Consider the following 144,179-nt stretch of genomic DNA (forward strand, 5'->3'; position numbering starts at 1 on the left):
CCTTGGACAGTGCTTGTGATATTTCTTCAATTTTCATCGCAGTCAATTCTTCAACCAAACGGTTTGAAATATGAGCATACATCTCTGGAACATTACTTGGATGCAAATCCAACTCCCTGGTCGGCTCTTCAGCGGCCGGCTGCTCTGTTAATGAAACGTGAACCTCTTCCTGGCTTGGTTGAGACTCCCCATCCCCTTGATTGACGTATTCTTTTCTTCTTGGCGGCATAGTGATGGTCCCACCGGGCGTGCCAAAAATATGTTTGCACAATATTTGGTGTTGCGGACGTGCCAGGTGCAAAAATGCACCGATTTGTGTAAAAATGATAAAAATCTAACTTCTAAAAACAAATGAAAGTGAATTCTAAATTTGACTGTCGGTTCTAATCTCCTAAAACAACTATAACACCAAAATGAAGAAAACTATTGGAATTTGAGGAATAAACGCCTGACATTGTTTATATTTTCAATAAACCGTAGGAATTTACAATACATAAACATATAAATATAAAGTTGTTGAAATCTAAAACGAGAGAATGCTAGAAATATGATAGAAATCTTAAAAACTATCGCTTGAAGATTGAATCTTTGCAGAGAATATTTTTGCAGATTTGTCTGTGTAGAGAGTTGTGTGTTGTGTGAAGAAGTTTTCTGTCAGTATTTGCCGATCTCTTTTCTCCCCATCGCTGTGCCGTTTCACTCCACTCCCCCATGATCCACGTTCCCCGATTTTCACGCCACGATCTCAACCTCCCACGTTCTTCTCTCTTTTGGCGCTCTGTGACCAGTTTTTGAATTGATAAAAATCAATCCGCCACACTTAACGGGCCTATAAAATTTAATTGGGCTTGTGATTAATGTGGGCTTCATAATTAATTATTGTTATCCCAAACAATAAGTTTAAAAAATTAAAAAGTATCTTACACTCATCTTAGAAATTTTGATAGACTTTTATTCCATTAACATATATATATATATATATATATATATATGTATGTATATATATATATATATATATATATAAAGGAGAAGTCGAGGGTTCTGTTTTTCAAATTTCAAAGGGATGTTTCATGATTTTGGAATCATTATAAAAATATTCGAAGGTTATGTACATATACATCAAGGGATGTATGGGTGTTTAATATTGTTGTCTCATGAAGATTTTCTATCCTTTTTGAGAGCTTTTGAGTTTTTTCACCTTGTTGAGAGCGTAAGTTTATTCTCGAAAGGCCATCACTTTTGCTCCGGATATCCTAAATGTGACTGAATATGTCGCAGAGTTATGCTTAGTTGGCACATTATTGACTGAAAGACAAATCAATCTGAACATTATGAAACGATGTTTATCTGCTATCTGGAGGCCTACTATTCGATAGATCGAGTTCAAAAGATTTATTTTCCAGTTCTACCACAGAGTTGATATGAGAATGATATTGGAAGGGGGACCATGGACTTTTGATAACAACTTTCTTCTGTTCCACCATTTGAAACAAGAAGAACAACCATTACAGGTACCATTTATTTATCTCAATTTCTGGATTCAAATTCATGATCTATGTAGAACCCGTTAAACTAGACTACGTATAAGCCATGCATAATTACTATTATTTAAATTAAAATGATTTTCTATGCATGAGGATTTAAATTCTTTTAGCGGTAGTTTAATTTTATCTTTTCAGTAAAATAAGTGAGGCCGGACTGGAGTTGGAGTATTAAGATAAAAATTTAATAATAAGAAATTATTCCTAGACTTAATTTAAGATAAAGTATAATTTATTTTTTTATGTAAAAGAAAGTTAAAGAATTTAATTAATTAATTAGAAGATAAGTAGTAAATAAATTCTTTTAGGTTCAATAATTAATTTAAAAGCCTAAATTAAAATATGTGACCAATTGAAATAAGTTAATCTAGACTTATTTTGATTAAGAAATTTCAACTTAACATGTTAGCAATTTAATTTAAAGATTTAGCCATGCATGCAAGATAATTACCATCCAAGATTAATTTATTTATTCACTAAAATACTTAATGGGTAGATAAAATTTTAAAGATTTAAAATATAAGAATTAAGTAATATTTTCTCTCTATTATCTTAGATTTTCGGCCCTCACCCTTAATAGATTTAAATTATTTTTCAACCCTTCATTTTTGATATCATTCTTTATCCCTTCATGGTGAAAGAATTCCTTCATTTTAAATCCCCACTAATTAATATTTAAGCAATATTTCTACCATAATTATCTAAAATTTTCGGCCACCTCTTGATAATATTTAAATTGTTTTGTTATGTATTTGGCAACTCACCATTTTGATATCTTTCTTTACCATTTTTCTTGGTGGATAATTCCCTAAATTTTATTCACCACTAATTATCAATTAAGCAATATCCTCTCCATTTTTGAAAGCAAGATTTCGGCCCCTCCTTTCTTAGATTTAATTAAATTTGACAACTCACAAACTTTGATTCATTTCATTATCTTTTCTTGGGAGATAATTCCATCACATTTAATCTTCAATAATTACTAATTAACCAATTTTCCTACCCATTTTTAATAGCAAAAATCGGCCACCTCCATTAGGAGATTTAAAAATATTGTCAACTCTCCATCTTTGATTTCTTTCCTTATCTTTCTTGGTAGATAATTCCCCCACCATTTTAATCACCAATAATTAAATATTTAAGCAATATATCTACCTTTATTTGATAGCTAAAATCGGTCACCTCATTTTAAATCTCCTTCAAATCAATCATTTCCCTTATCTCTCAACTCAAGGATAGAAAAGTTTCTATCTTGCATTTCTATCTCTCATTTATTTTGCAACTTCCTCATTCACCTCCTAGACATTTTCCCTCTCTTCATTTTCGAAAATTCAGTAGCAAACCTCTCAAGAAAATCTTAAGTCTCGAAGGAGAAATAAGAAAGAAAATAAGAGAGAAAGACTAGTAAGAAAAGTAACTCCGTCTCCGCCGCGCCGCGTTGTCGTAATCGTTTGTTTTCTTTCAAAACAAACCCAAGGAAAGTATATGTTTTTATTTATTCTTGAATCAAGCCATATAGGTATTTTAAACATAGCATGTACATGATTTTATTGCAAGAAAACCGAAATACATGAGAGATATTTTCGAAAACTTGGTGCAGAATTTTTCGGGTTCATGTGTGCCTTCACGGGTTATGTGATTTTTGGTGTTTCATGTGGTCGGCTCGTGTCCAGGCTCCCAAGGCTGCATCTAGACATATACTAGGACATGTTAGGATCATACTAGTCCATTCGTTCAAGCCCCATACACGCTGGAAATTTAGAAACGACAGAAACTCCTCCATATTGTCACAATGAGTTTCGATTTCTTTGGTTCGGATTGGTACGGATTCATGATTAAATACTAAGTCGATGGGCGTAATTGTCTCGTTTATGGAGTCAATTACAAAGTTTGGTCAAGTAAAAATCATTTACATAATTTTTCATGTTAGATTTAAGTCGCAGCGAGCCTGGGAACGATCCAACCTATTCGGTAAAAATTAATACAGGATATTTAATTACGTAATTTATTTACATTACGTGCATAAAAATATAAAATATTTATTTTATTGAGATTTATGCGATATTGCTTGTGGCCATTTCACTATCATGGGATTATTGTATCACCCGGTGGTCACTTACCGGTTCAGTTCAGTTCCACCCAGTATACTGTGGCATTAGTCTGATCAGACGATTATTACTTCACCCAGTGGTCACTTACCGGTCAATTCAGTTCAGTTCAGTGTAGGGGCCACTTGCGTAGAACATAATCTCAACAGAAAATTATTACATGCTATTTCATTACATGATCTATTGAGCAAGCATTTCACTTATGATTCTCAGTTCAATTATGCACGTATTATAATTACTCATGACATGATATTTTTATGTTATGCCAGACTCATGAAATGATATTTTCACTTGCATGCAATTTTATTATATTATTTACTCGTTATTTACGATATATGCATGCTGAGTCTTTAGACTCACTAGACTTGATTGTTGTAGGTACTGATGAGGTCGGGGCTGAGGGCGGGGACCAGTGAAACAGCTTGGGTCGGCAGTAGTGGAACCCGAGGACCTCATTTACGGCATTTACTATTTTTATGCTCAAACATTTTTATCAGTTGTTGGATTACTTTAACCTTGTTATTTTGCGAACAATAATTTCTTCCGCTGCTGTTTTGAACATTAAACTTGATTTATCAGTTTATTTTGGTGAATGAGGCATTTTAATTATTTTAAAAAGAAAATTTTAAATTTTTCCGCAAATTTTCAAACACGAATTTTCGGGCCATTATAAAAATCATAGAAACAAAAGTAATTCTTGCTCTAAACAAAAAACTTGGGTGTGAAAAGACTTTCAAACAATATCAAATTCATTTAAAATGGTTCAAAACTATTGTAAGATTATACATCATAACTCAGGTTTTGGATGTGATCCTGATATGAAGAAATTCACGGTTCCTGAAGAAATATGGTATGATTATTATAAAGTAAGAATTTTCTAGTTAAAATTAAAATAATAAAATTTACATTTATAATTAGAATTATAATTAGTTTTAAAACCTTTTTTGTCAGTCTCATCTTAAACGTGAACATTATCGAACAAACATTTTCGAGGATTTTGAAGATTTGAGAATTGCAGTTGGGAATGATACTGCTACAGGAAAATACTCAATTGGACTAGGAGATGACAATGATGCAAGAACATTAGAGGTGGAAGGAAATATGGGTGCTAATTTGATAGATAATTATGTTTTTTTAACTACATTACTAGTGTATTCGTGTAGAGTTATTGGGAAGAATCTTCATATCAGTCTCTATTTGTCGACGACTCTGATCAACCATTACCATCTCAACTCATAAATTTAGATGTTCCTCCGACCACTAGAAAACTAGATAGAAATGAACTTGAAGCAAAATCCAGTACATTCCATAATACTAACCAAGATGTATGTACAAGCTCTCTCATACTCTTGAGAACGTGACTTCTAAAATAGAATCAATGGAGAATGCTGGTGAAGGTTGTTTGGATGCTATCGAGGAGATCTCAAACTTGGATGATCGTACTCGATACAAAGTGCTTCATTTTCTTAATATCATATCAAAAGTGTGATTTCTTGAAAATTCAATTGAACAACGTTCAGGATGGATAAAATATAAATCAGATGGTGGATATCTGAATCGGCGCCAATTATTGGTCATTTGATTTTAAAAATATGGTTTGATAGGTAAATATTTCTTAGTGGCTGGTGAATATCTGAATCGGTGCCAAATCTTGACTCTATTTAGAGGTGTGCGTTATCATTTCCAAAAAGTCACTAGCCAAGGTCGCCACCCTAAAAATGCAAAAGAGTTGTTCTGTGAGGCCCGAGGCTGAAGAGGGCGGGGGTGATCGCCGGTGCCATGAGGTTGCACGGACAATGAGCGGCTCCTGGCAGGCTTCTAGGTGGAGGGAACATGAATGAACTGATCCCACACCAGAATAAGAGGGATTCCAAGACTGTTCAATATAATGGACTGTACAATTGAAGAGGACTTAAAAGATGTGATATGTACTACTCATATCAAGAAGGTGCATCTTCTTTTTGGTAGCTCATCACATAAGAACTCTAAAGTTAAGCGTGCTCTTGAAAATGCAATTGAACAACGTTCACGATGGATAAAATATAAACCAGATGGTGGATATCTGAATCGGCGCCAATTATTGGTCATTTGATTTTAAAAATATGGTTTGATAGGTAAATATTTCTTAGTGGATGGTGAATATCTGAATCGGTGCCAAATCTTGGCTCTATTTAGAGTTGTGCGTTATCATTTCCAAGAAGTCACTAGCCAAGGTCGCTACCCTAAAAATGCAAAAGAGTTGTTTTGTGAGGCCCGAGGCTGAAGAGGGCGGGGGTGATTGTCGGTGACATGAGGTTGCACGGACAATGAGCGGCTCCTGGCAGGCTTCTAGGTGGAGGGAACATGAATGAACAGATCCCACACCGAAATGAGAGGGATTCCGAGACTGTTCAATGTAATGGACTGTACAATTGAAGAGGCCTTAAAAGATTTGATATGTACTACTCATATCAAGAAGGTGCATCTTCTTTTCGGTAGCTCATCACATAAGAACTCCAAAGTTAAGCGTGCTTGACTTGGGGCAATTTTGGGATTGGTGACCCCCTGGGAAGTTTCCCAGGGTTCGTGTGAGTGAGGACATAAGCACGCTGGAAAGACTCGTCTTGTTACAATGAGGACAGTCGTCGAATCTGGGGCGTTACAGTTGGTATCAGAGCCGACCTCTCTTAGTACGGTGTGGTTCAGGGACGAACCAAGCGGAAGCTGGTGGGCATGTGAGGCCGGGGCCGAAAAGGGCGGGGGGTGATCGCCGGTGCCATGAGGTTGCACAAACAATGAGCGGCTCCTGGCAGGCTTCTAGGTGGAGGGAACATGAATGAACAAATCCCACACCGGAATGAGAGGGATTCCGAGACTGTTCAATGTAATGGACTGTACACTTGAAGAGAGCTTAAAAGATTTGATATGTACTACTCATATCAAGAAAGTGCATCTTCTTTCGGTAGCTCATCACATAAGAACTTCAAAGTTAAGCGTGCTTGAGTTGGGGCAATTTTGGGATGGGTTACCCCTGTGAAGTTTCCCAGGGTGAGTGTGAGTGAGGACATAAGCACGCTGGAAATACTCGTCTTGGTACAGTGAGGACAATCGTAGAATCTGTGGCGTTACATGTTCATTCTTCGTCATGCTTCCTTGAGCAATGTCATGAGAGGTCATTTGTTATATTTAAATCACAGTTCAAAATATTCAAAACAGTTCCTCCATTTTCATATACAACACAAGCCGATCTTGTATTTGACTTGTGCTGAATTACATATTTTCTTCACAAAGAGTGTCGTTCAGATGAATTTCCAGTTGAAACCAATAATGAAGCTTCACCATCCTTACCAGAACAAGTTTATGAATATGATTCCTTTGATCAATTATTTGTTACTCAAAAACAACAACGAGCAAATGCCAATGCGTGGAGAGATACAAAAACGAATTGAATATGGAGCGATGTCGATCATATTGTCAAAAACGAACCTTAGGCTTTTTTTTCATAAAACAATATATCACATATTTTCAGTATTTTTTATTATCTATTTATCTTATATTGATAAATGAAATATTGTGTATCAATAAAAAGTATTTTTTGATTAATTATATATGTCGAATAATTGAAAGTTTGATTTCTATAAATTGTATAGTGATTAATTCATCATTTTTGAAAAATTAACCCAATTTAACTTTCAAACAACTAAAATTTATTTACACTGATAATTAAAAAAATTATTTTAAATTGAAAAAGTTATTATGTCTATTAATTTCCAGTTCAAAAAAATTAATAAAAAATAATATATTATTAACTTACGAAATCTACATAATTCTATGAAAAAATTTACAAATGTATATAAAAATCTTGCAAAAACTCTATGAAAATCCATGGAAGATTATGTAAAAATCAATGAAAATCCATACTTTGCAAAAGTCTATCATTCAAAAAATTCATTAAATCTGCAGATTGAATACACCTCACTGAATTGGAGATGCATTTTGCCGACAAAAACTTAATATTATCCTTTATGTTTAACAAAATCCTAATTCAATCTCGTCTTTTAAATACCCCAAATAACCTTTATATTTCAAGAAATTTGTCCAAAATAGTCCCCAGAACATAAACATTTTCAAAAAAAATACCCATAGTACCATTTATTATATTTTATTAAGAAATTATTATACTGAACTATGAAAATGGTATCAAAGTCGGTGTAAAATCTTTAAAACATACAAAATTATTATTACTATGTAATTAAATGTTTGAGAAATAGATTTTCTCAAATTATGAATCCGAACATACGTTCGAGATTAATTATTTACATTACTTACTCAAATTTTTTGGAATATTTGAGACATGTATGTTTAACCAAAGTTAGACATTAGGAGCAAAGAGGAGAACATATCAGAATCATAAGGTAAATTTATGATTCATAGCAGTGTTTTTATAACCGGACCGTTAATCGAACCGGTCAAGCCTTAAAAAATGGTTCAACCGGTTCAACCGGTTCGACCGGACGGTCGAACCGGATCAATAAAATTAATATTTTATTTATTTTATATAATAAATAAAATAGTAAAATATTGATTATTTATGTTTTTATAGTTTTTATTAAATTTTTAAGATGAAAATTACAATAATTATCAAAATAAAAATCATTTTTCAAATTTAAAAATCCAAATTACACATAACATGTAACCAAATAGGGATGACCAAGTTTAAGTGCCCAATTAAACATCAAGATTAATTATAAAAAAAGTAGCAAACATAAAAAACCGTCGCTATTTAGCGACGGTTTTAAACAAACCGTCGCTAAATTGCGACGGTTATTCTTTAACCGTCGCTATATAGCGACGGTTTTGAAATAACCGTCGCCGATCTCTGGGCAATTTTTTAATAATTTCACAGACCCGGCCGGTTCCTGAAGACCGGCCGGTTTCCGGTTTTTCCGGTTAAACCGGGTTTTAACCGGTTTTTTCCGGTTAAACCTGTTTTCCGGGTTTTTATTTATGTCCGGACCGGTCTGGAGGCCGGTTCACGGTTGAACCGGTCCAACCGGCCGGTCCGGTCCGGTTTTGAAAACATTGATTCATAGCATTAGGTTCCTACAAATAGTCTCAGAATGCTCTAAAATCGTAGAGATATCCAAAAGACGGTACAAAACTACGATAATCAACTATACTATGTACCACATAAAATTGAACAAATCCTTGAAAAAACAAGAAGAAATTTTTGGAACAGTAAAAGATATTCAAATAAGAATCCAAAATCTAAAAAAAAAGTCCAGTTCTAATAAAATATCTCGAAAGAAAGGTTACCGTCATCATTTGGTTTTGAACTCTAATTACACCAAAGAAGGAAGGCCAAAGTGAGACAAAAACCTTTAACCGATGATGAGAAAATGATCAATCGTGTCAAAAATATCTCTTAAAAGACAATAATCTGATAACAACTATAGAGAAGATTGGTCTAGTTGATTTACAAGACCTTGTAGAGTCTTTTGTAGATCTCAATATCGTAGATCTGAAAATGAACACAACCCTTAATTAGCATAATACAAGAACCACCAAGGGAAAGTGTGAGATCCTATGACACAAATATGGGAAAACCCCGAAATGATTTTCATGTTGGTAGAGAAGTACACCCAGCGGGAACCAAATCAAGGAAAAGTCAAATTCCTTTACACCAAACACCCTATGAGAAATATGTTTTGGAACCAATACATCTTTATGGGGTTATGCTAAACCTTGATTTAATGGACTTCGAAAATAGAGAAGATCTCATAAATGGTTGGACATCAGTTACAAGAACCGCAGCAAAAACACTTGTTCTTGACAGAAAAAAATTCATTAAAATTTTAGAAATAATTCTTATGGAATTAGTTAAAATTGCTTGGGAGATGAGTTTGGTAGAAACTAAAGAGTCGGTCATAGCCAGAGAATCTCTTAGCGATATAATAAGAAGAATGACTACCCTATTTAAAACACAATTTACAAGGGTAGATTAATTCAATAGTCAAGATACTAAGAAGAAAAAGAAATATATTCAAGCTTTGTACAGCCTTGAATTTCATGACATATGTTTAGTAGATGAATGTATTATGTTATTCACTAAATATATATGAAATTCAGAGGTAAAAAAAATATAGCAATGCAACTTTTCTTAGCTAAAAATGCCAAGTCTCTGGAGAAAAATGCTAATGAGATAATATATAATTGGTAATCCAAATACTTTGGCCAAATAAGCCTCTTTTGTTAAAGAAATATTAACAGAATTGTGGGGACCCGGACGCTAATTCATTTCATAATCATTATTGGGAATAATGGATCAATTTAATAAACTGGGTCTAAATTTTTTTTTATACAAATACGGAACGTAATGGAATAAGTCTGATATACATATTAAAATACAAGTCTTGTACTACAGTATATCATAACAAACTACTGTTCTTTCACTACATAACCAGCAATGAAAACAACTCTACTTCTGGGTCCGAATCTCCACGCTAAACTGTCATCTCTTATCCTCTTCTTGACCCTGATCATATCCCATCTGTTGTCATGCACACATACAAACACAACAAAAGCCGGGTAACTCCGGTGAGAAATACATTCCCAGTATAAACAACGTATACATGCAATCATATAAAGACATATATAAAAGCATATAACAATCATCAACAACATGTATCAATCTGAAACATGAAATGATATAAAACTATAAATCAAACTCATATCTCTGACTCGACTCTGATCTAGTCTAATCTAGGGATCCCGGTTCCCGGACGTTGGTATGTTATATCGAATCTCAGCAATAGAAGTCGATCTAGTCCTAAGCAACATCGATATAAACCAATCATCCAATGTCTAGGCACCTCTTCCACAGACTTGGCACCTCTGCCAATGACTCGTTCTCGTAATCTATCTTCTTTTCTCTGCTATTCTATAAGTCAATAGAATAAAAATATACATTCAAAGAATACAAAGGTATTAAAACAATAACAACAAGTATGTGGTTTAGGGAAACTCAAGTCAAATCTAACTCGAGTCAATCTCCCGATTAACATTGATTTGTACATTTCTTTTGTTGGTTTCTGGCTCTGTCAAAGTCTTGAATCCGAATCTGTCAATACTCAATCTGAAAATGACAATATCGAGGAGTACAATATCAATATACCACTCAAATCAATACTGGATATAATCAGAACTCAATCTAATTTTGTTTCAACGGCATAACTGCACCATCTCAATATACCCAGCAATACAAATTAACATATATCAATTCCCACAACTCTTAATCGATAACAACACAAATCTGATATCATATCTCAATCAAATCCATTCTGAAAATCATAACAATTTCATATTGTATCTGTTCTTCAATCCGATTTCGATTATACGATGTCTACTATGTCAAGAACACCATATATCAATTATATTTATTCCTTCAATATCATATTTTCAAATCATAACAAAACATAGTAAAACTTACGTCCAGTTGAAGTCTTTGTCGATTGGAACACTGTACTGAAGTCGGATTGAAATTCTGACGGACAGATCGTGCACAATCACAAATTTAAAATATGAAAAGGCGTAGGGATTTTCACGACACTTTCTCTGAAGCTCTTCTCGTTTTCCCTTTGCTGAATTCTGAGGAATTGAAGGTATTTTATATATATATATATATATATATATATATATATATATATATATATATATATCTTGCATGGTAAGGGCAAATGGCTTCATCTTTGTGCAACACGTCTCGCGCATATGCGCGACCTTCCTCGGCGCATATGCGCGAGACATTCTGTCTCGGCGCATGTAGTCTCGACAGCTAGCGCATATGCGCACACTACTTCCGCGCACATGCACGACACTCTATGGACTCGGCATAGTCAAGTGCACATGCTCGCGCATATGCGTGCACACCCTTCGCGCATATGCGCGAGGTTCTTTGCCCATCTCGCACATATGCGCGCCTCCTGGTCGCGCATATGCGCGAGGGGTTCTGTCCTCGCACATATCTCGTGTTTCTTTCGTCTTTTCCGGTCTTATCCTTTCCGTCAATAATCACATCAATTATCAATAAATCATTTCATATTACAATAACAAAATTCTCGGGCATTACAAGAATGGTACCATATGACAACGTTACAAAATAATTACAAACGATTAAAATGTACTAATAAACATACTACTTCATGTTGTTAATAAAATGATCTTTCAACGATAATTGGAAGTAAGCCACAAAGGCAAAAAAGAAGAACTTTATATCTAATTCTTATGCCAGAAGTGGAAGTAGTTATTGAAACAAAAAATCAGATCTTAAAAATCTGGGTAAATAAGCAAGCCATCAAGAAGTAGAATGTCATCCCAAGAATCTACCTCATCTGGAAGCACGAGATGAACACCTTTTAGAAGAGCTCATATCCAAGCTAGTGATTTTTTAAAGATTGTATTTTATGGATATGTGGAGCAAGAAGTCACATTTCGATCAATTGTCTAGAAAATGAGAAAAAGAGAATAAAATGCTTTAAACCAATTCTGGATATTTACAAACGGTTTGTTACCGAGATGTTGTTCAAGTATATCAGTTTGAGGATGTTGCCTCAGATGAAAGTATATATGAAGACAAAAATGAAACGTCCACTATTTTTTTTTCAAATCATAAACTCGAAAATTACAAATAAAAGTAACTTAACATTTTCATATGTCATAATAAATTAACAATTAAATTCTCAAGTGCCCAACACCTCTAAATCGTCAACTAACAAAAAATTCTACATCGACCTTTTAAAAAGATCAACTAACAATAAAATAATGCATAAAATCCCTAATGCATTAACCATAATCCTTTAAATCTTTTATCTAACAAGCTAGTGCAGAAAATAAATGTCCCTCAGGAGTGTACTGCCGCACTCGATCCACTCAAGCGTTAACGCCTCCTCATTTCATCAAATTTTGCATCATTCAAACTTAGTGAGTCTAATGACTCATCACGTTCTAAACATGAGTAGCAAATAATACATATACAATCACATGCAGTACAATCATACTTTTAATAAAAATAGCTTTTAAGCATAAATAAATCGTAAAATCATTTATTCGTAAAGCTTTCAATCTTTTATCATTTTGGGTGAAATTTTTGATCCTTGAAAGTGACTTGCTTTTATCCCCTAGTCGACTGATCAATCTTCAGCTCCACATGGCCCATGGGGACGGGCACTATACTCCGCCGTGAAAATACGATCGTCGGATTCCCTCTGAGGTCTTTTCCCGTAAACGGGCTCCCTATGGGGCCTTTTCACTCACGACATCCCCACAAAATTGTAAGTTCACCGTTCCTTCTTAAAACGGATCCCCCTCATATCCTCTTTGTCACAGTCAATTCACATATCTCAAAATTTTTTTCTTTTTATTTTTTAAATCATAAAATATTGTATCCTTTCCATATTTGAAAAATATTATTTTTAACAGTAAAAGTCGTAAAATATCATGACTTTGCAAAAATAGTATTTTACAGTAAAAATTACACAGTTTTACCATAAATCGTAAAATATCATATTTTAATTAAAATCATCATAAAATATCATTTAACATACATTATGATCCTTCGGATGCTGTCAAGCTTTTACGTATTACCTAAGTGTAAAATGACCGTTTTACCCCTAGACGTAAAATTTCTCGATTTTGACTTTTTCTTACTTTTAATGCTATGAGCTTATCCCAAATAATTATTTAAGCTTAAATCTAATTTATCATATTTTTATTCAGCCCAAATTCGAGGCTTTTCATTAAATTCCTATTTAAATCTTCGTGAGGTGTTCAAGTCCCGCATTAATTCAAAACTTAATATTATCTTCCCAAACTTTAAACATAGACTTTTAATTACCTAAAATACCCTTGTGAGCCATAAACTACCCCCGTGGACCCATGGTTCAAATTTTGTCCATTAATTTTCGTAATTTGACCCAAAATTGAACCAACCGAGCCATCTCCCTATTTTGTCGAGCCAAGGTCAAGCCACCTCAAGCCAGACCCTGAACAACCCACCTAGGTACCCTACTGACCAACCCTGACCCTTAGAACCAGCCCCTAGCTCACGCACAAACCTTGCGCAGAAGATACAAGGCTGTGCATGTTGCTTCTTGGACGTGCTAGGACTCCTACTCAGTTTAGGACTCTCTTTATTGCTTAGCCACCGATCACCGGCCTACCTAAACATCACTAGACCAGCCTAAGACTCGCCCCAGATTAGACCCAAGTCCCTAGACCACGCACTCAGGCGCTGCACTAGACAAGAGCCGCAGGAAACCACTTAAGCGCATACGAGTCCTTCACATAGGACTCTTTGCTCGAGCCACCTCTTTGGACCACCCTGAGCCATCACCTAGACCATCTAGCCAAGCCCTTAACCCCTCGAGTGCTGCAGCTCTTGGCCGTGCCATATACAAGCATGTGAAGAGTCCATGCGGTCATGGACTCTTCCTTACCAACTAGCCACTGCTAGGACCCCACCAGACCCTAGTACACAACCCTGGCCGAGTCTCAACCAGACATGGCCGAGCCCCAAGCGACCACACCCAAAACCCCACCCTTATAAGCTATGCATGTGAGTTGTGTCCTATAAAACCCTAGGCCCCTCTTCCTTTGTTTATGCGTGGATTCCAGCATGTGTTTTCCTTTAAATTTGTTCATAATCCATTCATATTTCATCCTACGTTGGCACCGTACTCGTTGAAAATCATAATACGATCACATAAGCGTAAAAACGTTGAAAACTTTGAAAATAATCATCACATCGTTAAACCATCGTACGTAAATATTTTTCATGCAAAAACAATACATATTATGGTTTGAATGTTGCGTAAAAGGGTTTAAAAAACGTGCCTTTGCGTTTAAAACGCTCGAATACGTGATCGTTGGTGAGGAAGGACGAACGGGAGACGAAGAGTCCTAGCTTTTCTCCCTTTTAAATTTCGAATTCTAGTGTATGCTTGTGTGTGTGATTTCGGCTGATTTTTGTGTCAAAAGGACATAGGTAACTTATTAATAGATTTTAATTGCATGTTAATGGGCTTTGATTTTGGGCCTCCAAGTATAGAAGCAATTGAGCCTACTCAATTTAGTTAGATTGAACCCAATAGCTCTTATTTAATTAAAAAATAAATGTTTACAAAATTTAGTTTCCAAAGTAGCATCTTTGATCTTTTAAAAACTCCTTGTTTGCCCAAAATCGACTTCCGGGGAAAAATCAAGCTCGATTCGTAAAATAATTCGAACTCCAACATTTTTAGAAAAATTAAATCAGTTTAATCATATCTAGAAGCCCTTGAAAATATTTAGTGAAAAATATTTATTCTAGTCTTGGTCGTCCTCAGTCTCCTTTCCCTTGCTTATTATCGAATATTTGGGTAAAATACTTTAATTTAATTAAAACATGCCATATAATCATTTAATCATATCTTTAATCATTAAATATGTATCATGCAAGTATTTAAATTCAGTTAAATTAAACAATTAGGTAATTCAAATAATTTGCATACATGTGGTTTACGTAGGTTGGCTTTTCGGATGTTACAAATCCCCACCTTAAATAGAATTTTGTCCTCGAAATTTTTCTTATCTTGATAATTGCTAAGCTTAGGATCTCGCATCTACCTCAAACTTAACTTTCTAACTTAAATTTTTTCTCTTCATTTTGGTCCTCACAATCTTGAAAATCGTATTTCTATCCCAAAAATTCCCAATGTCATCTCCTAAGTACAGCTCAAGTAGAACATGTGACATATTCTCCTCTAAGTTCTTCATTATCCCAAGCAATTCCAGAGAAATGACAATCCCAATAGAACTTATGGAAAATGAAATGGAGATTCAATTAATTTCTTTCAAAGAAATAAAGGAAAAATTACAAAAACACAATATAGAAATAGTACGAACTATGTCCTAGATTCACATCGATGCAGTCCAGATTATGATAAAAGATTATTTTAAAGAAAAGATATATTCACCCATTGAAACTGCTAAATGCGATAAATGAATGAGTAATATTCAAAGATTCAATACTGTGACTATCTCATAGAATCTTTGTTCAGGAAAATTTGTATGAATAATTTAACCAAGAATTGACTGCAATCTAGCATATCAAGATTTCCTCTGAGCCTTGACATTGCTTCAAAACTTCAAGGAAAAATGGTTGATGAAACAAGGCAATAGAGCATACTCTATTACCTATCAAATTTCATACGCTCTATCTAGTAAACATCATTTAGAATTGTTTATTAGAAATGACTTTATAGAAATTCTAAAATATTTGGAAAATTTTCTCAGACAATTTATTCAGAAAGAATCAAGTTTGATATAATAAATGAAACAAATATCTATATCCAAGACAAACCTTTTATACAAAGGAAGACAAACCAGTTATACAAAGGATCAAATTCTTATACTAGAACCAAACAAACTATCTTTTCAAAGAGATAAAATCACAAGTCACAGATGGGCAAAGAAGCCTGTCCAGGAAGTACAACCGGAAACAAAAATCTTTTCAACAATATGAAATTTTAAATAATTGGAAGAATGAAGGGAAGTAAAAATAATATTTGATATTAAAAGAAAAATAAATCAATTTCTTTATAATATTATATACTATTTGGAACAATACATGATATGAACTTACTAAAGAAGATCAATATAAAAAAATTAGAAGTTCACATATAAGGAATTCGAGGAAAAGAACTTGATCAATTGGTTCTTGGACTAGAGTTTATCGAAGAACAAAAACCGTGTAAACAACTTGAAAAATCATCTCATTTTAAAATTCTACTGAAATATTTTTTTTAAAGGTATGATCGAAAATACACACACGTCAACATTTAAAAAAGTTAAACATGCGTTTTAAAATGTCATCTAACCTCTGAATAAAAATAACTGCAGTTGATTAAATCTTTAAAAAAAATCAACAATGTATTACAATATTCAAAACATTTAACCATATTGCTTAAACTCACGTGTAGCGTCCTTACCTGAGCCACTACTAAACAGACTAATAAACATGCAACATTAAACTTAATAACAACAATTAAACATCGGAAACCAAATAATTAATCATCTTACAACCCAAACAAAAACAGAACAATAACATCAGTCTTATACATTAATGCAACCATAAAGAAAACATAATTCTGAACGAGAAAACAATAAACCACATAAAACCTCCACTGGATCACTACCGAAAACCCAACTGCTCTAGCCACTGCCCTGGCCGCCTTAACCGTCCAACCTAAGAACTGTCCCGTGGAATGGGGTACCCAAGATGAAAATAAGGAAGTGAGCGAAAATTGCCCAATACGAGAATGTATGAATATACAAACTGATATGATGCATGCGAAATGCAATATGCTCGAATATCAAGGATCAAGTCAATAATTGCATGCTCAGTCTAGAGGCGCCTGAGTGTGTAGTGTCTGATCTGCCCTAGGCATGTTTTGGCTCCCATACTCATCATCAAGACGTGAACCTACAATGTCCAGTTCATCAAAGCCCGCGGGTCCCATCATATACTGTAGCTCTCGATGCCCTATCGTCTACAATACAGAATAGGGCTGAGCGGCCCTCACAAACGAGGTATATCTCAAAAGATATCAGGCTCAACATGATATGTCATGCATAATATGCCAAAGCAGTAAAACATGTATCATGCAACAGATAAATATACAACATATAAGTGTGTATACTACGCTTGGATATCTCAGTCAGTATATCACGTACCTCACTAAAACAATCTGACAGAAAGCTCTGAACCTAAACAATACCAACATAATGAAATGACCATCAAACCAGATCAAACATGCTACAAGGTTCTCTCTAATGATCCTTAAATCACTATTTAAGGCTTTAGAATTATACCTGTGTCCGTCGTCAGCTCGCTGATGATGTCTCGATCTCAGTTCACCGATCCATCCTCGAGTCGACACTAGCTCCGAAACTTTCCTACACCAAAGTGTCATAGAAACTGGCTAGAAACCTAAGGTATAAGTCTAGAACTCTCTTTGAAGAATGCAGGTAGGAAACAAAAGAAATCAACTTCCACTTATAGGCTGCATCCGGACTATTTCAGAAAATCTGAATCGATCTTATCTACCACGTTTTAGAATCTCATTTGTCTAGGATTTCTCGAGATAATGTAATCTGAAGTAGATCGGGTTATCCATTTAAAATTCGGTGGATTCCAACAGCTTGATCCCGAATTATCAATTCCTTAATAATACTTAATTAACAACTCTTTAATCATGTCTTAATTAATACTTCATTCAAAATAAATATTCGGGTCATTACACCACGTCTCGTAAACAAATTATGCGGAAGACATGCAAGGTCATCGGGTTTTCACATGCACCCCCAGCAGAGCCTACTCAGTCTTAAACGCCTTCAGTCTCCTCAACCATATGGTCACCTGCATCAATCATACTTAGTGAGTCTAAAAACTCAACACACCTGAACCGTTAACCAGTAAATATACATATCATGCAGCAATGAAAACTACAGTAATTTAAATACCTTTCATGATCTTAAAAGCATAACTTAAATATATCGCGTCAAAGCATAACGTTTCAAAACATGTCTCAACATATCATCATAAAGTATTCGTTTTCTTTAATTGAATTCAGTTCATTAATTGTTACTTTCATATCAGCTCTATTCGATGGATCCATCTACGTATAAAAGTGGTACCCGGAGGCTGGGACATCAGTGACAATATTATCCATCCACAGAGCCTTGGCCTTACATGTCATCATATTATCGTATTGGTATTAGTCACAACCAACTCTCATCCTTCAAAAACATGTTATCGTATTAATCACTTATAAAATCATGCATATACGTAAATTTCCTTAAAATCAAGCATGCAACATATTTTTCATATATATATATAAATATATATATATAAAATCATGATCGATATAACATATACATTTAAAACATATCAAATTGTGATCAGGGCGCTGCTAGGACTGCTAACTTGACTGCATGATAATTTTGCCCCTGGAAACCCTAAATGACCGTTTTACACCTAGAGACCATTTTGTACTTGGAAACCCTAAATGGCCGTTTTACACATGGACCTCAAAATTCGTCCCGAAGCCAACCAAACACCTAAAAACATATCGTAGACGTAAAATTGAGCCCATTTCATAACTTATACGATTCGTTTTAAAATTTGGAGCGGGGTCCCGGTTTTAATCCGAATCAACTCGGAAATTAACCAAAACTTTCCAAGCTTAAACCACACCTTAAACACACCCTACCAGCCCCTAAACAACTTGTTTCAGACCACCTAAGACCCTTGAAAAAGGCCATATAGCTGCTGGAAAGTTCTGTCCTTAGCCACCAACAAACCTTAGTGCACCTAACCCTCCAATATTCGAACTCAGCTCACACTAAGTCTGACTAGCCTTGAACCAGACCACCCAAGGATCAAGACCAAACCCGTGGACCTTATCCTGGACCAACCAACCCACGGCTACAGCCCCCATACACGTGGACGTGCATGGTACTACAACAACAACTCACTCGAGCCTTTACACAAAGCACGCCTACTCGTTCCACTCTCGGCTCGCAACCAGCCATGCATTGACCTCCCTAGAACATGGCTTGGACCCACCAAGACCCGCACCATGGCCGGGTTCAATCCACGTAGCCTAGCCCCTCTTCCTTTCCTCACCCGATCGTCTAAGCATCACCAAACACCCTAGGATTCGATTAGATCTCCCATGGCACGACTCAATTCTAGCTCCAACACCTAGACACCCTTGATCTGAATGTGCACAGACCTTACAAGCCTTAACCTAGCGTCCCCTTTCAATCACCCCCCAAACGTGAGCTTCATAACAATAAACATGCATGTCTCGTGTCAAATTCGTGTAAAACCAATGCAACATGATAGATGTGATAATTCTCATTCATAAACACACAAATAAACATATATTGATGTGAATGATGAGAAAAACGAGGTATAGGACGTGTCTTTACTTATTTACGCTCGAAACCTTAGAGACAATTGCGTAGAACGTGCACCGGAGAGATGTGGAAGAAATCTTTTGAAAAAGCTAGATAAAATTGGGGAGAGAAGCTGCTGAACTTTCGAAATGCTGCTGCTGGAGGTTATGAGAGGGGCGGCCCAACCCTTGAGGTAGGTTTAGGGTTTTTAAAATGTAGGATTAAGTTGTATAATTATGCACTAATAGACCCTAAATAAAAATTAAAAAGGTTAAAAATATTTTAGGCTTATTAAATAATAAATTAGATGCATTCTATAACTAAATATCGTAAGAAAAATATCTCCACAAATCTATCATTATAGAATTAGGTCATTACAAGCAAATCTGTATTTTTTCAGCGTATTTGATGATAAAAATTGGTAATTTTTTTTATTATTTATTAGTAATATTATGATAAAAATAGATATGATTTATTATAGCTGTGTATAAATTTTTTTTATAAATTAAAAAACTTAAGATTTTAATATGATTTATTGTAGTTATGTGTATACTTTTTTTATATAATAAATAAAAAAACTTAAAATTACAACAACCCAATATATAGTTGTTCAAACAATTTTTACGCAAATCCGAGACTAAATACAGCAAATGAGTGCATTCATCATATTTTTCTTCAGGTTTTATTATACTAACTCTTGAATGGAAGAGTCGAAAAATGAACCGCTGGAAGCCTTCGTATTTATCCTGCGGTGATCAAAATGAATAATTAGTTGGTATAAGGTGGAATAGTAACGATCGTCAACGGAGGAGTACCTGGTATTTCAGAATAAGAAGAAGATGGGCTGTATTTTACGGTTGGTGGATGATCGAATTTGCATGTACGCCCAAACTTGCAGTGTCCATTCTGCAAATAAAAACTGCAGGCCTGCATCCCCTGTTTATCCCAAATCACGAGAATCAACTACCTTGTGTAAGCACATTCATTTAGCTCACCAATTGGTTGAGCAGAAGAATTGTTTTATGGCCACCTCACTCTGCATTATCTAGCAATTCCCAGGTTGTGGTTTTTTGATTCAATCATTTGAATTTTAAATCTTGAAATTTTTATATATTTCCATTAGGTTGCCCAAGAAAAAACAAAACAAGAATTAGATCCCCAACAAGAATCATAAATTGCCACCTTTGTCCGGTTAAAATCAGGATCCAGCCAATATTGACTCGTTCAGACACAAACGCAAGAAGCAAAGACCAGTCCATCCATGTCTTAAAAACTGCAAAGCTAAATTCCCACTTCGTTGAGAAATAAAAAATGTTCACAGTACCAAACAAACCATGACAAAAACTAATAATTATCAAAATGTTCTCTGGGATTGGACTTGAGCCTCTCCAAAGCAGCTAGGTGAAAGTAAAGAAGGCACAAATTAGGAGTTCTTTACTCAAAAAAAAAAAAGGATACACACACAAACACATACGCACAAACAGACCTATACATTAAAAGATAACTAGAAACAGCCATCGATCCTTCGTTTTACTCAAATCAACCATGGTTGTAAAAAAGGGACCAAACTTACCGGGCGTAGGGGAAGCCCCATGGGGCTAAGAGCACAATTAGTCTTTGACATGAGCCAGTCCGGCGGATGGTTATACCTACAAGATGATCCATATTTACAATCCCCAGTTTTCATGTAGTAGTTGCAGTCGGGCTGTCCAGGTCTCTCTGGAAACTGAAGTTCCTTAGTTATGTTGCTTGAAGAAAGTAACCGGGGATAAGCTCCTCTAATGGCAGGTGCAGAGGAACCTAGCTGTGACATCCCGTACATAGATGTTGCTCGCACTGAGGGTTGGGCACCAGGTGATGGTGTGGGGCTCACTGCACCCTGGACCAGCAAAACCGTCTAGGTGTGAGCATCACTTGATAGGGATAAACAACTTATATTATAATTATAAGATCATAGTATTTATAAGTTCTGCATGTGTAGAAAAACCAAGAAGAAGCTACCGAGTATGGATTCCAATTTGAAATGGGAACCACACCAGGGTGAAGCAGCATGGGACCATAAGCACCAGCAACGTAAGAACCAGGCACTAGAGGGGGCCTAGCAACCCTATAGCTGGTGGATGAGCTATCATACTGCTCAGGAGAAACAGAAGAAAGAGACTGCACATTCGCATAAAATGAACGTGCAGATGCAGGCACGGCTGAACCAGCTGGTTGAGGGTGATCGAATTTACATGTAGTACCAAATTTGCATTGCCCCGCTTTCAAATAGTAGGAGCACTCTTTCTCCCCCTGTTACGAGGAGAACTGACACGATCCTTAGAAATAAAAATACACAAACTTTCACGTATATTATATATAAATGCATATCCATCCACAAAGAATTATTACCGGTCGTAATGGATATCCATAAATATTTAGAGGTACATTGGTCAATGATCCACCCGCATTTTTGGGGTGGTTAAACTTGCAGGACGCACCAAATTTACAGGCCCCTGTTCTTAAATAATACTGCACATTTTACTGGAACAAATCAATAAAGTATGAATAATGCAATGAATGGCGCAGTCACCCACATTAACCAGATCATTAAACAATCCAAACACAACATAAAAATTTACATAAGCTTAGCTCAATCAATCGCTCAAAAACAGACAGTGGAGTACCTGACATGCTTGCTCCCCTACTCGCTCCGGATACTCTACAACTCCAAACTATTCAAAATGAATTACACAGATTAAAGAATTTACAGTGACCTTCTAAATCATCAGTAAACTATATACTAAAATCAATAGATCAAAAGCAAAACACCCTTCCGCTTCACTGGACCAATAACGAGGTTAACGATATTTGAAATTTGTTTTCAAGAGCTCATCAAAACGGGAAACACCCATTTAGAGACAGCACATCAAAAACCCTGAATCAACGCAAGAACCACCGACAAAAGATTAACAAAAGTAAAAACCACAGAGTTCTATGCTCAGGGGCGTACATCGCTGCCGCGATCCCGGGGGTGATGAAACCGGCACTTGGCACCGTACCCACACGACCCGGTGCGCATATAATACGCACAGTCGGGCTGACCCGGTCTATCCGGGTACACTTCTCTCTCCCACAAATTCAAACTCCGCATTGATTCTACATTGGTAAAGAAAAGGTAACCACGTGATCAAGAAATCCTTCAATCACAACAGAAAACCCTAGAAAAATCCACATTCCAAGTAAAAGAAACACAAGAAAGAAAACCGAAATCTGAACACAGCCCACCTCTCACGTCAGTTTCTTGACCCCACTCCCCCTGCGGCTGACCCGACTGCGACCCGTACAGCTCCATTCCTCTTTCAACTCCGCACAACCAAAAGGCCAAAAGGGTAAGAGGGAACCCTCTTCTACAAAAGTTTTATCCTGTTATCCTCAATGATGGATCAATTCCGCAACCGCCCGCTATCTCTACCACGTACGAGGAGGACTTTGCGTCTCGTACGAAAGAAATTTCCAAACAGTGGAGAGTTCTTTGTTCCTTTTTGACTCCCCACTTAATAATATTATTATTCTTACAGTGTGATTCTTGAATTGAACGTATAATAATGACAATAATGTTCTTTCGTACGATCGTATGTACGCTGTCGCTCTCCCTGCTTTCTCGTCAAACGATTTTTGCTCACTTTTTGGGGTTCTCCATCTCTATTAACTTTTTCGTCCGTTTGCGTACCCGCCAAATATGTGAAAGAAAGCGGGTTCAGCGTTCAAGGCAAAAGCGCGTTTTGTGTTTTTCCTCTGAAAATTGTCTTAAAAACGGTAGTTGTGTATACTCGCCATGACCGACACTATTCTCTGTTCAATTGCTTCTCTCTCCAAATTGCATCCAATCACTTGTCATAAAAAAATAAAATAAGATATTTTTAATATTATATCTCATTAAATTTAAATTTTCCTCTTTTATATATATATATATATATATATAATATTATATCTCATTAAATTTAAATTTTCCTCTTTATATATATATATATATATATAATTGCGCGTCTGCTAAATCGAAATAAGGAGAAATTTGTAATAACTCTTTTTTTCTAAACTCAACTTTCTTCTTACTCCCTACCCTTTAGATCTTTGTCTTAACTCTCCTATTTTTATAAAATTTTCAAAAATATCTTTAATTCTTATGATTTTGGTATGTGACATTGTTATACATATCGAACATGTTCTTGAAGGCATATAGTCCCAAGACATACAGCTACGCCATGTTTCCAGCATATAAACCATGCTCGAATGACGATTTTTTTAAATTATAAATGACTCATCATACTTTCGTACAATAACTGGAACAATTTACCTTTTTGACCATAGTACCGTCGGATTATATCCACCGAATTTTTCAGACAGCTCCTCATAGTCCAACCATACAATCGTTGTAACGTACCGTACTTTTAAACATACTTAAAATTTGCGGAAAAATAAAAATCTTCTTAAATAAAAAATAAACCTTCAAACTCCGATTTAAAATAAGTTGTTCATCCAAAAATAACTTCAATAAAAGATCACGAATAATGTTTGCTAAAACTACTTGTTTAATCAACGTAAACACATATCAAGAAAATCAGAGTATTAAAAATGCCATGCATAGAATCTTAAAACATGGCTGGTCCTCGGGTTTAGCCTCCTGCACAGTCCAAGCCGGCTCATTGGTCCCCACCTCTCGCCTCCTCAAAGTCATCATCATCTGCATCGATCAAGTCTAGTGAATTTAAAGACTCAACATGTACAAATTGAAGATAACAAATAATACATAATAAAACCACATGGTTCTTTAAAGTAGAGCGTACATACTTGAAACTTGAACATAATAACATAAATATAGACATGCAATCATCATAAAACTTTTCATAAACATACTTGCATCATACATACTTGAACATGCATAAACTTCATCATTTTGCGTAGAGATATGTTTCAAAGCAAGTGACTCATACATAAATGAAGACACGTTGATCAGTTTTGTGAATAAGAGTATTCTGAGACAAGATTCATCTGCTCTGATACCACTTGTTAGGATCGGTTGATTGGTTGAGATGTGTTTAGAAGAGAGGTTTGAATAAACACTCACGATTTTATAATCTTTTCGAATGATGTGTCAGTTTTGTGACAAACTGAAACTAGGAATCGTTTCAGTCAATAACAATCAGTTTAACTGATAAAAGTTGCGGAAATAAACTGATTGAAAGATATAATAAATAACTAAAGTAAGAACACACAAAGATTTATGGATGTTCGGAGATTTTAATTACTCCTACGTACCCCTTCTATCACAAGGATAGGATATGCACTAAAAGACTTTGATCGATACAAAACTTGGACAGATCCACTTTAGTTTAGACTTAACACTGTCAAATGTGAAACTCTTAGTTTACAAAATATCTCACAAGTTCTTCGACTGAACTTAGCACAACTGATCTAGTTGAATATCAAATAAACAACAAAACAGTTTGTGCTTATAAGCTCGAAAAATAGCCTCAAATACTACAAATATATCTGATAAGTGTGAGCTTTTTGATTCTTAAGTAAGAACGATAATTTCAGCAGGGTAACAGTAAGCTTAAGAGAATAGATAGATCGATTGTTTTCTCAACTACTCTTCTCATCTATTTATAGACTTCTCTTCAGTGGTAACATTAAATATATTTTGAATCTTTATACCCTTTGATTGCCACGTCAATATTCCTCTGACATTCGTATACTATAAGCTCTGAAATGTGGCGTTCCACTATGAGTTGCAGTCTGCTTTGTACTGTTGTCGGTTGAAAGTTCTTTTAGACAACTAATGACGTGTACAGCTGAACGATCAGCTGATAAGCAATCGCTGGGAAGCTTACAACTGAATATATCAACTGATCAGTTTTCAAATGATCAGTCAGTTGTCTTCGTAAGTTCAGTTCAGCTGGTTTCAGTTGCCTTTGATAAACTGCGCATTAATCTTCAGTTAGGCAACTGTCAGTTGATTTATGTTGATCAGTTAGTCCAATAAATTAAACACTTAGTTTGTCAAACAACCGAAATTATGTTTCCAACATCATTGTTTCTCCACAGGTAATAATGTTATTCCTACAAGGTTTAATTGACTCAATATATAAGAATATGTACATGTAAGTGAGCGTAAAAGCAAAAAAAAAAAAAGATAACCACATGTGGTCATGAGACATGGAAAGTTAGCTTAGGTAGTTTCTTGAGATGCATGCATATCAATGGTAGGGGCAAAAATTGAATGGACAATCAAAACCAGTTAGGGGTTAGGGTTGGAAAAAGCTTGTGGATTTCATTTGGACAAAATGATAAACACAATTAAGGTGCAAAGGGTGATATAACGATGGCTGATAAGAACCGCACGACCGAAAAAAATGGCGAAGAGTCGATTTTGCGTGAAATAGAGCAGAAGCAGATTGACGGTGGTTCCTGATTAGGTCATGAACAAAGAAGAAATATGTTTGGATTGAGTGCTTATGATCGATGTTGGAGGAGCAGTTGCAACCCATGGTGATAATATGCATTGAAGGAGCTAAGAAAGATGTTGAGTGAGGAGAAATTGCAAGTGTTGAAAGAATCGTGAAATTTTGTTGCAAGTAAGAATTTGAATGCAAGGATTTTGGAAAACATGTATACTTGCATAAATTTTGGTGAAGAGAGGTTTGGAGAATAAGAAGAAATTAGCAGTTCACTTTTTTATTTTGACTTTTGAATCAAACAAATGGTTTTCTGTCAAAGAAGCTCACGTTCTTATGGTCAATTTGGCTTAGTGGGCTTTGCTAGAGAGAATTGAATTTAGAGGGTTTTCTAGTTAAAATGAATTTTGATTTGATTATAAAATTTATATACATGCATTTTGGCCCATTAGGTCAATGCCTATGGGAGGCATTTGTTTGCATTAAAAATAAATTTTTGGCTCGATTTGACGAACCCATGAAATTTTGAACTAAATGAGCTAATTTTATTTTGGTCCAATTAATTATGTCCTAGCCAAAGAACTTGAATTAACGAACCTTCCCCTTAGCTCTATAAAGACCTTTTCAACTAAAAAAATGCTAAAGCATCGAAGCAAACCAGAGATCATAGACCTAGTCAAGGAACAAGTCGAGGGAGCTACTGACTTTCAATTGTTCTATAGTGTCATTGTAGAGAATTCATGTCTTGTTTTCCATATCCATAGTTCTTGAAGTGAGAAACACAAAATATATTTCTTATGTACACCTTGTTGTTGTCACAATTCTTAATTCATGAGTTTTAGAGAGGGATTTATGTCACCACAAACAAAGACTAAAGCAAGTGTTGGATTCAAAGTGGGTGTTAAACGCCTTTGGGCGAAAATCCAATGTGGCAAAAGCCAATTTTTCCCGCCTTCCTCCCCACTCAAAGAGCTCACTTCATTTTTAGCATATTATGTGAAACTTATACTCTTATGGTTAGTTCGCATCCTCACCATCTAATTAAAACTCATTACCGACTGCTGCAACCTTTGCCGGTCGTACCCAAACAATAATATTCCAGAGGGAACCCTGGGAGGAAATGAGTCTAAAGTAGTGAGTTTAGCAGTCGGAAAAGTGTATTAGTTTTCTAGACATAAGATAACCTAATTTTTCTAAAATAGCACGATTTGTTTTTCGAGATGGAGCTTTGAAGGATTTCTTGAGTAAGAAAAGCCGTGAAGCCATGCGTCTTCGACCAACCAAGACCTGCCTATAGCGTTTGGGTGGCATATCATTTCCAAAAGTTCAAGGCATATCACTGTTAGTGCACTAAAAAGAAGATGAAAGGGTAGAACCAATTGCTGTGAGGCATAGAAGCTCATTCAAAGAGGTTTGAATAGGTTATGCAAGCAGAGGAGATTATGGAGAGTAGATCATTGAATGATGAAATAGTGGAAAAATCGTCCAGACCATGTAGAAGAAGGAAAGTAACAGCATAAGAAAAGGACACAACACGACTCAATCGCTGAAAAACATTATCTACCATCTCTAAATTCATCTCCAAGCAATTTTTCTTTTCTCTCTAATTCCAAGAATTTTGATGTCATTTCATCGATATTCAACTATTTTTATTATATTTTTATGTTTTCTAAATTCCTACATATTATTGTAAATACAAAATCATGTTGAGAATTTGTTTTCTTAAATTTTTAGTTTTGTTTCAATCAATTTTTTATTTTGGTGCATATTAGTTTAGGAGATTAGAACTGACGATTAAATTTAGAATTCACATCATTTGAATGGTTAGAAGTTTGATTTTATTATTTTCACACAAGTTGGTGTACGTAGCACGTGGCATGCCCGTAACTCAAGAAACTATGCTAACAGAAGTCATAACATGAAACAACACTAAAGTGGACCTACAGCGTGTAAAATGCAGCATAGGACAACTTGTTTGTATGCAGGTCAGGTCGATTATTACATACATATACTGAAGATGGACTGTAATTTTTTCCGTGATCAAGAAACAAATATGCTAATGTAAGGAATATAACTGAAAGGTCTCCAGGGAATAATTTTACGATGGAGGCTTAGTAAAAAAATTTTTGTATATGATGATATGGAGTCGGCCCCAAAGTTTTTGGACGTTAAGTCACACCTTGATTCCATATCTGCATTTGCTCTCGTGGAAGGTGAAAGTTCTGTTCCCACAGTGTGAGAGTGACGAGGGTGAATGTTGTGTGAATCAGTATGTAGGTGTTGTGCGAGGGTGTTGTAACACCCACAACAACATGCAGCGGAAGTTATAGTTTGGGAAATTAACACACAACTCGAATTATACTAATACGAGAGAGGAGATATAAATTATGCACAAGTATCAAATACTTGTGCGGTGCCTCAGGGCAAAATAGTTCACTAGAAAAAGTTGTAAGTTTACAAAAATCAATACTAGTGAAAGAATCAAACAACTCCCTTATAAAGGCGAGTAACAAATTTCATCCTAAACCACTAACAAACCGTATAACCAAAATACATAGGATGCATCGACTGAGGAATGAAAAGTCTTCAAATATTAACACAATAATCAAAATAGTGATTAGGTGTTGTCTTCAAATGTTATTTGCACTTCACAGCAACACTTCTTTAAGGGCACGAGATGTCAAAGGGATTCTCAGTAAAAATTCGTCTCTCCGAAAAAGCTGTACGCTCAATAGTCTCTGTCGCCTCTCTTCCTTTCGTTTTTTCTTAACCTGGAAGCCAAAGAATTTATTAGAAAAAAACTCTTTTTAAAATAAGAATAATATCTTAAAGATATTGTGATTTCATATCATAGAGATATTATAATATCATATCAAATATATTCTTGTATCACATATTGAATTCAAGATTATTCTCATGTCTAGGAAGGAAAAATATCAAAGATAAAAATGGAAAATATGTCAAGGAATAAAATTCCTTTCAATCTCCCCCTTTTGCCTTTCTGGACAAAACACCCCAAAAATGGTTATAAAACTCAACTCCCCCTGAGTTAGCAAATCAGTAACTCCCCCTGAACTCTACCGTGAAGCCTTCACCTGATGACAAATACAGTTAACACAAGTGTTGTATGTTAGATGTTGCAACATTCATATCATAACACCGAATATTTCATTAATCAGGACGGACAATTATTAGAGAGAATAAAAGGACATCTAAAGTAAGAAGTAGTAGAACCATTAAGAGAACCAAAAAATAAACTCAAAATCGCTCGCATTATCCTTCATTACTGATATTATCATCATCAGCTCCACTGGTTCCAGCTATATCTCCCCCTTTTTGTCCAGAATGGATACTAGCAGCAAGTAGAAGCTCATAATCGGCCACTTGATTTTCGTAATGATCAATGGTCTTCTTGGCATTAGCAATCTGTTGTCGACCATAGGTAATCTGTGCTCGAATGTAGGAGAGAGATAATGTAACATAACCAGGCGGAGGTGTAGGGGGTAAACTCGTAGTCAGGGGCTCAGATGTATCAGCATTGTCAGGCAGGGGCTCTGATGTTGTGTCACCAGTGTGTCCAACATCCGAAGCAACACTCGAACTCAGCCAGGGCAGATCGATCTTTCTGTTGCCCTTAAAATAGACATAAGAAATCTTCAGAGTTCCTCCGACAGGACAGAGTTCTTCATCAATATCCTTGATGAAACCTTGAGATTCCAAGAGTCCATAAATGAGTGAGGGGTAGGGCAGCTTCGTTTTCTTGAAATCTCCTTCAGCATATTGTAGGGCTGTCCTAAACACTAGCTTTCCAAAGTTAAAGTCTCTTCCAGTGCCAATAGCAAACAACACTAGAGCCTGAGATCTGGTTACAGTAATAGAATTGGTTGACGGAGTCCAATTCCATATTGATGTCTTGTGCAGCACAGAGAAAAAGGAGGTGAGATTAGCAGCATTCAATTTCTTGGGATAATCAAGAAACACAGGTGATCACAGCCTCCAGTGAGCACAGAGGTGACAGCATGTATGTCAAGATCCTCGTCCACTTCCTCAAAATCCGGAGTGTTGTAGAATGCATTGATCACAGAGGGTGAGAACGTGTAGATGCGATCCCAAACAAACACTCTCCCATACTTCACCGATTCCTCATTCCCAACACTGCTCAGGAGGTTGCAGTAAAATTCTAAGACCACACGCGACAGTAAGGCATAACAGTAGTGACAGTGGACAGCAATCTTCGGTTCTTGAGAAATTCAATCAAGTTTTATTTCCCATATGCATTAACATCAATATTTTTCTCCTCAATTAGCTCTCTCTGAACAAACAGTGGCCATAACGCCAAGGCATCCTCAGAATAAAATTTCGGGGAGAAAGACTTACTGAGATCATAATCAGCAGAGTCAGTGTTGGAGTTGGTATTGTCAACATCCACCTCAACATCGGCAGCAGTAGCAGCAACATCTTCAGAGGACTCATTGGCTTCAGAGCTAATATCCTCAGATTCAGCATTAACATGTTCCTCAGATTCAAAGTCGGATACAGACGATGAAGAGGAATCATCAGAACCTCCAGGTCGGTTTTGTTCAAACTCCTTCATCATTTCTAAATCAGGTTCATCATCCTTAGAGATTTGTTTCTTGGCAGCCTTTTCTTCCTTAAGGTGAGCAAGAAACTCGGCCAGAGATTGTTCATTTTCTACAGGCTCATCAGGAACTTTTTCTTCTGTAACATTTTGAGTATCCGTGATGGGGTTTGGCTTTTGACTACCAGGAGTAGAACCAGATTCCTTTGCTGCAACAGTTGGTTTGGGGCGAGCCACCAATTCAAAATCATCATCATTGGAGTCGTCTCCAGATGAGAAATCAGGATCCAGAAGATTTGAGGAGGTAACTGCCCGTGGTTTCTTGGTTGGAACAAAGTCAGGATCGAACCATGCTTGTCTCTTTGACCTTCGGGCACATAGGAGCAGTGGGAAAAGCTTTATTTAGGACTTCAAAGTCTGGAGGATTCTCAACATTGATCTTGTTCTAAGGTTCACCAGGAGCGATCATTTGCCAACGGAGTTGGCTCTTCGGCCACACCCACAATTTCCATCCCCTCAACACTGGTTTCGGCTGTGGGTGTTGTCTCAGAGATTTTCTGCTCATGCTCGCAGCTATTTCACTCCTAATGTCATGAGGATCAAATCCAGCCATATGCGAAATCAAGAACAAAAGAAGTAGATCGGTTTCAAGCACACAGAAAATCGCGAAGAACAGAGATATTTTTACGCGAAAAAAAATGAGGGCAGGAAAATGCTCTAGAATGTGAGGGAAAATACTAAACATAATGTTATTCTTTATCCATTCACAATTATTTAAGCACAGCCCACCAACGGTAACATTTTGTTAAGCCGTAACGACAGTCCCCTTTCCACATCGATTTTTACTCTCACCCAACGGTAACTTTCTGAAGCAGTGTCATCATTATTTCCAGAAATCAGGCAGGATAAAACGCCACGTCGAATTAACCCCACAAACATTTAGAAATTAAGAAATTCAAAATTAAGTCGGATAGGGTTTTCTTCGTATTTCATGAATTAAAAACTGATAGTCCACTAGACATGATACATTCACATAACAGTAGTATGAATGACTTAAATTTATGCCTAAAATATGATCAAAAATGAAATACACACGAATGTGATAAAACTGTGATCAGTCTGTACTTAGGTGTTGACAACTCCTCTTAGAAACACTCACAAGTTGGACTCAAACTTTCTTGAACATTTTTAATTCAGACATGGTAGCTCCCACTCTAGAAGAACGGTCTTCATAGGACTCCTCTAGGTAGCTTTTTCCATATGTATTTTGACTTAGAAGTGGTAGCTCCCACACTAGAAGAACGGTCTTCATTGGACTCCTCTAGGTAGCTTTTTCCCTTTTCCTCTAAACAGTTTTTGTTCAAGTTTTCTCCTCTTTTCTATTTTTCACCTTATAGCTCAAGAATTTTCAAAGTCATTTTCTACATTGGACAAGATCATGTGGTACACGAACATACTCAACAGTTTAATGACTTAGATTGAACACACTCCATACCTTAGAAAATTTTGATAGAAAGTTTGATTCTCAACTAAGAGTTCACCATTTAGTAGCCTACACTTGTAAGGATTCACACAAAACAGAATGAATGCAATATGACTAGCATCCTAAAAATAACATGCACATGCATGCTGAGTGTTGTCCACAGATGTTGGAACACCCATGACAACATCCTTGAGTGATCATTGTGCACACAAGGGAACACCAGGACAACATCCTTGAGTGATCATTGTGCACACAAGCTGAGAGACTTACTAAGATTGGAAAATCTCTCAAAATCCAATGGTTTTGTAAAAATATCAGCCAGTTGGTTATCAGTTCCAACAAATTCCATCCGAATCATACCCTTCTCAACTAAATCTCGAATAAAATTATGTCCAATGTCAATGTGTTTTGTTCGAGAGTGTTGTACTGGATTTTTTGAAATATCAATTGCACTTGAGTTGTCACATTATACTACTAGGGTGTCACTGTTGAATCCATAATCTTTAATCATTTGATTCATCCACAAAAGTTGTGAACAACAACTAGCAGCTGCAACATATTCAGATTCAGCAGTGGACAGAGATACACAATTTTGCTTTTTGCTATACCATGACACCAAATTGTTACCTAGATAAAAACATCCTCCAGTGGTACTCTTCCTATCATCTAGATTTCCAGCCCAGTCAGCATCACTAAACCCCACTATATTTGTGTTTGTTTCTTTGGTGTACCACAAACCTACGGTTAATTGTCCCGGCTATATATCTCAGAATTCTTTTGACAGCTTTTAAATGAGTGACTTTAGGATTAGCCTGGTACCTGGCACACAAACATACACTAAACATGATGTCGGGACGACTTGCACTTAAGTAAAGAAGACTGCTTATGATGCTGCGATACTAGGTGTTGTCAACACCTGCAACAACATCGTCTTTGGACAACTTTTCAGTCGACCCCATCGGTGTTTTCATGTGTTTAGTGTTCTCGGTAGAAAATTTCTTCACCAAATTCTTGGCATACTTGGATTGACACAGAAAGATACCATCATGCATTTGTTTAATTTGCAATCCAAGAAAGAAACTTAATTCTCCTACCATGCTCATTTCAAATGTGGTAGACATGCATTTAACAAATTCATCAACATGCTTTTGAGAAGAAGCACAAAAAATGATGTCATCCACATAAATTTGACACACAAGAATATCATACTTCAATTTTTGAATAAAAAGGGTTTTATCAACCTCACCTCGTTTGAAGCCTAAGTCAAGCAGATATTCAATAAGCCTACCATACCATGCTCTTGGAGCTTGTTTAAGTCCATAAAGTGCTTTCTTCAATTTGTAGACATGGTTCGGGTGGTGTGGATCTTCAAACCCTTTAGGTTGGCTTACATAAGCTTCTTCATTCAAAATGCCGTTCAAAAATGCACTTTTCACATCCATTTGATATAGTTTTATGTCCATGTGACAAGCAATGGCAAGTAAAAGTCGGACTGACTCAATCCGAGCAACAGGGGCAAATGTCTCGTCGAAATCAATTCCTTCAATTTGAGTATACCCTTGAGCAACTAACCTTGCTTTATTTCTCACAACAATTCCAGATTCATCAGTTTTGTTTTTAAAGATCCATTTGGTTCCAATAACATTCACATTATCAGGTCTGAGAACCAAATCTCACACATATTCCTAACAAATTGTTCAAGTTCCTCATGCATCACATCAACCCAAAATTCATCTTTTAAGGCTTCATTATATTTTTGGGTTCAATGAGTGAAACAAAACATGAATGGCTTACTTGAGAGTATACGGAAGTCATGCATACTAGACCCATCATTTTCTGATAATCTACCTTCTCTTTCTTCTAGTTTGCATTCCTCCAAATGCTTCTCCAATGATTTGAGATGATGGATGATTTTTCTGAATCTTACTGAGAATATCAAACCCTTCATTGGTTACATCATCATCATTTACAGTATACTCTCCTGGTTCATCATTTGATTCTGCTAGTGCAGGTGTTGACTCAGGTGTTACAACATCGGATGCAACATCTGGGTTAGGCAGTGTCTCACTTACGTTCAATAGCCCATAAATATCATCCTCGATTGTTTTTCCAGTTAGATCTGCAAGATAATTGAAAACAACGTTAATAGATTCCATAGTCGTTCTAGTTCTGAGATTATACACATGATATGCACGACTATTGGATGAATAACCAAGGTAATAAACACTTGTCACTTTTAGAGTCAAATTTTGCAAGATGGTATCGGTCATTCAAAACATAACACACACACCGAAAAACATGGAAGTACTTCAGGTTTGGCCTCTTTCCCATTATAATTTCATAGGATGTCATAGTAGAACCACTCCTTAAGTACACGCGATTTGAAATATGAGAGGCTGTGTTTAAGGCCTCGGCCCAAAATCGTTTTGAAATATTCTTTGAACTCAACATGACCCTTGCCATTTCTTGCAGTGTCCTATTCTTCCTTTCAGCTATTCCATTTTGTTGAGGAGTCTTAGGGGCCGAAAATTCATGAGTTATCCTCTCTTTTCATAGAATGATATAAAGTGTGAGTTTTCAAATTCTTTACCATGGTCGGTCCTAATCTTACCGACCCTCAAATCATAGTAGATTAGTAATCTTGGCATGTAGTTTCTTAAAAACAGCAAATGTGTCGGATTTTTCTCTAAGGAAACTTATCCACGTAAAGCGAGAGAAATCATCCACACAAACACATGAATACTTCTTACCTCCAAGGCTTTCTACTTCCATTGGACCCATAAGATCCATGTGCAAGAGATTCAAGACACCGTGTTGTCCCAAAGTGTTGCAACATTTGATGGGGAACACGTGTTTGCTTACTCTTTTGACATGCTTCACAAACATAAGGAGTTCCAGAAGATAAATTAGGCATACCTCTCACAGCATCGTACTTACTAATGTTCTTTAATGTCTTGAAGTTTGCATGTCCCAATTTTTGATGCCACAAGTTTAGCTCACTCACCTTTGAATGATTGCACATCAGGTCTTCTCCAAGTTGATAGCAATTGTCAGCAGACCTTGTACCTGTCAAAATACAAGTATTAGCATTATCAAAAACTTCACAAATGTCTTTATCAAACTTAACATGTAAACCGTCATCACAAAGTTGACTTATGCTTATTAAGTTTGAGTTAAGCCCTTCGACATAAATCACATTGTGTAGACTAGGCAATCCATCAACATTCAAGGTTCCTTTGCCAGCTATTATTCCTTTCGCACCTCCACCATACGTCACATGACCATTATGTAGTTCAACATAGTCAATCAAATGATCTTTAGAACCTGTCATGTGGCGTGAACAGCCACTGTCAAAGTACCATATTCCTGCAATGTTAGTCTTTAGTGAAGTATAGATAATAGAACATTGAATATTGGCTTTTGGCACCCAAACCCTTTTTACCGACGGTTTTCTATTGACAGTGTTGCGCCGGGTGTTGTACAATACCTGAGGTAACACCTGTTCAAATTCTCATCTCTTGTAGTCATCTCTCAATTTAAAACAGTAGGGTTTGATATGTCCAGGTCTAAAACAATAGTGGCAGATAAAGTGGCGTTTCATGGACTTGGACTTCTTGGTAGTTATTTGCCTTTTTGATGAAACACCTTTTTCAGTGTGTGAAGTATTCGAGATTTCAGCGCTCCCTTTGACAAAGACAGTTGGTTTTCTTTCAGTGTTGGAAGACTCTCCAATTTCAAACTGGTGATTCGTATAGCCAAGTCCAGCTTTGTCATTCTTTCCAATCATCAAGAGTGAGTCAAGTTTAGATGAACTTGAATTAAGCTTCGCAAGAATCTGAGTTGCATCCCCAAGCTCCTCCTTGAATTTGCATAATTCCAGATCTTTCTTACTTAAGATTACTTCAAGTCGTGATACTTGTGACTTCAGCTCAGTGTTTTCTTTGGAGAGAATTGCATTCACTTTATTTCTTTTGATCCAGTCTTCATACAATTCTTCATACATTTTCTGCACACTTTCCAGGGTAATTTCATCATCATCTACTTCTTGGGTTTCAGACTGACTTGATTCACCAAGTGTTGTAGAATTAAGACATAAGGAATTTGAAGAGATGTTGCGACCAGGTATTGCAACACCTGTGGCAACACCCAAAGGATTGACTTTGCATTAAACATTTTTCCTTGATCACAGCAGACAATGATATGTGTTTTTCAGATTCATTTGATTCTTGATCATCATCAGACTCTTCATCACTCAAAGTGACAGTCATGCCTTTGTTTCTTCGAAGTCGATTGGCACACTCATTGGCATAATGTCCAAATCCAGAACACTCTCTACATTTCACTGAATCCAGATTTCTAGCAGTTGATTGGATTTGCAGTTCATTCCTTGTTCGAAATTGTCCTTTCACAGGAGTAAACTTTTGAGCTTTTGCAGAAGTGGTGATATTGGGTAACACTGATGTTTGTCCAATTATCTTCTTCTCTCTCATAGTCTTTAGGTAGTCACCAAACTTCTTAGTAATTAGAGAGATCGATTCTTCACCTAAATCAGACTCATTCACCTCTTTAGATATTTGAAGGATTTCATCATGAGATTCTGTTGAGGCTTCAAGGGCTATTGTATTCCCTTTATCCTTCCTTTGTAAATCGAGGTTCATCTCAAAGGTTCTGAGAGAACTCATTAATTCATCCAGATTGATTTTTGAAGTGTCTTTAGATTCTTCAATTGCACACACTTTGACATTAAATCTCTCAGGGAGAGATCTTAAAACTTTGTTCACCAGTCTTTCATTGGGCATGAGATCTCCAAGACTGTGAGCTTCATTAGAAAGTTGTCTCAAACGGCTATCATACTCAAGAATAGACTCCTTGTCCTCCATCCTCAAGCTTTCAAATTTTGATGTCACCATCCTTAGCCTAGTTTTACGCACGCTCTCGGATCCTTCACAATGTTTCTGAAGTATATCTCAAGCTTCTTTGACACAGACACAATTGGTGATTAAGTTAAACATCCTTGTGTCAACAGATGAAAATATAGCATTGAGAGCCTTGGAATTAAAATTTGAAGTTTGCACTTCATCGATTGTCCATGTACTTTCAGGTTTGAGCCGAGTGTCTCCATCAGTATCCTCGATCTTTGGTGGGCTCCAACCATCAAGTACACGCAACCAAGCTCTTTCTTTAATAGATTTTATAAAGACCCTCATCTTTACTTTCCACAATACATAATTTGATCCGTCTAACACGGGAGGTCTAAACACAGTGTTTGTAGATGCTTCCATTTTTTCTGTGAAAACAAAACAAAACAGGATCTCACTTAGTAGCGTCAAGTGGAGGCTCTGATACCAATTGAAAGTTCTGTTCCCACAGTGTGAGAGTGACGAGGGTGAATGTTGTGTGAATCAGTATGTAGGTGTTGTGCGAGGGTGTTGTAACACCCACAACAACATGCAGCGGAAGTTACAGTTTGGGAAATTAACACACAACTCGAATTATACTAATACGAGAGAGGAGATATAAATTATGCACGAGTATCAAATACTTGTGCGGTGCCTCAGGGCAAAAAAGTTCACTAGAAAAACTTGTAAGTTTACAAAAATCAATACTAGTGAAAGAATCAAACAACTCCCTTATAAAGGCGAGTAACAAATTTCATCCTAAACCACTAACAAAGTGTATAACCAAAATACATAGGATGCATCGACTGAGGAATGAAAAGTCTTCAAATATTAACACACTAATAAAAACAGTGAATAGGTGTTGTCTTCAGATGTTATTTGCACTTCACAGCAACACTTCTTTAAGGGCACGAGATTGCTGCGATGTCAAAGGGATTCTCAGTAAAAATTCGTCTCCGAAAAAGCTGTACGCTCAATAGTCTCTGTCGCCTCTCTTCCTTTCGTTTTTTCTTAACCTGGAAGCCAAAGAATTTTATTAGAAAAAAACTCTTTTTAAAACAAGAATAATATCTTAAAAATATTGTGATTTCATATCATAGAGATATTATAATATCATATCAAATATATTCTTGTATCACATATTGAATTCAAGATTATTTTCATGTCTAGAAAGGCAAAATATCAAAGATAAAAATAGAAAATAAGTCAAGGAATAAAATTCCTTTCAGAAGGTAATGCCTATTTTTGTTTATTGATTTGGCATTTAGATGAAAGCATTGGAGTTGTCTACTCAATTTGTTTCAAATTCATGTTTTACTAACGGCCAATTGTAGGTTAAACGGTGCATAGACAATGGCAGAGGCAGACTTGAGGTCATCTGGTCCATAGCTCGGGTGGCCAAAAAAAATTTATTTTTATATATTAATTTTAGCTAGATATGTAATTAGTCTGGTAGCCTAATTTGAATATATATATATATATATATATATATATATATATACATATATATATATATGTATGTATGTATACATATATATAGTATATCTCAACCAATTAAAAAAATTGTGCTTAAAAAAGAAGTATTTATACAACAATTATAATATCGAACAAAATATCTTCTTTCCGCATTTCTATCGTTTTCCATGTTCAGCTCTTCCTCTGGCTAGGTCTTGCAGCCTCTTGTGGGTGTTCTTTAAGATGTTCAGGTACTTTTTAACACTCGGTTTTTTATTTTCTCGGTTATTTTTTGATTGATTCTCGTGTAGGACCGAGTGCTTGCCGTTTTATCAAAATCTATAGCTAGTGGTAATGGTGCAACTAAAATTTTTTAAACTACACAACAGCTCAAGTACCACGGTGCGATCACTCTACCAACCATGAGCAATTATTTCACCCAACAATATTTCCCTCAATAATTGCTCTACTTGCAATCAATGAGAATCAAACCCATGACCTTGGCTCTGATACTAATTGTAGAACCGAGTGCTTGCCGCTTTACCAAAAGCTATAGCTGTGATTGTAAAATGTTTTATTAAATAATTATTTTTTAATTATTTAAAATATGATTGTTGGTTTTCTTATTTAGAAAAAATAAAGGGTTTTGAGGTGATTTTATACGCCGGGACATAAATTTTATCGGTGTTGGGTTTTCAACTAAAATACGAGTTTTTTGGCAACCCGGCAAATAAATTCACAAATTTAATTAAACAAAAACCTTGTTGATATTTTATTAAATCCTAATTAAAACTAATGGGCTTAATTTAAAGGCTTGATAGGCCTAAGGCCTAGTTAGTAATTTAATTAGTGTAATTAATAAATATAAAACACCTAAAACCCTACACTAACCACTCATTCTCACGGCCACACTCTTTAAAAATCTGAAAACCCAAATCTCACAAACACACGGCAGCATTCATACATATCACATTCAAGGAAATTTCGAAGGGGAGCTAAGGATACAAGCCTAGGTTTCGTCCCGTTCTTCGTCGTCAACGTTTATTCGAGCGTATATAACGCAAAGGCACGCCGTACATCTCCTTTTCTCATCCATCATGTTATATTGTGGTCTGAATTATTGTATGCATGAAGAACATGAAATATTTTTCAGAATTTTCGGAATATTGCATGTATGCATGAGGAAAGATGACTTTTGATTCATGTAACTTGTTCTTTGCATGATAAGGAGCTGCCATGATGTCTAGTTATGTTTAAGAAAAAAATTTATGTGAATTAAAGCCCCTCACACTCACCTAAACCACGACAGAAAGCAGTAGAACCAGGAAACACGTGAACTTGCTGTCAAAGGGTTGGGGCGATCGGGTTCATGGTTAAGGGGTTGGTTTGGTCTTGGATTGGGCTAGGGCTCGACCAGGCTCTGTCATGGGTCAGGGGGAGAGTCCTATCCATGCTAGGACTCGGTCTGGAAGGGCATGGAGGAGTCCTTGCAAGCAAGTACTCCCACCCGAGAAGTTGCACAATTCTGTGCAGGCTTCGTGCGAGTGGTAAGGGAGTAGGGGCTCGGTCCAGGGCTCAGGAGCTGGGCTTGGACGAGTCTTTAGAGTCTTAGGAAGGTGTGAGGGTGAGTGGTTTGGGGCCTGGGCTCGCTGGTTAGGTCCTGGAAACAAAAGGGGGAGTCCTACCACCTTAAGGATTCTCGGCCAGAATAAAGGTAACTTGGGGTGGCTCGTTTTTGGGCTTTGGGATGGTGTCTTGGTGAACTTATGCTCCAGTAGGTTAATTTAGGATGTTGGTCAAGTTTTGGATCGACATGGTTTGGGGGTAACTCGGGAAAATCGAAAGTTGGCTCGGGGTCGAAGTTTAGGTGTCAAGTTAGGGTTTTTAACTAGTTAAAATTGAACAAAGGCTCACCGGGGTCGAGTCATGGTTCATAAGGGCTAACATAATATAAAAAGACTAAATTTTTAATTTAGGATTTTTATATTAAAGTTTGAGATTTTTCGGGATTAAAACACCGTCAAAACAATTAATTAAAGATAAATGAAAAAGTATAATATTTAAGCTAAATAAAATTTTGGAAAAATTCATGTAAGTTTAAATAATTCTTTGGATTATGTTAGAGTCAAGAAATCAAGAAAAAAGCCAAAATCGTAAAATGTCAAGTCCAGGGGTAAAACGGTCTTTTTACACCAAATTAGTAAACGTCGTGTGATCTAAATGCTGTTTTTATGATATTATGATTATTTTTAAATTTTTATGTAATGTTCATGGTTAAATTATGATTTTTAAATGTCTAAGGAATTTTTAGAATTTAAGGAAGACATGTTGCATGCTTGGTTTCAAAAATAAAAATATATGTTATGCACGATTTTATAAAGTGATGAGAATGTTAACGTTGAAGGAAGTGAAGTAATTGTGACTAATTCATTAATGTTGGAGATATCGTGAGGGTGACGGTCCCAGTGGGAGCCCGACGATCGTGTTTCCATCATTACGAATATGTGGTAACGGTTATGTGGTAACGGTAAGAATGAGAATATCGTGAGGGGAAAAGGCCCCAGAGGGAACCCTGACGATCGTATTTCTATTCGAAAAAGGATATGCCAAGGCTCAGTTGACCGGTGAGAGTGTCGCTGATGTCCCCGCCGCCCAGTACTGTGGTTACATGTAGATGGATCCATCGACTTTTGAGGTTTATGTCATGATGAGGAAAGTCACAATTAGCGATCTGAATTCAACAAAGGAAAAGGAAAATGTTTATGATCATGTTAAAGGTTTTATATTAATGTTGTTGAGGAAAAAGAAAGAAAATGTTAAGGTTTATGTTATGTATGTCATGAAAACTTTTATACTTAAAGTTAATGCATCATTATGAAATTTTTTCTATTTAAGGTTCACGCATCATAATAAGGTTTATGAAAATGTTCATGTTTGAAATTTATGCATCTTCATGAAAACGATATTTTAAGTACAAGTATTTTTCATTGTTATATGTTGACTGTATTACGTATTATTTGTTATAAAGATTATGGTGTGTTGAGTCTTTAGACTCACTAGGTGTGATGGATGCAGGTGAGGTTGAGGGAGGCCTTGACGGATGATTTGACTGGGCTGAAGGCGCACACAACCCAAGGACTAGCGCTTCTACTTTTTCCGCAATTATGATTTATGATTCATGATTTATGTTAAAGATTTTAACACTATTTATTTATGCTTTATGAAAGATTTTTTAGAGGTTCAGTATGGGCTATATTTTTCAAACTTATTGCTTTTTGGTTGGTAAAACAGTTGACGATTTCATTTTATGGCTAGCGCACTTAATTTTAAAAATGTTAGATGGATGATGTTTTATTTCAAAGGGGTAAAATATTTTATTAAAATATTTTCATGAGGTAAAGGTACATGGCCGAAAAATTGAGTGTTTATAAAAAAAAAATCTAGTACTTTTAAAGCAATAAAAAGGGCAGACGTTTCAGAACTTCACAACAAGATTCTTCAGGTAATTTTCTACACAAATGAGGGGAAATGTTTGTCGTTTAGCATTAAGTTTTGAGCTGCAAATTTCCCTTTCAAGAGTCGTTTGTTCAATGAATGAACGAGGATGTTATTGATGGATTCATTTATCGAACTTTTTCACATTATTCATGTTAAATTTATCTATGCACTTTATGTTATTTTTTTCTAATCTCAATTTAATATTTCTGTTTATATATAGTTATTTTAAGGTGAAATAGAGACAGAAAAAGAAGAAACAATAATTTATCATTTTTAAGCCAAAAATTGATAATCTTTCATTATCCGAGAGGACCGAGACTCGTGCATCCATTCCTAACGAGGAGCATGAATCCTCCTAAATCTCAAAGATTTGAGTTTGATGAAACTTCCATTGACGGATCATGGATTGCATATTTTGATGTGGTGGTATCATGTTAATCATCGTGATGAAATTAGACAAGCTTATATCAAATGAGGTCATATCAATCTAAATTTCCGAAATACCTTAAGGGAAAAATATTTTATTTAATTAATTGTTATAATTTCTTATCTTAAATAATTTCTCTATATTATCTTTCCTTGTTGATTTGATAATATTTAATGAGATTTTTCCTCTCTAGAGAATGAGATAAGTATGCAAGTATTATCATGATATGGTAACATGGTTTAAAAGAAGAGTTTATTTTCTGATCAAATTGTTACCTTCCTTATCTTATAGATTTCAGGGCGAGGAATAAGATAAATAAGAGAAGCGAGGATAGTAATGACAAACGTGATGTCGATAAATCATACACTCACGCTCGTGCTTTGTGGAATTTCAGAGGAAAACATTCTTCAAGAGGGGTGAATTTTTAAAGTGTGCATATACCGCGTGTTTCCTTGAATGTTGGAGACATCTACAGACAACATCAGTGTCGAAGTTGGATGAAGATCGTTTTTTGTTTCTCCTGTTTGGCATCATGTTTTTGTTTGCTTTCTTGACTATGTTTATTCTAGTTATTTTTTTTAGAAAGCTATTTATTTTCTCAACGTGTTGAGGAAATTGATTTTAGTCGTAATCACTAGTGATTGGTTTTTGTAAACGATTTGGTTTTATAGTGATTAAGTTTTTCTCTGAGGCATCAAATACTTGTGCATATTTAATCTTGTCCATCTATTTATTTAAAGTTAATATGTGTTATAATTTTAATATTCCGCTGCATGTTTTCATAAATGTTGTAACATTTGACACAACACTTAATTCTGATATAACACAAATTCATAATGCTACACTACTGTTCTTATATAACCTTACATCTGATAAACAATATTCCTAACAAGTGGTATCAGAGCCTCCTATTGACATACTAAGTGGTTATTCTGGTTTTTGTTTTTGATATATAACCTTACATCTGACAAGCAATATTCCTAACAAATGGATACATCCCTTGCAAACGCGGCACTTTGGCCACCAATCCTAGATGGAACCAACTACAGCCTATGGAAGGTCAAAATCAGGTAATACATAAAATCCATACATGAACGAGCATAACAGCGTGTCATCAATGGATGGACTCCACCAAAGAGGGTAGAAGAAGATGGTGACAGCCTGATAAAACCAGAAAGTGATTGGACTACTGATGAAGTGCAGGTTTCGAGCTACAACTCAAAAGCACTGAATGCGATCTTCTCTTCAGTTGACATGAACATGTTCAGCTTGATTACGAACTGCCTTCTGCCAAGGATGCATGGGAAACCTTCAAAGAAATTGTGAAGGCTCGGAAAGTGTGAAGAGGACGAAGTTGAGAATGCTCACCTCAAGGTTCGAGAATTTGTGAATGGAAGAAATCAAAACTATAACAGACTACGATCGACGTCTCAGAGAAATTGTGAATGATGCATTCAGTCTAGGTGATCCCACCTCGAATGAAAGGCTGGTCAGCAAAGTTCTCTGATCCCTGCCCGAGAGGTTTCACATAAAAATCTGTGCAATTGATGAAGCAAAGGATACAACTCTAATGGCACTGGAAGAGTTGATTAGTTCACTTCGCACCTTCGAATTAAACATGGACATGCAGAAAAAAAACAAGGGACAGACTATTGCATTCCAAGTCTCGAATGACTCCTACAATGAACTCCTTCAAATATCCCAAGAAGTTAATGATTCAGACCTTTGTGAGGAATCCATCGCCTATATCACGACGAAATTCGGGGATTATTTTAAGAGAATCAGAGATAAGAAGAAGGATGCACAACCGTCTAAATTTCCCAGTCTACCAGCAAAGACTTAGGTTTCAAAGACAGTGTGTATGAAATAGGTTTCAAAATCAACGGTCTTTGTGAAAGGAAAAGCTGATACGTCCTCATAGTCACAATCTACATCGATGAAAAGCATGCCTCAAAAAAGACAACCTGCCGCACCTGTTCCTAAGAAAAGAAAACATAGGTATGTATGTCGTTACTGTTTTAAGCCTGGACACATCAGGCCCTACTGCCTTAAACTCAGGAATGACTGCATGAACCAACAGTCGAGCCAGATGTTGCCCTGAATATTGTCCAACACTTTCCGCAACACCTCTAACAATCGACCTACAGTAAGAGAAATTTGGGTACAAAAGGTATAAACTCACTGTAATGTTGTCTAAACCTCCTAAACTAACACTGCAGATTATTGGGATTTTGATAGTGGAAGCTCAGGCCATATGATAGGATCACGAGAATATCTCACTGATTATGTTGATGAAAAAGGTGGTAGAGTAACCTATGGAGGAGGAGCTAAAGGAAGGATTGTTGGAAAAAGAACATTGAATGTCGAAGGACTACGAAAACTTCACAATGTGCTTCATGTTGAAGGATTAAATTCAAATTTGATAAGTATAAGCCAATTATGCGATAATAATTTACATGTCAAATTTGATAAACATAATTGTGATGTTTTTGATTAAAGGTGTATTTGAGAAGTGGTTCGACTATGACATCGTATGAGATAATTATAGGAAAGAAGCCTAACCTTAAATATTTTCATATTTTTGGTTTTGTGTGCTATGTTTTGAATGACAGGGATCAACTTGCAAAATTTGATTCAAAAAGTGACAAGTGTTTATTATTCGGATATGTCACTAATAGTCGTGCTTATCGAATGTTTAATCTTAGAACTAGGACTATTATGGAATTTATTAATGTTGTTTTTAATGATCATGCATATCTGAAAAGAAAACTGTCGAGGATGATGTATATGATTTGCTGGAAATTTCTACCTCACTGGAAAATATGGATGTTGCTCCAGATGTTGCAACACCTAACACAACACGAGACACTGAAGTCATTGAACCTGAGGATGAACAACAAAGTGATGATGATGTAGTAGATGATGGACAAAACATTCCAACTAAAATCCAGAAAAATCATCCATCATCTCAAATAATTGGAAGTGTGCATGGAGAAGTCCAAACCGGAAAGAGAGAGAAATTCGATTACCAGAAGATGGTTGGACTGGTGTGCATGAGCACCATGTATCACAGGTCAGATTTTCATGTTTTGCATCTCAATTTGAACCCAAAAATGTTGGTGAAGCTTTAAAATATGAATTTTGGATTAACGCAATGCATGATGAACTTGAAAAATTTATTCGAAATGATGTTTGGAACCCGGTTCCACCTCATATGTGGGGACCCGGGCTCTAACTCAACTATCTTTGGGATTAAGTGGATCTTTGCTAGAAAATGGGCCAGAAAATTTTTATTTTAAACATTATAACTATTGTATATAGATCATACACAAATGATATCTCTATTTTATTTCCTCAAAAGTAAGTACATGTCTTATTCCATTACAGTCATACAAACTAGCGTTTAAAAAAAAACAGCTACAGATTAAATGTAAAACCACTAGTTCCTCTTCTACGCCCGAAATCACCACGCTATCCAGTCTCAGTCACGCTCTTCTTGACCCTGATCCTGTCCCACCTGTTGTCATGCACACATACAGACACAACAACAGCCGGATACTCCGGTGAGAACAAATCCCAGTATAAAACATGTATACATGCATGTCATGCAATTAAATACAAAATCATAACACATGAATCAGTATTTATGACACATTAGTGAATACAGATAAAACTCTTCGACTCTTATTCTTTGACTCAACTCATATCTAAGTCTAGGGATCCCGGTGTGAATAAGACGTAACAATCTCCCACCTACTCTCCCAATCGGGGTGGCAGTACGTCTTATTCCCGGACTTCGGCCGTCTCTGTATCGAATATCTACAATAGAAGTCGATTTTATCCTACGTACATCGACACCACCGAACATCCGGTATCTTGGCATATCTGCCAACGACTCAACTATCTCATGTGCATTGCTATAACTCCATAGACAAGGCATAACTATATCAAATTATAAACAATCTAGTATGTGATTTTTGGAAACTCAAATTGGATCTAATTCGAGTTGTGTCTTCCCGAATCAACATTGAATTATAACTTTCTTCTCATAGTCTCGGTTTGAACAAGTCAAAGTCTTGAAATCTCGATATCCAATCTGTCAGTACAAATCTGAAATGACAAGTATAAAATGTACCATATCAAGCTCTAACTTAAGGAAATATACATACGGATCAATATTCAATCTCGGGACATCTCAACGGCATAACGGAGTAATCTCGTGATACCGGTCAACTCAAACATCAATAATCAATAACAGTAGCTCATAATCCTCCTTACGACACATGATAATCTTGCAACTCTGCATAATCCTATTCAACTAATGCTGAATCTGCATATTCCAAACTCAAGACATGCTGGAAAATGTACAAAATCACATATCATATCCGTTCTTCGATCCGGTGTCAAATATATGTGCCCCATCATCTCAACAACATATATTATCAAGCATATATTGATTTCTCCCACACATAAATATCAAAACATGCTGGAAAGAAATAAATATATATACCCTTTCGAAGCTCTTGTCGAGAGGAGTGAGAATCTCAACTCGGATCGATAATCGGACGGCTAGATCTTTCACAATTCAAAATCTAAGCTATGATGAAACTTGAGAGATTCTAAGGCCCTCGGTTCTGTCTCCTGGAAGTCTGAATGAAGGAAATGAGGATTCAATTCTTTATATATCAATGCATGCAAGGGGCAAGTGGCTCATCCTTTGCTAAACACGTCTCGCGCAGATGCGCGAGACATAATGTCTCGGCGTTTAGCATCACGGTGACTCGCACATATGCGCGCCCTTACTTGGCGCATATGCGCGAGGCCTTTGTCCATTCTTCACAACTCTCGGGTACCCTCGCGCACATGCGCGGATTCATGTCACGCATATGCGCGAGGTGCTCTGCCTGCCTCGCGCATATGCGCCCGACGGGGTCGCGCATATGCGCGATGTCTTATCCTCGCACATAATTTTTATTTTCTTTCCGGCTTTCCCGGTCTGACCCGTTCTGTCTATAAGTGCATCAATTATCCACAATTCATTTCAGATTACAATAATCACATTCTTGGGCCTTACATTTCTCCCCCCCTAAGATATGATTTCGTCCTCGAAATCACAGGCAATTAAATCATATCAATAAGAAGGTATAACAGAAAAGGCTATATTGAAGACTTACATCAGTGAGATAACTCTGGGAATCTTTGTCTCATATCTGACTCTGTCTCCCAGGTAGCTTCTTCAATGCCATGACGACTCCACTGAATCTTCACCAACGGAATAGTCTTCGTCCTGAGTTGTTTGTCCTTCCGATCAAGAATCTGAATCGGTTTTTCAATATAACTCAAAGTGTTGTCTAGTTCTGCCTCATCTGGATGAATAATATGCGAATCATCAGGAATATATTTCCGCAACATTGATACATGAAAAACATCATATATTCCGGATAGAGAAGGCGGAATAGCAAGTCGATAGGCACGATCACCTATCTTCTCCAGAATCTCATATGGACCGATGTATCTAGGAGACAGTTTCCCACGTTTACCAAATCTGACAATACCTCTGAAAGGAGAAATCTTCAAAAATACTCCTTCTCCTCGTTCAAACACTAACGGTCTACGTCTAACATCATACTTGGCTTGTCTATCCTGAGCTGTCTTCATTCTTGTCTTAATTAGTTTCACTTTCTCAGTCATTTCTCGGATCATATGAGGCCCAAGTTCTGGTATTTCAGATATATCATCCCAATACAGAGGAGATCTGCACTTCTTGCCATTTAATGCTTCAAACGGTTCCATCTTGATGCTTGTTTGATAGCTGTTGTTGTACGAGAATTCACAAAGTGGTAGTGAATCTTGCCAACTAGTGCCAAAATCTAGCACTACAACTCTCAGCATATCCTCCGGTGTCTGGATAGTCCGCTTTGACTTTCCATCGGTCTGAGGATGATATGCAGTACTCAGGTGCAATGTCGTACCTAAAGCCTGCTGTAAACTGTGCCAGAAATGTGAAGTGAATCGGGGATCACGATCTGATACGATAGATTTCGGCACACCATGCAATCTGACCACCTCTCTGACGTATATCTCTTCCATCTGATCATGTCGGTACGTCATTATGTACGGAATAAAGCATGCTGATTTGATCAATCTGTCAATCACGACCCAAATCGCATCACATCCCCGGGATGATCGTGGTAACTTCGTAAAAAAATCCATGGAAATGTGATCCCATTTCCATTCGGAAATAGATAAACTCTGAAGTAAACCTTCCGGTTTCTTCCTCTCGGCCTTCACCTGTTGGCAATTCAAACACTTAGACACAAACTCTGCAATGTCTGATTTCATCTTTTTCCACCAAAACTGTTTCTTCAGATCATTGTACATCTTTCTGCCACCAGGATGAACACTGAAACGACTACAGTGCGCTTCTGACAATATCTGTTGTTTTACATCTGAGATATCTGGCACTACAAGACGGTTATTCACATACAAAACATAATCATGTACTTGATAATCTGAATGATGTCATGATCTACCCATCTCAACCGAATTCTGAACATTCGAATCATTTTTCTGTGCTTCTTTAATGCGAACAATCAATTCCGGTTCTATTTGAATCGTAGCAAGTCGCAATGGTCTACTATCTGTGTCAAATGCTAATCCAGACGAACAACAATCTTCAATCAAATTCGAAACTCCTATCGTCGATAAGGATAGAGCACATACCTTTCGACTCAAGGCATCTGCTGCTCCATTAGACTTCCCAGGATAGTACTTGATTTCACAATCGAAATCCTTCAATAAATCGAGCCATCTACGTTGTCTCATATTCAACTCTGACTGCGAAAACTGGTATTTCAAGCTCTTATGATCAGAATAGATTTAAAATTTCTCGCCATAAACATAGTGTCGCCAAATCTTTAGTGCGAATACAATGGCCTCCAATTCAAGATCATGAATTGGGTAACGAGTCTCGTGTGGCTTCAACTGTCTAGAGGCATATGCAATTACATGTCCTCGCTGCATCAGAACACATCCTAGCCCTCTCTGAGATGCATCATAGTATACAACGAAATCACCAGTACCGAAGGGATAGTCAACACTGGAGCACTGGTTAACCTTTTCTTCAACTCCAGTAAACTGGACTCACAAGCCTCTGACCAAATAAATGGAGCATTCTTCTGAGTTAGCTGCATAATTGGCTTTGCGATACTGGAAAAATCTTTGATAAATCGCCGGTAATAGCCTGCCAGACCCATGAAACTGCGTATCTCTGGCACTGATATCGGTCTAGGCCAACTGATCACACCCTCAACTTTTCTAGAGTCAACAGCAATACCCTCTCCCGATACGATATGCCCCAGAAACACAACTTGCTTCAGCCAGAACTCACACTTCAACAGTTTGGCGTACAATTTTTCTGCTCTCAAAGTTTTCCACAGAGTCCTCAAATGATTAACATGATCAATCCTATTCTTTGAATATATCAGAATGTCATCAATGAATATAATCACAAAATTTTCAAGGTACTTCTTGAAGATACGGTTCATCAGGCCCATAAATACAGCTGGAGCATTCGTTAAACCAAATGGCATGACAATAAATTCATAATGTCCATACCTGGTTCTAAACGTTGTCTTCGGTATATCAGAATCTCTGACCCTCAGCTGGTGATATCTAGATCTCAGATCGATCTTGGAAATACAGAAGAACCCTGCAACTGATCAAATAAATCGTCGATACGAGGCAATGGGTATTTGTTCTTTACCGTTGCCTTATTCAGTTGTCGATAATCGATGCAAAGTCTCATCGAACCATCTTTCTTCCGGACAAACAGTACTGGAGCACCCCAAGGAGATACACTCGATCTGATGTAACCCTTGGCCAGTAATTCTTCGAGCTGTTCTTTCAATTCTTTCAGCTCAATGGGTGCCATTCTATAGGGAGCTCTGGATATAGGAATGGTACCTAGTATGAGGTCAATCCTGAAATCTACCTCTCGGGTTGGAGGTAACCCTGGAATTTCATCGGGGAATACATCAGCAAATTCACGCACTACTGGCAGATCTGCCAACGATGGGCTCGATTTCAGTAGATCTATTGAATATACAAGGAACCACTCTGCTCCTTTCTGCAACAATCGACTCATAGACAACATAGATATCAAGGGAATCCGAGCTCTGGAACCCTTACCATAGAATTTCCACTCATCAGCCATTTCTGGTTTGAATCTGACAATTTTCTGAAAACAATCTACAGTGGTTCTGTACTTGGTTAACATATCGATACTGACAATACAGTCAAAATCAGACAACCCAAGCACAACACAGTCTAACTCAATCTCATTACCCTCAAACTGTAGCCTGCAATGTCTAACCGATGTCACTGATATCAAACCACTCCCCAAAGGAGAAGAAATAGATACTACAGCAGATAATGATTCAACAGGCAAAGAATGCATCAATGCAAAGTGCTCAGAAATGAATGTATGAGATGCACCCGTATCTATACACAAGCAGGATAACCGCAAAGAAAACAGTTACCTGCGATCACATCATCTGGTGCATCTTGGGCCTGTTCTTCTGTTAGTGCAAATACTCGAGCCTGCTGTCTAGGAGGTTGGCTCACAGTCTGGCTCCCTCCTAGCCTCGACTGACTGTGCAGGTGGCGCCTGGAAGAAATTGACAGATGATGCTTGCCTCTCAGGTTGAGGTACTGATGCAGATGATCCTTCACCCTGAGATCGCTGTGACCCTCTCTGTGGACACTCTGGCGAAATGTCCCTGTTGTCTACAGATATTGCATCGCCCAACCACTCCCTGACATTGATCTGTAGGATTTATGCCTCCACAATTACTGCAATACACCCCCGTAAAATTTGAACTCTGGCCAGGACCCCTCTGTCGAGACCCACTGGAGCTTGATGAACTGCTACCCGATTTCTTGAACTGTTTCCCTCGGGCTTTCAGTTGATCTTTCTTGCCACTGCTACTACCACCACTCTCGAATCTGGGAGGTGGTTGAAAAGAGGGCTGTGGTGGTCTTGGAATCGGAGCAGCATATGAAAGTCCTCGTTGCTTAATCAGGCCCGCTTCCGCTCCCTTGGCTCGGTTCAAGGCATCTGCAAAGTTGTTCGGTCTGCCGGTATTCATCAAGGTAAAAATATCAGGATTCAAGCCATTGATAAACTGATTTGCAACGGCCTCGTCATTCTCTGCAACGTGAGGAGCAAATCAGAGCAATGTCGAAAACTTTGCCACATAGTCTTCGATGTTCAGCTGTCCCTGTCTTAGATTGGCGAACTCGGCACCTTTATCCTTTTTGTAGGACACAGGGAAGAAACGTTGATAGAACTCTGCTTTAAAGACCTTCCAAGTGATCTCTGTGCCACTATGCTCCAACGCTCTCTTTGTGGTAAACCACCAATTCTTTGCGACTTCATGCAGTTGATGGCCAATTAACTTCACTCGACGCTCATCGGTATAGTCAAGGGACTAAAATAACATCTCGATGTCATATAACCAGCTCTCGCAATAAATAGCGCTCTCAGTACCTTTCAATGTCGGCGGTTTGAAGGATTGAAATCGTTTCAGTAGCATCTCCATCGGTGTTGCAGTAACATCCATCGGATCATTAGAAGTACTGCCTGTTCTGGTACCGGACGCACAAGCATTGCTGCTCTTCGAGGAGGCTTATCTGATTATCAAACGGATTAGTACACAATCTATACAATCTGTCTCAGTCCTCCTCTGATCCAGAATCAGGTCTGATTCATTTTATTCTTAATACATGTCGCAATCAACCGGATAAGCAGGTAAACATGTATTACCGCAAGAAAAATGCTTTCATATAGAACATATGTAAATCAATATAAAATTAATAACATGCTAGCATCATCAAAGCAAGGAAGACGACTCGATCTACCCCGCTCATTCGCTTCTATTCCAGTCTACAGAACCTACTGCTCTGATACCACCTGTTGTGGGGACCCGGGCTCTAACTCAACTATATTTGGGATTAAGTGGATCTTTGCTAGAAAATGGGTCAAAAAATTTTTCTTTTAAACATTATAACTATTGTATATAAATCATACACAAATTATATGTCTATTTTATTTCCTCAAAAGTAAGTACATGTCTTATTCCATTACAGTCATACAAACTAGCGTTTTTAAAAAAACAGCTACATATCAAATGTAAAACCACTAGTTCCTCTTCTACGCCCGAAATCACCACGCTATCCAGTCTCAGTCACGCTCTCCTTGACCCTGATCCTGTCCCACCAGTTGTCATGCACACATACAGACACAACAACAATCGGATACTCCGGTGAGAACAAATCCCAGTATAAAACATGTATACATGCATGTCATGCAATTAAATACAAAATCATAACACATGAATCAGTATTTATGACACATTAGTGAATACAGATAAAACTCTTTGAATTTATTCTTTGACTCAACTCATATCTAAGTCTAGGGATCTCGATGTGAATAAGACATAACAATCTCCCGCCTACTCTCCCAATTGGGGTGGCGGTACGTATTATTCCCGGACTTCGGCCCTCTCTGTATCAAATATCTACGATAAGATTCGATTTTCTCCTACGTACATCGACACCACCGAACATCCGGTATCTTGGCATATCTGCCAACGACTCAACTATCTCATGTGCATTGCTATAACTCCATAGAAAAGGCATAACCATATCAAATTATAAACAATCTAGTATGTGATTTTGGGAAACTCAAATTGGATCTAATTCGAGTTGTGTCTTCCCGAATCAACATTGAATTATACTTTTCTTGTCGTAGTCTCGGTTTGAACAAGTCGAAGGCTTGAAATCTCGATATCCAATCTATCAGTACAAATCTGAAATGACAAGTATAAAATGTACCATATCAAGCTCTAACTTAAGGAAATATACATACGGATCAATATTCAATCTCGGTACATCTCAACGGCATAACGGCGTAATCTCGTGATACCGGTCAACTCAAACACCAATAATCAATAACAGTAGCTCATAATCCTAATTACGACACATGATAATCTTGCAACTATGCATAATCCTATTCAACTAATGCTGAAATCTAAATATTCCAAACTCAAGACATGCTGGAAAATGAACAAAATCACATATCATATTCGTTTTTCGATCCAGTGTCAAATATATGTGCCCCATCATCTCAACAACATATATTATCAAGCATATATTGATTTCTACCACACAAAAATATCAAAACATGCTGGAAAGAAATAAATATATCAAACTGAAGATTGTCCCTGCCTTTTTCAAGGGAAATATGAAGGTTGATCTTCCTTGGTCCGACTCTCACAATGCTCATTGTGGGGACCCGGACGCTAATCATCTTCTTAATCGTCATTCGGACTAATTTAATCAATTAAAATAAACAGGGTCTAATTTTTTTTTAAAATGCGGAAGGTAATGGAATCATTCTATTATACAAACCAGTATAATAATACAAATCCTGTATAACATGCATCTAATTCAAAACTAGGTTCAACTACTACAATCAAGTAATCAAAACCTATTTATGTCCAAGTCCGGAATCACCACTCTAATCTCGATCTTTCTTCACCTCTGTGACCCTGAACCTGTCCCACCTGTTGCCATGCACACATACAGACAAGACAACAGCCGGATAACTCCGGTGAGATACAAATATCCCAGTATAAACAATGTATTAATGCAATCATATAAAACATATATAAAAGCATAAACAATCATAAAAACATGTATCCAATCTGACTACATGAATCGATAAAAATCTGTACCAAAATCTAGGACTCATTTCTAATCTAGGGATCCCGATCTAATTTAGACTTTGGTATACTGTATCGAATGTCTACAATAGACGTCGATCTACATCTAAGCTCATCGATACATCGTAAGTCTAGAGTCTTCGCGGTTCTGACAAAGACTCGGCGGTTCTGCCCTAGCTAGGCTGATCTACCCTAGACTCAAACTCTTGCTCTGCTATAATTCAATAGAATAAACATATCAATCTGATAATCTGCAAATATCCATGCAATAAAATAAAGTATGTGATTTTGGGAAACTCAAGTCAAACCTAACTCGAGTTGTGCAATCCCGAATCAACATTTATTTATACTTTTCTTGCTATCACTCTGATACAATCAAAGTCTTGATTCAAAGTCTGTCACTGTTTAATCTGGCAATGACAATATCAATATACTGTATCAATATTCTAATCAAATCATGACATCTTTGTTTTATCAAATTCTGATGGTACAACAGTATAATCCTGCGATATCTGTGATACCAAACCAGTATCTACTAATTCCAATAATTTACAATCAACCACATTACAAATCTGATATCAATTCTAGTCAATTTCATTATGAAATTCATAACAATTCCATATTCAGTCCGTTTCTTAATCTGACTTCGATTCTACGCTGTCTAACATGTCAAGAACAACATATATGACGTGTATTCAATTCCAACAACATCATAATTTCAAAACATGTCAAAACGTAGTAAAACTTACGTCCAGTTGTAGCCTGCATTGATAGTAACACAGTACCGAAGTCGGATTTGAAATCTAACGGACGGATTTCTCACGAATCGAATTCTAAAATCAAATTGGAAAAGGGGTCTCGATTTCTTCTTTTTCCTCATATATATATATATATATATATATATATATATATATATATATATATATATATATATATATATACCGTGCATGTTTCCCAAAACGTGGCCCATGCCTTTGTGCTTCACATCTCGCGCATATGCGCGACCTATCTCGGCGCATATGCGCGAGACATAATGTATCAGCGCGTGTCTACACGGTGGCTCGCGCATATGCGCGACACATCTTGACGCATATGTGCGAGGCCTTTGCTCAAATTTGCCAAGTCTCGGGTACCCTCGCGCATGTGCGCGAATCCAAGTCGCGCATGTGCGCGAACCTTTCTGGACCTCTCGCGCATGTGCGCGCATATAGTCGCGCATGTGCGCCGATGCTACTGTCCTCGCACATCAATTTTCACACGCGATCTCATTTCGTGTCTCGGTTACCCCTTTTATAATCGTCCCGATTAAAATTAATAATCATAATTTAACACGATATAAAATCTTGGGCATTATATTTCTCCCCCCCTAAGATACGATTTCGTCCTAGAAATCACAAGCCATTAATCGTATCAATAAGGGTATATATACAAAACTGTCTACGAAAATTTACATTATCGAAATAATTCTGGGAACTCTTGTCTCATATCTGATTCAGTTTCCCAGGTTGCTTCTTCAGTACCATGACGAGTCCATTGAACTTTTACTAGTGGAATAGTCTTCGTTCCGAGCTGTTTTTCTTTAAGATCAATAATCTGAATCGGTTTTTCTACATAGCTCAACGTCTCATCCAGTTCGGCCTCGTCTGGTTGAATAGCATGTGAAGCATCCGGAAGGTATTTCCTTAATAACGATACATGAAAGACATCATGTATCCCGGATAATGAAGGCGGTAAAGCGAGTCGATAGGCACGATCTCCTATCTTCTCGAGAATCTCGTAAGGCCCAATGTATCGTGGAGACAGTTTTCCTTTCTTGCCAAATCTGACAACTCCTCTGAAAGGTGAAATCTTTAAGAATACTCGGTCTCCTACCTCAAATACCAACGGTCTACGTCGAACATTGGCATATTTGTCCTGTCTGTCTTGTGCTGCCTTCATTTTCTTTCGAATTAGCTTCACTTTTTCTGTCATATCTCTGATCATGTCAGGTCCAATCTCAGGCACTTCAGAGATATCATCCCAATAGAGAGGGGATCGACACTTCTTTCCGTACAACGCTTCAAATGGTGTCATCTCAATACTTGTCTGATAGCTGTTGTTGTACGAAAACTCACAAAGCGGCAATGCATCTTGCCAATTAGTGCTAAAATAAAGTACTACTGCTCTCAGCATATCTTCCAGTGTCTAGATAGTCCGCTCTGACTGTCCGTCGGTCTGTGGATGATATGCAGTATTCAGATGTAACTTCGTACCGAGTGCCTGCTGCAAACTCTGCCAGAAGTGCGAAGTAAGTCGAGGATCACGGTCTGATACAATTGACTTCGGCACTCCATGTAATCTGACCACTTCTCTGACATATATCTCTGCCATCTGGTCAAATCTGTACGTCATCTTGTACGAAATAAAACATGCAGATTTGGTCAATCTGTCAATCACGACCCAAATCGCATCACCACCTCGGGAGGAACGCGGTAGCTGCGTCACAAAATCCATGGAAATATGATCTCATTTCCATTAAGGAATGGACAAACTCTGTAATAATCCTCCTGGTTTCTTTCTTTCTGCCTTTACCTGCTGGCAATTCAGACATTTGGAAACAAATTCGGCGATGTCAGTCTTCATTTGTTTCCACCAGAACTGTATTTTCAAATCATTATACATCTTCCTGCCACCAGGATGAATGCTGAATCGACTGTTGTGCGCTTCTGACAATATCTGTCGTCTTAAATCTGAAACATTTGGCACCACCAGACGATTATTCACATACAAAATGTTATCACGTACCTGATACTCCGATCGATGTCCTGTTCTAACCATCGATACTGATTTCTTAATCGTCATTGGGACTAATTTAATCAATTAGAATAAACAGGGTCTAAATTATTTTTTTTTAAAATGCGGAAGGTAATGGAATCATTCTATTATACAAACCAGTATAATAATACAAATCCTGTATAACATGCATCTAATTCAAAACTAGGTTCAACTACTACAATCAAGTAATCAAAACCTATTTATATGCAAGTCCGGAATCACCACTCTAATCTCGATCTTTCTTCACCTCTGTGACCCTGAACCTGTCCCACTTGTTGCCATGCACACATACAGACAAGACAACAGCCGGATAACTCCGGTGAGATACAAATATCCCAGTATAAACAATGTATTAATGCAATCATATAAAACATATATAAAAGCATAAACAATCATAAAAACATGTATCCAATCTGACTACATGAATAGATAAAAATCTGTACCAAAATCTAGGACTCATTTCTAATCTAGGGATCCCGATCTAATTTAGACTTTGGTATGATGTATCGAATGTCTACAATAGACGTCGATCTACATCTAAGCTCATCGATACACCGTAAGTCTAGAGTCTTCGCGGTTCTGACAAAGACTCGGCGGTTCTGCCCTAGCTAGGCTGATCTGCCCTGGACTCAAACACTTGCTCTGCTATAATTCAATAGACTGAACATATCAATCTGATAATCTGCAAATATCAATGCAATAAAATAAAATATGTGATTTTGGGAAACTCAAGTCAAACCTAACTCGAGTTGTGCAATCCCGAATCAACATTTATTTATACCTTTCATGCTGTCACTATGATACAATCAAAGTCTTGATTCAAAGTCTGTCACTGTTTAATCTGGCAATGACAATATCAATATACTGTATCAATATTCTAACAAATCACGACATCTCTATTTTATCAAATTCTGACGGTACAACAGTACAATCCTGCGATATCTGTGATACCAAACCAGTATCTACTAATTCCAATAATTTACAATCAACCACCGTACAAATCTGATATCAATTCTAGTCAATTTCATTCTGAAATTCATAACAATTCCATATTCAGTTCGTTTCTTAATCTGACTTGGATTCTACGCTGTCTAACATGTCAAGAACAACATATATGACGTGTATTCAATTCCAACAACATCATAATTTCAAAACATGTCAAAACGTAGTAAAACTTACGTCCAGTTGTAGCCTGCGTTGATAGGAACACAGTACCGAAGTTGTAGCCGTGCATGTTTCCCAAAACGTGGCCCATGCCTTTGTGCTGCACGTCTCGCGCATATGCGCGACCTATCTCGGCACATATGCGCGAGACATAATGTCTCGGCGCGTGTCTACACGGTGGCTCACGCATATGCGCGACACATCTTGGCGCATATGCACGAGGCCTTTGCTCAAATTTTCCAAGTCTCGGGTACCCTCGCGCAGGTGCGCGAATCCAAGTCGCGCATGTGCGTGAACCTTTCTGGACCTCTCACGCATGTGCGTGCATATAGTCGCGCATGTGCGCCGATGCTACTGTCCTCGCACATCAATTTTCACACGCGATCTCATTTCGTGTCTCGGTTAGCCCTTTCATAATCGTCCCGATCAAAATTAATAATCGTAATTTAACACGATATAAAATCTTGGGCATTACACTCATGCAGCACCTGATACTTCCCAGGCATATATGCTCCTCCACATGCCACTGATTTTATACTACTCACTGTCCCAGAGGTGAAAGCACAAATTGATCATGCTCTGGCCAAGATTGCTCAGGCTCAGACTGACTTTGCCTATTATGAAAATATGGCTGTAAACTACTGGCTATTTTTAGAAGTAGGTGTTCATTCTAAACAAAAAGGGGGAGAACAAACTCAAGCTGGACGCTCAAGAACCAAATATGCTGCCGGTGGAAAAATTAGTGATGAATATGCGGATGAAGGAACTGAAGAATAATGAAATGTTCACATCATTTTGCCCCCAACAGCTCTGATAGATTTTCTTTGTTTCCTTGATCAATTTTATTGTCTTGCTCTTTTAGTTAGTTTGTTAGTTCCCCTATGTTATCAATGTTTTGCTTTCCCTTATGAAATTCTACTTTCTGTTAATGAACTGATATTCTGCAGATGTTGTCTCACATGTTGCCATCACAACTAACAACATCTGTGCTACCTTATTAAGAGGGAGTTAACTGAAGTTTAACTCAGATATTGAGTTTGATTTGATTTTGTCCAGAAAGACAAAAAAAAGAGAAATTGAAGGGAAATTTTTTTTTATTTAATTGATACAATTTCTTTTCTTAAATAATTTCTCTGATATTATCTTTCCTTGTTGATTTGATAATATTTAATGATATTTTTCCTTTCTACATAATGAGATAAGTAAGCAAGTATTATCATGATATGGTAACAATGTTTAAAACAAGAGTTTATTTCTGATCAAATTTTTACCTTCCTTATCTTATAGATTTTAGTGTGAGGAATGTGATAAATAAGAGAAGCGAGGATAGTAATGACGAACGCACTATCGATCAATCATTCACTCACGCTCGTGCTTTGTGGAATTTCAGAGCAAAATATTCTTCAAAAGACGTGAAGTTTTGAAGTGTGCAGATATCGCGTGTTGCCTTGAATGTTGGAGACATCTACAGACAACATCAGTGTGGAAGTTGGCTAAAGTTTGTTTTTTTTCTCCTGTTTGGCATCACATTTTTGTTTGCTTTCTTGACTGTTTATTCTAGTTATTTGTTTCTGAAAGATATTTATTTTCTCAACTATCATAATCACTAGTGATTGGTTTTTGTAAACGATTTGGTTTTCTAGTGATTAAGTTTTTCTCTGAGGCATCACACAAGTATTTATACTTGTGCATATTTAATCTTGTCCATCTATTTATTTAAAGTTAATCTGTGTTATAAATTTTAATATTCTGTTGTATGTTGTCATAAATGTTTTAACATTTTATACAACACTTAATTATAATATAACACAAGTTCATAACGTTACACTACTGTTCTTATATAACCCTACATCTGACAAGAAATATTCCTAACAATACCTACGGTCTGAATCAGGAAAGCAATATTGTAGATTTCAATATATATGGTTTAAAAAGTTTCTGTGGTTAAAGTACTCTCCTTCGAAGGATGCAATATATTTTTTTCCGTTCTATCTTTTTGAATTAAGTGAAACACAAAAATCTGAATTTATAGATGAAGGTTTTAGAAATTGGAAACACATTAATGATGGAGCTCAGTGTGTCTTTTTGTCTCACATGAAAAGTTCTAACTCGGCGCATAACAAATCTTCAAAATTTATTGTTTATTTGATGAGTGTAACTCGATAAATAGATAAAGTTATAGATCAATAATCTTCTGAACATGTTCAAAAAAATCGATTAAGACTTGCAACAACAATTGAAAGCGTTCATTGGCCATGCGGATTGAGAGATCTTGATGAATTTTCATATTCCCAAAATCATAATATTTTCATTGAAATGTTACAACTTTTTGGAAAACAGAATAGTAGTATTGGTATTTAAAAAAAAAAGAATACTAGTCTTGGTGATATTATCTTAAATAAGGCTCCGATAAATGAAAAATATACCTCACTAGAAAGTTCAAAAAGAAATCTTGCGTTAACATAGTCAGAAATAAAATCCATGATGAAGTTTGAGATTCAAAGTTTTGTATTTTGGTGGATGAAGCGAATAATGTATCTAATGAAGAATAAATAACTATAATTTTGATATTTGTTGATGTTCATGGTTTCTTGCAGAAGCGTTTTTTCCAAATTGTGCATGTTCATGTGATGCCTTCACTAGATATGATCTAGAAATTCAAGATATGCAAGGTCAAGTGTATGATGGTGCTAATAATATATGCTATATTTTTAATGGATTGCAAGCTTTGTTTCTTAAAGATTACCTCTATGTATATTATGTGTGTTGCTTTGCTCATCTACTCCATCTAGCATTATTTATAGTGACTGAAAAAATAGATATGGATTTTCTTGTCAAATCTGATGACTATTGTTAATTTTGTTACATCTTTTTACAAGATAAATGCCGAGTTACAATATGCTCAAGTTAAAGATATTCCACATTCTGTTGTTGCTGATAAACGTGAGATTGGGCGAAGAGCTAATCATATTGGTACTTTGCATCGAGCATTAACCACTCGTTGGAGCTACCATTTTGTTCTATTGGCAGCTTGATAGTTATGAATGATGTAACTATTAATGTTCTTGAAAACATTATCATTGATGGTTCCTCTAATTTGATGAGTGGGGGAAGCTGTTGGTTCCCTGATAGTGATGAATCTTTTGATTTCATTTTTATTTTGAATTTGATGTGTAAACTTATAGGGATAACAAATTTGTTTTGTTGTGCCTTGCAAAAAAATCTCTTGATATCATAAGACCAATGGATTTGGTCTCTATGACTAAAATATTTATCCTGATATTGAAAATGATGGTTTGCTATTTTTTTTCTTTCGTATGTCAAATCATTTTACACAAGATTGTATATTGATACCAGAGATGAATTCTCATTATAAGCATTATACTCGATCATGCAGACAAAAAAATATCATCACAATTGAACATCAGTTTTATTATGATATATATTGTTGTTGCAATAGATTTTCAGTTGGAAAAATTAAACTGTAGATTCAGTTATGAGACAGTAGAAATTTTAATTCTTAGCTCTGGTTTGAACACTAAAAATAATTCTAAATGTTTCAACATTGACAAAAATTTACTATTGCGGAGAAGTATTATCTTGAAGACTTCACTGAACATGAAACTCATCATTTGAGGTTTCACTTACAACATCATGAGCTCAATGTAGTTTATTATTACATTTTCAGAATGTAGAGCCCAAATTCAGTACACGTAAAACCAATGCATTTATTAAATTGTCGAATTGTTCATTTAAGTTTAAAATTATTTTTAGCGATGCATGATCTATTTAATTGCATCATTTTAAATTATTTATGTTTATGTGATGCACGTTAAATGCTTTCTTGATTTTCATGTTTCAGGCGATTATTCGATGCGGGATCGAGGAAAAGAGACCGGCGATGATTTTGGCAATTTTAAAATGTGATATTTTATTTTAAGTTAAGAATGGGCATTTTAAATGATTTATTTAGTTTTTTTAGCATTTAAATTCCAAACTTATTTATTTGGTGATTTTAGGAATTTAAAACCTTTAAAGTCTAGCAAGTGTATATTTTTTTTTTAATTAAGGGATTTGCTGAGGTTAGTGTGGATTAAATTTTTAATTATCATTTTAATTAGTTAATTGAGCAATAACTTCCTCCTAATTAAACACAAACACGTTAACACTCAAACTCACACACACAAACATGTTTTCACACACACACTCTCGGCCATATGCACACACACACATTTCATTTCTTTTCATCGTCTTTCTAAGAAACTTAGAGTTCTTAGAAGTTATCAGCAGCCACCCCATCCTCTTCTTAAAGTTCAGTAATTCTCGTGCACTTCCTCAAGGAAAATCGAGCTACAAATCGTCCGGGATCAACCATCGCACCGTTTCCGCTTTGATATCGCCGTATCGTGAGTTTTAAATATCAAAAGACATGTATATTCTTTCGTTTATAAATCGTTCTCATCATCATGGTTCGTCGGAACTGTCGCGGAACTCGTCGCGGCGACCACCGTTCCAGTTCCAATATTTCATCACGGAACGGTCGCGGCGCGGACTTACAAAAAAAATTAATTCAAAATGTTAGTAAAATTTGTGATCGAGCAAAACTTTCACAAAAAAGTTCAACTAAAATAATATAGTCAATTAAGGCTTGTTACGTATTTTACCTGTAAATTTTAGAATTGAAGTGAGCTATGATCAAATGCAAATGCTAATACTAAAATGACATAATATGCATAAAACACACACAATAATGATGAAAACATACACTAAACTAATGCAACAAAACACGTAAAAACGACCTATATCAATTTTGTAGAAATATATAAATTACATTATATTAAAATATATAAAATCATTAAAAATTAATACTTCAATACAAATTATTTTACAATACTAGCACATTAAAAAATATATCGTAAAAATTACACCTTACCAGAGCTAATACCATGAGGAGTGACGGGGAGGAGCTAAATCATCAATATTTTCTCCCTGAGTATCCAGTTGATCAAATTGATTTCTAACGTGTGGATATCGATATAAATTATCACCAAGTTGTCCATAGGGATATTGATTTGACTGGGTGGATGAGTGGTCATTGGAATGAGATGAATGACTCTGTAAAAGTGTTTCGTCACGTCGAATGTAATACCCGAATCCACGATATCCACTAGAACTAGCAGCCGTACTCGAAGATCCATACTCAGGACCACGACGTTTAAAACCGCTCCTTATAGATGATGAATTATTAGGAAATCTATTGCGAGCACCATCAAAATAACTCTCAGATTCATTGTATCTATCACCGATATAATGAGACGATCCATAATCAAATCCACGATGTCTAATTCCACTTGTATCGGATGCTGATGTATCAAAAGAATCATGTCTAGCACTATAATTACCATAATATCCATATCCAGATGATTGATTTCCAATCGGATCATACCCAACATGTTGAGAGTCCAAATTATAACTCATCGATCCATAATTATCTCTCATTTGAATTTTCCGGTTTCCCCCCAATCCGAGGCATCTTATATGTTCTTCGACACCCATATATGGTCGAGAAGATCCAGATGAATGTTCTTTATCACTAGCACTAGAGAATTCTGACAAACTTTCCAAGAAGCGACGTTGTTCCTCAATCCCAGGGCGATAACCATGATCAGTATCTTGTGTTGCATAATAATTTTCATCACCTTCTGCCCATGCATACCTTCGATATGATGGTCGTAGTGACGACTTTGATCATGCGTTGTATCTTGTGATCTATGATGCTTTCCAAGTCCTTGTTGATCATTTCCATCATCTGAATCATCACTATCTTCACTATCTTCTCCATCATCTCTAGATAGAATTCTTATTTCTTTTGATTTTGTTGACTTCTGAACATTTTTATTCTTTTTGCATGACTCTGACCGTTAGTAGTTGTGTTGTGTTCATCGGAATGTAATTCTTGAATTCCTTCATCTAGCCATGCCAAATCGTCATCTTGTAACACCGACGGTTCATTATCCCTTATCCACTCGCTTAAGATATCATCATCATGAAAAATGTGATTGAGGTCTATCGGACTGTAATAGTCATCTTTTTCTTTTCTACATGTCAAATTTCGTACCCTGAGCCGCATGTTGTAATGAACATAAACTAATTTGTGCAGCTTCTCTACAGCCAAACGATTACGAAGCTTTGTGTGTACAAGAGACCATGTACTCCAATTTTTCTCGCATCCCGAAGATGAGCATGTTTGGCTTAGAATTTTGATTGCAATTTTTCTAAGGTGTGGAGCATCATCACCATAGTCATTCCACCATTCAGCTGATACAAAAAAAATAGTTTTATATACATTTTGTAAATTATAAATTCTTTTGAAAAATACTAAACCTGGGAGAGATTTTTTCACAGCCATTTTTGCGAGTGGTGATCCAAATTCACCTGTCTGATCAGTGAATAATTTAATCTACAAGAAAGAATAAGAAAAAATCATTATGGTTTATATTTCAAATATATAGTAGGAAAAATAAGAAAAAAAATTCTACCTCACTCATCGCCGAAGCTAGCGCACTTAAGTCTGGTTCAAATCTCTTTATTACAACCTTTAATCCTCGTTTGACCTCATCAGTATAAACACAAGTTCCAGAATACTGAAGTAATGGATTTAGAAAATATGCTGAAATAACATTTACATAATCACAAATTAGAATGAAAAATATATAAATGACTTTGACTATATGCTTTAAATAAGTTATATTGTTACCTGCAGCATGCAAATGTTGGTGTAATTGATTGTACCAATGATTATCGATGACATCCCAATATGATTGCCAATCTTTAGTATTTTCTTTTATTTCCAATTTTGCCTGATCCATTGCTTCATAGATAATTGACATTGTTGGCTTTTTGTCTTGATCAACAAGTTTCAAAACTTTTACAAGCGGTTCCATTGTAGCACAAACATCACGAGCTCTCTTCCAAAATCTTGCATCCATGATAATATTAACAATTTTTTCGGCTATTTTTCTTCTTCTGCTGGTATTATTGATTTCTTCCCACTCCGCAGAAGTGCACAATCTCTTCAAATCTGAAGTATGCCGAACAAGACTTTCAATAGAAATAAATTCTGTAGCAAAGCGGGTTATTTCTGGTCTTAACAATTCACGATCATTGGTAAATGTTTTCATCAAATTCACAAGTTTATCACTGTTGTATATGAAACTTGTGATTTGTTTGGCTTTTTCAATACACTTTTTTACCTTTTCCATCTTACCAACATCTTCCAAAATGAGGTCAAGACAATGTGCTGCACAAGCAGACCAAAACAAATGTGGTCTTTCCATCATCAATTTTGCACCTGCAGCCTTATTTGCACCTTCACTATATCAGTAACAACTTGCACAACATTTTCTTCTCCAATCTCGTCAATCACTTTATTCAATAGAGATAAAATGAAATTAGCTGTCTTTGTTTTGTTGGAGCAATCAACTGAACTATGAAATACCATATTACGATGACAATAAATCATAAAATTGATGATCGGATGCTTGTTGCGCGTGCTCCAACCATCACACATAACTGTACACCCGTACTTGGGCCATTTAGATTTTAATGTATTTAGATAATTATTTATCTCATCCACCTCATCTTGTAAATAAACCCCACCAATTTGGCGTCCTGAGGGACCTTTTATTCTAGTTCCAGCCTCTGCAATGGTATTAATCATGGATTGATAATATGGTCCACTATCTGCTGCATTGAATGGAATAGCATTGTATATAAACCATTTTGAAACATCTTTCCCAACTTCTTTGACTTTTTCAACAGCAAACCAATTTTTTATACTCTTACGTTTTGAGGGAAACATAAATGAGTCAATCCCTTTTGATGGTAATTGAGATCCATCTTATACACTAAAGCTGCGAGGCATATCTCTTTTTAAACCAGGATTTAGGCCAAAAGATGAACTAGCACCAGGAAATCCTACAATTATAAAATTTAAGATTAGACATGCGAAATAAATTAATAATGTATGTACACACGAATTAATAATATTGTTTATATATTGTTTACCTAGACCGTGTCGGTTACGCATTTCCTCCTCAAAAACGCTTGTTTTACGGCTTTCCTTCATGACTTTTCGCAATTCTCGAGTCTCAATATCTTCTGAAGCATCTTCACTGCTACTATCACTTTCCAATCCATGTATACTTTGTTGTATTGATTCTAATACTTTTTCTTTTTTCTTTTTCAATAAATTTCGTTTTGCCTTCGAATCTTGGAGATGTTTTCGTAACATCAAAGATATTTCCTTGGGAGCTTTATAACATGTTTCGACATTTCCAGTAACGTGTGCAATATGCTCTTTTAATATCGTAACTCCTCTGGTTACAACATTTTCACAAAATTTGCATTTTACTCTCTTTCGATTATCACCTACCATATCACCGAACTCCCAACCAATATCGGGTTTTGGAGCCATTCTACAAAATACTTAAATTTACAAATTCACAACCCACTTCATTTTTTCACTCTCTAAATTGACAATATCAACCAAAAATATTTATTCTATAATTTTACAGATAATTTATCAACGTAAATTTAAATACTTTTTAATAAAACTAATGATTAACTAAGTGAATTATACATAATTAACTAAGTATACGACAAGGCCACAATACATTAATTAACAAAATTTCTTTTTTTTTTAATCATAATCAACTACATTTATTAGTGGAACATATATAACATTAGTATTATTAACGTAAATACTTCAAAATAAATATCACCTTAGTTAAACTTTGTCGATAATTAGCTTCCAAATCCAAATAAAAGCTTCCAAATCCAGATTACAAATATTTGTGTACAAAGGAGAAACGCAGCAACAAGAGAGGTTTTTAAATAGAGAGATGATTTTTACAATTTCTTAATATGAAATAGGAAGATAGACTTGAAATTATTGATACAAATTATTGATTCTTTTGCAAGTTGTCTGACACTCTTTTCTTACTCCTCTTTTCTTACTCTTGGCACTCTCGGTCCATTGTTTTAACTTTTACTAGTCTTGTCCCCACAGGCCAACTCATTAGTTTTCAAATTTCTTCTGTGCGTCCAAGTCTTCTTCATCCATAAGCTCATCCAAATTCATTTTGAACAGCCGAACCGTTCCATTCGCACCGGCCGTTCCGTTCCGGCCGAGATATCGCCGATTTCACGACACAAAACGGCGTGACACTACACTCAACGTTTTGTACTGGAACTTTGACGCGCTAGGGGCCGTTCCCGTTCCAGAACGGCCGTTCCGGCTAAGACCCGGCCGCTCCGGTGAACCATGCTCATCATAGTATTTTTTTTATGTTTATGTGTAAAAATCCATGTATGTTGTGAAAAATTTGAGCAAAAACTTGTTGGATCGGTTTTGAAACGCTTTTGGATCTAAAAACTTGGAATTTGTTGTCATTTTAAATACTGCGACTTTTCACTGTGATTTTCTGGAAAACTTTCAACATATAGAACGTAGAACTTTTTGATACCTTCAATTTGACAGTAAATTCGAAATATTTGGATAAGAAATGAGAGATTTATGATCGTTTTCGTGGAACTGCTCAAACTGCATTTTTCTGAAAATGCTTACTTGATGTGTTTTGAAGTTTTATTGTTGCAGGCTACGTTGGGGATCGACAGGTGATCGTCGCTGCATTTAAGTATATCGAGAAGCATGTTGGGATGATTGTTGGTATTTCGTTTCGTGTCATTAGGCACTTGGTTGAATTAGAAGTCGTAGGAATTGATTTGGTGTCAAATTTCATGTTCATGAGTTGTATTGCATTGTAGATTGGACGTCGTTTTTTTCGGGGCGTTTGTATAGGTTTATACAATGCCATAGCACTCTAGGAAGAGTCTCGATATGTAGATCGAGTTTGGAGAATTAAGCCAAAAGTGTAATGAATTTTCGTTGGTTCACGATTCCAGTAGGTACACAGACCTGTAGCCGGACCCATGCCCCGGACCCTGGCACGGGGTCCGTGCACTTTTTCCTTCAAAATGTGAATTTCCAGCACCTACACGAACCCCACACGGACCCTTACACGAGGTCCTGCCCTTTAAAAAAAAATTAGGGATTGTTTTGGGGTTTGATGTTATGATTTAGTACGATGATTAAACGAGGTCAAGTCCCGAGAGATTTAGAACGTTTTGTCATTTTTGGGTGTGGGCGTGACTATACGTCTAAGTTATGCAAGATAGGTGTTCGAACTCATGTTAGTGTGTGCAACAGTGGCCCCAAGTGAGATCCAATGAATTCCTCAACGCCACGTAAGTATGTTCGACGTGCAAAAGAAAATATTTTAAGTTTTTGAGGTATGCTAAATGTCTTGTAACCAAATTATGAACGGGTTTGGCAGCCGGTGAACGTGGCCGAGGATCTCTCCACCCCGATAAAGCATGACCGGGTTTAGATTAAGATTGGAAAACGGTAAAGCATGACCAATGACCAATCCACCCGATAAAGCATGACCGGAGATCTTATGTATGTGGCAGTGGATTTTCCCCGTCAGCCCAGTACTGTGGTTTACTCTGATCAGGCACATTTATGTATGAGTCACTTGCTTTGAAACATAGCTCTACGCAAAATGATGAAGTTTATGTATGTTCAAGTATGTATGAAGCAAGCATTTTTATGAAAAATTTTATGATGATGGCACGCCTGTGTTTATGCTACTACGTTCAAGTTTCAAGTATGTTTATGCTATTACGTTCGAGTTTCAAGTATGTACGCTCGACTTTAAAGATGCATGTGGTTTTATTACGTGTCACTTGTTATATCCAGTTTATACGTGTTGAGTCTTTAGATTCAGTAGACTTGATCGATGCAGGTGATGATGACTTTGAGGAGACGAGGGGTGGGGCCCAATGAGTCGACTTGGACTGAGCAGGAGGCTGATTCAAATACTCTGATTTCACGTTATTGTTTACGATATTTAAACATGTGTTTTTAGCAAACTTTATTTGTAATCTTTATTTGCAAATATTTGAATGATCAGTTAATTGTTATCGCAATTGAAGGTTTCTATTCAATTAAGAATTTTTTTTCATTTTTTCGCAAATTTTAAAGTAGTTTAAAAGCACGATACGCTACACAGAAAATGCTAAATATCTCGTAATTGTGTTTAGTTTATGTGAAGCAAAAAAAAATCGCAACAATACAATTTGATTGACAAGTTGATTCGTCTAATTTTTACTTTTCTTGTTTCCACAACTACTACATAGTGTGCGCTTTTTGTATGAAACATGCTTAAAAAGTTCTTCGTAATAAAATAGGATATTGCTTTCAGACGAATTTTATAATCATCTACATTGAGTGAGAAATTGCTTCAAATATGAACTCAAATTCTATAAATGATGAACATTATATTTCGATGAATTGTAGATCTCTACTTCAATACTAAAGCAATGTCTTTTATCTGGTATGCTCTGTAGAACTTGCTAAGGTACTATTTCAAACAAATGGAATTTCTGTCTCACGTTTGAATGGCCATTTCATTGTGAGACTACAAGACTTGAAATTGCTTTAAGGATATCAAATCCACCGACCGATGATAAGATTAACCAGTCTCCTTAAAAACACAACACAGAGGAGACACCACTAAGAATCTTATTTATTACAACAACATTGCCTGGTATCGAGCCTATTCGACTGAAGATGCTTTCAACACCTCCGATATCCTTGCGCCCAAACTCTGCTTTGCCTCGGGAGAAACGCCATGCTTGCCAATGATCGTTTCCAACACCGCTTCCGACAGTTGTTTGTTTTCTATCACCGCATTCTCTTTCTCAGGTAAACTACCGTCTTTGGAGAAACTGATCTACAAGGGGACAATTGCAGCCTATTAAGACATTAATTTGTTGCAAGACACACATAATCTATCTTGTTTCTGCCCAGTACGCACTTACCCACAGTGATCCTCGAGGTGATTGGGTGAAGCAGATGGATGCCCCAGGTGGGAAGCTTTCGTTCTTGAAAATCTCCTGAAACTTGCTGGTTGCTTCAGACTCTGCGTCGCTGAAGGTTCCGATTGATTTCCAGTATGCAACGCAGTTCTCTACCACCTTCTCGGAGTACTTCTGACCAGTTAATGGCAAGATCATCCTCACCTGCGTGAATTTCTCGAAGGGACCTATAAAATATGCAGACGTGAGAGACGGAGAACAAGTAACAGCACATCGTTTGAGATCAAGAAAAAAGGGGCGAAGATCACCAGTCACGATGTCCATAAAAAATTCGAGAGAATCCGTCAACTCTTGGGCGTTCTTGCCCTTCCACTTGTCGGCGAGCGCAGTAACGGCATTTTTCTCGAGGTACACACCGATAGCGGTGACCTTGATGAACTTCCCCTCGATTTCCAACCCTCTCGCCCCTGAACCCATTCATCGCCAATCTTATGACAATTAACATGAAAAATTCATGAAATAACAAGCACTACTCACCTGCGCCGCCGAGGAAGAACGTCTTGGTGGATCCCGGCGGCTTCACCAACGATGGAAACTCGCAAGACTCGATCTGTAGATTGGTGATAGACATTGCCTCCCCACCGCACGCCGAACTGTTTTGAGTAACAAAAATGTGGTAAGCAACCCTACTGGGTTTGATGTTTGGAACTGGGAATGAAATTATATATATATATATATAAATTTTGACCGACAGTTCAGGAAAGTATGCTTGGTGGGTGTGAAAATGATGGTTTCATGGGACATTGCCGTCTTTTGGCACGGAAAAAAAATTTGTGTGAGACGATCTCACAGATCGTATTTGTGAGACGGATCTCTTATTTTGATCATCCATGAAAAATTATTAATTTTTAAGTTAATAGTATTACTTTTTATTATGAATATGGATATGGTTGACCCGTCTCATAGATTATGACCTGTCTCACAGATCTTAATCTGTGAGACGGGTCAATCATATCCATATTCACAATAAAAAGTTCACGCTACCATGGATGACAAAAATGAACTCGATCTCTCAATTCAACACATGTCGTCGTGAAAAATATCAGGCTCGGGTGTATTTTTGGGTCAAAATAAATCGAATCCGAATTCAATCCTCTGCATTTTTTCAGGTGGGTTCAGGTTGATCTCAAAAAAATATCATGTCATTCATTAACCCGAATCCACCCGACTGATCATACCTCACCACAATGCCATTTGTTTGTAATTTTTAAAGCTTTCATGCTGTTTTTAAGAACCAAATGAGGTTATAGAGTAATTTAAGATTGCCTAAAACAATACTCATCTTATAGCAATTTCTTATTTTTATATATGTTTTTACCTAAAACACCCTCAATCTAATCAACGAGTTTTTATCTTTATCTATGTTTTTGAAATGATTATTATACCACCTCTAACATGAAAAACTGGTATAAAAATATTTTCTGAATTTTTTTTATTTTAATAAAATAATCTCTAAAAGTTCACACAAATATTATTTTAGCACTAATGTATATTATAGATTATTAATGTCTTTGATACACCCGTTGCATGCTTGTCCTCTCTATCTTCTTTGTAAAATTTATGTTTGAATTAGTTGGATTTTTTTACAGTGGCTAAAGGGTTAAAATGATATTATAAAATTGTGAGGGGTGAAAGAAAAATTGCCAAATTTATAGAGTATCAAACTTGTCAGTATAGTAATAGATGAGACAATTACAAATGTACTTCAGTTTCCTCTATAATATAGCGGAGGGCTAAGAAATGTGCAACTCAACCAGCGGGCAGGTAGCAAAACTTAATTTGGTGGTTGTTTCAATCATCATAAATGTGGCCCACCCATTACTTAATCGAGACAATATCAGGTCAGATTAGATCAGGCATTTTAATATGGGTTAATTGAGATTCAGTACATTTTAAAAATGGAATTGGGTTTTAGTACATAGAAAGAGAAATTTTCTTCTAAATTGCCAAATTTGCCCTTTTACCCTATTTAAGTTTAATTGATCCTCGTCGAAAATGGTATCAGAGCATGGTTAATTTATTTCAAACACAAAAATTTTATTATTACTAGTAACTAAATGTATGAGAAGGAGAATTTCGAAAAAATTATGAATCCGAACTTTAGTTCGAGAAGAATAATTTACAAGAACTATTCCAATATTTTGGAAAATACACAAGTAAATCTAACTATTGTTAGATATCAGAAACAGGAGAACAAAGGTATGTTCCAATGGTGACCACCAAGTTATGGTATAGATCTGATGGAAACATCAGACATATGACGGTATATGTCATATATCAAGAAATGAAAGGATTTAGGTATCCCCGAAATCATTTCAATCTCTATTCCAGAAACATTAGTTTCCGAATAGAGCTATTCAGATGTTCTATAAAGCATCTGAAACAACTCATTGAATCAGGAAATTTATCTCCTGATGAAAGACAGCAGTGTTTGCAAAACCTTGCATACACAAAAGGTAGACTCTTACAGGCCGAAAAGACCAGATCTTCAATGATCTGTTAAATATGCCAGGGACTACCATCCAGTTCGAAATTGAAGTTATCTCCCTGGAAATAATTCAATTAGAACAAGAATTACAGCGAAGTACATGCTTCACTGAACTCGGAACGAAAGGTATGCGTTTACAAGGTCTAAAGAACCGTAAAAACATACTTCAAAATCTACTCAGAAGAAATTCTTCAGAGAACAACGGATCTGTATAGACAGACGATCTATGAAGGGAAGCAACAGCACCCTTAGGTAAGAATTTATGATTCAGAATAATAAATTTCTGGAAATAGTACCAGACTCCTCTAAGCTCTCTCTGGATCTTAGAGAAATACAGAAAACGGTACAAAATTATGGCAATGTGCTATATTATGTACCTCAAAGGGTTGAAAAGGTCCTAGAGAAACAAGAAGAAATTCTTGAGATCTTAAAGGATATTCAAACAAGAATACAGAAACTAGAACAACAACCAAGTTCTAGTAGAAGATCTTCAGGAGGTTGGTTACCACCATCCTTTGGTACCGAACCTTTGTTACATCAACAAGGGAAGTCCAGAGTGGTGTCAAAACCTTTAACTGAAGAAGAAAAGATGATCAATCTAATCAAGTCTGTCTCAGAAAAGAAATTGATCTGATGACAACTCTAGAAAGGATTGGTTTGGAAGATCTACAAGAACTTGCGGAGTCTTTCGCAAATCTCAAAGTAGTAGATCTAAAGATGAATACAGCAGTAGGTGAAACACTACCTGCAATAACCTGGTCATCTTCTCAGGAACCACCAAGGGAAAGTATGGGATCTCATAATGTAAATATGAGAGAATCTCAGACTGATTTCCATACTGGTGGAGGATCACACCCAGCAGGAACAAGGGCAAGGAGAGCACAAATTCCTTTGCACCAAACACCCTATGGAAAAACTGTTTTAGATCCTATACATCCTTACGGGGTTATGCTTAACCTTGATGTATTGGACTTCAAAAACAGAGAAGATCTCATAGACGATTGGACATCTGCTATGAGGATTGCAGCAGGAACACTTGATCTCAACAAAGAAGGATTCATTAAACTTTTGGAAATGAGTCTTATGGGATCAGTAAAAATTGCTTGGGACATGACTTCAGCAGACATGAAAGAGTCAGTCCTAGTTGGGGAATCTCTTAGTGAGATCGCTGGAAAGATGGCTACCCTATTCAAAGCACACTTTATAGGGGTAGACTATTTCAATAGTCAAGATACGGAGAAGAAGAAAAAATATACTCAAGCTCTGTATAGTCTTGAATTACATGATATATGTTTGGTAGATGAATACATTATGTTATTCACCAAATATAGATGGAATTCAGGAGTCGAAGAAGATATAGCTATGCAGCTTTTCTTCGCAAAAATGCCAAGTCCTTGGAGAGAAATGCTCATGAGGGAATACGTACCTGGTAATCCAGATACATTGGCAAGAAGAGCCTCTTTCCTTAAAGGAAAATTGGCAGAATGGTGTCATATGGCAGCATTACAAAAGAATTACAAACGCCTAAGGGGTATCAATAAAAGAACTCCTTTGTGTTGTAAGGAAAATGATCTTCCAACTATTATTGGAAGTAAACCACAGAAGCATAAAAGGAGAAGTTTTAGGACTCATCCCTATGCACGAAGTGGAAGAAGTTCTTGGAAACCAAGATCTGTTTGGTCCAGACAGAAAGCCAGATCTTATAAATCTGGACAGAGAAGCGGACCATCAAGAAGTAGGATATCGTCCCAGGCATCGAGTTCATCTCGAAGCACAGGAAGAACACCTACAAAGAAAACTTTCAGAAGAGCTCATACGCGAGCTAATGAAAGTTTCAAGGATTGTAATTGCTGGACATGTGGAGCAAGAGGTCATATCTCGACCAACTGTCCAGAAAATGAGAAAAGAGGCATTAAACGCTTCGATCCTACTCCGGATATAGAAGAGGCAGTTTATTACCAAGATCTCATTCAAGTATACCGATTTGAGGACATTGCCTCAGATGAGAGTATATATGAAGAAGAAGAAGTCTTAAGTCAGGAAGAATCTGATGGAACAGAATCGGAATCTGACTGAAGACGAGGTGTTTCGACACGAAACACATGAAGATCTGTCCGGGTTTTTTAGCCAGACAACAATATCTCATAACATGGTTCAAAGAATCATGAGAGAAAATCCAAGTCTACAGAGATACCAAGGTTTCTCTGCAGGACAGGTAGAAAAGTTCTTAGGAAGTCTTGGCCTAAGAAACAGAAAGCATCACCTAATCTATAAAGTTTCAAGAAGGGAAAATGGCAATCCCGATGGAACTTACAGGAAATAGAATGGAGATGCAGTTAATTCCTTCCGAAGAAATTAAGGAGGAATTACAAAAACTCAAGATAGAAGTAGCAAGGACTATGTCCTGGATTCATATCGGAGCAATCCAAATTATGATAAAGGCTACTTTCAAAGAAGGAATAGATTCACCTATCGATATTGCTATTTGCGATAAAAGAATGGGGAATCTACAAGATTCAGTACTGGGAACAATCTCAGGAAACCTCTGTGCAGGAAAAATTGTAGGGGTAATCTATCCAAGGATAGCCTACAACCTGGCAGATCGAGATTTCAGCCGAGCCTTGACACTACATCAGAACTTCAAGGAAAAAAGGCTGATGAAAGAAGGTAATAGGCCATATTCTATTACCTATCAAATTTCATATGCTCTATCTAATACACATCATTCTGAATTGTTTATTAGAAACGAGTTTATTGAAATCCCTGAAATATTCGGAAAGGTTGCTCAGGCAATTTATCCAGAAAGAGTTGAGTTTCCTTTAATACAGGAAACAGATATCCAGATCCAAGACAAACCGATTCTACAGAGGAATCAAAGTCTTAGATTGGAATCAAGAAGACTATCTTTTCAAGGAGATAGAATTACAAGTTACAGATGGGATAAAAGGCCTGTCATAGAAACCCAACAGGAGCTGAAAAGTTTTTCTACAATAGGAAAACTTAGATGCCCAGAAGGATGGAAGGAAGTAGAAATAGTATTTGACATTACAAAGCAAAGGAATCAATTTCCTTGTAATTCAATATACTATTTGGAACAACCGATGATAGGAACTTACCAAGGACTGATTAATATCGGAGAATTGGAGGTTCATATTCAAGGAATTTCAGGAAAAGAATCAGATCGACTGATTCTTGGACTAGAGTTTCTCGAGGAACATAAACCTTGGAAACGTCTAGAGTATGAAATGGAGTTTATGGCAGATAATAAAATGTGGAAAATCCAATGACCACAAGTCCATTCTCCATATACATTCCAGTAGGAATGTTGTATGAACAATATAAGGCAGAATACTTTGCTGCATATATTGACTCAGGTGCTGGAATATGTACAGCAAAACGAGGAGTTTTTCCAAATAATTTGGAAGAAGAGTTACCCAAGATTGCTGGAAGAGATTTTTCCAGAAGAATCTTAATCTTATGTAAAGGAATTAAGATGACTGAAATCATGATTGGCGGTGCTGGACAAACACCTTGGTACAAGGTAAAGACACCACCAATTTATTTTCATGATACAGGAGCTGACATATTGTTAGGAAATAATTTCCTACAAATGTTCAAGTCCTATACACAAGAAAATGAGACTAGAAGATTAGTGTTCACAACACCATGTGCTCACAAAATCATAGTCCAGAGACTTAGGGAGGCATTTTACAGAAAATTGCCAATCCAGTTTCGCAGCAAGCGTGGTGATTCAGGAAAACTTCTGAACCCAAAAATGAAGGATTCAAGACGGTTTGGAGAAACAATGCTCCAGTTAAGAGCAGATAAGGAACTCCAACCAGAAGATATAGAATGCCTTAAGATAACTCTACATACAAATGAAGTAGAGTTTGAATCAAAGGTATCACTGGAAGATGTCAAGAAAAGGATCAAAGAAAATTACAATGAAGATCCCTTGGCATGGTGGGACAGAAATCAACTCAGAGCTTGCCTTAAGATTAAGGAAGGCAAAGAGTATGAATTTGTCCGTTGTAAACCCATCCCAATGAACATCATTGATCAGAGGGATATGCAGATTATAATCAAGGAACATTTGGACCTTGGATTAATCAAAGCAGGTATGTCACCATATAGCAGTCCAGGTTTTCTGGTAAGAAATCATGGTGAGATTAAACGAGGAAAACCCAGATTGGTTATTAATTATCAAGAAATTAATAAGATTCTGGAGTTTGATGGGTAGAGAACACTTGATTAGTTGCATTCGCAATGCCAAGATATTCTCTAAATTTGATTGCAAGTCTGGATTCTATCAAATACGGATGCAGGAAGAAAGCAAGAAATTCACAGCTTTCTCCACACCTCAAGGACATTATATTTGGGAAGTATTACCAATGGGATTGGCTAACTCACCCCAAATATTTCAAAGAAAGATGGATAATCTTTTCAAAGATTATTTCAAATTTATGTTTGTTTACATCGACGATGTTTTAATAGCATCCAAAGATATGAATGAACATGTTAAACATTTGGAGATTTTCTCTAAAGTTTGCAAGAAAGAAGGACTGGTTTTATCTGAAAAGAAAGCAGTCATTGCTACAAGAAAGATTGAATTCCTCGGAATTGAAATCGATGAGTCAGGAATAATTCTGCAAGAACACATAGTCGAAAAAGTGCAGAATTTTCCAGAAAGTCTCAAAGACAAGAAGCAACTTCAAAGTTTCTTAGGAGTTGTTAATTTTGCTGGGATGTTTATAAAAAACCTAGCAAAACACAGGAAAGTGTTCAGTCCATTGTTGAAAAAAGATGCTAGATTTATATGGACAGACGAACACACAAAAGGACTTATCCATTTAAAGAAGGTTTGCAAAAACCTTCCAAAGATGGCTATTCCTCAAGACGAGGATGATCTGGTATTGTATACCGATGCCAGTGATCATTGGTGGGCTGCAGTATTAACAAAGCTCACACCAGATGGAGAACAACCATGCAGATATTGTAGTGGGTTATTCTCAGATGCAGAAGCCATAAGATGGCATATCAACGAAAAAGAATTTTATGCAGTAAAGAGGGCTTTTGAAAAATGGCCGTTATTTTTACTTGCAAAGAAATTCACTTTGAAAGTTGATAACACTCAAGTTAAAGCCTTTTTAAGGAATAAAATTGAGTCTAAACCTGAGAAGGCTAGATTATTACGATGGCAAGCTTTGTGTCAAAATTATATTTTTGATATTATGATAATAAAATCTCATGAAAATATTCTTGCAGATTTTTTAACAAGAGATGGATAGCATTGACATTGATGCTATTATCAAGATGCAGAGGCATTTAAGGGAACACCTTGAAATGCTTCAAACCGAGTTCAACAAGTTAGCTGTTAACGCAGAAGTTGCGGGAAGGCTACAACAAGCTGATAAGAGAATTGTCTCTGATCGAATTACAGGATGTTTACAGGCATATACTCAGTTATGGTCTGTAATGCAAAGGCCTATCCTCCAGGGCATTGAGAGACCACTGGTTTCTCAAATGGAGAGTTTTCGAGTACAGGGCTCTATACCTGGAGCAGGGGATTCAAATACCCCTTGCACAAGTGTTAAGTCGGGATCATCACGAGATGAGTCGGCTGAAACAAAAATTGAGACTCCTGATCCTTATCTTGAGTCCTCAAGTCAACCCTTCACCTCGGGGACTGAAGAGGGAGAGATCAACCTTAGGCCTCGTATTGACAAAGGCAAAGCTAAGGTTGGTACTAATGAAGATGTAATTTCTCCAATTCAGGATTATCAGCAGAAATGGGAGAAATTAAAAACACGTATTGGCATTAACCCAGCTACAAATAGGGTTGATGTTTCAGGAAAATATCCAAGGGTATGGATGAAACCTAATTCATATCCCAAGGAGGTTAAAGCTTGGTATGAATTTGGGGCTCTTGCCTCAGTTTATACTACGTCACCCAGCTTTCCGGAGATTTCAGGTTTACCAAAATGGATCCAGGAAGCTGTTCACGAAACTTGGGCGAATAATGATTATTTGTCCAGAGGAGATATTCTGGAGTTGTATTTTTTCAGTGCAGCACCAGAACCAGCAGGGAAAGGCACACATGAAGCCTTTCATTTCATCAAGCTAAGGAGGCCAGATTTAAACGTCCAGAAATTCATCAAGGACCCTCCGGCAGAAGAAACACCCCTGGTGTCTTCGATTAACGAAGATGATATTTCTACCAGAAGAGCTTGGGGTATTTGGGTCTGTCTCACTGAGATGGACAAAGTTAAGTTTCCGTTCAAATTCTACAATCATTCAGTGAACGGATCATTCCTGTTAAATACCATGACAGGAAAAACAACAAGTTTTGCAGAAGATCTATTTGAGAAGAAAAGAAATCTTTTGTGGAACAGCAAGCTACCGGCAAGCAAAGAGACTCGCCGAAAGTTCTGCAATATGGCACACATAGGAAGATGGTCGGAGAACATCTGTCCTGAATGCCAAATTCAGAAAGAACCAGAGTTCGGTAAAGGTTTCAAACCAAGATCTGATCGGAAACATTTTACCGAAGCAAGGACAAGTAAAGAAGGACCACATGCACATTTTCCTCGAGGATACAAAAAACCAAAGATTCCTCGACAAACTTAAAAGGGACATGTGACCCTCCATTACAAAAAGCAGGACCACTATCATGTGAGTGATAGAACCAAGACAACCACTAATTAGTGGTAAAAGACAAATGGACCACCAATAACAAATGGTGGATGACTCAGCAAGCATTGGATACCAATCTAAAAGGAATCCAATAAAAATTTAACTGGTCCCGAAAAATTCATCCATAAATAAGGACAGAATGAAAACCAGTTAACATACGAGAATCAAAACTTAAAAATGTATCGAGTATATTTGAAAGTTTTGAAAAGAAGGATAACATACAAGAGGAAAGAGGCAGAAGCTCTTAAATAGTTAGTAAATCATTTTAAAGAGTATAAAAAAGACGAAATTACTGCCGATATCCTGGAAACTCATCGTCAATGGTACCTAAAAGAGATAAAAGAGGATGAGAAGTTGATGTCCAGATTAATAATCTAGACAGGGACCCTTCAACCACTACATGGTCCCCAAGCAAGCTGTAAAGGCTAATGAAGATTTGAAATCCGAGTTTCAAATCCGAAAAAGCCTTCTATAAATAAGGCAGGAAGAAGGAAGTGAAGATCATCAAATATTTTCTCCATTTCTTTCATACAAGGTTGTAATATTTTTCTTTCAAGTTTTATGTGTGTAAAGAATTCAGCTACAATAAGTAGCTAAAACAAGTTTCTCCTCCTCTACAGGAGGTTACTATGTAATATATAAATGTTTGTGTTTGAATAAAAGAGATCTTTTGCTCTAGCCCCTCTCATGTATTATTTTCAAAATTTCATCTTATACTGTACACCTTAAGGTAGGAAACGAATTAAGGTTGTGCCAAGTGCTGCTGAAGGAATCTACGTCAGTAACCATAGGTTGCGATCGCGTGGTTAGACTGTGAGGAGCAGTCTGTAAAATACGGTGGATATAACCCGGTGGCACTCCGGTCAAAGAGGTATAAGATTTAATTTATTTTACGGAAGCATGATGGGCCGTTATTTTAAAAAGAAAACTCAATTATTTAAAAAGGGATAGGAAGGGTATTTTAGGAATTTGGGTACCAAAACCAAAGTTTATAAAAAATGGGTACTGATACACAAGTTGCCCTTTTAATATTGTCATTTTTAAAATATATATATATATATATATATATATATATATATATATGATAAATGTGCAATAATTTAATCAACTACAAATAATAGAATAAGTATCATGTGACTATGAGACGATCAACTCTACCGACTCTTAGTATAAAAAGTAATATTTTTTCATGGATGACTCTAATAAGAGATCTGTCTGACAAAATATGACAGATATTATAAATTTCATTTAATCAATAGTCTAAACAATGGTCATCACCAATTATACGAACTCAAAAATATGGATTTGATACATTATCTACTGATATTTATCATAATATGACACCTTAACTTCATTAGTTTAACTAAAATCGTGGAATCACTACCACAAAAATAAAGGGGAAAACATGGTTAATTACTCCAGCCATCAAAATGGAACTCATGACCAAGAATTCATCAACCAATCCCCCACCCTATGTACGGCTAAACAAAACTTAAAGTCGAAAACAATAAAAACTTAACGATAGTCTTCATCCCTTACCTGATAAGCTATGTGAAGATAAAAGTACTAGACAAAAACTTGAAAAGATATACTGCAACATTAATTCACATTAATTCTATACCAAAACCTTTTTGAATTTCCTTTGTTTGCCATTCCTTTGGTCATTCAATTTGGTTCTTATGGTCATTCAATTCGGTTCGTTTGCTCGATTGAACCAAATTGATAAGGTTTGTCGAAATTAGTCTTTCTGATTTCAATCCGGGTAAAACTCGTATTTTCATCGTCATTTATCAACATCTTAAACTCTGATTCAGACTTTCACTTGTAAAAATGATTTGAACATACTGAAGCATTATAATTGGATAACCGAGCTGATCGCGCTGACCAAAATACTGCAACTTGTCATACTTAACTAATCTTTGTTGAACAACCAAACTGATCAACCTTCCTTCCATCAGTTTGCTTAGATAACATTTGATTTAACCCAACTGACGTGAATATGATTTGTCCTAAATTGAGTTTTTTTATTCGTTTTGGCGGCTGGTCATTTGCTTCTTCAATATGGGATATATCATCGAAACATTGCAGCTAGCCAGATTTTCAGTTTGTAAAATTCGTGTTTCAGTTTTCATCTAAAGTTAACAACTTCACACTTCAGTAAATATGTTAGAAACACAATAACAAGTTTTATATCATCAAAATAATATTTTTAGAGTTTCAATTACTATAATTTTTCAATTAACTGACAAAGAATTACATTAATTGAAATGAAAATTAGATCAATTGAAAATTTCAATGATTGAAAATTATAGTAACTGAATATTACATATTTCATCTCCCCTAATCTATTGACATAGATTTTAAAACATCTACTAATTTAAAATGCTGCTAATATTTTTTTTAAAAGCTCATATTTTTGAAATTATGCTTAAACATTTTGCATACATGCGCTATACAAAAAATATAACATTTAAAAATGACCTTAAATATTTGACAATAAAAATAGTGCAGTTTAGAATAACCACACTCATCCAAACTTTTACACAAACATAAACGAATAAAATCTTAAAAAAACGTATAATAATGTTCATCTCCTCTCAAATCTCATAAATCATAATGCGGAAACGATGTGGTCATCGGGTCGTGTCACCTCACCAGATCTGCCTACTCAGAGTTCGGAACCTCCAGTCCCCTCACCATCAAGCTCACCTGCATCACACATGCCTAGTGAGTCTAAAGACTCAACACACCTGTACCATAAATAACAAATACCTATACATAGCACACAGCAGTGAAAAATATCATATTCAACATATCTTTCATGAACTTTAAAAGCATGAACATAAACGTTGTTAGAGTAGGTGCCCGTCGAGCCAAGTGTTGGCAGAGTGTTCACAATGAAACTCTATGTATAAGCAATCTTTATTTTAATAATATTTGAAATTATTATTTTTGCAAATCTTTATCTGTATACCCATGCTAGTTGCATAGATAAAGCCCTTGAATATACAAATAGTAGAAAGAATATGAGATGCTCATATGATGAGTATCATGAAACTCATATTTGTAATACTGTATATTCTAAACGGTTCCTAGTCAATTCAGCCGCCACTAAGAAGGATATAGGCCGCTCGAGTTAGAGACTAGTATCTGCGATGTGAGTACCATGTTTCATTGGTAGGGGACATTGTGATGTCCGAACATGCAGATAGGTGCTCCTTATAGAGTGCACTGAACAACCCTCCATAAAAGGACTTTCCAAGTGGTTCTCACTTATCGAGTGGAAAAGTCCTGGTTTATGGTTGTACAGAATTAGTCCTTATGACCCGGGACAACATTGAGACTCTATGTGCTAGAATTACACTTTGACTTGTTTACCGACTCTCATGGGGTCATCAGGTGGCAAGGTTGGGTGTTCTGTCGAAACACATAGGAGTCGATGCATTGTAGCCGGGGATTCACCGCTTACCTACGGGTATGGATATCCTATGTGTTTTTCATGTATGTGTGGGTTGAAATCTCTGATCAGAGTATGGTGGTAATTATGAAAGGGGTTTCATAGATTACACCATCGATGCAACCACAACATGACACATAGTATCGATTCATTGACAACTCTCGATAAACCAATAGTTGTCGAATCGGTCGGGATATATGAGTTGAAGGGACCGTACTGTACGCTAACCATAATTGAATGGTTCTTGCAGGCACTATCATGTGATACCTAGGGAATCACGTAAGCGATGCTGCTAGGCGTTTAACGTGATTGGTTGGGTACTATCAGACTTGAGTTCTGACGTTCTTACTATCAAGGAGTTGATAAGTAAGAATGGAGCACTTGGGGTATGCTCGAATAAGGACATGTTTAGTCCGAATCACATAGAGATGTGAACCCACGGCTAGTTGTATCAATGAACCATTGAGGGCCACATAAGTACTAGCTTTGTAAATCCCGATGAGAAGTAAAAATAGTTCAATGTGTTGAACGGCTTATAAAGGAGTTTATAAGCGTAAGGAAAATTAGAAGTATGACTTCTATAAAGGAGAAAATGGTTCAATGTGTTGAACGGCTTATAAATGTGTTTATAAGCGTAAAGAAAAATAGAAGTATGACTTCTATGAGAGAAATATAAATTTTAATTTAAGGAAGTGTTCCTAGATTAAAATTTGGCCAAGTGAATAATGTATTTGAAAATTGTGATTTTCATAAACATTATTATGGACTAAATTAAATTAATTCAAGAGTTGAATTAATTAAACACTAGTGGGCCTAGTAGAGTCCAAATAATTAAATTAATTCAAGTGTTGGATTAATTAAATAACATTGGGCCTTGTAGAGCCCAATTGAAAATAATTATTTAACTAGTGGGCTTGAGTAAAATCAAGTAAAGTCTAATTGGGCTCAAAAGTGTTTGAGACAATTAAAAGTCCATGGGCTTTGCAAAAGGTTGCAAGCCCACTAGGGTTTGCATGCTTGGGAGGTGAAGGGGTTTGCATTACTTTTGAATAAAATATTGCATGACATGCAGCTTTTGTATCTAACCTTTTTGCAACCCCAAGACTCAATTTTCCCTCCTCATTCTCATCCCTCATGGCCGAAACATGCAAGCACTTTCTCTCCCAATTTTTCTCCCATTTTTGTTCTTCAATTTGTTGAGGAACATCACACTTCTCTTTGAAAAATCCTCATATTTTTCTAGTGCAAAATATGAGGGGATCTACCTAGTTGGTGGTGGGCCTAATTTGAAGGAAAGACTCAAGGAGGAGGAAGCTTGTAGATTGTCATTCCTTTCAAGAGCTTTGTTGTTTGATAACAAAAGTTGGAGCCATACATCAATCCTTGTGATTGATAGGTAAAATCTCTTAACATCCTATGTATGGTGTTATTTTGTAAATATTGCACAAGAACAAGGGGTGGCCGAAAATTCCATGCTTAAAATTTAAAATTTTTGACTTCCGTTGTGCTTCCGGCCACCGTAACCGGTCTGCTTTCAAACGTGTCGTGTAGAATCATATCGTGTCAAAACATGTCATCTCGTGTCATCATATACGTATACATTTCTTTCAATTGAATTCAGTTCATTAGTTGTGACTTTCATATCAGCTCTATTCGATGGATCCATTTACGTATAACCACGGTACCTGGCGGCGGGGACATCAGCGACAGGATTACCCGTCCACTGAGCCTTGGCATCAGCTCATCATATCTCATGTCATCTTATACATATACATCGACAGTCACAACCAATTCTCATCCTTAAAAAACATCAGTATTGTGAGGCCCGGGGCCGAAGAGGACGGGGGGTGATCGCCAGTGTCATAAGTTGCACGGACAATGAGCGGCTCCTGACAGGCTTCTAGGTGGAGGGAACATGAATGAACCGACCCACACGGGAATGAGAGGGATTCCGAGACTGTTCAATGTAATTGACTGTACTGTTGAAGAGGGCTTAAAAGATTTGATTTGTACTACTCATATCACGAAGGTGCATCTTCTTTTCGGTAGCTCATCACATAAGAACTCCAAAGTTAAGTGTGCTTAACTTTGGGCAATTTTGGGATGGGTGACCTCCTGGGAAGTTTCCTCGGGTGCGTGTGAGTGAGGACATAAGCACGCTGGAAAGAATTGTCTTGGTACAGTGAGGACAGTCGTCGAATCTGGGGCGTTACAAGTGGTATCAGAGCCGACCTCTCGTAGTACGGTGTGGTTAGGGGACGAACCAAGAGGAAGCTGGTGGGCATGTGAGGCCCGGGGCCGAAGAGGGCGGGGGGTGATCGCCGGTGCCATAAGTTGCACGGACAATGAGCGGCTCCTGACAGGCTTCTAGGTGGAGGGAACATGAATTAACCGACCCACACGGGAATGAGAGGGATTCCGAGACTGTTCAATGTAATGGACTGTACAATTGAAGAGGGCTTAAAAGATTTGATTTGTACTACTCATATCATGAAGATGCATCTTCTTTTCGGTAGCTCATCACATAAGAACTCCAAAGTTAAGCGTGCTTAACTTGAGGCAATTTTTGGATGGGTGACCTCCTGGGAAGTTTCCTCGGGTGCGTGTGAGTGAGGACATAAGCACGCTGGAAATAATTGTCTTGGTACAGTGAAGACAGTCGTCGAATCTGGGGCGTTACATGTATATTCACCACTTAATAAAAACATGCATATACATAACTTTTTCCTTAAAACCATACATGCACCGTATTGATCATAATTTAATTAAAAATCATAAACATTTAAAAAAACATGATAAAATATGCTCAGGGCGCTTCCAGGACCAAAATCTCACTGCGGGTACCATTTTGTCCCTGGAAACCCAAAATGACCATTTTACCCCTAGACATCTAAAATTTGACCTGAAGCTTACCAAACTCGTTAAAACATCCCAAAAACATATTTAAAAGTGTTTCTTAGACTTAAACCTGAGCTCATTTCAAAACTTAACCGATTTGTTTTAAAACTTGGACTGGAATCCCGGTTTTAGCTCGATCAACCCGAAACTTAACCAAAATTTTTCCAACTTAAACCGTGACTTAAACCTAAATGACCAGCCTATAAACAACCCATTCCAGACCATTTATGACCCACGAAACAAGCCCAAAGATTGCTGGAAATATCCAGAAAACCAACCGATAAGTCGCAGAATTCAAAATAAACGAGGGTGACAGGTTTTGTAACACAGTAATTTCACATCTTGCGCGGTTTTACGATAAAATCATATCTCCCTCGTTTCTTATCAGAAAATAAGGAATTTGCTATCGAATCGAAGATAACAGAGAGTGCTACAAATCATATGCAGAATACATTTCCAAAAAACTAACCTATAAGTCGTAGAATTCAAAATAACCGAGGGTGACGGGTTTTGCGACAAACTTCAACAAAAAAAACCGATCGACCATCGACTTAACACATATAATGTAGTAGCCCGAATTCCTAATTGGGTAATTAACGGATTAATGGTGATTAAGAAGGTTTAATGTGTAATTTTGACCGTGGTCATGATCGGACGGACCGAAGATGGTTCGGTAGCACCGAAGAGTTCGGACGATCCGAAGTGGGTTCGGTGGATCCGATCATGAGGTGTCAAGAGCTGATCGACACGTCAGTTTACATGCAGGTTCGGATGATCCGAAGTGTAGGTTCGGTGGATCCGATCATGAGGTGTCAAGAGCCGATGGACACGTAGGAGTTCGGACGTTCCGAAGTGGGTTCGGTGGATCCGAACATAGCCTATAAATAGTGCTCGGATTTCCTCATTTTGCTTTGCAAATTCTTGAGTTGTGTCTCATATTTGAGAAGTTTGGAAGGTTTCTAGGGTTAGTTGTCGGTCGAGCGATAGCCAAGAGCTGCCAGGATTGGTAGCGTAGCGACGCCTGAGTTACGAGGCAATCGACATCAAAGGGCTGTCGACGGACGAAGGTAAACCCTAAACCTTTGGTAGTACTGGTTTTGCTAGTCGAGCATGGTAGTATTGTTCATTGGGTATGCTTTTGATGCGTAGGCTTGTTCTAGACCTGATTAGCGGTGTTGCGTAAGGCTAGGCTTGCTGTGATAGAGGTACGAAAGTACTATCCGAGATATCCTGGTCGAGTATACATCCTTATATGTGTTGCATGATTATGTGGTGCATTGATATATGTCATATGATGCATGCTATTATGTCACGTTTTATGATGCATGTTGCATTTCATGTTGAGCCGTATCTCCTTCGAGATAGCCTTTACTGTTGAGCTGTATCTCTTTCGAGATAAGCTATATCTTGTGGAGCCGCTCAGCCCTGTCTTGTCTTGTGGACGCATGGACACCGAGAGTACACAGTGGCCGACGGGTCCGGAGGGCTTCGGTGATCCGGGACATTTTAGGTCCACGTCTGTTCTTGTAGTGGATGCAGTGACCCAGAGGAGTACCGCGCGGCACTATCCACTTGGCGCCTCTAGACTGAGCATTTTGAGATCCTTTGTTACTCCTGTTTCTTGACTACCCTGGTATCATATCATAGCATGTGCATTTCATATAGGCTTGTATACTCATGCTTTTGTACTGGGCGTTCTTATCGCTCACGTCCTCGGTTTTGTTTATCTTGGACACCCCATTCCCACGGGGCAGGCCTCAGGTTGGATGGCTCAGGAAGAGCAGGAGGAGGTCAGTGAGTAGCTGGTTGGTTTAGTTTTCAGTACTATTCTATTCGATATGGTTGTACCGAATATATTTTGAGTTGTTCTGATTTCGATTGGGTTGTATAACTATTGTCGTTGGCCATATTTCCGCTGTTATCTCTGATTATTATTAATTAAGTTAATTGCATGCTTAGTTCTTGATTAGTAGGTGATTCTGGAACGGGTCACTACATTTATGGTATCAGAGCATGCTTACGATTTTGGGATATAGATTCTGTTTTGGGATTTTCGTTGACCATTTTACCATTTTCCCCATTCTATCTTGTAGCGATGACTGACCACTTTGGTGATGAGAGTAGTCAGGGAAGTGTAGGTCGTTGGGGTGACCAGGACGATCGTAGGCGTCATCGTGAACATCGTCATCGTCGGGATGGTCCTAGGCGTTTTGATTTGCACCGTTTCATTCAGATGGGGCCTAAGCCTTTAGTCGGCGGTGAGACTCCCGATGATGTTGAGGATTGGTTAGAGCGCATGGAGAGTTGTTTCCGTGCATTCCAGTGCACCGAGGAGCAGAGGATGGAGACTCTTAGTTTTCTTCTCGAGGGCCGTGCGCGCAAGTGGTGGCGATCGACTTCTGCGCCGATAGTCCATTCTCAGGGTAGGGTGACCTGGGCCGATTTCCGTGCAGCTTTCATGCAGCTGTATTTTCCTCCAGCCCTTCGCCAGGCAAAGACGATTGAGCTCCTGAATCTTAAGCAGGGGAGTATGTCTGTTGATGAATATCAGCAGAAGTTCTTCGAGTTGTTACCCTTTGCCCCTCATATCAGTGGCAGTTCTGAGGCCAAGTAGGACCATTTCCTCCAGGGTCTTAACCAGGAGATTTTTGATCGAGTCACTGTCTGTGATAATCCTACTTCTTATGATGGGTTAGTGAACCGGTGTCGCCAGGCAGAGATCAGTCTCCAGCGTGGTAGGGCTATTCTTTCTTCTAGACCTCCGAGTACTTTGAGCCCTCGATCTCAGTCTTTCAAGAAATCTGGTTCTTCTTCTTCTGGATCTGGTCACGGTCTAGCGGTGTTTTCCGCTTTGGTAAGAAGAAGGTTTCTTGTGTGCATTGTGGGAAGAACCATCCATCGGAACAATGCCGATCAGCCGCGGGAGCTTGTTTTCAGTGCGGAGAGATGGGTCATCTCAAGAAGAATTGTCCTCAGTTGCGAGGTGGAGCAGGATCTGGTTCCGGATCTCAGGCGACTGTTCAGCAGAGGAGGCAGGGTCAGGCAGTGGGTAGTTCAAATCTTCGACCTCGTGCCCAAGGTCAGGTTTTTGCGCTGAACCAGGATCAGGCTGCAGATGAGACAGAGAGAGTCATAGCAGGTACTTTTCGTTTATGCGGTATTCCTGCTTTTGTTCTTATTGATACCGGAGCATCACATTCATTCATTTCTGCACGATTTGTTAAGCGCCATAAGTTACCGTATGTTTCTCTAGACGTCATTATTTCCGTTTCTACCCCGATGGGTCATTCGGTGTTAGCAAAGCGTCTAGTGATGGGTTGTCCCTTAGCTTTTGAGGGTAACGAATTGATTGCGAATCTTATGATCCTGGAGATGGAAGATTTTGATTGTATTCTAGGTATAGACCTATTGACTACCTACCGAGCTACCGTGGATTGTTACCAGAAGCTTGTTCAGTTTCGTACGACTGAGAGCTCTAGTTGGTTTTTCTATGGTGAGGGAGCGCGACCTCCGATGCCAGTGGTATCTGCTCTGAAAGCCTGTCGTGCTTTAGAGGCGGGCGGGGAAGGCTACCTCATCTATGCGATTGATTCCTCCACAGGTAGTGTTGGTATAGATGATATTCCAGTGGTTTGTGAATTTCCTGATGTTTTTCCAGACGAGATTCCTGGTTTTCCTCTGGTTAGAGAGGTGGAATTTGGCATTGAGTTAATGCCAGGGACTGCACCGATTTCTCGTGCCCCCTATCGTCTTGCTCCGTCAGAGATGAGAGAATTGAAGCAGCAATTGCAGGATCTTCTTGATAAAGGTTATATTCGCCCGAGTGTTTCACCTTGGGGAGCTCCAGTCTTGTTTGTCAAGAAAAAGGATGGATCGATGCGATTGTGCATTGATTATCGCCAACTGAATCGTGTGACGATCAAAAACAAGTATCCATTACCTCGTATCGATGATTTGTTTGATCAGCTTCAGGGTACCTCTGTTTACTCCAAGATTGACTTGCGATCAGGTTATCATCAGATGAGAGTCAGAGATGATGATATTTCCAAGACTGCATTTCGTACTCGATATGGGCATTACGAGTTTCTAGTTATGCCATTCGGATTGACGAATGCGCCAGCGGTGTTCATGGATCTAATGAACCGAGTCTTTCGTGATTTTCTGGATCAGTTTGTTGTGGTTTTCATCGATGATATCTTGATTTATTCTCACAGTGTGGAAGAACATATCCAGCACTTGAGGATTGTGTTGCAGATTCTTCGCGAGAAGCAATTGTATGCTAAGCTGAGTAAGTGCGAGTTCTGGATTGATCGTGTAGTATTCCTTGGTCATGTGATTTCCAAGGAAGGAATTTCTGTGGATCCCAGCAAGATTGAGGCAGTGCTGAATTGGTCACGTCCTACGACGGTGGCTGAGATCCGTAGTTTTCTAGGTCTGGCAGGGTATTATCGTCGCTTCATCGTGAATTTCTCTCAGGTAGCTAGACCATTGACGCAACTTACTCGGAAGGATGTTCCATTTGAGTGGTCATCTGAGTGCGAAGATAGTTTCAGAGAGCTTCGTCGACTTCTGACTTCTGCACCTGTTTTGGCGTTACCGTCAGGATCTGATGGTTTCAGTGTTTACACCGATGCCTCTTTTCAAGGCTTAGGGTGTGTGTTGACGCAGAATGGTCATGTGATCGCTTATGCTTCCAGACAGTTGAAACCTCACGAGGAAAAGTATCCTATTCATGATCTAGAATTAGCTGCTATTGTGTTCGCGCTGAAGATCTGGCGTCATTACTTGTACGGGGTTAAGTTTGAAATTTTTACTGATCATAAGAGTCTGAAGTATCTGTTCACTCAGGCTGAGTTGAACATGAGACAACGTCGTTGGATGGATCTACTTAAAGATTATGACTGCGAGATCAAATACCATCCAGGTTCTGCGAATCTCACAGCCGATGCTCTTAGTCGCAAGGTGAGAGCCTCTGCACTTCAGACTAGTGCTATGATTAGTACTATCCAGGATTGTTGTTCATTGGGATTTTATTTCAAACATCGGAAAGGTATGGAGAGCATTCGTGTTGCTACCATTTTATCTGAGCCAGCTTTGTTCGCTCGGATTCGAGATGCACAGATGTCTGATCTCAAGACTCAGAGATTAGCCCGATTGGTTGGTGGAGATAGCAATTTCCATTATCAGTCTAATGGTCTTCTGTGTTTGTCTAATCGGGTTGTGGTACCAGAGGATGATACTTTGAGGGAAGAAATCTTGGCTCAGGCTCATCGAAGCAAGTTGAGTGTCCATCCGGGAAGCAACAAGATGTATAAAGATTTGAGGACACGATTTTGGTGGAAAGGGATGAAGCGCAGCGTTTATCAGTTTGTTTCCAAGTGTCTTGTTTGTCAGCAGGTTAAGGCAGAGCACCGTCGACCGGGAGGATTATTGTTGAACTTACCTATTCCCGAATGGAAGTGGGAGCATATCGCGATGGACTTCATTACTCACTTACCATTGTCGTCGAGGAATAGTGATGCTATTTGGGTAGTGGTGGATCGACTCACCAAGACTGCTCATTTTCTGCCATATAACCGTGATTTCACTTTCGATCGTATGGCTCGATTGTACATTCAAGAGATTGTACGTTTGCATGGGGTGCCAGTTAGTATTGTCAGTGACAGAGATCCTCGTTTTACCTCACGATTTTGGGGTAGTTTCCAGGCGGTATTGGGTACGTCCCTAAGTTTAAGTACAGCTTATCATCCAGAGACCTACGGTCAGACGGAGAGGACTATCCGTACACTTGAGGATATGATGCGAGCTTGTGTGATGGATTTCGGAACCGCTTGGCAGGATCATTTGCCTTTGATAGAGTTCGCGTACAACAACAGCTATCATCGTAGTATTGGTATGGCACCATTTGAGGCGTTGTATGGGCGACGTTGTCGTACTCCATTATTTTGGGATGAAGTTGGGGAACGACATGTTGAGGGACCGGAGTTAGTCCAGCAGGCTATTGATAAGGTTGCAATAATCAAGAAACGGATTAAGATCGCTCAGGATCGACAGGCTAGTTATGCGAACACCAAGCGGCGACCTCTTTATTTTCAGCCAGGTGAGAAAGTGTTTCTCCGAGTTTCGCCTTTTCGCAGGATTTTGAGATTTGGTCTCAAGGGTAAGCTGTCTCCGAGATTTATTGGTCCATTTGAAATATTGGAAAGCGTGGGAGATTTGGCTTACAGACTTGCACTGCCACCGTACCTATCAAGTATTCATGATGTGTTCCACGTATCTTTGTTGAGACGGTACGTAGCAGATGAGTCTCACATCTTGTATCCCTCTGAAGTTCAACTAAATTCGGATTTGTCTTACGTGGAACGACCAGTGCGGATCCTCGATCGCAAAGACAAGGTGTTGCGGAATAAGATCATTCCTCTTGTCTTAGTTCAGTGGCAACGCAGAGGCACTGAAGAAGCCACTTGGGAGCTAGAGAGTCGTATGCGTTCGGAGCATCCAGAGCTCTTTTGAGTTATGCTTTGTATATGTTTGTGTTTTCAGTTGTAATCGAAATATCAGTTGTATTTAACAACAATTGAGATGTAATAACGATGTTGTTATTTCGTTTTGTTCATCCTCTAAGCCTGATTTCGAGGACGAAATCTTTTTAAGGGGGGGAGAATGTAGTAGCCCGAATTCCTAATTGGGTAATTAACGGATTAATGGTGATTAAGAAGGTTTAATGTGTAATTTTGACCGTGGTCATGATCGGACGGACCGAAGATGGTTCGGTAGCACCGAAGAGTTCGGACGATCCGAAGTGGGTTCGGTGGATCCGATCATGAGGTGTCAAGAGCTGATCGACACGTCAGTTTACATGCAGGTTCGGATGATCCGAAGTGTAGGTTCGGTGGATCCGATCATGAGGTGTCAAGAGCCGATGGACACGTAGGAGTTCGGACGTTCCGAAGTGGGTTCGGTGGATCCGAACATAGCCTATAAATAGTGCTCGGATTTCCTCATTTTGCTTTACAAATTCTTGAGTTGTGTCTCATATTTGAGAAGTTTGGAAGGTTTCTAGGGTTAGTTGTCGGTCGAGCGATAGCCAAGAGCTGCCAGGATTGGTAGCGTAGCGACGCCTGAGTTACGAGGCAATCGACATCAAAGGGCTGTCGACGGACGAAGGTAAACCCTAAACCTTTGGTAGTACTGGTTTTGCTAGTCGAGCATGGTAGTATTGTTCATTGGGTATGCTTTTGATGCGTAGGCTTGTTCTAGACCTGATTAGCGGTGTTGCGTAAGGCTAGGCTTGCTGTGATAGAGGTACGAAAGTACTATCCGAGATATCCTGGTCGAGTATACATCCTTATATGTGTTGCATGATTATGTGGTGCATTGATATATGTCATATGATGCATGCTATTATGTCACGTTTTATGATGCATGTTGCATTTCATGTTGAGCCGTATCTCCTTCGAGATAGCCTTTACTGTTGAGCTGTATCTCTTTCGAGATAAGCTATATCTTGTGGGGCCGCTCAGCCCTGTCTTGTCTTGTGGACGCATGGACACCGAGAGTACACAGTGGCCGACGGGTCCGGAGGGCTTCGGTGATCCGGGACATTTTAGGTCCACGTCTGTTCTTGTAGTGGATGCAGTGACCCAGAGGAGTACCGCGCGGCACTATCCACTTGGCGCCTCTAGACTGAGCATTTTGAGATCCTTTGTTACTCCTGTTTCTTGACTACCCTGGTATCATATCATAGCATGTGCATTTCATATAGGCTTGTATACTCATGCTTTTGTACTGGGCGTTCTTATCGCTCACGTCCTCGGTTTTGTTTATCTTGGACACCCCATTCCCACGGGGCAGGCCTCAGGTTGGATGGCTCAGGAAGAGCAGGAGGAGGTCAGTGAGTAGCTGGTTGGTTTAGTTTTCAGTACTATTCTATTCGATATGGTTGTACCGAATATATTTTGAGTTGTTCTGATTTCGATTGAGTTGTATAACTATTGTCGTTGGCCATATTTCCGCTGTTATCTCTGATTATTATTAATTAAGTTAATTGCATGCTTAGTTCTTGATTAGTAGGTGATTCTGGAACGGGTCACTACATATAACCATCGACTCCATCCTATTGACACCCTCTCACCATCGTGTACAACCCTTAGAAACACAAAACCCGCAGCCCCTTGCACATATACAAGAACACATGAGTTTCATGCAACAATAAACGAATTTCATGTCAAACTTTTCACAAAAATGAATACACAAGCAAGATCAAAGGGGGGACATGAAAATACATATATTTCAGAATATTTATGGCGTGAATGAATAGAAAACGAGATACAAGCGTGCCTTGATGATCATGCGACCAAAAGCTCGAAGAGATGCGCGTCGAGGAAGAACCGAACGAGCGTGGAGGAACTTGCTTGAGAAAAATATTGAAGGACAAACCTTGCTGCTGAATTTACGTAGAGATGTTGCTGAAGAAAGGGTTGGGCGGCCGAGAGTTTATGGGTGGGGATTAGGGTTAATTACACTATATTAATATAATATAATAATTTATAACGGACCCTTAATTAACTTTTAAAATGATTAAAAATGATTTTGAGCCCAATAGCAATAAAATCATATATTTAATGCTTTAAAACAATTTAATAAAATACAAAAAAAAACTTTAATAAATTGCATGTATGTCGTTCACGTGGACCTTCAAATTTTTTGGACGTTACAGATTTTGTGGACGATAAGTTGCTCGTTTGTCATTTGTGAAGTTCCCTTCGAAAGGATTGCATATTCTTTCAGTTGAACTTTGGCTATGATAGATTTTGCTTTCATCTCCTCTACTTTAAGTTGTTTTTGTTTCGTTTCAATTTCAACTTTTTTCATGCTTTTATACTTAGTAAACTTTGTATATATGTTGTCTAAGTTTATTGTCATACACTACAAGCAGACTCGCATCTTGGTTGGATGAAGTGTTGCTTGCTCCCGACTCCGAGGTACTTGCCTTCTTCGTGCCAACAAGGTGATCAACAGAATGTAGAGTAAACATTGGACGATCTTTTACGATTCTTTCTCGATGTTAAATGTGACGCCGTTATTTTCCTCGCGATATTTTCATACGCAAGCTGCAATATATCTTCATCATTGTGGTCGGTATGATACGCACTATGAAGGCTATTGTAATTTGCGTTGAAGCGATGTACTTTTTTATGGTATTATATCAGTGCGATCGTATGACACTTGCACTTCTATTGAATGTACCCGCAGTACGATTCTCATTGTATTAGCTTGCAACACTTCCCCAGACAGTATCCGTCTTCTGATTATTTCCGATAATTGCGTCATCGATGATAGTGATAAACGATCTTGGTAATACCTCTTCTTTAACCTTTCTCCAGGTTGGCCTCTTTCTCCTGCCCTCAGCTCCAGAATCTGTCTTCTCCAAATTTGCGAGCTCAACTATGATTCACGGTTGAACAATTGAGTTTTCCGGACAAAAGATAGAGTAATGGGTTCATTTTTTTATCGAAGATGTAAAATGCATACCAATTGCACGTGGATTAGATGAATATTTTGGTGGATATGAATTATATGGATAATTTGGTAGATTAATATGGATTATTTGATGGATATGGAATATATGAATAATTTGGTGGAATTTGTGAATTTTAGGGAGAAAACATTTTCTTCCTGCATTTTTTGAAAATTCACGAATTTTTTTTTAAAAAAAATATCGTTATTTTCTTCGATTTGGAAAAATATGATTATAAAAATAAAAATTAAAATAAATTAATATTATGAAAATAGTAGAAAAAAGATTTTTGAAGTGCTTTATGACGTAGAATAATATGTTTGGATTTTTGAAATAATTTATAGAAGATAATGAATATTGATAGATGAAAAAATGATTTTGTTTTTTAAATAACTGTTAATTATTCGTTAAGTAGCCATTGCAATTTTTTGCTTTTTAAAAGAAATTTCAACCATTACAAAAATTTTGCAACTAAATATTGTTTATTAAATAAAATAAAACGTTTGAATAATTAAAAAAAATTAAAACAACATTTTTAGAATAAAAAGTGGATATGTGGGGGTGGACCAAGACTGTTGCTCACCAATTTTTATTTATTTATTTGTTTATTTTATCCTAGCTATTGAACACCGATTTGATATGCTCTAATAAACAAATATTTCTCAAATTTTCTACTATAAATAAACATCTGTACACTAAAATCATCACATAATCAAATCCATTCTTTTTGAAAAATGTCGATAGGTTCACTGCGCTACCTTATCAACTGCAACAATGAAAGTTTTGTGCACCTATTATAAAGGGCTCGATTACGAGTTCATTCCGATTAACATGAGTACCGATGAGGACAAAAAGGATCCTTTCATATCCTTCCAAGTAAGCACATATAGTGTTTGTACTAATTCTATTGTATCCAAGGATCATAACTCTCTTAACAACATTTCAGCGCCTGTTTCAGACTGTATAAGAATTTGTTCAACCTGCAAACCAAGTTCTCTTTGCTTTTTTCTGCGAAACTTTCTGGCTGGAGCATATACATTTCTTTTTCAAGATCTCCATGAAAAAATGTTGTTTTTACATCTAGCTGTTCTAGATGTAGGTCAAACAACGCACATAATGTCAACACTAATCTGACTGTTGTAAGTCAAATCACGAGAGAAAGTATCTCAATGAAATTAAAGTCTTCTTTCTGAGCATACCGTTTTACCATCACTCTAGCACGATACTGTTTCACTTGGATTATTGTTACCACGTTTGATCTTACAGAAACATGTGTTACCAACGACTTTCCTTTCTCATTGTACTGTAACAAGATCTCAAGTTTTATTCTTGTTTAGTGCCTCTGATTCTTCATGCATTGATGTCATCCACATGGATACATTCGAGCTTTGCGTAGGCTCATGAAAACTCGATTACTCAACATCCTCCATTAATAGACAATATGCAATATTGTTTTCAGTGACATAATCTGAAAAAGTTAACTTAGTGGTCTTCTCTCTCAAGTTAATTGCCTCACTTTTGAAACCTCAGATTCAATATGTTCTTGTTCCCCGTGCTCCGGTACTATTTCATAAGAAATTTTATCTTTGTATGTCTTATTTTCCACTTGAATTATAGTGGTTTCTGAATTCAATGTGAATTTATCTCTCTTTACTTTACTGATGACAAGCTTGTAGACAGTAGGATCCCACAAGCGAAACCACTTTATTCCATCAGTATAATCCAAGAAGATACTATTTCTTGATTTTGAATCCAACTTCGATTTATTTTTATCATTGTACAAAATGTACGAAGGACTTCCGAAATAGGCAAATGAGAATAATCAACTAGCTTTCCAGTACACATATCCATATGAGTTTTCATATCAATCACCACTAAGAAGAATGATTGATGATATAACAAGTGGTTTTGATTGCTTCCTCCCAAAATGAGTTGCCTAGGCCCCCAGTCCTCAACTTGACTCTTGTTCTATCCAACAAGGTTTTGTTAATATGCTCAGCCACTCCATTCTGTTCAGGTGTGTAAGTCGTCGTGAATTGTATTTTGATGTCTTCATGTTGACAAAATGCATCAAATTTTTCACTTGTATATTCTCAACCATTGTCATTTCTAAAATAGTTCATTTTATTTTCAGAATCAAGTTCAATACGCAATTTGAAATCATTCGAAGATTGAAAAAACATCTGATTTTTACTTGATTGGATACACTCAACATCCCCTAGATAAATTATCAATGAAAGAAGTAAAGTATCTCACTGCTCTTAGAAATACAACTGGTGTATGCCAAACGTCAGAATGAATCAGCTCCAAAGCAATTTTGTTTTTGGAAGTGGAAGTGTCAAGCTTTAATTTGTATTATTTACTGGTAACACATTACTCATGGTAGAGAGACTTTTTTAAGCCCCAACAACAACCTCCGTTATGAGAGAATTTTTAACTCTCGTTCTAACATGCTCAAACTTTCTATGTCATAACACTGTTAATTTTCTCCAAAACCAATTTGATGCAACAACTAGTTCTGCTTCTTTGTGTATTTCCCATAAAATTACATACATATTTGCATAAACCTTTTTTGTCTTCATTATTACAAGTGCGACCTTCACAATTTTTATGATCATGTTCTCGATGCTGGTTTTGCACTCGATATCATCCAATTGTCCCAAGGAAAAAAGATTCTTCGTCATCCCTTCACATGTCGTACTTCTTGTATGGTGTGAATTATTTCATCAAACATTTTTATTTTGATGGTACTGACTCCATCAATTTCCAAGGCATGATCATTTCTCAAGAATATAGATGCTCTCGAGACTGGTTAATACCGATCGAACCATTCTCTCTGAGACTTTATGTCAACGTCGCTCCTGAATTCATAATCCATGTGCCATAAAATTTGTGTATGCCTTCTACAACTGTAGCTGCTTCGACGAATAGTATTTCACCGCCGTCTGAAGTACCGACCACATTTCATTTAGAACCCATCTCGATACTTGTACACTCTTTTTTGAAGTGATTTTTCATCTCCAGATTTAATCTGCCTCACCTGTAGTTCCCACTTAATTCTCGATCCATAAATCTCTGTCATCGGTAAAGACTCTGTCTTCTTCGAAGTTACCAGCCTATCTTCCTTATTCTTGCACCGACTTTATTATCCGGGAACCGCAGTTAAGACGTCGAATTTTAGAGAGCCCATAAGGATATTGTTGGTTAATTTGATGATAAATTGATCATATGAATATGGTAGAATTTGAAGTAGAAGCTCTGCACATCCATTTTCCTCTATTTTATGACCCGTAAATTTGAGTTGGGGGAAAATATAGTATTTGGTGTTTTGATATTTCGGTCATCGACGAGGATTCCACCATCCGAATATTATAAAATCTTCTCTTTATGAAAATCTTGTTGTGTAATGATTTACTTTGTTACTTTTTTTAGAATATCATAAATATCTTTGGTCGTTTTATCTCAAAGATACTTTGATAGAATCAGGTAAATGTGAAAGAGTGTTTAGGAGTTGAATAAACACTAATAATTTTCACAAACTTTTTCTATTTTTATGAATTAGTTTAGTGATAAACTGATACTCAGAAATCTTGTAATTCGATATCAATCAGTTAACAATAAAAGTGCAGAATAAAATTGACTGATAGATATGACAAAAACTGAAATAAGAAGACACAGGAATATATGGATGTTCGGAGATTTCAAACACTCATACGTCACCTCTTCTATCACAAAGATATGATATTCACTAAAAGAATTTGATCGATACAAAGAGTTGCACAGACCACTTCAGTTTTGGACTTAACAATGACAAATTGAAACTCTTAGTTACGAACCAGTTTACAGTACTCAATTGGACTGAAATAATTTAGCACAACTGATCTCTTCAAGATCAAGTATTATGATAATAATAGTTTGTGCTTGTAAGCTCGAAGTATAGCCTTGAATGCTATTAATGTATACAATAAGCATGAGCTTTGAAATTTGCAAAGATTTCAGCAGAGTAACAACTCAGTTGATAGAATAGTATATCGATCGGGTTGATTCAGAAAGTTTCTCAGCTGCTCTTCTCTGCTATTTATAGGCTTTGCCTCCAACGGTAATATTGAATACGATTTGAAACTTTCTATCCGTTGTTTGCCACGTCAACATTCTTCTGACAGTCGTACAATGCAGCTTTTCTGAAATACGACGATCCCACTACTTGTTGTAGTCAGCTTTTGTATAGTTGTCGGTTGAACGTCCTTTTCCTCAACTGATGACGTGTAATGCTGAAAGATAAGCTGATAGGATGTAGCTGATAAGCTCACAGCTGATTGTAGTAACTGATCAAATACAACTGATCAGTCAGTTGTATGCGTAGTTCAGTTTGCTAGTCCAGTTGCCTTTGAAAATATGCGTACTAATCTTCAGTTATGGGCAACCGATAGTTTGCGTATTTTAGATCAGTTTCTATCAGTCTTCTTGATAAGTTAGTTCAATCTATAAACGCTCAGTTTGTCAAACTTCTGAAATTCAGTTTCCAACAATTTCTCTTTTTTTGGTGTTTGACAAAACTTAGAAAATATGAATTGATCGACTGAACTCATTGTAGATAAAAATAACTTTTTATTAACAACTCTTTCAATGTACAGATTCGTACAAAGAATGAAAGAATAAAGGTATCTTCTAACTGACTAAAATAATCTTCATGGTTGACTGAGTCTCTTTGTAGATTTCTCTCGCTGATCTTTTCCTTCTTCTTCCCCTTTTTTGTCAAACGCATAAACCTTTTTGGATAACATACGAACATCCGAGGAGAGGTTTGATACTACATTCATCAGATTTTCTTGTAGAAAATCCATTCTTTTTGAGACAGTGTTTTCCAAAACGTCAAGGCGTCTTGAGAACAAGTCTTGAGTTTGGAAGTGTGCTTCAGCTGACACTCTGTCTTTTCTAAGTTCATCCATTTGTAAAAATAATGAAGTTACATCCTTTGTGATTTGCTGTAGTCTTCCCATAGTTTACTCCTTTGCAGAGTCGAGCTTCATAGTATGCACAAATTGGGTTGACTTGATGTCACAAATGGAAGTCATTACACTGACAAGGGGTTGGTCTGAATGGCCTGAATTTCTTCGAACATTGATTCAGTTGATATTGATATACCAGGAGACATGGCTCCAGAGGTTTTTGGTTCCTGCTCCATGTTTTCTTGATTAAAGATCACCAAGTCTCTGTCAGTTATTTCAGTTTCAAGACTAACCATTTCTGAAATATCATCTGGTATAGCTTCCTGCTGAAGTTGTGGAGGAGAAGAGAGATTCAAAATAGTAGTGAAACTTGAAGGGTCTGTAGTTGGTTGATCAGCTGAAACAGTAATCTGTTCTTCAATTGGTTGCTCAGATGATTCAGAAATTGGTTCTTCACTTGTTTGAACAACTGAAAATGTGGTTGAATTTTCAGCTGGCACCTCTTCAGATTGTATCAAGTGCAGCTGAGCCTCTTCATTTATTGTTAGAACGAGTTTTTCATACATGGTAGATGACTGAACTGGCTCTTCAGTTTATGTGATAACAGCATGTTCAGTCGTGACAGTCGACTGAACTGTCTCTTCAGTTGGTTGAGAAATAGCCTGTGAGGCTGGTTCTTCAGTTGCGATTTGTTCTTCAACTGCTTTTGTAGTAATCAGCTGAATATCAGTAGCAACTGATTTAATAACTTCGTCGATGTTCGCCAATGATAATTAAGCATCAGTATATAGTTGAAGTTCTGTATTATGAGGATTGAGTAGCAGAAGTTGACGATTGTGCATCCTTTGAAGAAGAAGCAGTTACTTGCTCAGAAGATTCAGCAACTGGTTCCTGGGATGGCACTTGCGGTTATACTGATTGTTCATCTTGCTCTTCTGATGAAAGACTGTGCTGGAAACTTAATTTCGGTTGTTTGACAAACTAAGTGATTAATTTATTGGACTAACTGATCAAGTAGCTTGAAGTAACTGAACTACATAAATCAACTGACATTTGCTTAACTGAAGATTAATGCGCAGTTTATCAAAGGCAACTGAAACCAGATGAATTGAACTTACGAAGACAACTAACTGATTAGTTGGAAACTGATCAGTTGTTGAGTAGCAGAAGTTTACGATTGTGCATCCTTTGAAGAAGAAGCAGTTACTTGCTCAGAAGATTCAGCAACTGGTTCCTGGATGGCACTTGCGGTTATACTGATTGTTCATCTTGCTCTTCTGATGAAAGACTGTGCTTGGAAACTTAATTTCGGTTGTTTGACAAACTAAGTGATTAATTTATTGGACTAACTGATCAAGTAGCTTGAAGTAAATGAACTACATAAATCAACTGACAGTTGCTTAACTGAAGATTAATGTGCAGTTTATCAAAGGCAACTAAAACCAGATGAACTGAACTTACGAAGACAACTAACTGATCAGTTGATATATTCACTTGTGAGCTTTCAGCTGATCATTCAGCTGTACACGTCATCATTTGTTGAAAAGGACATTCAACCGACAACAGTACAAAGTAGACTGCAACTCAAAGTGGAACGCCGTATTTCAGATTTTACAGTGTACGAATGTCAGAGGAATATTGACGTGACAATCAATGGATATAAAGATTCAAATTATATTTAATGTTACCATTGAAGAGAAGCCTATAAATAGGTGAGAAGAGCAGTTGAGAAAATAATCCAATCGATCTATCTATTCTCTCAAGCTTGTTGTTACCCTGCTGAATTTATCGTTCTTACTCAAGAATCAAAAAGCTCACACTTATCTGATTTATTTGTAGCATTTGAGGCTACCTTTCTAGCTTACAGGCACAAATCATTTTATTGTTTATTTGATCTTAACTAAATTAGTTTTGTTAAGTTCAGTCGAAAAATTCTAAGCTATTTAGTAAACTAAGAGTTTCAGTTTTGGCAGTGTACAAACTGAAGTGGGTCTGTACAAGTTTTGTATCGTTCAAAGTCTTTTAGTGCATATCCTATCCTTGTGATATTAGGGGTGACGTAGGAGTTATTTCAATCTCCGAACATCCAAAAATCTTTGTGTGTTATTACTTCAGTTATTTATTCCATCTTTCAGTCAGTTTATTTCCGCAATTGTTATCAGTTAAACTGATTGTCATTGACTGACAAGATTCCTAGTTTCAGTTTGTCACAGAACTGACACTTCATTCGAAAATATTCTAAAATCGTGATTGTTTATTCAACCCCCTTCTAAACACATCTCAACCGATCAACCGATCCTAACAAGTGGTATCAAAACAGTTGAATCTTGTCTCATAATACTCTTATTCACAAAACTGATCAACATGTCTTAATTCAATAAAATACCGATGTTTTCCAGAGAAGACTTTGACAACTGGAAAATCAGAATGCAGGCTCATTTAGCTGCACAAGATGACGACATGTGGTATATCATCACTGATGGTCTCATGAAGATCCTAAAGGCAAATACAGCAGTTGCCATTACTGATGGGGCACCTCATCGCATAGAAAATCCCAGAGAGGAATGACAACTGAGGATAAAAGGAAAGCAAACCTAGATAATGTGGCTAATGATGTCTTATATAAAATGCTGGATAAAATCACTTCCAGCAAAATCAAGATGTGCAAAACTGACAAAGAAATATGGAAGAAACTGATCCAGCTGTGTGAAGGTAACGAGCAAACAAAAGAGAACAAGCTATCAGTTGCTGTTCAGAAATTTGACAACATCAAGATGAAGGCTGGAGAATCCATGCACAAATATGATGAGAGGATTAGCGGTATTATCAATGAGCTGAATGCACTTGAAAAAGTGTATTCGAACAAATAAGTGGCACTGATAGTGGTCAGAGGTCATTCCAAAGAATTGGATGTCAAGACCATGGAAATGAGAGAGTCAAAGAACCTTAACAAGGTCGAACTTCTTGACTTGTTTGCTGATCTAAAGGCTTACGAGTTTGAACTACAAACCAGATAAGAGAACCTTCTACATCGGCTGCCACAACTGCTTTAACTGCTGTCAGACTGGAACCAACTGGTTCTGTTGACAAATCTGCTGATCAAATGAGAAATGATGCTATGTCATTTTTTGTCAAGAAATTTGGAAGGTTTATTAGGAGGAATCAAGGAAACTTCCAGAAGCAATATCAGAAAAATCAGTCTAAAGAAGAATCTTATGCTTGCTACAATTGTGGAAAATATAGTCATTTCATAGCAAACAGTCCTAAGCCAAAGAAGACAGTCGAGGATCAACTGAAAAGGGAATGAAGCCCTATGAGCACAGAAGAAGGACAAAGGATGACAAGAAAACATTCAAAAAGAAATATGAAGTGCTTTTGGCTGAAGAGAGCAAATCTAAGTGGGCAGAAACTGACAGTGACGAGTCAAAACTAGAAAGCCCAATCAATTCAAGTGAAGATAAGGAGGAAGTCAAGTGCTTAATGGCAGATGATGCTGAACTGGAGTCAGCAAGTGAACATGTATTTGACTTCAGATCTACTGATTTCACTCTTGAGGAACTCATTACAACATTACATGACATGATAAATGAGTATCACAAACTTGCTCGATCATTTGAGAAGGTTAGAAGTAAGCAAACTGATCTCAACGACAAAAAAACAGAAACTGATGAGTCATTTGAACTGTTGAGTCTAAAAAGGGATATTGCATGGTAAAAAGCTGAAATGATCGAAAATCAAGCTTTGATATGTCAGTTAAAAACTGAAATTTCAAAACATACTGAACTGATTCAAGCTTGGAACAAGTCTTCAGTTACATTGACTGAAATGCAGAATTCACAAAAATCAGTTGATGATAAAACTGGTTTAGGCTTTAACACTCATGATGAAAATTTTGCAAGTTATACACAATCAAGGTTGAATGAAAACAAAGGAAAGTACATTACCTTTGTAAAATCAACTATGGTAAATGAATTCTCGGAGCCTAGTAAACAAACTGTTCAATTGACTGAAAGTAAGAACAAAGGCAAACGATATGGAATTGGATATAGCTCTGAGAGTTCAACTGATACAAGAAACTGGTCACTTAAACGATTCAGTTACAAAAATCAGTAATCAAGGAATGACTATTACAATTATTACAACTGTAAGCCAGTTCAGAAACGATATCAAAAGAATAGTGAGTTGAAAAAGGAAAAAAATCATACAGTTTCATCCTCACATCACACACATATTGCCAAGAATTCGAGAAAAACCATTTAGAACACAGAAACTGGAAGTTAGTTAGAATGGTCCAAGTCTGGGTTCCTAAAGAACTAATCTGTTTAGGACCCAAATGAATATGAGTACCAAAATTATATATACTGTGTGTGATTGCAGGTAATAGGTACAAACCAAGAATCAACTTGGTATCTACACAGTGGCTGTTCGCGGCATATGACAGGAGATGCAAATTTGCTATCTCAACTGATCAAATATACTAGACCAAACATCAGTTTTGGAGACAACTCCAAAGGTAAAACTATAGGTAAAGGTAAGCTTATCCATGGAAAATTTACAATTAAAAATGTTTTGCTAGTTGAGAAATTGAAGTATAAATTGATAAGCATCAGTCAGTTATGCGACAATAATTTCTCAGTTCAGTTTGACAGAGACACTTGTTCAGTTAGAGACTCAACTGATGAGGTTGTCATAACTGGAAATTGTTGTGGAAATACTTACAAAGGCAGTTTGACTGAACAATCTTATGCACCAGTTTGTTTCATTGCTTCCAAATCTTCTAAAAACTGGTTGTGGCATAAGAGGTTGAACCACTTAAACTTTAAATCTATTGTCTATCTGAGTAACCATGATCTTGTAACTTGTTTGCCCAAAATAGATTTTTGAAAAGATAAAGTTTGTTCAGCATGTCAGTTTGGTAAATAAGTAAGATCTTGATTCAAAAATAGAGGTTGTAAATCATCTTCCCGATGCTTAGAACTGTTACATATGGATCTTTTTTGTCCAACCAGTCATTAGTTTAGGGGGAATGAAATACACCTTAGTAGTTGTGGATGATTTTTCAAGATTTACTTGAGTTATTTTTCTCAAATCCAAAGACCAAACTACTGCACAACTGATTAAGCTCTTCAAAAGACTTTTAAATGAAAATCAATTGGGATTGATCGAATAAAGTCTGACAGAGGGACTGAATTCATCAATCAAAATCTTTCAACATTCTTAGAAAATACTAGAATCAAGCACGAGCTCTCAGCAGCTAGAACACCTCAGCAAAATGGTGCAGCTTAAAGAAGAAATCGGACCCTTAAAGAAGCTGCTAGAACAATGCTTGTTGATTCTGGTATTTCTGAAAGGTTTTGGGCTGAAGTAGTAAACACTGCATGTTATACTCAGAACATATCAATGATTAATAAGAATCATGTGAAAACACCATATGAGATCAGGCATGGAAGAAAAAGTGTGGTTTCTAGTTTCAAGATATTTGGCTGCAGATGTTTTATTCTTGATAATAGTAAAAATCATTTAAAAGTCCTTTGATGCTAAATCTGCAGAGGAAATATTTCTTGTATATTCTTCATTTAGCAAAGTATATAGAGTTTTCAATAAAAGTTCTTTAAATGTTAAAGAATCTATTCATGTTGTTTTTTTATGAAAATGTACTAATTGATAAGCCAATTGATACAGTTCAGCTAGTTGATCGATTTACAGATATCAGTTTGGAGGATGAAAATGAAAAAGAAAATCATATCAATAGAAATATCCTTCAAACACCTGAACCAGAAATACTAGATCAATCAGTTGAACATGAACCTGCTCCTGATAATCAGTTGGTGGAGCAAACAGATGATATTCAGTTACCAACTGATACAACTCCAACTGAAACTGAAAACATTCAGCTGCCAACAGAAGCAATTGCTGATATGGAAGCAACAAATACTGAGCTCAGATGGAAGAAATCACATCCTCCAGAATTGGTGATAGGTAATACATCCGACCCGGCACGAACAAGAAATCAAATGCTTAATTTGTTCATTCATTCTGCTTTTGACTCACAACTAGAACCAAAGAAAACTGACGAAGCTCTTGCTGATCCTAACTGGATAAATGCTATGCAAGATGAGCTAAATCAGTTTACCCATAACAATGTCTGGAACTTAGTTCCAAGACCAGTTTGTAAAACTATTATAGGTACAAATGAGTATTCAAAAATAAACTGAACGAAGATGGTTCAGTTGCACGAAACAAAGCAACACTTGTAGCACAAGGATATAGGCAGGAAGAAGGAATTGACTATGATGAAACGTATGCACCATTTGCAAGACGGGAAGCAATCAGAATGTTCATTGCCTATGCATCATTCAAGAACTTCAAAATCTATCAAATGGATGTAAAAAGTGCATTTTTGAATGGTCAGTTGCAAGAAGAAGTTTATGTTGAATAACCACAAGGTTTTATCAATCACACTTTACCTGATCATGTCTATCATTCAAACAAAGCTTTATATGGTTTTAAACAAGCTCCAAGAGCTTGGTATGAGACACTTTCAAAATTATTAATTGATCATGATTTTATTGTTGGATCAATTGACAAGAATTTGTTCAAATTTTCTAAGAATGATCACTTTTTACTTGTGCAAATATATATTGATGATATTATATTTGGGTCAAATAACCCCAAATTATGTGAGAAATTTGCCAAGTTAATGCAGGACAAATTTGAGATGAGTATGATGGATGAACTGACATTCTTTCTCGGACTACAAGTGAAGCAACTGGACACTGGTATTTTTATCATTCAGACCAAATAAACGAAGGAATTGCTTAAGAAATTTGACATGGAATCATGTCCAGCTGCAAGCACTCCCATGAGTTCATCAGTCAAACTGGACAATGATCAAGGGAGAATATCAGATGAGACGAAAGTCTACAGAGGTCTAATAGGTTCATTATTGTACTTAACTGCTAGTCGTCCTGATATTGTATTTTCTGTTTGCATGTGTGCTAGATTTCAAGAAAATCCTAAGCAATCGCATTTTACAGTTGCCAAAAGAATTTTAAAATATCTAAAAGGCACTCAAAATGTGGGATTATGGTACGCTAAATACTCTTCTTTCAATTTAGTTGGATATTCTGATGCAAATTATGCAGGATGTAAGCTAGATCGTAAAAGCACCGGTGGATCTTGTCAGTTTCTAGTAGACAGACTGATCTCATGATTCAGTAAGAAGCAAATCCATAACTACTTCAACAACTGAAGCAGAATACCTTGCTGCTGGAAGCTGCTGTGCCCAACTACTCTGGATTCATCGACAACTGAAAGATTATGGAGTTGATGCTAAAGAATCTCCCATATTTTGTGATAATACTTACAATCCAGTTCTTAACTCAAAGACCAAGCACATTGATGTCAGACATCCCTTCATCAGAGATCCTGCTCTGAAAAAATCTATCAGATTGGAATATGTGTCAACTGAACAACAATTTGACATCTTCACCAAACCATTGCCAGAGACTAAGTTTTCTCACTTTCGCAATATACTTGGTTTAATTGATTTATCTTAATCGGTGTTATTGCTGCTTTTTCAAATGCTGTTCATTCAATTTGTCATTTATTATTTAAATGCTTATCAACTGATGTCAGTTGGACATTTATCAGTTATTATATTCAGTTCATTAATTATTTGTCAACTGACGTCAGTTAGTCATTTATAATTTATTGTATTCAGTACGTTAACTATTATCTCAATTGGTACCAGGACTCTTGATATCTATGTACTTATCCTATAGGTCATGGGATCGAGTCCTGGGGAGGCGAAAGAAACCCCTTGGTAGGGAGGGGGAGATCCTATGAGTAACCTGTACGACGTCTATGGAAATCCCGTGAGGGACAAGGTCCCACCATGTGGGCCCCAAGATCGGGATAGCCTTGGGTCGATCGGGACAGTGGGCCGTATGGGCGGTCCACTGGGCCTGTAATGGGTCGTTACAATAAAAGGCGCGTCATCGATTGGCATGGCACCATATGAAGCATTATATGGTAGGAAGTGTAGATCACCTTTATATTGGGACGAAGTAGGAGAAAAGAGGATGTTGGGACCCGAGTTGGTTCAACAAATGGTTGATGTGGTCGCACTGATCAGACAGAGAATGAAGACGGCTCAATCTCGACAGACAAGTTATGGAAATGTTCGACGAAGGCCTTTGGAATTCAATGTAGGTGACCATGTGTTCGTTAAGATAGCTCCCCTTAAGGGAGTTATGAGGTTTGGAAAGAAAGGTAAGTTGAGTCCTCTCTATACCTTTCGAGGTTCTGGATAGGATTGGTGAAAGAGCGTATCGATTGGCTTTGCCACCGGATTTGGATCGAGTTCACAATGTCTTCCATGTTTCAATGTTACGGAAGTATTTGTCCAATCCATCCCATGTTCTTCGACACGAAGCATTGGATCTTTTGCCTAATCTGAGCTATGAAGAAGTGTCGGTTCAAATTATTGACCGCAAAATTAAGGTGCTAAGGAACAAAGAAATTGGCTTTGTTAAAGTTCTTTGGAGGAATCATGTGATTGAAGAGGCTACATGGGAACCCGAGAAAGAGATGCGACAACGTTATCCGGATTTATTTTGAAGTAAGCAAATTTCGGAGACAAAATTTTTATAAGGGGGGGAGATTGTAATATCTCAACCTTTTAGCTTTCTATTGTTAATGATGTTATTCTATGGTTTGGTGTTATGGATATATGGTTAAGTTATTATTGATCATGGTTATTGATATAGTTTATGAGTATAGTTGATGGAAGGGTTGGTATTGCATGTTATAGCATCAATATGGTTATTGCATTGTATTCATGGTTATTTATTGTATGGTTTTGGTATGGTTAAGTAGATGGTTGTATATTTGAGGAGTTGTTGTTGTCATGAAGGTATAATGTTGGGAGTTGGATTGATGGTTTGGATGGTTTGAGCCAAATATGTTATTGGGGTGCAGAAACGATATGAAAATTTTGGTATCTGTTACGGTTTTTAGCATAATGAATGGTATATTGATCCAAATGGCATGAGGCCAATTGCATATTGAAAGCTAAGATCCAAGGCTACAACTTTCTTATTTTGAGTTTTGTTCAAAGAGTTGAGGAAGATGAGTCAAAAGTGACCCGAAGTACGTTATGTATATCGTCGTTCCTACACTGACACATTTTGGTAGAATGGATATAACGTTTTACTCAGGTCTCCATATGATCTGAAATTTGGAGAGATTCAGGAAAAGACATAGGGCTACAATTTTGATGTTTACCACTTTTTCTAAATCGAAAGGGAAGAAGAGTTTCGGAAGCGATCTTTACAGTAGCTGTGCGCAGAGTGGCGCCCGAGCGGTAAGAAACGACCGCTTGGGAAGAAAGTTCGGCGCTCGGGCGGTCTTTATCAACTGATGAAAGTTAAGTTTTACAGAAAGACAAAGAGACAACAGCAATGATACAAATTAAGATTTCATTAAGAATAAAATCGGAACCATACAACATCATTCAGTTCTCTTCCTACAGCATCTTGCCAAACATTTAACCAATTAATAAGTTCATGGCAATGCAGTTCTTGGTAGGACTCTGAAGTAGAGATCTTCTCAAGCTGATGTCGCTCTTTCCACAGCAGCACATGCAACAGAATTATATCAGTGACAAGGTGTGAAACGTGACAGACGTTAAAACGCCTGAAGTACTTTCTTGCTACAGCTCTCTGTTTGGTAGTGGGAACTGAACCATGTCGTTGAATAGACTGGAGATCTTGAACTTTAACCCAGAAGACATGACCTTCATCTAGACGTATTCTTCGATGTTTTTCTTCACAACTTCCATTTGAGGAAGTGTCCTTTGTGTCACTAAGTGATGAGTACTGTTGCAGGCATCCGAAATGGTTGAACTAGACATACTTAATTGTTGTTATCGGACATTTTTTTTTCTTATCTTATTTATAGACATGATACGCTTAATATTGAAGAAGATGAACAGACTCAAGTCAATTGAAACGTCTTTTGACTTATTCAGACTGAGTTTTTCTTACCATTACTTTTAATTATATGCATTTATTGAGGGAGAATATTGATTTGAAAAGTTAATTGAGAAGACAATAGTCAGTTGGTCTTCAACTGAACTGACTAAGTTCTCAACTGGTCATTCAGTTGCTGATCTACCTGATCTTCTCCGATAAGTTAACTAATAAATCGAATAATATTATATATTAAATGATGTGACTATTTGTCGAAGCATTAATTGTTGTCTTTCAATTAATATTATTTTGAAACGTTGACCCACATAATCCATTAATGCTATACACACGTTTTTACCACACGTACACACGTTTTTAATTCAATTTTCTTGGACTGACACGTGTCCAATAATTTGAACATTCACTTACATCAGTACTATACCCGCTCCAATTCAGTTTTTCTCTCCTTACGCTTACTTCAAATTACAGAGCAAAAACAAATTCAAGTTTTCGTTCTCGCAGAAAAACATTCAATCAAATGGCAAATCATATCCCAGCTCATGTCATGAATGCAATGGCAATCGACTTTGACTCAGTTATGTCTGTATCAGATGAAGCTGTGAAGAACATATTCATCAAACTGGAAGCAGCAGGACTGAAAAAAATTTTGGGATTATCTTCCCAAGAAATCTATCCTAAAGAGATTCAGGATCTCTATGCCAACGGCTATGTCACTACAACCGGAAGTATCGCGACTAAGGTAAATGATCAGCTGTTGATCATTGACGAGTACTTCTTCTGCAACATATTCTAACTGCCTACTGATGGGCTAGTTAATCTCTCTGAAGTAAAGGCATCTGATGTTGAGGAGTTTCCGATCCCAAGAAGGAACTGAAGCCAGAGGTGCAACTGCTGGCAGATATAGTAGCTAAAGGGCTTTTAGCAAAGACTGTATCCTTTGCTGTACTTACTCTTGAGAAATTTCAAGCTATGACTGTTATCCTGGCTGGTCGGAGATTGAACTGGAAGAATATAATTTTCAACATCCTGAGGAATTTGTTTCAATCGTCCAAAAAATCAAAGGGTTATGCGGTGCAGCTTAGCAATTTGCTGAAATTAAAGGACTGGTGACTGATGACTCTGAAAAATCATCAAAACTAAAAATCTTTAATGCTAAGAATGTCCAGCCACCAAAGCAGAAAATGGACATGTCTTCCGAGCAGTTTCTTGGAAGTAAATAAGGAGATTGGGACACAGGAGACTCCCAATTCAGTTCAGAAAAAGAAGACTCTTCAGAAGAAGACAATCAAGCGCAAGTTGATTGATAGTGAAACTGACTCAGAAAAGACTCCATCTCCCAAAGTCGTCAAGAAGCCAAGAACCTTGAAGACAAAATATGTTGTTGCAGTTGGAACTATCCCAACTGAAAGATTGATGCAGTCGGGGCTCAACAACCTATCAAAATCCCTCTGAAAGCTATTCCAACTGAATCCTCAACTGAGGATCAGTTACCTCTGTCTGCTATTCTACCAAAGAAAAAGTTCACTGAATCTGGTGAAAAGAAGAAGCTTGCTGGAGTTAAGGTTCCATGGATCACTATCTCTGGATACACCCCTCTACCTCTTGCCAGACCAAAGGGGTTAGTGATCAGAGAACAAATTGATGCGACTACTTCAAGGTTGAGCATTCCTCATGCTCTGACTGACTCCAAAGGCAAAGACAAAATGCAAGAAGAGCCCAGACCAAACAATGCAATCCAAATGCACATTGATTTCATTTGGCAAGAGATCAATGAATTTTCAGAAAAAAAGCTCAAGGCTTATAATGAATGGGTCAAATTCAGAACTGAAGTTTTGCCAAGCAGCTTCAGAAGAAGTCAAAACTGAAAAAATTTGTTGACTTGAAAAATATTGTTATGAAGGTAGTCAAGGCATCTGCCATTGTTCAAGCTCTGGAGCGAAAGAATTATTTCTTCAATCAACTAAGAGCAAAGAAGCTACAGAAGATAGTTGCTCAACTGCGACTGAATTATGATCCTACCAGTCCAACTGCATACAATGACATAGATGTGCATGACCAACTGGACTCGGATCTTCTCACGTTGCATATGGAGATCAAAAATTGGGAAATAGATCAAGAATTGATCATTCCAGAAGACTCCCAATATTTTTCATCAGAAGAGCCAGCTGAACAATTAGTTCAAGAGCCTTCCAAGGAAAAATTTGCTGAATCTTCTCAACAAGAAACTGCTCCTTCCACTTCAGTTGCTCAACCATCATCATTTTCAGCACCTCCCTCTTCAACTGCTGATCCGAAGCTTTATTCAGAAGCTGAATTATCATTGGCCAATCTTGATGAGGTCATCAATCAGTCACTTCTGATATTCAGCTGGGAACATTGAAATCAGTTGAAGATGTTGTCTTGACTGAGGAACCAGCAGATCAACCTATTATTTCTGAAGAACCGGCCGAGAAGGATATTTTTGGAGAAACTGAAGAGCCGGTTCATTCAGTTGTCATGACTGAACAGGCAGTTTTTTATCAAACTGAAGAGGCTCAGCTGCACTCAGCTACAACTGAAGAAGTGCCAGCTAAAGAGCCAGTTATTCAACCAACTGAAGAACCAGTTTTGGAATCAGATGTGCAAGCAACTGAACAACAAACTGAAGAAACTTCTACTTCTTTTGTTCTTTCTAACGTCTCTTCTCCTCCCAGTATCAACAGGAACTTACAACTGAAAATATTTCAGAAATGGTGCTTTGGTCGTCTTTACTCAACAGGAAAGGGTGCAGATTCCAGAAACTTCCGGTGCCATGTCTCCTGTTATTTCAGATACTGAAGCCCTGTTTGAAGAAATTCAGACAAATCTAGTCAGTATGATGAATGCCATTTCTGGAATACAGTCAACTCAGCTTGCACACTCATTGAAGCTTAACTCTAACAATGAGTTTACCACGAACATACTACAACAAATCAATCAGAATGTGACATTTCTCTTTCTCCAGATGTAAGAAATCAAGAAAGTCAGACTGTCGACTGGATCTCATTTTCAAACTCAAGCATTAGTCGGTAGACGCTTTGATTTTCTGGAGAGGTCACCAAAAGGATTGATATGCTGCAAAACATTGTGATGAATGTTGTATCAGATATTGCAGCAGATGTTCGTATTCTATCCAAGAAAGTTGATGTGCTTTACAAAAAGAGGAAAATAGGAGAAATAGAAGAGTTAAAAGATCAAAAAGGAGAGGACAAAGGAAAGAAGAAAAAATGAAGATCAACTGACTTCAGTTATTGGTTGAAGACTATAGCAGGAATTCTTTATTCTTTTATTCTTTGTACGAATCTGTACATTAGAAGAATTATTTTATCTACAATGAGTTCGAAGAATATTTTTGAGTTCAGTTAATCAGTTCGTGCTTTACAAGTTTTGTCAAACATCAAAAAAGGGAGAAATTGTTGGAAACTTAATTTCGATTGTTAGACAAACTAAGTGATTAATTTATTGGACTAACTGATCAAGTAGCTTGAAGTAACTGAACTACATAAATCAACTGACAGTTCTTAACTGAAGATTAATGTACAGTTTATCAAAGGCAACTGAAACCAGATGAACTGAACTTACGAAGACAACTAACTGATCAGTTGATATATTCACTTGTGAGCTTTCAGCTGATCATTCAGCTGAACACATCATCAGTTGTTGAAAAGGACATTCAACCGACAACAGTACAAAGCAGACTGCAACTCATAGTGGAACGTCACATTTTAGAGCTTACAGTGTACAAATGTCATAGGAATATTGATGTGGCAATCAACGGATATAAAGATTCAAATTATATTTAATGTTACCATTGAAGAGAAGCCTATAAATAGGTGAGAAGAGCAGTTGAGAAAATAATCCAAACGATCTATCTATTCTCTCAAGCTTGTTTTTACCCTACTGAATTTATCGGTTTTACTCAAGAATCAAAAAAGCTCACACTTATCTGATTTATTTGTAGCATTTGAGGCTACCTTTCGAGCTTACAAGCACAAATCATTTTATTGTTTATTTGATCTTAACTAAATTAGTTTTGTTAAGTTCAGTCGAAAAACTGTGAGATATTTAGTAAACTAAGAGTTTCAGTTTTGGCAGTGTTAAGTCCAAACTGAATCGGGTCTATACAAGTTTGGTATCGGTCAAAGTCTTTTAATGCATATCCTATCCTTGTGATAGAAGGGGTGAAGTAGGAGTTATTTCAATCTCCGAAAATCCATAAATCGTTGTGTGTTATTAGTTCAGTTATTTATTCTATCTTTTATGAAAGTTTATTTCCGCAACTGTTACCAGTTAAACTGATTGTCATTGACTGGCAAGATTCCTAGTTTCAGTTTGTCACAGAAATGACACTTCATTCGAAAAGATTCTAAAATCGTGAGTGTTTATTCAATCCCCTTCTAAACACATCTCAACCAATCAAGCGATCCTAACAAATTGTGGGAATCTGCTGGAATAGTCAGTTCTTGATCAAGTTCCCAATGTTTAATCCCTATCTGCAGTGATATAAGATCCGAGTCCAGTTGATCATAAACTGTTTTGTCATTAAAAGGCAGTTGGACTGGTGGGATCATAATTTTGGCGTAGCTGAACAATCATTTGTCTTAACTTCTTTGCATGTACTTGATTAAAGAAGTATTTCTTCCTCTGCAAAGCTTGAACAACTGAGCAACTTTTACCATTTTCAGGACTATAGTTTACAGGGCAATAAATTTTTTCAAAACTAATTTCGTCTGTAGTTGTCTGGCAAACAGTTCAGTCCTAAACCTAACTCATTCATCATAAGCCTATAGCTTAGTCTCGGAAAACTCATTGACCTCTTTCCAGATTAGGTCAATATGAGTTTGAATTGTGTTTGTAGGTCTGGGCTCTTCTGTCAACTTGTCCTTGCCCTTTGAGTTAGTCAAAACATGAGGACTACTCAGTCCTGATTCAGTTGTATCAATCATTTCTCTAATCACTATCCTTTGGGTCTGGAAAATGGAAAAGTAGTTGGGCCAGAGATAGTGATCAGTGAAGCTTTAACTCCAGCAAGTTTTTTCTCATCACTAGATTCGGTTATAGTCTTCTTGTGTTGAGCAGCAGGAAGAGGTAACCGATCTTCAGTTGATGATTCAACCGGTACTGCTCTCAAAAGAGTAGCCTTGAATGGCTGTTCGGCTCCAGATTGTATCAGCCTGTCAGTTGTGATGGTGCTCAGAACAACTAGTGGTTTCGTCTTGACAGTTCTGGGCTTCTTTAAGATTTTAGGAGAAGGAGTCTTCTAAGAATCAATTTCACTGACAATCAGTTTTCGTTTGATTGTCTTCTTCTGAATTGTCTTCTTGGCTTTCTTGACTGATTGAGGAGCCTCCTGCATCCCAATATCCTTTTTCACCTCAATGAACTATTCAGGAGAGATGTCCAGTTTTAGCTTCGGCAGCTGAACACTCTTGACATTGAAAATCTTGAACTTGGATGACCTCTCAGAGGAGTCACCCACCAAACCCTTCCTTTTCAGCAAATAGCTGAGCAACACTGTAAATCCCTTCGATTGTTTCGATGACTGAAACATGTTTTTGAGAAGGTTGAAGATGATATCTTTCCATTTCAGTCTTTTTTCATCCATGATAGTATTCATGACTTGAAGTTTTTCTAGTGTGAGAGCAGTAAAAGATCTTGCTTTGGCGAGTAGCCTTTTGGTCACAATGTCAGCCAGTAACTAGATATCTGGCTTCAATTCTTTCTTGGGATCGGAAACCTTGATTTTCCGTCCATCAGCTCGACATCAGATGTTTTCACCTCTGAGATATTTGTCAGTCCATCAGTAGGCTGCTGAAAGATGTTGCTGAAGGAGTCTTCTTCGATTATCAGCAACTAATTGTTGACGGTGGTATTGATATTGTCGTCAGCATAGATAAATCCATTGGCATAGAGATCGAGAATCTTCCCTGGATAAATTTCTTGGGAAGATAGTCCCAGAAATGTTTTCAGTCCAGCAGCCTCCAGTTTGAGAAACACATTCTTGATATCCTCGTCCTGGACTGACAGGACTGAATCAAAATCCATTGCCATTGCGTTCAGCATGTATGCCGGAACTTGATTTGCCATTGCTGAAAGATTAGTTATCTGTGAGAGAGAAAATTCTGTGTAATGATTTGCTCTGTAGACTGAAATGCACGTAAAGAAAAACTGAAATGAGGCGGGGACAAGTATATATATGTGACTGTTCAAATTTTTCAACACGTGTCAGTTCAAGATAAAATGAATAAAATCGTATGTACATGTGATGAAAACGTGTGTAGAATTTAAATAGGCTACGTAGGGCCACGTTTTAAAATACTATTCATTTAAAGAAATAAATTAAATGCGTAATTAGCAGTCACATCACTTATTATGGAATATTTATAGATTAATTAGTTAACTTATTGGAGAAGATCAGTTAGGTCAGCAACAGAGTGATCAATTGAAAGCTGAGTCATTTCAGTTGAAGACCAACTGACTATTGTCTTATCAGTTAATCGTTCATATTCTATATTCCCCCTCAATAAATGCATATTAATAAAAGAAAGTCTGAATAATTCAAAGGCCTTCAGTTGACTAGAGTCTCTTCGTCTTCTTCTTTTTCTTCAATATCAGTTGTCATGAATTGTCTAATTGGTTGTCTCTTTGGCAAGATGCCACTGAATCGTGTAACCTGGATAAGATTATATCAATGAAATTGTTATTTCGATTTATTGCTATTTCCTTATCTACATATGAACTGATATCAGTTGACAAACAGTTAACTAACTGATAATGGCTAACTGAATAGTTATTAACTGATATTTGACTAACTGAATAAAAATTAAACAACAACTGACATTGACATAACAACATTATCATTGATATGATTAAGACATATCAATTAAACCAAGAATATTGTGAAAATGAGAAAACTTAGTCTCTGGTAACGATTTGGTGAAGATGTCAGCCGCTTGTTGTTCAGTTGATATATATTACAGCCTTAATGCTTTTTTCAGAGCATGATCTCTGATGAAGTGATGCCTGACATCGATATGCTTGGTCCTAGAGTGAAGAAATTGATTGTATGTAATTACAATCGTGCTTGTATTATCACAAAATATTGGTGATTCTTTTGCAATGACTTCATAGTCTTTCAGTTATTGCTGAATCCAGATCAGTTGTGCACAACAGCTTCGAGGAGCAAGATATTCTGCTTCAGTTGTGGAAGTTGCTATGGATTTTTGCTTCTTTTTGAACCATGAAATCAGTCTGTCTCCTAGAAACTAACATGATCCACAGGTGCTTTTATGATCTAGCTTACATCCTGCATAATCTGCATCTGAATATCCAACTAAATTGAAAGAAGAGTCCTTAGAATACCATAAGCCCACATTTTGTGCGTCTTTAAGATATTTAATATGCGTTTGGCAGCTGAAAAATGCGATTGCTTAGGATCTGCCTGAAATCTATCACACATACAAACAACAAATACAATATCAGGACGACTAGCATTTAGGTACAATAATGAACCTATTAAACCTCTATAAAGTGTCGTCTCAACTGATATTCGCCCTTGATCATTGTCTAATTTGATTGATGAACTCATGGGAGTACTTGCAGCTGAACATGTTTCCATGCAAAATTTCTTAAGAGATTCCTTCGTATATTTGGTCTGACTGATAAAAGTATAAGTTTCCAGTTGATTCACTTGCAGACCGAGGAAAAATGTCAGTTCACCCATCATACTCATCTCGAATTTTTCCTGCATTAACTTGGCAAATTTCTCACATAATTTAGAATTAGTTGACCCAAAAATAATATCAACATAAATTTGCACAAGTAAAATGTGATCATTTTTTAAAAATTTGAATAGAGTCTTATCAACTGATCTAATAGTAAAATCATGATCAGTCAGGAATTTTGAAAGAGTTTCATACCAAGCTCTTGGAGCTTGTTTAGATCATATAAGGCTTTGTTCAGATAAACATGATCAGGAAGAGAGTGATTAACAAAACCTGGTGGTTGTTCAAGATATAATTCCATCTAGACTTTAAAGTTCTTGAATGAGGCATAAGCAATGAACATTCTGATTGCTTCCAGTCTTGCAACTGGTGCATAAGTTTCATCATAATCTATTCCTTCTTCTTTCCTATATACTTGTGCTACAAGCCTCGCTTTGTTGCGCACAACTGAACCATCTTCGTTCAGTTTGTTTCTATATACCCACTTTGTACCTATAATGGTTTTAGAAACTAGTCTTGGAATTAAGTTCCAGACATTGTTATGGGTAAACTGATTTAGCTCTTCTTGCATGGCATTTATCCAATTAGGATCAGCAAAAGCTTCATCAGTTTTCTTAGGTTTCAATTAGGAAACGAAAGTTGAATGAATAAATAAATTAAACAATTGATTCCTAGTTCTTACCGGATCGGATGGATTAACTATTATCAATTCTGGTGTATGTGATTTCTTCCATCAATACTCATCATTTGTTGCATCCATCTCATCAACTGCTTCGGTTGGCAACTGAATATTTTCTTCAGTTTCAATTGTTCCTGTATCAGTTGGTAACTGAGTATTATCATTTTGCACCACCAACTGATTATCAGTAACAATTTCTTGTTCAACTGATTGATCCAGCACTTCTGGTTCTGGTATTTGAAGGATATTTCGATTAATGTTATTCTCTTCTTCATTATCATCCTCCAAAATAATATCTGTAGAGCGATCAACTAGCTCAACTGGATCAGTTGGCTTATAAGTTAGCACAGATTCATCAAATAAAACATGAATAGACTCTTCTACATTCAAAGTGCATTTGTTAAAAACTCCGTAAGCTTTACTGACTGTTGAATAACTAAGAAATATTCCCTCTGCAGATTTAGCATCAAAACTTTTAAATGATTTTTGCCATTATCAAGAATAAAACATCTGCAGCCGAATATTTTGAAATAAGAAAACACGCTTTTGCCTCCATGTCAGATCTCATACGGTGTTTTCACATGATTCTTATTAATCATTGATATGTTCTGAGTGTAACATGCAGTGTTTACTGCTTCTGCCCAAAACCTCTGATAAATACTAGAATCAGCAATCATTGTTCTAGCAGCTTCTTTAAGGGTCTGATTTCTTCTCTCAGCTACACCATTTGCTGAGGAGTTCTTGCTGCTGAGAGCTCATGCTTGATCCCAATATTTTCTAAAAATTGTGAAAGATTTTGATTGATGAATTCAGTCTCTCGATCAAATCTTATTCGATCAATCCAAACTGATTTTTCGTTTAATAGTCTTTTGAAAAACTTAATCAGTTGTGCAACAGTTTGGTCTTTGGAGTTAAGAAAGATAACCCAAGTAAATCTTGAAAAATCATCCACGACTACTACTAAGATGTATTTCATTCCCCCTATGCTCATGATTGGTATAAGACCAAAAAGATATGTAGCAGTTCTAAGAATCGGAAAAATGATTTACAACCATTGTTTTTAAATGAAGATCTTACTTGCTTACCAAACTGACATGTTGAACAAATTTTATCTTTTGAAAAATCTATTTTGGGCAAACCAGTTACAAGATCATGGTTACTCAGATAACAAATAGATTTAAAGTTTAGGTGGTTCAGTCTCTTATGTCACAACCAGTTTTTAGAAGATTTGGAAACTATAAAACAAACTGGTGCATAAAGTTGATCACTCCAACTGACTTTGCAGGTGTTCCCATAACGATTGCCAATTAGAATGACCTCATCGGTTGAGTCTCTAACTAAGCAAGTTTGTTTGTAGAACTGAACTGAGAATTTATTGTCGCATAACTGACTGATGCTAATCAAGTTATATTTCAAATTCTCAACTAGTAGAACATCTTTGATAGTAAAATTACCATGGATAAGCTTACTCTTACCCGCAGTTTTACCTTTGGAGTTGTCTCTAAAACTGATGTTTGGACTAGTGTATTTGATCAGTTAAAATAGCAAATTTGCATCCCCTATCATATGACGCGAGCATCCACTGTCTAGATACCAGGTTGATTATTTGTTTGTACCTGTCATCTGCAATCACACATAATATATATTCTTGGTACCCACATCTATTTGGGTCCTAAACTGATTATTCTTTTATGAACCCAAACTTGGACCAGTCTAACTGACTTTCCAGTTGTTGTGTTCAAAATATTTTTTCTCGACTTGTGTGTACTTGATGTTTAGTGTGCAGATGAAGCAATATGAGCTTTAGCCTTGTTCAACTGGTTGTTCAGCCGATATCTTTTCTGAAATGGCTTACTGATATAGTAATTGGATTAGCCATTTGAATAGTTCTGTATTTATTGCTGAACTTTTTTGGTGACTCACTTTGTGGGCCAGTTGAAATTTTTGGGTTATAACCAATACCATAACTTCTAGCCTTTTTCTTATTTTCAATAGGTTGTACAGCTGGTTTACTTGGCCCAAGTTGTTCTTGTACCACAACTGATTTTACAAAGTCAATATATTTTCCTTTGCCTACGTTCAATTTTGGCTTAGTATCATTGGTGAAAGTTTCATCTTGGTTGCTAAACCCTAAACCAGTTTTATCGGTAACTAATTTTTGCTTATCTTGTACTTCAACTAGTGCAACAGATGATTTATTTCATGCCTTAATAAGCTCAGTTTGCTTTGAATTTTCAAGCATTAACTGCTAAATCATAGATTGATTCTTGCTTCTTCAGCATTCAGCTCAGAAATCTCCCGTTTAAGACTCAACATATCAACTGATTCATCAGTTTCAGTTTTATCGTCTTTGATATCAGTTTGCTTTGCTCTGGCCTTCTCAAAAGATAAGGCAAGCTTGTGATACTCATTGACCATGTCATGAAGTGTAGAAATAAATTCATCTCGTGTGAAGTCAGTTGAACTAAAGTCGAATACCTGTTGACTCCAGTTTTGTGTCATCAGCCATCAGACACTTGACCTCCTCATCATCATCACTGAAGCAGCTCAAGCTCTAAGGTTCTGAATCATCACTGTTAGATTCTGCCCATTTGGACTTGCTTTCCTCTGCGAGAAGCACCTCATGTTTATTTCTGTATTATTTCTTATCATCCTTGGTTCTTCTCTTGTACTCGTAATATTCTTTCCCTTTTCAGTTGAGCCTCGACTGTCCTTCTTTGGCATAGGACAGTCAGCCATAAAGTGACCAGCTTTGCCACATTTGTAGCAAGCATTAGGTTCTTCCTTGGAGTTATTTATCTGATAATGTCTTTGAAAGTTTCCTTGATTTCTTGTCATAAATCTTCCAAACTTTTTGACAAATAATGACATAGCGTCATTACTTAACTGATCAACAGATTTGTCAAATGAACTAGTTGGTTCAAGTTTGGCAGCAGTTAGAGCAGTTGTAGCAGATGTTTTAGAAGGTTTCCTTTCTCTGGTTTGCAACTCAAACTCGTAGGCTTTTAAATCAACAAATAAATCATGAAGTTCGACCTTGTTCAGGTCCTTTGATTCTCGCATTGTCATGGTCTTAACATCTCATTTCCTTGAGAAGACCTCTGAATACTTTCAGTGCTACCTCTTTATTTGAATACACATTTCCAAGTGTATTCAGTTCGTTTACAATGCTGATGATTCTTTCATCATATTCGTGCATGGATTCTCCAATCTTTATCTTGATATTCTCAAATTTTTGAACAGCAACAGATAGTTTATTCTCCTTGTTTTGCTCATTGCCTTCGCAGAGCTGAATCTGTTTTTCCCAGATTTCCTTGACATTTTTGCACATTTTATTTTGCTGAAAGTGACTTCATTCAGCGTTTTGTACAAAATGTCTTTATTCACGTTGTTCAACTTGGCTTTTCTCTTGCCTTCAGTTGTCCATTCATCTCGGGGTTTTTCAATGTGGGGTGGTGCCCCATCAGTTATGGCAATAGAAGTGTTTGCCTTTAATATTTTCATGGGTCCGTATGTAATAACGTACCACATGTCATCGTCTTGTGCTGCTAGATGAGCCCGCATTCTGATTTTCCAATCATCAAAATCCTCTCTGGAGAACATTGGAATTTTGTTAAATGAAGATATGGTAATTAGTTTGTATATTGGAATATTCAGGAACAAGATTCAACTGCTCTGATACGAGTTGATAGGATCGGGTAAAGGTGACACGGTTTTTAGAAAAATGAGAGGGTTGAATAAACATTAACAATTTTCACAACCTTTTCTCTTTTTATCAGTCAGTCTAGTGATAAACCGATACTCGAAAATCAATCACTTAACAATAAAAGTGCGGAAATAAACAGAATAATAGATAGAATAAAACTGAAATAAGAAGACACAAGATTTCATGTATGTTCGGAGATTTCAAACGCTCATACGTCACCTCTTCTAGTTGATCGATACAAAGGGTTGTACAGACCCACTTCAGTTTTGGACTTAACAATGTCAAACTGAAACTCTTAGTTACAAACCAATTTACAGTACTCAATTGGACTGAAATAATTTAGCACAAATGATCTTTTCGAGTCAAGTATTGTGATAATAACAGTTTGTGCTTGTAAGCTCGAAATATAGCCTTAAATGCTATGAATGTATAAAATAAGCGTGAGCTTTGAAATTTGCAAAGATTTCAGCAGAGTAACAATTCAGTTGATAGAATAGTATATCGATCGGGTTGATTCACAGAGTTTCTCAGCTGCTCTTCTCTTCTATTTATAGGCTTTGCCTCCAACGGTATTATTGAAAATATTGAATACGATTTGAAACTTTCTATCCATTATTTGCCACGTCAATATTCTTCAGACAGTCGTACACTGTAGTTTTTCTGAAATTCGGTGATCCCACTATTTGTTGCAGTCAGCTTTTGTATAGTTGTCGGTTGAACGTCTTTTTCCTTAACTGATGACTTGTACTGCTGAAAGATCAGCTGATAGGATGTAGCTGATAAGCTCACAACTGATTGTAGTAACTGATCAATTCCAACTGATCAGTCAGTTGTCTTCGTAGTTCAGTTTGCTAGCCCAGTTGTCTTTGAAAATCTGCGTACAAATCTTCAGTTATAGGCAATCGATAGTTTGCGTATTTTAGATCAGTTTCTATCAGTCTTTTTGATCAGTTAGTTCAATCTACTAAACGTTCAATTTGTCAAACTTCCGAAATTCAGTTTCTAACATACTTGATTGTACTTCATCTGTTATAACCAAATATAAATTGCCAACAACAATATATCATTCATGTCATGCCACTTTTCGTCTGTGATTTCTTTAGGTCTATCTCCAATAGCCACCAAACAATTCTTCTTTCTTAAAACTGCTTGTATTTTTATTTTTCACAGCATAAAATTGTTCTCATTGAACTTTGTTATCTTTCCATCGTTATGTCTATAACAATTTAGTAGATTGAACAAAATAATTTTGATTAATAAAAAATATCAAAAAACTCTTTTCTGATGTAGAAGATCAGTGCTGCAACCATAGAGCATACTCGAAATTTTAGAAATTTTAAATCAAAACTCTTATATAACTTATTGGTCTTCTGTGCGATATCTTCAGATATAAATATAAAAATAAAATATAAAATTGGAAACCGAGATTTACGTGTTTTACACGTAAAAATTGTTAGAAAAAAATCACAGATAAAATGAAAAAATTTCACTATGATATTTTATGGTATACAACTGCTTATTGTGTTCCAAAAAGAACACACTCTTTAAATATAGGAGAACAATCACCTCACAAATATTATAGAACAACAAACTCAGATAAAAAATAAGAAGAGATGTTCGAGAGAAAAGCATAACAGATTTCTTTTTGAGATACCTTGAAAGAGCCGAATGATGATGCATCATCTCAGTAAAATTTTATCCGGATGATAAGATCCAAATTTTTTGTCAGTCAACCATCTTCAACGAACAATGCTCCCACCTAATTCAATTAATTTGCCAACAAAACACAAGAAATCTAACCGTGTCATGATCCAACATACTTGTAAGCACAGAAGGATTCTATTGTGGACATCGTATAATCTTTCAATAATTATCTGATATAAGCCCCCAACAATCAGAGTGCATCTGAATTTTTATCATAAATTTTTAAACTGAATCAAGGGCAAGTAATCAAATATACTGCATACACTTATGCTGACAAGTGACAAGGGAACCCCGTTGATATTTCCAGAATCCAAAGGAGATGGCGAGGCCCAAAAGTACGATCTTCCAGCATCAAAGTTAACATGGGAACTCAGCTTTGAGCCGATGATGGGGAAGCTTACGGATGATGCTGTTGTTAAAGAATATGTATCTCAGCTGTCTAAAGTTCTTGACGTGTATGAAGCACAATCGGCACATTCCAAGTACTTGGCAGGAAAAATTTTCACTCTAGCGGATCTCGATCATCTCCAAACATTAAGCTACTTGATGGGGACAAGCGAGAAAGCAGTTTTTGATTCACGTGCTCATGTCAGAGCTTGGTGTGAGGATATCTTGGAAAGGGCCGCTTGGGAAAGGGTTGTTGGCATGAAAAACAACCAGTAAGTCATAGGGTCTTCATCTTTGATTCTTTATGTTTAGTCGTTGTGGCTTCTCATCCTATCACTCTCTGTTTTGCTTCCAATTTCCCGTTTCAAACCTTCAACAAGAATCTCGTGGAAAGAATCTGCGCATGATATAATGTCTAGCTTACAGCTCTTTTTTCTGAAATTTGAATAAGGATCTTGATTCATAATTTCATATTCTGATCAGAGATGTATGACAAAATATCGATTCATATTGAGAAATGGATATCGAGTTTTGTTTAGTGCAACAAAATACATGAAGGACGAAAATATTTTCAGCAGCATTCCCCAAGATGTAGTACTATTAGTTTCTGTAAGGCAGGTAAACCTTGATTTTTCGGACACCATTCATGGAGCCCTTCTCCTTCACAATTCCTTAACAGGAAAATCGTATGGAAATTGCGATTTTAATCTTTGATAGTTACCTTGTGCATTCATTTAAGCATTATTCCTGTCTAGAGTAACAGTTCCAAGCAACTATACATATAACGTGTGGCTTTTAGAAAAAGAAAGGCCATTTTTTTATTACCAAAATGCACTCACATGTTTCCTAGGCTGACTACCATCCACTTTCTAAATGTTGTACCATGGCATCAAAATTCATAACCTGGCACAAGCACTAACACAAGGTCCATGCACCCTGGTGCATATATGCCATAAAATTCCCTGTTAAACTAGATCAACTATGTAACAGATTTCTTTCACATGCCTTCAATCAAATTTATGAAAAAACTTGCCTACACATGACAAACTGGATGCAGCAATAAGCTGATTCTATTGTCCCAATATCCTATTCAAGTGAATGCAGAAATAATGCATTATATCAGAATGTTGAAATTCTGGGCACAGTAATTTTCCATCGTGCTATATTTTCACACCAGAAACACAAAAGGCTGACTTACCGAAGAAGGTTTTCTCTCTCTCCCAAACAGCATAGAAAACAAACACGTCAGGCCAACCACTGAACACTGACTCCCTTGTGTACATGTTCAACTGAACTGCTACCCACGCGCTTCTTTGGTCCCCTCACTTTCATCAAGTTCCTAACTTTCTCTACATCACTCCATCTTTCCATTGCTGCGTACAAATTAGACAACACAACATAATAAGCACTATTCTCAGGCTCCAACTCCACAAGTTTCCAAGCAGCAATCTCACTCAGTTCCAGGTTAGTTTGAGCTCTACAACCAGAAAGTAGAGCTCCCCAAATACTCACAGTAGACTCAAAAGGCATCTCAATGATCATTTTATGAGCCTCTTCCAAGCACCCAGAACGTGCTAAAACATCTACCATACAAGCGTAATGTCTAACATCTGGTGAAAACCCATATTTTCCATCAACCAATGAAGAAAATATCCGCCGCCCCATATGTACAAAACCCGAATGCACACAAGCACACAGCACCGCAATTAAAGTGACCTCATCAGGTTTAAGACCTTGTTCTTGTTCCATCCTGAAAAACCATGTAACAGCTTCCTTACCATTATTAGCCAGAGCTAGCCCTTTAATTACCGTGTTCCATGTGAACACATTCTTCTCATTCATTTGGCCAAAAACCCACAAACCCTTGTCGATTTTGCCACACTTCATGTACATATCGATCAAAGAAGTACCCAAAATCACATCCAATTCCCATTTACTTCTCTTTACAAATTCATGTAACCAAATTCCCATATCCAGCGCCCCAAAATCAGCACACACAGCCAAAACATTCACCACTGTCACCTGATTAGGCATCACACCTTCGCCTTTCATCCTCTCAAACGCAATCAAAGCGTCATCCAACTTCCCAGCTTCCCTAAATCCAGAAATCATAACCGTCCACGACACAACGTCTATCTGTGGCATTTCATCAAATACTTGCCCGCACAAACCCATTTCCCCAACCGCAGCATATAAACTCATCAATGCATTCCCAACATAAATATCACCCAAAAAACTCAACTTGATCACCTGGGCATGCACCAAAGTTCCTTCTTTCACCAACTTCAAGTCCGCCAATGCCTTGAGCACAAAAGGGAAAGTGTAATTATTGAAAATAATAGAATTCCTGTGCATGTATGAATACAGGCTAAGCGCGTTACGAGGAGTGGTGGAATGAGAGAACAGTTTCAGAAAGGTGTTGCAGATGAAAGTGTGCGGTCTTGAGAGGTTGCTGGTGTAGAGGGGCAAGGCGTTGGAGTGGAGGAGGTCTAAGGAATGGCAGGCGGTGATGAAGCGGTGGGCGACGGTGGTGTTGACGTGAAGACGAGAGAGGACGAGCTGAGCTTGAATTTGTCGGAGGTGTTGGGGAGTGGAGCCATGATCTAACAGGTGGATGATTTTGCTTGCCGTTGGTTTCAGATTTTGTGGGCTCATGTTACATTCAGACATCTGCATCCTTTCGATTATCATGGATTCATTCTTAGAAAATTAGGAGGTTTGTTGTGCTAAAGATTTCCTTCGAGTAATCTTCAACTATACAATCTATTCCTAAAATTTATTTTAATATAAATTAACACTAAAATAACATGATTTCTACATCAAATTTAACATTTATCTCCAACTCATTTAATTCAAATATTACACCAAAATAAATATTCTCGAAATTACTTTTATTTTCCATATATTTACAAATATTCCTTTAAGACCATCTCGATTTTTAGACTCTTTTAAAAGATGATGTGATATGATATATAATTTTTTTTATTTTTAAAAAAAATATTATTCACATTTTATCAATCAATTTATATAGTATAAAAATAAAAATATATCATTGATTTTGAATATAATATTGATAAGTTATTAGAGAAATACGAAGATGAATACGAAGGATTATATATTTAGATAAAAAAAATCTTTGTGGGTGGCCGTGGGTCTACCATTTACCTCGTTTTAGAATAGTGATGGTTTGATCATCTAGCATGCATACTTAAAATGATGATTCTTTCTTGAAATCATATGTATTTCAAAAGAGAGTGGGTCTCATGTGAGACCGTCTCACGGATTTTAATCTGTGAGACGGGTCAACCCTACCCATATTCACAATAAAAAGTAATACTCTTAGCATAAAAAGTAATACTTTTTCATGGATAGCCCAAATAAGAGATCCGTCTCACGAATAAGACCCGTGAGACCGTCTCACACAAATTTTTGTCTTCAAAAGATTACAAGGATAACGAGAGCATCCGATAATTTTTTTTTTTTTGAAATAAAGTATTTAGAAAAATGATATCGTAAGAGTAAGCTTCAAATTAATGACATCAATTTAAAAAAACATTAATTTCGTATTGTTTCATTGTATTTTTACATATGCTCTTATAACCATTATTTATCAAATTTTCGTCACTCTTATTTAGATGTAATTAAATATAAATTAAGGTTAAAACAAAATACATTTTCAGCATTTGCCATAGATATCGATTATAAAAATATCGTTTTATAATCCGTCATTTAAAATTTTTAAGGTGGTTTAGGTTATAAAAAGATAAAATTGAAGTAAATAGAAGATGGTCGAGAGCGTTGTACCCACGTGTCCCGCCTTGTCGCCATTGCGCGCCACCTCTCATAGCCACGAAGCTTCTCTCCAATATAAAATCTTGCGGATAAACTTCCTTCCCTCAATAAAACCCCACCACCTGGAAATCCTTGGTTTGCAATATAGTTTCAGTTCTTCTCCATTAATCTCCATTACTCTATTTCAATGGCTTCCAGCGATCTCAAACATCGAGCTACAGAGAAAGATGAGTCGAACGTCATCGACGCCACCCCCCCTTCAGATCTCAGCTCCAGTAAACCGAAGAGAAAAGGTATGGCTAGGCGCGGCTTCCGCTCCTTGGCTATAGCCATCGCCTTCCCTATCTCCCTCGCCGTCCTCGTCATCTACCTCTTCGGCTCCACAAATCGCTTCGGCAACATAGAGAAACCTTTTTACATCCCTCCCCTCTGGTCGCTCCACCTCGCGTGTCTCACATCCTCCTTGCTGTCAGGCCTCTCGTCTTGGCTTGTCTGGGCCGACCACGGCTTCCACCGCCGCCCAGTGGCACTGTATCTCTACATGGCTCAACTGGGGCTCAGCCTCGGGTGGTACCCGATCGTGTTAGGCGCCGGTGCTGTGAGAGTTGGATTGGCGCTCTGCGCACTGCTGTTTGTGTCGCTGGTCGGGAGTTGGCGGACTTTCAAGATTCTGAATCCGATTGCCGGTGATCTTTTCGTGCCGTGTCTGGTGGCGGCGCTGTTTCCAGCTGCTGTGAATTACAGGCTTTTGAATTATCAGTGAGCGAGAAAGGAATTGTGTGGGGATGTTTTGCTTTTTCCAACTTGTTTGAACATGAAATTGTGTTGTAGTATAATAAAGAGTGATGGACTATCGAAGGAAATCGATGTTGAATTATATGATACTGTACTATAATACAATATATTTTATAATGTCTTATATTATCATGTTATGTTAAAATACAGCAGTATTTTTATTTAATGAAAAATATTATAAAGATTTATTTTAATAAGTTTGTATATTTTGACGTCATCATCATATTTATTTTCTAATTTTTTCAAGATGGCAAAATATTTTTTTATTTTTATCTAAAATTTGAAATTTTAAATTTAATCATTGTGTTATTTTTAATATTAAAAATATATTTAATTAAAAAATTTACATTAAAAATATTAAATATTTGTAACGGGTTTGAGATTAGTTGGTATTAATAATGATGATGATCATGATATATCATTTTGATTATTTACGTAATTTATGTTGCTAATTTATGTTGGTCCTACGTATGGAATTTGAGATAATAAAATTTGAAAATAAAGAATAAACTGGATACCAATAATTATGTGGAAAACTCCTAAAAATTATTGGGGTAAAAACCACGGACAAGATGAAAAGAATTTCCACTATAATATTTTGTGGTGTACAACTCACTCACTTTATTTTTAAAGAGAACATACATTCTCTTAATACAAGAGAATAAAACACCTCACAAATAATATAGAACTAAGTACTCAAATGTTTATAAGATATGAGAAAACTCAAAAAATAGATGATTTCAGAATGAATCAGAGTTAGTGTGAATACGCGTATAAAGCGCGTATTCAGTCTTCAGTCTTCAAATCCTGCTGTAACTTGTGACAAATAATTCATTTAATACATTTCAAAGAAAACACATTTCTTTGCCTCATTAAATGTACATCTGTCGACATTCTCTCACTTGGAGATTTGATTGAGAATCAAACACATCTCCACGCATCATTTCAATCTTGCCATTACATGCTGCTTACGTTTCTGCTAGACCACTTGAGGATGTACACAACTCAAACTTATCAGTGTTTACTGGCTTGGTCAGAAAATTCAGCTATGTTGTCCTACGATGGATCTTCTGCATATCCATGCTTCTTTCTTCTACTACTTCCCGTACAAAGTGAAATTGGACTCTAATGTGTTTTTTCCTGAAATGAAAGATTGGATTCCTTGCAATGTGCAAGGCACTTTGACTGTCACAAAACAAAGGAACATTATCTTGTTTGTATCTGATCTCCTCCAATATTGATCCATATTGCATCCTTGCAAGCTTAAGTAGCTGCCATATATTTTGCCTCCGTTGTAGATAACGCCACAACTGTTTGCAATTTTGAAACCCATCTTATTGCTCCCCCTGCAAGTGTAAACACATAACCAGTAGTAGATTTTCTCTTATCAGGATCACCTGCATAATCTGAATCGACATAGCCCCTGAGTGTAAAATCTGATCCTCCATAACATAATGCAGCATTCGATGTACCCTTAATGTATCTAAGGATTCTCTTAACAGTGCTCCAATACTCTCGTCCAGGATTCGCCATATACCGACTAATTGCTCCCATTTCTTGAGCAATGTCCGGTCTTGTACATATCATAGTGAACATCAAACTTCCCACTGCTGCTGCATATGGTACTCGAGACATCTCCATACTCTCTGCTTAACTGCTAGGACACATCTTGGAGGATAACTTGAAGTAAACAGGAAGAGAGATCGATATTGGCTTACAATTTTGCATGTTGAAGCGTTAAGCGTTGCAAGACTTTCTTCAAATAATTTTTCTGGGAAAGCCAAATCTTTCTGTTGCTTCTGTCTCGGTGAACTTGCATCCCTAGAATATTGTTTGCTGGTTCCAAGTCCTTCATATCAAATTCCCTAGCCAAATGTGCCTTCAATCCTTAGATCTGATCTTTGTTGGGGCCTGCTACCAACATGTCGTCCACATACAACAGCAAAATGATATAATCATCATCAGACCTCTTGAAATATGTACAAGGGTCTGCACTCAGTCTGTTGTATCCAAGGCTCGTGATATAGGAATCAAATCTCTTGTACCAACACCTCGGCGCCTGTTTGAGACCGTACAGAGATTTGTCAACCTGCAAACCAAGTTCTCTTTGCCTTTTTCCACAAAACCTTCTGGCTGGAGCATATAGATTTCTTCTTCAAGATCTCCATGAAGAAATGCCGTTTTCACATCTAGCTGTTCTAGATGTAGGTCAAACACCGCACACAATTCCAACACTACTCTGACTGTTGTAAGCCGAACCACATGATAAAATATCTCATTGAAGTCAATGCATTCTTTCTGAGCATACCCTTTTACCACCAACCTAGCATGATACTGCTCCACTAGGTTATTGCCATCACGCTTGATCTTATAGACAAGTCTGTTTCCAATGGCTTTCCTCTCTTGTGGTAGTGTAACAAGATCCCAAGATTTATTCCTGTCTAATGCCTCCAATTCTTCTTGCATTGCTATCATCCACAAGGATACATCTGAGCTTTGAGTAGCCTCATGAAAACTCGATGGCTCACCATCCTCTGATAATAGACAATATGAAATGTTGCTTTCAGTGACATAATCTGAAAGCCAACCTGGTGGTCTTCTGTGTGAGGTCCGGGGCCGAAGAGGGCGGGGGGTGATCGCCGGTGCCATGAGGTGGCACGGACAATGAGCGGCTCCTGCAGGCTTCTAGGTGGAGGGAACATGAATGAACCGTTCTTACACCGAAAGGAGAGGGATTCCGAGACTGTTCAATGTAATGGACTGTACAGTTGAAGAGGGCTTAAAAGATTTGATTGATACTACTCATATCACGAAGGTGCATTTTCTTTTCGGTAGCTCATCACATAAAAATTCTAAAGTTAAGCGTGCTTGACTTGGGGCAATTTTGGGATGGGTGACCTCCTGGGAAGTTTCCCATGGTGCGTGTGAGTGAGGACATAAGCACGCTGGAAAGACCCGTCTTGATACAGTGAGGACAGTCATCGAATCTGGGGCGTTACAAGTGGTATCAGAGCCGACCTCTCCGAGTACGGGGTGGTTCGGGGACGAACCAAGCGGAAGCTGGTGGGCATGTGAGGCCCGGGGCCGAAGAGGGCGGGGGGTGATGGTGGGAGTCCTTGCTTGCAAGGACTCCTCCCTGACCTTCGGTCCGAGTCCTAGCATGGCTAGGACTCTCCTCCTGACTCACCCGTACCCTTGGCTAGCCCCTGGACAAGCCAACCAAGCCCCAGACCCGGCAACTTGAAGAACCCGAATCCCTCCCCTCTTGACAGCAGTAGTACGCTAGTTGGTTCATGCGCCTGCCGAGTTTTGTGATGTTAGGGGTGCGTGTGTGTGTCTCTAGAACATGCAAAACCCTCCCTTAATCTTACCTATGTCATGGCAGCCCTTAAACAATACCCACACATGATTTAGGAATCAAAAACTTTGCTTAACAATTCATATTATGATCAAAAACGAAAATACATAAAAGTGACACTTGTTTTCATGCTTTTCATGCATAAAAGAATACTATGATGTAACAGATGAGAAAAGGAGATTATGGCGTGCCTTTGTGTTACATACGCACGAAATTTTGTTTACGATTGCGAAGAACGGGCGAGAACCGCGGCTATCATCTTCCTTAGCTTTCTACCGAAATTTTTCCTTCAAAAGTGTGGTGTGTGCACAGCCGTGAGTTGTAGGGTTGGGATAGAGAGTTTTCAGAATAAAGAAAAGGTGTGGCCGATTCTTTTCTTTCTAGAGTAGGGTTTGTGATTTTAATTAACACTTTAAATAGTAGATTAATCCCTAACTAGACCTTAGGCCTAATAAGCCATTAAATTAGGCTCATTAGTCTATTTAGGATTTAATTAAATTAATAACAAAGTTTTCTTTAATTAAAAATGTGAATTTATTAGCCGGGTTGCCAAAACGCTTGTATTTTATTTGAAAAACCAACACCGATAAAATTTACGTCCCGGCGTATAAAATCACCTCAAAACCCTTTATTTTCAAAAATACTAAAAATGTTATGTTATCCATGATTTTTATAAAGTTGTGTTAATGAAATACGTTGAAGGAAGTGAAGTGATTGTGACTAGTTCGTTAATAATGGCGATGTCGTGAGCGTGATGGTCCCAGTGGGAGCCTGACGATCGTGTTTCCATTATTACGGACATGAGGTTATGAGGTTTGAGATAAGAATAGGAATATCGTGAGGGGAGAAGGCCCCAGAGGGAGCCCATTTATGGGAGAAGACCCCAGAGGGAGCCCCGATGAAACGTACCGTACTTTTTACCATTCAAAATTTGCGGAAAAATTAAAATTTTTCTTAAACATAAAATTTCATACGGTCATCACTTGTCATTTAACTTAATAATATTAAAATCAACATTCTCAACTAAAATTTTCCAACAAAGTACTTATTTCAAATCTTCTGACATCCAACATAAAAACATAATATTTTAAAGTTTTCATAAAACATAAACATAGTGGTCCTCGGATTTAGCCTTCCGCTCAGTCCAAGCCTGCCCCTTGGTCGCCACCTCCTGTCTCCTCATCAACATACTCACCTGCATCGATCAAGTCTAGTGAGTCTAAAGACTCAACACGTATAAACTGGGAATAACGAGTATTACATAATAAAACCACATACAACTTCAAAATATAACATATATACTTGAAACTTAAACTTTGCGTAATAAACTTGAACTCTTAATAAACTTAAACTTTCATAATAACTTTGAACTCTCATAAACTTCTTTGAACTTGAACATACATACTTTGAAACTTGAACTTGCATAATAACTTGAACTTTCATAAACTTGAGCTTTGCATAAACTTTGAACATACATGCATACATAATATGACGTGCCATCACATAAACTTTTCTTTAAACATGCTTTCATACTTCAACATACTTAACTTCATCATTTTTCGTAGAGGATGTTTCAAAGCAAGTGACCCATAACATAATAAATATCTGATCAGACAAACCACAGTACTGGGCTGACAGGGACGTATCCACTGCCACATACATAAGATCCCCGTTCATAATTTAACGGGCTGGTTGGTCCCCGTTCATAATTTAACGTTTTCCAACCACGATCTAACCCGTTCATAATTTAACGGGGTGGAGAGGTCCTCGGCCACGTTCACCGACTTCCAAACCCATTCACTTTTTTGTCACAAGACATTTAGCATACCTCAAAAACTTCAAATATTTTCTTTGCACGTCATACATACTTACTTGGCGCTGAGGGATTCGTTGGATGTCAATCGTGTCGTTGCTGCAACATACTAACATGAATTCATAAGCTTTAAAGTGTACAACTTAAACGTAAAAGTCATGCTTAATCTCAAGCTAAATAAATTCTTAGAACATTCTATAATTTCTCACCACTTGACCTTGTAAAACATCAATGTTAAATCATAGCATAAAACCTCAAACCAAACCTTAAGTGATAAAATATTTATCCCAAAAACTGAAGCTACACGGACCCCGTACCCAGGTCAGGCCCCGGGTCCGTGTAGGTACTGCCTCATATGTGTCATGTAAAAGAAGGGGCACAGACCCCGTCCTTAGGTCCGTGTAGGGGTCCGTGTCTGTGCGTTTAAATATGTATCGAAGAAATGAGAAGGCACGAACCCCGTGCTAACCTCCGTCTCCGGGTCCGTGTCTGTCTGCCCAACGAATTATTTGATGAAAATTTTATGACATGTCTATTCTCCCAATTAACACATAACGCATCAAGATTCAACACTATGAGACCATTCTAGGACACCATAACAATGAACTAAACTTTTATAATCACCCTACAATTTATTCGACCCAAAAATACTGTCATTTATATTAAAGTTTATTTCTTACGACTTCTTAATAATTCAAGCTCTTAACGACATGAATCGAAACCTCAAAAATACTCTAAACATCATTACTAACTTTCTTATATGCAGCAACGATCACCCATCGATCCCCAACAAAGCCTGCAACATAAAAACTTCAAGAACACATTAAAATTCATAACTTTCTTGAAACACGATTTGAGCAGTCATACGAAAAACATCATAACTCACTCGTTTTAAATCTAAATAACTCTAATTTTATATCAAATCGAACGTATCAAAAATATCTACGTTTTTGTAGCTGAAAGTTTTCTCAAAATATATGCCGAAAAATTGCAGTTTTCGAAAGAACATCAAAACATGAGTTTTCGGATTTAATTTGAGCAGTCATACTAAAAACACCATAACTCACTTGTTTTTAATCCAAATAACTCGAATTTTATATCAAATAGAACGTATCAAAAAGATCTAAGTTTCTTTAGTTGAAAGTTTTCTCAAAATATGTACCGAAAAATTGCAGTTTTCGAATGAACATCAAAACAGGAATTTTCGGATCTAAAATTTGTTCAAAACATATTCAATACATTTCTTGCTCAAACTTCTACATCATATATACATTTTTATGCTTAAAAATAACTCAACACATAATATGACAGGATCGATGCAGCAAGAACAGATTATACGTGCCTTTTGATATTTAAAAATACCGTAATGATGATACCGAAGCGGAGACGAAGCGAGGCTTGATCCGGGACGAACGTGACTCGATTTTCTTGAAATAAACTTAATGAAATATTGTTGGAAATTTCAGAGGGAGAGGCAGCTGCTATGTGCTCAAGAACCCTCAATTTTCTTTCTTAAAAATTAAAAGTAAAATGAAGAGTAAGGAAAGGTGTATGTGTATATACTTGTACGTGTGTGTGAGATATATATATTGTTAGAAAAAGAGTTTAAAACAAACTTCTTTCTCCTTTAGTCAAATGAAATAATATAAATGTGTGGGAGTGTGTGATATACGTGTGTATATATATATATGTGGTGTATGTGTTCTTTTAATAATTGAATGTGTGTGTAGGTGTATGTGTGGAAGTCAATATGTGTGTGCGTGAGTTTACTAGTTTAGGGAAATAGATTTTTGCTTAAATATCCATTAACAATACTAATTAAAAATTAAAGACTAATTAAGTAGCTACTTAAAATACTAACTATATTATTAAATTAATTAAACATATAAATCCCTAAAAATCTCGAATAAATTTCCTTGGTAAAAAATAAAGTGCACCCTAGCAAAACTTTAAAAGTTTTAAAATGTTAAAAATCGCTAAATAAATAACTTAGGCTTTAAAAATGATGAAACTCAAATAAATTATTTAAATTAGGCTTTTTTTTTAAAAAAAATATTAAAACTCCATAACTCATTTAAAATGTCTCATACCTAACTTAAAGATTAAATACCACATTAATATTTACTAAAAATCGTCCCGGTCTCCTTTCCTCGATCCCGCATCGAATAATCGCCTGAAACATAAAACTCAAGAAAACATTTTAACTTGTAACTATTTAAATATAACTATTAAAATAATGTAAATTCTTAAATCATGAATTAAAACACAATCTAATGAAATAAGCATGCATTAAATCATTTAATATAAAACATAAGGAATTTAATAACTTGCACGCACTTGGTTCATATGGACTTAAAATTTTCGGGACTTCACAATCTATCCCCCTTAATTTGAATTTCGTCCCCGAAATTCGCTAATCCTCGGTAATCCAAAAGTTTAGATTCTTAATTCTAGTATTCCAAAAATCCATGCTACCGCTGCGCTACTCTGATAAATATTTAAGTCTTATGTTGTCTTTACGTCTCTTCAATCCGAATTAAATTTCCTACCAAAAACCTCATTTGCGATTCACAACTTATGGTAACTTAGTTTACTTTACTAAAATCTCGAATTCTGACTTTTCTTGTCGTTCTCAATATTAGAAATGGAGGTTCAACCTTATCGTATCTTACCTTCTTTATACTATACTTGTAATGTCAACGACCTATTACATTAGCATTTATGCAGTCCATCTTAAGAATTCTTTGCACCCAAAAAAAAAATTTTTACTGATCAACTCCTATCCTAGGCAATACAATTATAAGTTGAACATTTTTCTTACCTCATAATAATATTGGTCTACAACTCTTGAATCAATTCTTTACCTTACAATACCACCGTATGTAACTTAGTTATTTACAAATACGTCCCAAATATAAAATTGTTGTCAACCTTTAATTTCGAGTAAAATATCTAATATTATATACACCATATTTTACCATAAAATTATACAAATACATACATATACCAACGGTCATAAAACGGTAACTAACGGCTATATTTTTTTTTTCCTCTATAAATATCATCTCACAAATTCATTCAATCACTCCAACTTTCTCTTCTTCTCTAAAACTTATTCTCCATCAAATTTTTCGAAGACAAAGAAGATGGCTCTTGCAAAGTTATTTTTAATTATTTTAGTTATTATATTTACGATTCTTGTATTTATACGAGAATATCCTTCTCATGTTTTTTCTTTATTTTTAGGATTACTTGTAATTGTTGTTTATCCATTACTTTGTATTACAATCTACATTAATTAATAAAAAGTATCGTGATTTGCCGTACCACCATGGAAAACTTTTAGATTTCTTACTCAATAAAAATCTTAATATTCATTGATTAATAACTTATGTTGAACACCACTAATTCCCTTTTGTATTTATTTCACCCAAAATTTCGTATGATCAACTATACCATAAGTTTGAAATTTAATCTTACGCAACCCAAATAGTTTTGGATACATAATTCCAACACACATTCACTTATTCCCAAGTTTCTTCATATCTTAAAAAAAAAATTCTTAAGACAAAATGTCTACTTAAATCTTTTCATACATCTATCGAGTAACCTAACCATCGACCATACTCAAAATTCTAGAAAAAAATAAAATTCCAACAAAAGTATAGTCCTAGCTGTTAAGATCATTGATAAAAACTTATAACACATAAATCTTAAGTTCCCAAAAATTTTGCTAACTCATTGTCTACTCTTATAACTTAGTTAATTGAACAACTTTTACCTCAAATCGCTATCATTCTAAATTCTTAATTTGCCGCAACATTAATTCACTAGCGCCTAATTTTCAAGCCAAATATCAATTCATCTTACAACTCCCTTAATTACCATTTCTTATAATATTATAACCCAAATACTTCAATGTTCTAATGATCTCTTCGAGCTTAAATCCCCGAGATCTATATCATTTAAACCATTTAATTCTCATTTAACGCTAAACCAGTTCTCCCAATTTCTTAAAATTGTAGCATAAATTCTTAATTCCTAAAAAAATTTACCCAATTGTCCTAAATTTCAAAAATTCCACAATTACCCATAAGTTGTTGGCATTCTTAATTCTATCTTATAAATTTCTCGTAACATAAAGTTCGACAATCTTAAGCTTATTAAACCCAAAAATCAATTTCCATAACATGTCTTACATTTCTATTAATATTTAAAATCCCAAGTGTTCCTCAAAAGTTCGTATTTAATCCTCAAAAATTTCGGACTTTGCAAATTGGCCCTTAAAGTTCCCAAAATTTATATTTTTGGCCCTACAACTCTTTGAAATTTGCATCTTCATACCCATAAATTTTTCGACTTAACCCCATTAACCTTAAAATTCTTGAACTAAAAATTTAATCCCAAAATTTGATAAATTCGAAAATAATCCCTTAGAATATTGCTTTGCACTTAGGTTTTTAAAATTTTCAATTCGTGCAATTCAATCCTTAAATCCAACTGGGAAGACAATCATCCTAAATAAATTCTACGTCTTTATATTTCTAAAGATCGTCGTAGTCCCTAACCATTAATCCTTTAGTGGAGTTCTAAAAGAATCAACTCAGCTAACAACCATGAATCATCAGAAATTTCTTATAAAATCTACAAGTCCCAAAAGCATTCATCATTATCAAGTTTAACTTATGACCCATAAATATAACATCAGTACTACTAATCCAAAAATTAATATTGACAAATCATTTCTAACATTGACAAATCATTTCTAACTTTTCTCGACTCCCAAAAGCAAAGTTATTACTCATGTCCAAGTCCACCACACCAGCATGCAAGAAAATTAAATAATTTTCCATTTCATGTCGTATCATGCATAAAGATTTTAAAGATTCAATCTCGAATCACAACAACAGATAAATCTGCACTCTAAAAAGTATGTCATGTAAACATACAAGTGATAGTATTTAAAACATGCACATGCTGAAATCATAACTTCATGCTTACTACTTAAAAGACTTTAAAACTTTAAAACTTACAGACTTGAGGTGTGACTTCGTGAGCTTCTTGCGACTGACAGTAGGCATAACCCTTTACAAGAACACGGCTCTGATACCAACTGAAATGTACCTTACTTTTTACCATTCAAAATTTGCGGAAAAATTAAAAATTTTCTTAAACATAAAATTTCATACGGTCGTCACTTGTCATTTAACTTAATAATATTAAAATCAACATTCCCAACTAAAATTTTCCAACAAAGTACTTATTTCAAATCTTCTGACATCCAACATAAAAACATAATATTTTAAAGTTTTCATAAAACATAAACATAGTGGTCCTCGGATTTAGCCTTCCGCTCAGTCCAAGCCTGCCCCTTGGTCGCCACCTCCTGTCTCCTCATCAACATACTCACCTGCATCGATCAAGTCTAGTGAGTCTAAAGACTCAACACGTATAAACTGGGAATAACGAGTATTACATAATAAAACCACATACAACTTCAAAATATAACATATATACTTGAAACTTAAACTTTGCGTAATAAACTTGAACTCTTAATAAACTTAAACTTTCATAATAACTTTGAACTCTCATAAACTTCTTTGAACTTGAACATACATACTTTGAAACTTGAACTTGCATAATAACTTGAACTTTCATAAACTTGAGCTTTGCATAAACTTTGAACATACATGCATACATAATATGACGTGCCATCACATAAACTTTTCTTTAAACATGCTTTCATACTTCAACATACTTAACTTCATCATTTTTCGTAGAAGATGTTTCAAAGCAAGTGACCCATAACATAATAAATATCTGATCAGACAAACCACAGTACTGGGCTGATAGGGACGTATCCACTGCCACATACATAAGATCCCCGTTCATAATTTAACGGGCTGGTTGGTCCCCGTTCATAATTTAACGTTTTCCAACCACGATCTAACCCGTTCATAATTTAACTGGGTGGAGAGGTCCTCGGCCACGTTCACCGACTTCCAAACCCATTTACTTTTTTGTCACAAGACATTTAGCATACCTCAAAAACTTCAAATATTTTCTTTGCACGTCATACATACTTACTTGGCGCTGAGGGATTCGTTGGATGTCAATCGTGTCGTTGTTGCAACATACTAACATGAATTCATAAGCTTTAAAGTGTACAACTTAAACGTAAAAGTCATGCTTAATCTCAAGCTAAATAAATTCTTAGAACATTCTATAATTTCTCACCACTTGACCTTGTAAAACATCAATGTTAAATCATAGCATAAAACCTCAAACCAAACCTTAAGTGATAAAATATTTATCCCAAAAACTGAAGCTACACGGACCCCGTACCCAGGTCAGGCCCCGGGTCCGTGTAGGTACTGCCTCATATGTGTCATGTAAAAGAAGGGGCACAGACCCCGTCCTTAGGTCCGTGTAGGGGTCCGTGTCTGTGCGTTTAAATATGTATCGAAGAAATGAGAAGGCACGAACCCCGTGCTAACCTCCGTCTCCGGGTCCGTGTCTGTCTGCCCAACGAATTATTTGATGAAAATTTTATGACATGTCTATTCTCCCAATTAACACATAACGCATCAAGATTCAACACTATGAGACCATTCTAGGACACCATAACAATGAACTAAACTTTTATAATCACCCTACAATTTATTCGACCCAAAAATACTGTCATTTATATTAAAGTTTATTTCTTACGACTTCTTAATAATTCAAGCTCTTAACGACATGAATCGAAACCTCAAAAATACTCTAAACATCATTACTAACTTTCTTATATGCAGCAACGATCACCCATCGATCCCCAACAAAGCCTGCAACATAAAAACTTCAAGAACACATTAAAATTCATAACTTTCTTGAAACACGATTTGAGCAGTCATACGAAAAACATCATAACTCACTCGTTTTAAATCTAAATAACTCTAATTTTATATCAAATCGAACGTATCAAAAATATCTACGTTTTTGTAGCTGAAAGTTTTCTCAAAATATATGCCGAAAAATTGCAGTTTTCGAAAGAACATCAAAACATGAGTTTTCGGATTTAATTTGAGCAGTCATACTAAAAACACCATAACTCACTTGTTTTTAATCCAAATAACTCGAATTTTATATCAAATCGAACGTATCAAAAAGATCTAAGTTTCTTTAGTTGAAAGTTTTCTCAAAATATGTACCGAAAAATTGCAGTTTTCGAATGAACATCAAAACAGGAATTTTCGGATCTAAAATTTGTTCAAAACATATTCAATACATTTCTTGCTCAAACTTCTACATCATATATACATTTTTATGCTTAAAAATAACTCAACACATAATATGACAGGATCGATGCAGCAAGAACAGATTATACGTGCCTTTTGATATTTAAAAATACCGTAACGATGATACCGAAGCGGAGACGAAGCGAGGCTTGATCCGGGACGAACGTGACTCGATTTTCTTGAAATAAACTTAATGAAATATTGTTGGAAATTTCAGAGGGAGAGGCAGCTGCTATGTGCTCAAGAACCCTCAATTTTCTTTCTTAAAAATTAAAAGTAAAATGAAGAGTAAGGAAAGGTGTATGTGTATATACTTGTACGTGTGTGTGAGATATATATATTGTTAGAAAAAGAGTTTAAAACAAACTTCTTTCTCCTTTAGTCAAATGAAATAATATAAATGTGTGGGAGTGTGTGATATACGTGTGTATATATATATATGTGGTGTATGTGTTCTTTTAATAATTGAATGTGTGTGTAGGTGTATGTGTGGAAGTCAATATGTGTGTGCGTGAGTTTACTAGTTTAGGGAAATAGATTTTTGCTTAAATATCCATTAACAATACTAATTAAAAATTAAAGACTAATTAAGTAGCTACTTAAAATACTAACTATATTATTAAATTAATTAAACATATAAATCCCTAAAAATCTCGAATAAATTTCCTTGGTAAAAAATAAAGTGCACCCTAGCAAAACTTTAAAAGTTTTAAAATGTTAAAAATCGCTAAATAAATAACTTAGGCTTTAAAAATGATGAAACTCAAATAAATTATTTAAATTAGGCTTTTTTTAAAAAAAAAATATTAAAACTCCATAACTCATTTAAAATGTCTCATACCTAACTTAAAGATTAAATACCACATTAATATTTACTAAAAATTGTCCCGGTCTCCTTTCCTCGATCCCGCATCGAATAATCGCCTGAAACATAAAACTCAAGAAAACATTTTAACTTGTAACTATTTAAATATAACTATTAAAATAATGTAAATTCTTAAATCATGAATTAAAACACAATCTAATGAAATAAGCATGCATTAAATCATTTAATATAATACATAAGGAATTTAATAACTTGCACGCACTTGGTTCATATGGACTTAAAATTTTCGGGACTTCACACCCGACGATCGTATTTCTATTCAATAATGCTTGGCCAGGGCCCAGTTGACCGGTGAGAGTGTTGCTGGTGTCCCCCGCCGCCCAGTACTGTGGTTACATGTAGATGGATCCATCGACTTTTGAGGTTTGAGGAAAGTCACAGTTAACGATCTGAATTCAACAAAGGAAAAAGGAAAAATGTTTATGTCATGTCATGTTGAGGAAAAAGGAAAAAATTTAAGGTTTATGAAATGCATCATGAAAATATTTATGAAAATATTTATGTTTAAATTTATGCATCTTCATGAAAACGTTATTTTAAAGACAAGTATTTTTCACCGTTATATGTTGACTGTATTACGTATTACTCGTTATAAAGATTATGGTGTGTTGAGTCTTTAGACTCACTAGGTGTGATGGATGCAGGTGGTATTGAGGGAGGACTTGATGAGTGATTTGACTAGACTGAAGGCGCACACAACCCGAGAACCAGCGCTACATTTTCCGCATTACGCTTTATGATTTAAGTTAAAGATTTTTAAGATTATTTATTTATGCTTTGAGAGATTTTTTGAGAGATGTAGTATGGGCGTTACTTTTCAAATTATTGCTTTTTAGGTTTGGTAAAACAGTAGACGATTTTACTTTATAACTATTTCACTTGAACTTTTAGATACTAGTTGATTGAGGTTTTATTCTAGAAGGGCAAAATATTTTATAAAAAAATATTTTCATGTGTTATATGTAGGAATGTAAATGAGCCGAGCCGAGCCGAGCCGAGCCGAGCCGAGCCGAACAGTATCAGGCTCGGGCTCGGCTCGTTAAACTATTTTCTCGGCTCGGGCTCTGGCTCGGGCTCGGGCTCGGGCTCGGGCTCGGCTCGGGCTCGTTACGAGCCTTTGGTTTGAAGCTCGGGCTCGGCTCGTTAATGGCTCGTTTATCTTGTTTAATGAGCCTGGCTCGGGTTCGACTCGTTAAACAATCTCGTTAAGCGAGCTCGTTTCTGCTCCGAATCCAACTCCAAACCACAAAGTTATGCAGAAGCGGCATTCAATGAAAGAATCTTCAAATCTACGTTCATCTCCAATTCAATACTACCCTTATTACAATACAGCAGAAAGGCCTTATTTGAAGAAGAGTTCCAGATCATATGTCAATGGTGTTAGAATTAGTCCCGTTTTGAATATTCCTCCTACTTACATTGCTAAAGGTACAGTAATAATTTCTTTGGGATCGGTTCTTTTTTCTAATGATCAAATAAGAAAAAAACAACTTAATTAAACCCTACAACCTAATAGGAATTCAACATGATAAAACATAAAAGAATTACCAGAGCATGAATGAGCTTGCTGTTCTTGCCTCGCTCCCTCGTGAACCCAACTTGAACAACCTAATAGGAATTCAACAAGATAAAACATAAAAGATATTTAAATTAAAACAAACAAACAAACTTCACCAATTCAATGATAAACATTCGATGGTAATGACCTTAATTCAAATGAATCTCTTTAAGCCCCGAATTTTCCTTTTACATACAAGCACAAAAATTCAAAATGTTAGAATTAACCAACCTAAATTAATAGAAAATAACACATATCTAATAAAGACACAATTAAATTAAATATCAATTTACTTACATTTTCTTTTCTCT

General features: G+C 36.7%; 8 protein-coding genes and 2 long non-coding RNA genes across 11 annotated transcripts in view; 3 read left to right on the forward strand and 7 right to left on the reverse strand.

Annotated features, from left to right (window-relative positions):
* Positions 1 to 20,165: 20,165 nt before the first annotated feature.
* On the reverse strand, positions 20,166 to 23,350 carry LOC140841386 (zinc finger CCCH domain-containing protein 32-like). The gene is made up of 8 exons (XM_073208752.1): positions 22,895 to 23,350; positions 22,620 to 22,765; positions 22,294 to 22,341; positions 22,019 to 22,138; positions 21,629 to 21,919; positions 21,201 to 21,506; positions 20,443 to 20,563; positions 20,166 to 20,373 (listed from the first exon to the last, which is right to left on the reverse strand). The coding sequence occupies exons 1-8, from the start codon at positions 22,959 to 22,961 to the stop codon at positions 20,369 to 20,371; spliced, it is 1,104 nt and encodes a 367-aa protein (XP_073064853.1). The 5' UTR covers positions 22,962 to 23,350; the 3' UTR covers positions 20,166 to 20,368.
* A 10,620-nt stretch (positions 23,351 to 33,970) lies between these two features.
* On the reverse strand, positions 33,971 to 37,036 carry LOC140840827 (uncharacterized). Its single transcript, XM_073207993.1, has 5 exons — positions 36,261 to 37,036; positions 35,772 to 36,187; positions 35,334 to 35,492; positions 35,043 to 35,192; positions 33,971 to 34,245 (listed from the first exon to the last, which is right to left on the reverse strand). Exons 1-5 carry the CDS (start codon positions 37,034 to 37,036, stop codon positions 33,971 to 33,973), a joined length of 1,776 nt encoding a protein of 591 aa, XP_073064094.1.
* A 26,992-nt stretch (positions 37,037 to 64,028) lies between these two features.
* On the reverse strand, positions 64,029 to 65,524 carry LOC140840461 (uncharacterized). Its single transcript, XM_073207647.1, has 3 exons — positions 64,926 to 65,524; positions 64,708 to 64,838; positions 64,029 to 64,628 (listed from the first exon to the last, which is right to left on the reverse strand). Exons 1-3 carry the CDS (start codon positions 65,506 to 65,508, stop codon positions 64,029 to 64,031), a joined length of 1,314 nt encoding a protein of 437 aa, XP_073063748.1. The 5' UTR covers positions 65,509 to 65,524.
* A 4,106-nt stretch (positions 65,525 to 69,630) lies between these two features.
* LOC140840462 (chalcone--flavanone isomerase) lies at positions 69,631 to 70,828 on the reverse strand. The gene is made up of 4 exons (XM_073207648.1): positions 70,649 to 70,828; positions 70,420 to 70,578; positions 70,115 to 70,338; positions 69,631 to 70,026 (listed from the first exon to the last, which is right to left on the reverse strand). Exons 1-4 carry the CDS (start codon positions 70,740 to 70,742, stop codon positions 69,850 to 69,852), a joined length of 654 nt encoding a protein of 217 aa, XP_073063749.1. The 5' UTR covers positions 70,743 to 70,828; the 3' UTR covers positions 69,631 to 69,849.
* A 37,459-nt stretch (positions 70,829 to 108,287) lies between these two features.
* On the forward strand, positions 108,288 to 108,798 carry LOC140840828 (uncharacterized). The gene is made up of 2 exons (XM_073207994.1): positions 108,288 to 108,436; positions 108,492 to 108,798. Exons 1-2 carry the CDS (start codon positions 108,288 to 108,290, stop codon positions 108,796 to 108,798), a joined length of 456 nt encoding a protein of 151 aa, XP_073064095.1.
* Positions 108,799 to 122,518: 13,720 nt separating this feature from the next.
* On the reverse strand, positions 122,519 to 124,265 carry LOC140841388 (uncharacterized). The gene is made up of 3 exons (XR_012120145.1): positions 123,953 to 124,265; positions 122,922 to 123,172; positions 122,519 to 122,829 (listed from the first exon to the last, which is right to left on the reverse strand). It is a non-coding gene; the product is annotated as an uncharacterized lncRNA (long non-coding RNA).
* A 4-nt stretch (positions 124,266 to 124,269) lies between these two features.
* Positions 124,270 to 124,665, forward strand: LOC140840829 (glutathione S-transferase PARB-like). The gene has a single exon (XM_073207995.1). The coding sequence runs from the start codon at positions 124,270 to 124,272 to the stop codon at positions 124,663 to 124,665; it is 396 nt and encodes a 131-aa protein (XP_073064096.1).
* LOC140841387 (pentatricopeptide repeat-containing protein At5g66520-like) lies at positions 124,579 to 127,117 on the reverse strand. Of its 2 annotated transcripts, none has more exons than XM_073208753.1 (2): positions 125,588 to 127,117; positions 124,579 to 124,786 (listed from the first exon to the last, which is right to left on the reverse strand). In XM_073208753.1, the coding sequence occupies exon 1, from the start codon at positions 127,078 to 127,080 to the stop codon at positions 125,635 to 125,637; it is 1,446 nt and encodes a 481-aa protein (XP_073064854.1). In that variant the 5' UTR covers positions 127,081 to 127,117; the 3' UTR covers positions 124,579 to 124,786; positions 125,588 to 125,634. The 2 variants fall into 2 exon arrangements, with proteins under 2 accessions (XP_073064854.1, XP_073064855.1); XM_073208754.1 differs by having other exon boundaries at positions 124,665 to 124,864.
* A 1,152-nt stretch (positions 127,118 to 128,269) lies between these two features.
* Positions 128,270 to 129,105, forward strand: LOC140840463 (translocator protein homolog). The gene has a single exon (XM_073207649.1). It carries the CDS (start codon positions 128,369 to 128,371, stop codon positions 128,942 to 128,944), a length of 576 nt encoding a protein of 191 aa, XP_073063750.1. The 5' UTR covers positions 128,270 to 128,368; the 3' UTR covers positions 128,945 to 129,105.
* A 14,571-nt stretch (positions 129,106 to 143,676) lies between these two features.
* Positions 143,677 to 144,179, reverse strand: part of LOC140840464 (uncharacterized) — a 575-nt gene continuing 72 nt past the window's right edge. Inside the window, exons 1-3 of the long non-coding RNA XR_012119998.1 lie at positions 144,166 to 144,179; positions 144,017 to 144,053; positions 143,677 to 143,918 (exon numbers count right to left, since the gene is read on the reverse strand). The exon at positions 144,166 to 144,179 is cut by the window's right edge and continues 72 nt beyond it. This is a non-coding gene — a long non-coding RNA (uncharacterized lncRNA). The remainder of the gene's footprint in view (positions 143,919 to 144,016; positions 144,054 to 144,165) is intronic.

This window comes from Primulina eburnea, chromosome 9 (genome assembly GCF_022965805.1).
Source record: "Primulina eburnea isolate SZY01 chromosome 9, ASM2296580v1, whole genome shotgun sequence".
NCBI classification, from domain to species: Eukaryota; Viridiplantae; Streptophyta; class Magnoliopsida; order Lamiales; family Gesneriaceae; genus Primulina; species Primulina eburnea.

Coding starts and splice junctions, on each gene's coding strand:
- LOC140841387 (XM_073208753.1), bottom strand. CDS start 127,080: ATGATAATCGAAAGGATGCAGATGTCTGAATGTAACATGAGCCCACAA.
- LOC140840827 (XM_073207993.1), bottom strand. CDS start 37,036: ATGGTGACATCAAAATTTGAAAGCTTGAGGATGGAGGACAAGGAGTCT. Junction 35,493..35,771: donor TACTTCACACACTGAAAAAG/GTGTTTCATCAA, acceptor CTAACATTGCAG/GAATATGGTACTTTGACAGT. Junction 35,193..35,333: donor GAATGTTGATGGATTGCCTA/GTCTACACAATG, acceptor GTATTTTGACAG/GTACAAGGTCTGCTGACAAT.
- LOC140840462 (XM_073207648.1), bottom strand. CDS start 70,742: ATGTCTATCACCAATCTACAGATCGAGTCTTGCGAGTTTCCATCGTTG. Junction 70,579..70,648: donor GTTCTTCCTCGGCGGCGCAG/GTGAGTAGTGCT, acceptor GAATGGGTTCAG/GGGCGAGAGGGTTGGAAATC. Junction 70,339..70,419: donor TTTTATGGACATCGTGACTG/GTGATCTTCGCC, acceptor CATATTTTATAG/GTCCCTTCGAGAAATTCACG.
- LOC140840463 (XM_073207649.1), top strand. CDS start 128,369: ATGGCTTCCAGCGATCTCAAACATCGAGCTACAGAGAAAGATGAGTCG.
- LOC140840829 (XM_073207995.1), top strand. CDS start 124,270: ATGCTGACAAGTGACAAGGGAACCCCGTTGATATTTCCAGAATCCAAA.
- LOC140840461 (XM_073207647.1), bottom strand. CDS start 65,508: ATGATGGAAAGACCACATTTGTTTTGGTCTGCTTGTGCAGCACATTGT. Junction 64,839..64,925: donor CCAACATTTGCATGCTGCAG/GTAACAATATAA, acceptor ATGTTATTTCAG/CATATTTTCTAAATCCATTA. Junction 64,629..64,707: donor TAGCTTCGGCGATGAGTGAG/GTAGAATTTTTT, acceptor TCTTTCTTGTAG/ATTAAATTATTCACTGATCA.
- LOC140841386 (XM_073208752.1), bottom strand. CDS start 22,961: ATGGAGCTGTACGGGTCGCAGTCGGGTCAGCCGCAGGGGGAGTGGGGT. Junction 21,507..21,628: donor CAAATTGGAATCCATACTCG/GTAGCTTCTTCT, acceptor TTGCTGGTCCAG/GGTGCAGTGAGCCCCACACC. Junction 20,564..21,200: donor TGGGGCTTCCCCTACGCCCG/GTAAGTTTGGTC, acceptor TGGGATAAACAG/GGGATGCAGGCCTGCAGTTT.
- LOC140840828 (XM_073207994.1), top strand. CDS start 108,288: ATGGTTGATGTGGTCGCACTGATCAGACAGAGAATGAAGACGGCTCAA. Junction 108,437..108,491: donor CCCCTTAAGGGAGTTATGAG/GTTTGGAAAGAA, acceptor GGTTCTGGATAG/GATTGGTGAAAGAGCGTATC.